We start from the raw sequence: 144,179 nt of genomic DNA, 5'->3' as shown, positions 1-144,179 counted from the left end.
TTTCAGCATAATCCTCACATAATCCCTAATTTTTTTTCCCCACCTTTTACATCTCATACTTCTTTGAAATATTTTTAAATGTTTTGATCTACTGAACACTTACTATGTAGCTTGTTTTGTACTCAAGTATTTTCTTTGATCACTTCTCTGAAACCTGACCCAACAGATGTTAATTAAGTCTGTCATCGTTCTGTTATAATAGTAATTTTGTTTCTCTGTTATGGATTGATTTTATGCATTTTCTTCCTCTTGCATCTCCTTAATTTAGGACTCACATATTAGGTGTGCCCTATATTCACTGTTTGTTACTCCTGTACAAGTATAGATAAATATATATATATATTCTTTTTTCCTATACTGTAATGTTATTTAATATTAGAGGGATTTCCTCTTGGATTTAAATCCTTGAAAAGGGACAGGCTTTCTGGAGAGCATGAACTGACTTATTTAGTGCAGTAACAGCAGTTCTCCCTAAACACAGCTGTGTTACCACAAAGGATGAAATTCCACCTTTTGCAGAGTGACAGAGGGCAAGATATTCCTCAAGACACCAAAATAAGGATACAGGCTCAGACTTGAAGCAGCAATAGGAAATTCTCAGAACAAAACTGTTTATTTACTGTTACCCAGAGCACTACATGACTAATACCTGGAAAGGAGACCTCGATGGGAACACAGACAAAAAGCAACAGAGTTCACAGAGAAAAGGATGCATTTCTCTTTTGAAGTCTTCCCTTGAGCTTGGCTCTGCCTTTTTATAAGTGTGTCAGCCTTGATCTGGAGAATGGGAGTAGGAAAAGGATTTAGTTTGTACACCAGTGACCCACCCACAATGGAGTAACCCCATGCTGAGAAGGCTCTTACATTCCTCCAAAGGAAAGAAACACTTGGGGGGGGGATTGGGAGGGGGGAAGAGAAAAAAATGTCTTCCTTCTATTTGTGGGCAACCATTTTGCCCAACCGTACAGTGCATTTCTCCTATGCTCAAAGTGGAATGTGTAGAAATACAAATGACATTCATTATCTCATAAAAGGATCATTTTCATTAGTTCATTGTTTTTTGGTGTGGAAAGCAAAGAGAAACAAGCCATGGAAAACAAAAGAAAGCTGACGTGTAGAACATTGCATGTCAGGGATAAAGACCAACTACAAGCCAGGGAGTTGTCATCACACAGGAGTTACATCAGACTATAACCATCTCCAGCATTATTCCACTAGTCCTCCCCACACACATCACTGCTACGTGGTTATCTGTCAGTCAACTCTAAAAATAACAGCCAAATACCCTTGTATTTATGACACTCCTTCCTTCCTCTGTGTGCTGTACTTTCAAGATCTGCCATGTCATATAATCCATTGGACTGTTTTTCCGCTTTGCAACGCAGAAAGAACTTCCAATGCTTTGGTCTCCTCCTGTCTTTCTGTTGATGAGGCTCCAAGGAGTCAGCCCTTTGATGAGTTAATGACAGAGTATTGCATCAGGTGAATCCCAATGAACACCACATCCACAAAAGAAGAAAGGCCCTTTGTCTCAAGTTCATTCTAAAAAAAAAAGTCAGAAAACTCTTGGCAAGAAAATATTTAAACAGTTAATGAATGTACTCAGGAATCACTCCCGCCCTCCATCCTCCAATTCTGCCAAGTCTTCATGCTCAGATTTAGGATATTCATCATTTTATATTCCCCCTACACATTGGCAGTGGAATCAGTTGGGTACTGAATATTCGAGAAAGCCAGTCATTTGGGGCAAGTCCTGCTATTACAGTTTCTCTTCTAAAACAAATAAATGTAATAATAAAAGAACTTAAATCTTTATAATGCTATTAACAGGAAAGAAAAACAATTATCTGTCATAAAAACAGTAACCAAACAACTCAGAAGTAAATACTATTAAAGAAAAAAATCACTACTTGCATACAATTTCCACTGTCTGATTACAGTAAAAGGGCTCATTTCTCTCCAACTGTTGCTCACACAGGCTGGAGAGGCTATCTTTCCTTCTCTAACCCAGCTGTTCCATACAAGCCAGAATCATCTCAGAGGAGTGAGGGAAAGTTTTGTTGTCCTCCCCCAGAGTTCTCACAGCAGACACCCTCATCTTGGGCAGATGGAAGGCAGTTCTGGGAAGCTATTTCCTCAGACATACTTCAGTTTCAACACAGAGAACCAACAAGCATTTTGGTCTTCATAAAGACTACAGGATGTGAGGGCCACATGACCCAGACATGTTGCTAGGGCATTGCTTGAGTTTGGAAGTGTCACTGACAAAGGAAAAAGGGAAACTGAAAAAGGTTGCATCTACCAAAAACTGTGCTAAGATATTTCTTTAAATCCAGGACCACAGAATAAATGGATGCTTTAAGCCACTTTGTACTTACTGGTATAGATAAGAGTTAGAAGAAAAAGCATTGACATAATAGAAATCCTTTAAGAAGCCAGCAGACACCACAAAGAAACTGAACTACAATTTTTTTCCCCCATTATGTTCCAATAGCAAGATCAAAAAAAAACGGAAGGACTTTTGTCTGGTGGAAAATAAAGCGGAATGTTTTATATTCTAATTTTAGTGCTTAACTATTAAGCCACCTATAATAGATGGCTCTTATTTCATAATAAGGACATAATAAACTGAAAATTGCCTCTCTAAGTTGCCATATCAAGAATAAAACTTGCCCAAAGCTGATGTACCACCACTGTAACCACCACACCAAAATATCTTAAAGCTGGATAAAACTACAGATCTTTGCACACTTGCTGCATATGTCCGTTAGCAGTCCTTTTTTGTAAATAAGGTCTAGATGCATTCGTCCTCTGTTCCCCTTCATTGCAAACAATCAATTTCATCTTTATCAGCTTTCCCTGTGTTCTGTGATCACATACTCCAGAGCAGTAAACACTGGTCTGGTGCCTTCTGCGTGGGTCTGAGAGCAAAGAGGTCATCAGAGAAACACATTTCTCCCCTGCCACTACCTAAATCTACTACTCATTCTATTTAGTTTAATAAGGCTGTTTATCAAGACTTATGAACATAAGCTAGCTGTAGGAATATAGGTGGCATTCAGCCTTCACTGGAGCATAGTACAGAGAGAACAACTGCTAGTGAAATATTGCTATTTCTGCATTAGAATTAACCAAATCCTTTAAACATTTTCCTATTATTGTTATTATAAAAACAAAAACAGCAGCACATTAGTAGCTGTCTCTTTTATTTCCATCTGTCATATGGACAAAATATTTAATATTGTTATGCCACATTTTTAGTTCTCAAGTTGAAAAAGAGATTATACTGCAGAGCACCAGCTCCTGCCAATTCTGGATAATATTTCACAGTGCTGAACCACAGTCTACAAAACCCTTTCTGCTCAGGTGTTTATGGTCCATAACTGGTCATGATGGAGTGGCCTTGTTCTAATTAAGATATCAGATAGGAGTTGAGGGCAGCATCTAAGCCTCACTTGGATCACTGCTTGGGGGGATTCAAATGGAAGAGCAGAGGTACAAAAGGCAGTCATGAGTATGCTTTGGTGGGCACGTTTATACAGAGTGCAGAGAGCAACCCTCAGAAGAATTAAAGCCTAGCAGGTGCAAGAATTGGTTAATAAAATCTAGAGATACAACACATGTAGTTTGGATTTATAACTATTGGTGAAAGGTGGATGGCTGGACTGGATGATCTTGTAGGTCTCTTCTAACCTCGGTCACTCTGATTCTATATATACTTTGTTTTGAAGACCTCTCCTCTTAAAGTCTCAGCATTCCTCCAGTACTTAGAACTACTGCAACACAGAAACACTGCTACTCCATTAAGATGCCCTGTAGAGACAATGGCATACTGCAGAAAAATAATTTGAAAATATGGCTTTATTTCTCCCCACAGAGGATCTGGTTTGGACTTTCTATCTCCAGATATAAAAACAGAGTATTATGCAATAGGACATGCTTTTTGAGAACTGTGTTAAAGAAATAATTATTTACTGCAAGAATATTTCAGCCTTAAAATGGAAAGCAGTTGCTATTGCATCTCAGCTCACCACTGGATGCAGTCAGCAATGGGTAAACACTTAGCTCCTATAAGTCTTTGATTACAAGCCCTTACATTCTTTTTGAGTGAGGTAGAATGCCATTGGAATGGCTTTTTTTCCCCTTTTCTTTGCAATTGCTATTTTCCAAACATAGACTTTCATTGAGCATTTGACTGTAGACATATTATTTAACCAAGTGTTTATCAAACACCTGGAAAATCACTCTACTTTAAAAAAAAAAATTATGATGGAAAAGCAATTACCCTTTAAGCCATGTTTCAAAGTCACTTCTCAAGAATCCTTTGGAAGCAAACTTCAGCCTTCTCTCCTGCCTAACACCCAGTGTCACTCAGCAAGTATGTAAACTATTGCTGATAATATTCTTTTAAAAATGGATGGTAAGGGTTTTGTTTTTTTCTTTGGATGAGCTGCAACTATTAGTAAATGAAGCTGTTAAATACACCAGAATGAGGTTAGTTACAAATATTTCATATATATATCCAAATATTCATTACTAGTGCTTAATTCTGTAGAATTATTAAAGCAAAGTATGTCTTCAGTTTTTTCTACACACCCTGAATCAACGGCTTTCTGTTGAAATAAAACCTAACCTAAAAAAGTCTATGCAAGAATAAAAAACAACCTTATGGCAAGAAGAAAAACAAGCCAACAACACATCTCTAATATCCAATAACCAGCTGAATAGATCACCAGCCTCAGTAAACAGCAGTCATTAGAAAATTAAAGGTGCGTTCGACAGTAATCAGGGATGCAAGAGTCACACAGAAAATTACACCATGGGGATGTTGTGGTAAGGTTAATTTTATTTTAACATAGAGAATCAGCATGCTAATATTCTATCACTACAGTACAAAACTCTTACAGATAATCTGAAACAGAGATAGAAGATTATACTTGACTAAAAAGACAGAAACACATTGAAATCCCATTCCAAATTTGGATCCTGACTTCCCAATTCAGGCATTCAAAAACTCTGAGATCTGACTACTTTGTGCTAAAATCATTTTGCCATCATATTATAAAGAGAAGCCACATTCATCAGAACTTGCCTGCTCACAGCAGTGCCAAACACCTATTCACTCTCTCTGCCACCGAGGCTGGGGTTAGTGAATTCTCAAGCTGTCCTCTCATTCCTTTCTCCCTGTTTTTTGTTGTGGTTTTTTTTTTTTTGGTTTTTTTTTTTTTACAACTTAATATATACTGAGAAATAAAAAGCCAAGGAACCACACTCCTGAAATACCTTTTAAAACTGTCTCACACCATGCACCAACCTACAAGATAAACTCATCTTTTCTACAAATTTATTATCTTGAAGCATCCCACACTACCCTTGGAAAGCCCAAGTAAAGACCAGCAGGTTATGACCACAAACACACACACCAAGTGGACAAACACCTTCCAAGAGCTCACGTTGCTTTTGTCTGTTCCTTTCCTATGTTCCATTTTACACCTTTGTTCTGCCCCATGACACTATGATATGTGAAGCTGCAAGCTCAAAGCATCAGGAAGCTGAGAGAACAAAGAATCACCCCACCTTCAGCCATTGTCCCATAACACTGCCTTCCACAGGGCACTTGAACACAGCAGGCAGGTCCAGACCCATTGCTATCCATGGCTAGAGAAAGCCCAGGTAGGAGGAGCAAGAGACCTTGTTAGAGATAGCTAGAAACAAAGGTTGAAGATCCTCAATACAAAGCTCAAAGGAAGGAAAGAGGTGTTCAAACCTGAACTTAAATACAGCTTTTGTCCTATGGGCAGAGTGTGTGGGGTGGTAGTCTCAGGTGGGGCCACACTACAAAATTAAGGATCATTTCAATGGCTGGAGCTCACAGAGTTTAGTAAAACCAGTATAGCTGAGAAGTTCAAAAGATTACTCTAAGTCTAGATATAATTCTCCATTTTATTATTTTCCATGGGAAAGCTATGTTCTGTAAATGCAGAGTTGAGACTTTCAAGGTCCTAAGGACAAGTTATCTCATTTCATTTGCACTGAAAGGGAACAGCTGATGATACTTGGCCTGCAGGCAGCTTCTCCAGTTACATCAAAATAATACAAGGCACTGCTGATTTTCTCTGTTTTCAAAGTGTATTCTTTTAAACTGTTGTGAAAGTCACTGAATTTAAAAGCTACAGGTACTTTATACTGAAGCAGCTAAGGGAACAGAATGTACAATGTAAACTGGAATAAATACACTTGGTATCTTACAACAGTAGAAAGGCAAATCTCAAATAGTACGTCATAGCAGATGCAAAACTCATGGCCAATTTCTGTGGTTTATCAAATCTCTTTTACAGGGATGAAAAAATAAACTCAGAGCTGTGATTTAGTCAAGGACAAATATTTCTGAGTATGTTTTACAGCTGTTTAGAATTCTAATCCCTTGTTAAATCATCAGCAAGCAACACAATTACCCTCAGGATCAGGTGGCTAAGCAAAATATAGTTGCATTTTGGCAATTAATAAATATGAAGTCATCTAACCATGTAACATTACTATTCATAATAACAGATTAAACTGTATTCAAATTACCTAATGGGATATTCTTTATGCAGACACAAGACTTGTCAAAGTTATACCTATCCTCAAAAGGACATATCAGTTCAATAAATATACACTTCATTTACCAACATTGAAAAATATAGCAGAAAAAAAATACTACTACTGGGGTTTATTACAGTGATCTCTCATTCCAGAGCTCCCACTAGTGATAATACCATGTTTTAGATTTGATTTGTGGACCAATTGAATGTGATTTCTAAGATACCATTACAGTTCTCTGGATTGAAACTACTTTACATGTTGTATTTATGATATCTATGTGCTATCAAAGTGTCTGTGTTGGATATGCAGAAGCATCTCCCATAGTCTACAAAGTGAGACGGAAGCAACACAAGATAGGTAAGTGCAGTGAAGTCCAATGAATTATTAAAATCTCACAAAAAAGGGGAAATAAATTGTGTTCATCTATAGCACAACTAAGAAACTATCATTTAAAATGAGTGTGCTCTCTGAACCAGGGTGTTTTGGTATGGAAGAAGAATATGTAAGAAGAGGTTATAATTGAGTCAAGTGCTCTTCAAAATTCATTGTTAATTTTCCTGGTGGAAAGTAACATGCAGATGCATCCACAGCTTACTTCTGTAATCTCACTTTTTTTATGAAAGACTTCAGATTAAAAAGGTCCTAATTTTCTTCAAAGTAACATGGATGGACAGAGCAGTATGATCAGAAGCTGTGGATGGGGATACAAGGAATCCTAATAAACAGCAAGTTCTCATCCCTTCTAGTGGCCACAGATGTGAAGACAGACAGAAAAACAGGTAGCAAACATTTGGTCAGGTAATCACTGTTTATTTCCCATTTACCCCTAATAAAGAAATCCAATTGTAACCATAATGGTGATGAAACACTAATAAAACAGCTTTTGCAGGTAACTTGTTTATTATATAGTAGCAAATGTTTTCTGAGGATGCTGCCTGATTGTTACAAACATGGACAATCTAAAACTATATGCTTCTCTGGGGAATCAAGAAGAGGTGTCACCTGTCCTCTGGATGCACACATTAAGAAGTGATATACCAGCTAGGAAATAAACATGGAAATGGGTGAATTCCAGCAGCCAGAGGAGAAACTGCTAGGCTGTAAGAAGAAATCAATGCTTTGCTGAGAAACAGTAACAGAGTGCAGTCTGTACAGATAATAAAATTCCTCAATGCTGGGAAGTCCATATAAAATTTTGCATTGCCTTCGATCTCTGTACCTTCAAGGTACAATTGGGCCAAAAGTTTGCCATTTAAGAGAGATTCCTTTATGCTGGGTTAAGTTTTAGTCAGTTTTGAAAGCTCGCTTGTCTGAGGAGAGATTTGGGTGTGTATTTGTACAGTGACAATAATGAAAAGATGGTAGTAAATATCCAAAAGGTTATTTACAGGAAAAACCCACCCATATGGAAGCCTTCGGTCTGCTGGGAACCACTGAGGCAATCTCCACCAAGGAGCAATCTTCAAGAGATGCTGCCTTAGTGGTGGTCAGCCCTTAAATGAGGTCTAGAGGAGGTGGAATCAAGCTCCACCCCTTCCAGGAGCACAGCTAAATTACTTTCACCTGTGCTCCCACAGCTGAACTGACACCTACCTCAGCTGATTAATCAGAGGTTCAGGCTGTGATTACCAATTTCCCATACAGTATTTCAATGTGATATTTAAAACCTGGATTGATTGAAAGAAAAAAAAAAAAAAACTACATAAGTTTCCTTCAAGAAACTGGGAGATGTTTGTGATAAAAATCACACGCACTCTAAGGAAAGGATTTGAGCTTTTCTGATGGAAGGAAGAAAGGTCTTCAGCACAAAATGTAGAGACAAGACAAACAGTACAACCATAGCATTAGGACCGTTATCACCTGATCCCTACCCATCTCATGAGGACTTTCATATTCATTGCTGTAAAGCCTGGACTTCTGTTCAGTACAGATGCGCACACACTTCCAATTGCTCTTAAATGCCCACTCTCTTGTTCTACACAGTCTATGTAGCACATTAGCAGTGAGTAATGATACTGTGTTGCATATTTCAGTAAATGGCCTGTCACCCCATCAGTGAACACTACCTCAGTAGATCATGTTCATAGCATTTTAAAACTTTTCAGTCTTCCATGTACAGTTTTGCTTGTCCCAAATCATCAGCAATATTTATTGCATAGGGTTATTCCCACAGTCCTCAATAATAATTATTTCTGAAGCTTTGAAACAAAAGCACCTGAGTAATGCTGAAAAATCATTAAACATGAGTCCATCCAAAATATTTCCTATCATTATCACTCTTCAGCCAGAGCCCACTTATTTGTTCAACCATGCCCAAGGCAGCTGACAGCCCATGTGTAGGAGGCTCGCCTGTTTCCCCCAGCCCAGGAAGCACTTTCCACCACACCCAAGGTTTCTTACAGGTCAAATCATTTTCTTTCTGCTACAGACCTTGGGCAAAACGTCAAACAAAACAGTTCTTTGCTTAGCTTGGGCTACCACCCTGCCTCTGAATCTCCTGCCTCTCTGTTCCTCTGTTCTAGGGACTATTGCAGGGCATTGCCTGAAACTTTGACAGGAAGCATCTGGACATGCTCCAGGTGGATCTTACAACTGCACAGAGATAACTGTGCAGAAGTCTCTCTAGCCTGGGCAAAGACCTTTTAATCTGAGAAAATACTCAATTTTTTGCAGAATACTCAGTTGTGTAGACTGTGCTCTCCTCATTTTCAGGATTCAGAGCTTTCTCTTGTTTTTTGAATGAAATGAGGAAGGAGAGTCTTTCCACACACGTGCACAGATACCTTGATGCCCCTCAACATCTAACAACTTCATATCTTTCATTCTTTTTTTTTGTTTGTTTTTTTCCCCTCCTTTTCTGCAGAACAGGGCATGGTCACCTGCCTGCATCAGTTACCAGTATTTTTCTTTCTCACCATTTAGTGAGTCACTACTGTTTGTAAAATGATCGCATTTTATTCTCAGCTCATAGTGAACATCAATAATTTCAACTTCAAGGCTGCTCTTAGGGAGTAATGGGTAAGAAAATAGACCAATAATATGTAAAAGATCAGGCCATGCAGCTACTGTTTTGCCCTAAAATTTAGTAAAATATCTTAAAATAATAATAGTCTAGAATTGACAGCACTGCCTTTTTTTCCTGGAAAAAATATTGTTTTAATGCTTGGTCTCACTGGAGCCCTTTGAAATTCTCTGTTATTCCAACTTCAAGTACTTGATACCAAAACTGCCCACAAAAGCAGAAAATATCAAAAATACCTATGAATTTTTCTCTCCAGCCAGCTGTATATCTCCAGCTACATACAAAACTCCAGGTAAGAAAAGCGACACACAAATACTTGGCTTCAGCTAAAGGTGACATCTCCAGAGACAGCCAGCAACTTTACTTCTCTGGGCAGGCAAAATGGATGACATAGCCAGCTCTAGCAGTGATCATAGCTCTCCTCATACATTAGCAAAGTACCAAGGCAAAAGAAGTGCTGATTCTTCACAGAGAGATGTGTTAATAAATAAGAAATTGATAGCAGGAATCTTACTTTGAATTCACTACTATTTGAAGTTACTCTTACAACAACTTCAGCATCAGACACATTGCTCTTCTTTCCTTTGTATCTGTTAAAATGAGCATGAAACCATGAAGAGATGCATTGCTGGGCATTACAAATACAGCTTTCCCTCAGAAACAAATACAGCATTATTTTAGGTACATGAAATTTTAGGCATCTTTTTGTAAGATAAAAGCTGTTTTTATCTAGGTGTACAAATCAGGACAATCAACGCCAGACTAACAAGTGACAAGTGTTTGAACTTATTTTTGTGTACTTTTTTTTTTAAGTAAATTAACAGTCTCAGTCAGGTGTTTATGAAGTGACGAGTATGCACCACACGCACACACACACAAAAAAAACCCAAACACCCAAAAAACCTTCATAGCTCTGAGCTTTGCCCTTTATTCCCAAATCTGCTTGTGACAGCTTAGCCATTCCCAGAAATTGTTTATTCCTGGTGAAAAGAGCACACCCTACCTAACGCAGCAATTCATTCAGATAAGCAGTTTTCAGCCAAGAAAAGTGAAAAGTCACTCTGGGAGAACTGCAAAGAAGCATAAAGAGGAATCTCATATGCAGTGATCTGAAATATGCATTAATTCTGAGTGGATCCTCACTCTGGCTGGAAAAACCTTGGGATTCCACTATGTTAAAAATAGTGTAACTTCTGGATGTAGACCAAACAGAATTTGGACAAATATAGAACAGATTTTTGATAAAAACATCAGCTTTGTATGCTAAATGGAAAATATGAGGCTACTAGGAAAATTATGAACAATACATTGGGAACTTTTTTAAAGCATCCACTGTTACTGAGTTTAGTTACTTCATTTAATATTCAAATAAGCCTTATCTTTCAAGTAGTTTTCTTGTGGTCATTAAGTTATTAACCTCTTTAAATGTTAGAGGAATTCAAAGGTACTGCTCTCTTATGAAGGATCTCATTTCACGTCTGTGGAATGCAGAGAATTTCTGAGAGAAGGAGAAATATTAAGCACAGATGTTCTTTCATTTATTATCCTCAAGACAATGCCTATAAAACATCAGCCAGGTTTGGAAGTCTTCTTGCTAACTGTTGGTCTACAAGAACAACCTGCACATAATTTAGTGAAGGTCGCTTATAGAACTGTCTGTAGCTGATCTATCACACACTAACATCTGCTTGAAGAACAGTTGCTATACAGTAGCAGACAAAGCTAAGAGTTAATTTATGCCTGCCTCTGGAAAACATGGTGATGCACTGAAAAAAACCTTTCTTCTCACCTTCATTCCTTCCAGAGGGCATAAGGCACTTTTATCCCAGGATGTAATGCAAAGACAGACTCCTACTGCTTGAGGTAGAAAACTAGAGGTCACACACAGTGAAGGACTTTAGGCTGTAAAGCCTTGTGTTGTCCCTAGCACCAGAACCTCACCATGGAGTGGAAGAATCTGGGACCTCAGAATCTGGGGACCAACAAGGGACAAAGGTCAGAGTGGTTTCATCTCACTATATCATTACTTGAAAGGCAGTGATCTTAAACATGACTCCTCTAGTTCCAATGATCCACAATGGATTGGAAAGGAAAAGGAAAGGTCTAGGCCTAACTACATATTGAAAGACTTGTCAACTTGTTCAAGAATTATTTGCTGTGAAGTACATGAATGATGTAGGAAAACTGACAACCTCAAACACTCCTATACAGCAACAATAATGAAAAGATGGTAGTAAATACCCAAAAGGTTACTTACAGGAAAAACTCATCCATATGGAAGCCTTTGGTCTGCTAGGAACCACTAAGGCAATTTCCACTAAGGAGCAATCTTCAAGAGATGCTGCCTTAGTGGAGATCAGCCCTTAAATGAGGTCTAGAGGAGGTGGAGTCAAGCTCCACCCCTTCCAGAAGCACAGCTAAATTACTTTCACCTGTGCTCCCACAGCTGACCCGACGCTTGCCTCAGCTGATTAATCAGAGGTTCAGGCTGTGATTACCAATTTCCCATACAGCTCCTCATATGAAAGCTCTGCTTTGTAGGCTATAAAATCATTTAGCTCCTCTGGGCCATGTATCTGAAACTATTATTATTTTGCTTAGAGGTAAATTAAACAAATACAAAACCTCAAAGCCTATATTATGAGCTCTAGGATGATTTTCAGAGGGGGAATATTCTAACCTTAAGTTCCTTTCACCTACAGAAGTAAATAAATTAATCCTCTCACTTGATGGATAAACTGACAAGGATGGTAGTATGTAAATGAAGGTCTTTTACTTCAGCTACGTGTTAGAAGACAGTGGCAGCTGTGAATTTGTTTTTTGAGGAACCTACCACTTTCAGTATATACCAGACATTTTTCTGAGGAAGCTACAATGAAGTAAAATCTCTAGCAGAGCTTTTAACTCATCTGTTGGTTTTTGTTTTGTTGTTTTTTGGTTTTTTTTGGAGGGAATTACGATCTGTGGGAGCAGGTGTCTCCACTAATGACCACCCAGCTTCATTCCAACTTGTATATCGCTTTGAACCATCTTGTGCAGTTAATGGTTATGCTGCGTTTTGGTGACACCAATGCTACAGGTTAGTTATCCCTGAGAGCATCTGTTGAAAGATACACTTTTTGAGGATCCTGATGTTTTTCGCTAATATGTTAACAGCCAAGATTCTCAATCTTGTGAAGATTAGAGAAATGGTAAAATGTTAAGAGATGCACACCTACACATCTGGAGAAATGAACACCTAACAGGTGAGTACTTGAGAAGTTCAGGTACCTCTGGAATCTAGTATTAGCTTAGTAAACTTTTCCAGAGAAATGTTGAATTGAGGTTCTTAAGCTCTTCAATGGCTCTTGTGTCTACGGTGCTTACCAGTAATGGTAACAGACAGCTGTCCTCTGTAAATTATTCTCAATAAAATAAATAAATAAAAATTGAGAAAAAAAGATTGAAAATATGTCATGCCAGTTTTCATAGAAGTTCTTTCCAAGTTTCTGAAGTGCACAGCAGTTGGCTTTTCTACTATGTCAGCAGTAGGAATGAATGTCCAAACTCCAGTCTCAAGGCTCCTCAAACTGAAGGACTTCATCCATTCACTTGGATCAGTGTTCATCTTTGGTAGATTAGCCACAAGAGGAGCTATGTAATGTGCTGTAGTGGCAAGTCAGCCAGACAGCATCTGTTCACAGCACAGCAGTGTGTAAATGAAGACGCCAGACTAATACTGGCAATAGCTACAACCAGCTTGGGAGAGGGTAAACCTGAGATGTGCTTATACAAGGAAGAATGGCCATGACGGTGTGACTGTGGCAGAGCAAATGCTTTTCCCATCATTCTTAAGATACAGGACGGTCCTGTAGCACACCCCTTGAGACACATTACATCTCCTTTTGATTTTATCAAATGCTGTTGTCGCCACCACTCTGATAGTATAGCAGTGGTTGTTAATTTATCAAAAAAATATACATGGCTGTAAGAAAGAATTCTGTATCTGAGAGGTGCATCTGCAATTTATTCCTGGGCAATCACTTGCTAGATTATATAATGAATTTAAATCTGCCAAGAATGAATACGAGTCGTGTAACAAAAGCAGAGACCTGTTTCACATACTAGATCAAAACAGGCATGAAAATGAAAAGAAACTGTTTTGAAACTGAACTTCACACATTCCAGTTGCAGAGCTTGGCAGACTGTCAAGAGACTCAGTGGAGACTCTGGTCTGGGAAAAGGGAGTACCCTGTCACAGCAAACTCCATAGCATCACAGCTAGTAGCCAATGACACAAAACCCTAATTGAAATAAAGCTTTCAGTCATGCATTAAAAATGATTGTTTCTCAGACTGCAGATTCCAAATGTCAGCAGGAATCTGATGGCTTCTTTTGCTTACCCAAGCTCAGAGAAGCTCTTCATCAACCAACATCTTTTGGGACCAGCGCTTAAACAATCAGCAAAAGATGATACACTGTGATTTATGAAGCATTATATTCCACACTGCAGATCCCCATCATGCAGGGATAGGTAAGCATTGTAGCTGTCCTCTAGACAAGGAAATCAGTGAAAAACAGGAGCTTCTGACTTGCTTTACAGCTGTGCACTGCCCCACAGCTTTCTGGGGAAGGTAATTTTTATGTGAAACAAGGTTCAGTGCAACCCCAGAGGGCATGATATTTTACCAAAAAATACAAAGGACTAATCTTTAGCTGATGCTGCATTTAGTCATCCTCCATTAGTTGAAGCTATCACATAGTATGAGTAGCTTGCTGAGTGTACCCTACTTATTTGTCAGTAACTTATCCTACCACAGATGCAAATTAAATGATGTATTGTGCAAACTGATTAAGATGCTTTAAAGAACCCTCTCCTTTACATTCCTAATACTGTTGGTTTATTATACCTGTATGTTAATGCTTACGTAACATATGTAATACATACATCGAAATTCCTTGAATCATTCAGACATCTATCAAAACTCAGATATTGATGTGTGACTCTGAACACAAGTAACTTATGCTTCAGTGCAGCCTTGTGCTCATGGATTTTATAAAAAAAGTCCTAGTTACTTATACTTTTCTATATATTTTTTGAATAAAGTACAATCTGTATATTTAATTGGCAGGATACCAGCAAGTAAAAGCAAAACAGTGCTGCTAATGGAAACAGATAACATGTAAGATTCTGTGGCTAAAGGTGTTACTTTGAATTGAGATAACTCACAATGTGTGATGTTTTGCCCAACTGTTTGCTGCATATGAGAAAAAATTCACATGTTCTCTGCATTTCAGTTTGCATCTGTGCCTATAAGAGACAACTATCTCTTTATTCTTGTACTTGCCTTTCTCATGTGCTGGTAAAGCTAAGGCTAAGCTGCTCTGTAACTACATGCCACTTCTGGAGCTTGAACCTTCAGTCATGTCTCAGCCTAATTCCCATAACAACTGAGATATGTAATTGTCTCAGAAATGATGGATCAGTTCCTCAACTGTTAAAAAATAACCTTATTTTTTTTTCTATTATGCTTGCAAAAAATCATTTCAAAACAAATTTTGCTCTATTTGAAAGTTACCAAACCAATTTCTTTTAAACTTAATTAAGGAAAATAATGATTTGCCTGTTAGTGGGGCATTTGTATTGGAAGACCCACTGGGAATGAATATCTATGTCCAGAATATAAATCCCTAAAAATTCAGGCACATAATGAGTGGATTGATAGATGATGACAGTGCCAGGGCAATAAAACCTAACACCACAATGTCACTACTTTATACCAAAAATATATAAAAATAAACAAATACTACAAGTTGGGAAATTATAGAGAAAATCTGTTAAACATTTTAAAGGGTAATAAAAATGCCTTTGGCCCATTAAATGTATACTACTGACTATATGAATCAGTGCCAGAAAGAATCTAAGATTTTATGAAGAAAAAGGAATAAAAGAAAAAGGCCAACAAGCTTGGTAATATGTGTCCTTGCTGAATAATTAAATGAATGTGCTGGGCATAACCCAGGAAAAAATACACAGGTAGTTTCATTGTACAGAATCCTATGCACACATATGCATACACATACATATTATGTATATGTTATACCCACAATCACTCTATATATAGGATATAATACACAGTACACTTGTGATAATTCAGCAGATATAATGTGACCAATTAGCATTATGCCCTTATCTATTGAACAACTCTTATTGGTTTTTTCTAAATTTTAAATATTCAAAGTACATTCTAAACTTATGTTCCTTTTCTCCCTTATTTTAACCCCCAGCACTTGAGAAACTTACTCATTGTGGGCAGATGCAAAGGAGCATCTCATAGTTGCAAAACTACTTTGGACCACTGAAAAATTGTGGGGTACATTGGATTTTGTGCTCAATTCTGCAAACAGTGGAGATCAACTGTAGAAATGAATATTTCTTATTTTATCTCAGAACTAATATATAAAATTTAAAATAATAAAATAAAAAAAATAAAAATAAAAAAACAAACCTGAATGGCTCCATCTATATTAACTTGTGTTTCTCCTTGTCGTGTACAGTGAATTTATGGTGAAATCTTAGTTTCAAAATCAACTGCTCAGATAATGCCTATTGCAAATTCTTTCTCAAAAGTAACTTCATACCTAGCCCTACCAGAAAATTCAGGAGCAATTCTGTACCTAAGCCTATGTCTGTCTCCTTGAAAAACAGACAACTTTTTTTTTTTAGTTGTATAGACAAATCACATAGAGGTAAACAGAAATAATCTACATTCACATCTTTTACAGGGGTCACAGTGATTATCTGCTTTCCATGAATACCAAGAACAGGAAACATTTTCTATTACCACCATACTATTGATTTCCTTCTTCTTTTTACTGTTCTCCTCCCTTGAGCACCATGAAAATTTTAGGCTTAAACCATTCTTTGTGACACATCTATACCATACCTTACAAAAAGAAGCCTTGAGCTGCATGAAGTCTGTGTCTCTGATACAGTAATGGCAAAGCAATCTTAGAATGAGATATGCTTTCAGTAATCTACCTGGCAGGAAAATACATGCCTCACACTTTCTGAATACGTCTGCTCTATCACCTCTTCATGTGGCCAGAAGACATAGGACATACACCAAAAGTCAAATAAATATAGGAAAATAATTAGAAGTTACTGTTTCCTTCAAGAAGTTACTATTTCCTTAAAGCTTCGCAAGCCATCTTCTCTGCTCTACATCTTCCTTGTAAAGACTATTGATCATTTAGCAAACTTGTGGCTACCCTAGTAATTGCCTGATCAACCCACCATCCCCCCACCGGAATTGCAATCCATTAGATTTAACTTCTCTGAGAATAATAAGAGTCTCTGCTGTGGTATTATTCTTAAGTCAGCTGTCTGTTTAAGGATCCGAAAGATGCTAAACATCTCCCAGAGATACCACTCTGACCTTCTCTTAGTTGGGATCCTTTTACTTTCAGCCTGTGAAATAAGAGGGTTTGGGTAGCTCTGTGTGCTCTTGATAGGGAAATCAAAAAGCAGAAGCAGATGAATATTTTTCCCTTTGCAATTTGAAACAACCCCAAAAGGCTGGGAAGTCAGTAGGCTGGGATTGCTCCAAGGAATGCATACGTGCCTCTCTTTGAACAAGAACTGTAGTTTAATCTATTGACATTGACTTCTACCATGACCTCTGCAATACGTCACAAGAAACTCTGAATGGATCTATGAAAAACATGTTTGAAAAATTCATAACTAATCAGATGACAAAAAAAGTTTGGCTTCCTATTTGGACCAGATGGAAGAGATTTTACAGCTTCATTTTCTTATTTTCAAACCCCAAACAGCTGAGGTCTAAGTGACTTTGAATCACTAAATACTGCGCAGACTTTTTACCTAATTTTATTTTCTCCTCACTGTTGAATTTCTTTACCTTTCAGCTGCTCAGCTAGTATATGGTATATTGCCTCTATGATATATGGGGCTGCAGTCAGGCTAAAACAGGTTATGTGCAAACATAGAGCAAGGAATAGAGTCTCTGCCCTTTGCTTACTCTAACAGGTTTGGCCAAGAAAAATAATATTTTGCGGAAGAGTCTGAAATATTATGAATGGCAAAAACATAAGATTTCACATCCAGTGTCTTATACCTCTATTTTCCTTCAGATATATGATCAGAAACATGTATAATTAAAAATAATACAAAGCAATTGACAGGAAAAGAATCCTATAATGAGAACTAGCAGCATAGATATCATCTTATCAGCCAAACCAAGAATAAAAATAAAGATATCAATAAAAATTTCATAGAGAATATTTGGCATCTAGAACAATTCAGAGGTGGGATGTATGAGGTAGTCCCACAGTTATTCTGGATCTGGCTTTCTGTTTTTGCTATAGCTGCTTTTGCATAGTCCATAATGTTTATTCTGTGCAGAGTATTATCAACGATATGCATGGATTAACCTACTAAGCTAATATAGTTCACACTATTACGTTGCTTCATTTGCCAAGCTAGACATTCATTAACAACTTTTATGTTTCGTCATTTATTTAACTTCCACATTTTGTAATATTTTTATTCACACCTTAAATCATAGAAAACTATTAATGAAATGGAAGGTGGTTTGATATGATATTTTCAGCAACATTTCCTGGAAAATGTATAAAATTATGTATGAAAGCTAAGCCCCGGCTTTCCATAAATAAAACCATTTCTTGCACACAAACACACAAAGTTTTGACTAAAAACATGATATCAAAGTTATCCTTTTTTGTCTTCTTGGTAGCAACACAGAACAGTCTGTCTTGGAAGAGACCTCAGGAGATTCCCAGACCAAGTACTTGCTCTCAGTCAGGTCAAGTTGCTCTGGACGCTATTTAGTTGGATCTCAAAATCTTCCAAGAATGAAGGCGGAATAACCTGCCTGAGCAAGCCAATATCCTAAATAAAGTATACATTCTTTAGATAAAATGCAATAAATCTTGTAGGCAAACACACAAGATTTATTTAAATTTAATATAAATTTAAAAGTACTCTTTTAAAGCTGTACATCTCAAACCACATTTTCTCAAAAGATAGAAAATAAAAAGACCCGAAGAACAGTCCCATCCATTCCTGTTTTTGCCTGTTTAATTTTTCATTAGTTGAGCTCCTTATAAATAAATAAATAAATAAATAAACTATTAATACAAGCCTTTACAATCCAAAACATGCATGTTCAGAAATGACAGGTATTTTGTCAGTTCCAAGATTTCTCATTCATCAGTTGGATGTGAATTTACCTGAAACCCCTGTGATTTCATACGCTGGCTCTAGACCTATCTCTTTCCACAGCATTTGTAGCAATAATGACCCACCTGGTGTCTGAATGGAGACTGCTGACCTTCCTGTGGCCAACTGCAAATGAATACAAATGCTCAGCTGAAGTTTTCAGTATTCTCATGAGCAAAACTTAGCTAGATTGTTTGGTCAGCCAGGACTGTTCTAATGTTACCAATAAGAATTTTTGCTTTAATTTCAGCTCTTTCTGATGTAGCAGCCATAGTCATGTATAGCAGTTTGACATAGCACTTCTTTTCCTGTGTGTATGTGATAGTTTTTGTCACATTTTTCACCAATTATGGTAGAAAAGGGCCTGACAAGGGTCAGGAAACTTCTGCTGGGTTGCATAGGAGTTTGAAGTTAAGGTCCTGCTAGTTGGCTATTTTTATTCTTTGGCACCATTCGGTGTCTGGAAAAATGCCCTGAAAAATTGAGTCCAGGCACACTGACTTCAGAAATTGTTATATATTAACCAGAAATTTCCTCTTTCCCCACCTACTTTTAAAATTTTTAACAGTGGAATATATTGAAACATGCAGAAAACTGTAAAACAGCCAAGTGGACTTATATAAAACTCACTGAAATGATCCACTCAGCAATGAAATAAATCAGAGGAAATATCAGCTAGGAAAGAGGATATCCAAAGAAAGTGACTGCAGACCACTAGTTAAAACTGAAGCGTGATATCCCTTTCAATTCCCATTTCTCTGTTCTTAAATAGCCAATGGCATGTTCTAAATGAAGACATTTGCTCTGTTAATTGGTTTGATTTTATAAAAATCTCCCATTAAATCCATTTTATTTCCCATTCTCCATAGCAAACAATGGCAACAACAACAAAAGCTATCCCTTCTTTTGGATCAGTGCTGGATGTCTGCAGGCAGATGCCTTCATGGGCACATTTGCCTTCGGTATGGCACGCAAATGCAGGCACTTCGTGTTGGCTGATGAGCATCTCTGGGGAGATGTGACAAGTGTTGAAACATGTGGGACAAATCCTGTTCTTCTGTTGTGTGTTTGTAGCCGTGCATCTATTGTCTGCCGGGAGGAAGTAAGCAGAGTGCCTTAAAGATGAGAGCAATGCTGGAAATGGCGATCAGAGCCTGAGTGTGCTTACATCTGTTACAGAGAGTTACAATGATATTTCTGAGAACTCCAATTACCGCTTATAACCATGTTTTCCAAGAAAACTCCCAATATAGTAGCTGTTGTGAATAAAGACCGCAGGCTATAAGCAACAACTGATCTAACCTTCCTGCCTTTTGGGGCATATTTTCTTTGGCCGGATCTGTAGACAGTTGGTGCGAGGTGCAGGGGACAGTCAGGCTGGCTCCTGTCCTGCCACAGGAGCCTGTGATGCAGCTGAGAGGATGGGACTGAAATGCTGATAAGTGTTATGGCCGTCACAGCCCTGCCCCTTCCATCTGCCCTGCTTTCACACTTTGCAACTCACATCAGCAATACAATGCACAAGATTTTGAGTTGAGTTCAGTCTCCAGTTCCTGGGCAAGCAGTAGTAGAGAGAATCTACATTCAAAATTTAAGGGAGCGGACTTGCTCCACTTTGGTTCATTTTCTTCTCAGAATGGACAAGTGGAAGCAGTATGGAGAGCTGCCACATGCATCCCAGCCAACTCTCTCATTCTAGTTTGACAATTTTAGCCTTCTGCACAAAAAAACCAATGCATTCTATCACTGTTAACCATTGTAACACGTAGCCAGTAAGCAGAAGACCATTTCAACTGCTTCTCATTAAAAACCCTCAGAATCTGAATTTTGGCTTCACTAACTTTTGACTAATTGTATCTAAGTCCTTACCTATGCTTTCATCCCTATTTTTATTTCCCCTGCAATATTAGCTTCAGACTTTACTCTTTTGTTTATTTTCTGCTTAAAGACTTTGACATTTAGAAGACATTTTATGTTTCCTATCCTGGCAATATTCAAAGAAGGACTACACAGATGGACAAATAATCATATCAAGATCTGAAGTAACACTTCCCTTCATCTCGGTCCACTTGGGTAAAATCACACCATGTGCCAGCATGAACTATTCTTGTAACAAGGGCTGTAAATCCCTGCTGAAACTTATTTGGGAAGGGTAATTTTGGCTATGCTTAAGTGCCATACATTAAATATATTACAGGTGATACCTGCTAAGAAGGGTTTTGACATTTATAAGTTACACCAACAGTGTATAGTACAGAGGCTCCAAATTCTGAGATAATGCAATTGAATATTATTTTAGATAGCAATTTTATCTTCTTTTCTTTTTTTCAAAACTCTTAAAGCATCATCCAATGCCTTTACACCCTCTGGGGCTCATATGATTTTGGGAAGCAAGAACAGCAGCAACAACTTTTTTTTAGTTTCCAGTTCTTAGAAGTAATTTAACTTCAGTTCTTCCTAAGTAATCCCTGAGCAAATGTTACCTTCCTACTGATGGGGAACCTGGGAGGCTTGGACAGCACCTGTAGCTCTGCCTGTGCACTTTCTGCACTATAGCTACAGAGCACGGTTTATTTGCAAAGTTCTATCAACTTTTCTGCCTAGTTAGAGATCTTATTCCAAAGTTGGCAACCTCTGGGATATTGCTTTTGGTAGAGCTATTTGCCACTGAATTAAATTTCTCTGTAAACCTTTTATTTCTTATTGTGCCCTGGTGCATTGGGGGCACCTAACACTCTCTTGTAAATTGCAGGAGATGTGTTTCTTGCACACGTTGTAATTCTCATGAGAGGCTTTAAAAGTTGAAATGAATTCTCCCATGCTAAGGTGGTCCAATTGCTGCATTTCCCAACAGGTCAATGGCTGGTTGTCACTACCTGGATACAGCCTACTCTGATGTTTTGTTGGAGTCAGTTCCAAGTGAGTGCTTTTGGCTTCTCCGTGTCAGTTTGGAATGGAAACCACTCCTCCCATGGACAAAGTGATGAACAAAGCCAAGGACGTGACACATGGAATCATTCTAATATGAGCACAAAAATCTGACCAAATGGAAGGTGTTGCCCCTGCTTTTTGAGTTTAATTGTACTTGAAAATATCTCCTAGAAAAATAGTAACCAGCTTCTCTTAAGACAGTTTCTCATAAGAAGACAGACATATCCTAATGCATTATCTGCATATGTAACAAGTGACAAGTAATAGATGTTTTTGTTTAACTCATCCTCATTTGGTTTCTCACAGACAATTTGAGAGACAATCATGCCATCCAGGAGATGCAGATGTGGTGTTGCCTCAGAGCATGGCTGAAGCTCACCCAAGACAATTTTCACCTCAGCAGCCCAAATGGATATCAAAGGTGCAGCCACAGTGCACCGGTTCCATCTGAGCTGCTGGGTCTGCACCAGACTCTGACCTGACCAGCTTATTTTTGCTCCACAGCATCTCTAAATATCCATTCCTCCTCTACTTCCAGCATACATCTTTCCTGCCAGCTTGTACCTGTTCATTTCTGGATCAGTTACATTAAATTTGCCCTCTCATACCTCCATGCTATGAGAGGTTACTTCTCTGGCCTTGAGGATAACTCTGTTACACACTAAACATCTGGAATGTAAGTTTGGGCCTGAGAAGCTTCAAGATAGCACAGCCTCAGTGGCTGTAGCTGCTTTTAGCCATGCAGTGATAAAAAATGGCAAATACTAAATCTGCCACTGGTTCAGAACTAAAAATAATCACTCCTGGCACTTAGGTAGATCCAGCTTCTATAAGATTCATGCTGGAACTAGATTCACATCTGTGACTGCACCGATTCGAGATCTCTTAGTCTTGCTAGCTTCCACAAATCTGAATACATGGAGTAATAATAACACTGCGAATCACTTTAACAAAAACAAAAACAAACACAAAGAAACAACAAAAAAAAACAACTTCCACATAAGCTGACAAAGGTAAAGAGCTTAGGCAGTGTGCATAGTTGAGGTCTGCAAGGAAGAGAAGAAGTATGCTGAATTTCAAAACAATAATAAAAAACTAGCAGCTATACATTAATAAAATTGCTTTACAGATATTAATTTAAAGATGTCTGTGGCACACTGCTTGCAGTCAAGTTCTAATAAAGTAGCCATCTTCAAGGAGACTTACTACATACTTAAGAAACCCATGTTTAGGTGCTTTGCTGGGTTTCAGGCTCTGAATACTGTATCTGCAGTTAGTGTTATGCTGCCTGCAGTTCCTGGCTTAGTCCAGTGGACGTTGTCTCTTGTCCAATTCACAAGTCAAAAGGCCATACAGTCTACTGTAATGGAGCACCTAAATCCAGAGTTAATGAACAAGAGTGACAGAAAGGCTGCTGGGTGGATTTTATGCTCATCATCTTTACAATTCAGAGCATGAAGTTTTCTATTCCTTGTATACATCTGCATAATATTATCCATACGACAACCATAATAACAGAAAGATAATTAAAACCGGGGTGGTTGGAACTAATACAAAATAAACAGTTTGCTTAATAACTATAGCTAATTTCCCTTATGAGAAAATTGAAGCTAATGCTTCCATCCAAGCTACGCAGGGGATGGAACAGAAGAAAGAGCAAAATATTCAGCTTACATCACCTGAAAGCAATTTCCTCTTTGATCCTATTTTGACTGAGATGCCAAAATTATTTCTTCTCCAAGATCAACAATTCCTTCTCCATCTCTATGCGCATCTCCTTCTGGCCAGTTCAGAGCCTAGTGATGTTTCATAATGATTTCTATTAAATAGAATTTCCATTTGCAAGAAAGGCTTCATAATTAGCTTCTTTCTCAGCTATATTAGTTCTGCTCCAGCTTTTTGTGTCCAGGACACGAATCTTTAACATAAAGGTGAATACTTGGATGGATCTTACCCCAAAATTTCTGGTAGAATTTAAAATTACTTAATTTCTGCTTATTGGAGGAGCTTGACATTATTTATCTCTCCCTCCTTAGAGCAAACCCTCTTCCTTGTGTGTAGTTAGCTGTAGTTTGATCTGTTCTTGCAGAGGAAAAATAAGAGGAAGCTCAGTGTATCTTTAACTATAGAGAACTCCATTTCTGTAATTGCACTCACACACACCAGCCATACTACCATCACTCCAGTCAGGGCATACCACTGACTGCGCTGTGTGGCCTTTACATTCTAATAAATCACTCCCTGGATTTATTTTTACACCCCAAACCTCTGAACAGTTTGAACTTTGAACAAGAGCAGATCATTCATATGAACACCACAGCAGCGTGTGCTTTTGCTGCGCAGATTGTATTACACTGAGAGAGCATTGGGAAGGTTGGGAAGTCACGGCCTCTGAAGCTGGAAAGCAGACAGCACCTGTTCAGCCTTCCTCACACACAGCCTTTGATCACCTGCATTCACATTCTGGTTTCCAAAGGAACCACGCTCATCCAAGGAAGCTCAGCAGGATGAGATGGGAGTGCTGCCCGAAGGCAGTTCCTCTTGGCCTGTTGTTGGTGTGACATGGATCCGAATTTCCAGTGATACACTGGGACCATGAAAAGATATTCCCCTAAGATGGCTGATCAATTACAAGCAAAATTTCTTTTCATTAATAGTTTTTGGAAGTTACTATTTGCTAATACCAATACATGTATAATAATGAAGTGAAAATAGCAGCTTACCATGGGGACTGTTGGGCTCATTTAACATGATTATATCACCAGTTTCATCTGTAAATAGTCATTTTCTCTTCACAGGCAGCTATCATTCTGGGAGTTTTTCTCATAGGCAAATAATTAAAATAGGATTAATTGAAATGTGTCACTGAGAGCCAAGTCAAAGTACAACAGAGGGTACAGAAGCCAAAAATCATCTTCTGAGTACCTGAGAGGTCTTATAGCCCCCATGCTGATAGCATGTGTTTCTTAGAAACTGCTTCCTAAAAAATGAGGGCAGCAGGTGGGGAAACAATTTCTTGTATCAATAAAATACCTATTCTTTACTGAATCATCACATTAGTAGAGGTAAAAGGAGCTGCCCCAGAAAGGAGCAACACCACTGTGTAGCCCGAGGCTGGAGAGTTTTGTTACAGTGACACAGTGAGGAGGAAAAGATGTATTAGTAGATAATATTCTGGATCACAAAGACTGACTTCAAAACCACAGTTCAGGGAAGACAATATATGGGTGCTGTCATGGTGGCTCTAAAATAGAGAACACTCTGACAGTTATGTTCTGCCTTCTCCCCTTCCCTCTGTGAGCACATACACATCTCTAGGTTAAACCATCACTTTCACCCTATACACTGAAAATGCTCCATGTATTAAAGCATGCTGCAGGTTTATCCCGTGTGCTTTCAGGGAAATGATCCCCATGAGCCAGCTGGGGCTGAACAGGACTGAGCAGAGGCTGGACCAGTTGACCTTTAAAGGTCCCTTCCAATATCAACCATTCCCCTAACGTGGTTTTAGGGAAATGAGGACAGATGGTTAAAAGGGGTAAAAGAGGTTGCAGTTCCCACCATTACTAACAGCACCTGGGAGGGAAAGCATGAGGATCTCTTCCAGACAGACAGGAACTCCAAACTCAGCAGTGCTGACATAGTAACAAAGCAGGGGATGGACTACTGGATTAGCTCTGGGATTCTTTGTGCTGTTATTCATCTCCAGCTGACATGGAGGAGGATATGGAATCTGCATATTGGAGCACTACAAGAGGAAGTACTTCATGCTTGCTTTGTGAAGACTCCACGTGGACTTTAGAAGAGGTGGCCATGCCAGAAGCTGGTAGCAACTCACAAAAGCAAAGCCATTAGGAAGACGGAAATATTTCTGCTGCCTACAGACAGCATAGGATGGAACGCTGTAATTTGAAGCAATAGGCAGCACTGATAATGTTAAATAAAGCTCATTTCAGCCCCTGGGTAGCCCAGGAACAGATGATGACAAAAAGAGAAAAGAAAAAGGATTTGTTTGTGCTCACAAGTACATCATGGAGACAAAAGAGCAATTTGACCTCAAGGAAAAAAGCTGGCAGAAGAAAAATGCGCACAATTCAATGATGAATAAAAAAGTAGGATAGAGAGTTGAGAAAAGTTCTGTCCCACCATGCTGCAACATCTGCATCCCAATTGGAACATCTCTAATATCTCTGTCTGCTTGCTTCTGATAATAGGTCATTCTTCTTCATCCATCCTTCATGTCCTCTTGCAACATTCAGTCTGATCAGGCTGACAAAAAAGTCCTGTGCCAAAATAAGTTTAACCATTTAGACTCCCTCATGTAGTGATCTGTGCACACACTGAAGAAATAAACCAGTTCATTTGCTTCTGCAGTTGATTCTTGCTGCTCTGAATTTCTGATGCAACTTGTATCCCAGGACCACAGTGCAGACCTGCTTTACGCCACTTCTGATGCTGTGAAGGGCACTGGTGGTTGGGATGGTAAAACAGAGCCAGTGCTGGGCTTGTCTGCACTGCTCTCCTCCGGTGACAATGCCAGAAGCCGGTCTACAGACAGGTAAAGTCTGTCCAAACTGTGTGCAATGTGTCACATTTAGATGGGGGATGATCACGTACCATGGAAAGATGTGAAGGACAGAATGGCAGATGCTGCTACCACCATCACCAATGCCTGTCAAAAGAAACTACTTTGCATTACCATTTACCTTCCTGGTTGAGTTTGCAAACCTGTGAGGAAGAGAGTGTCTTCCTGGAAATCAAATAATGTATTGCGTTGACTTAGGGATGACAAGGCCTGTGACTGCACTCAACAGTGACCTCAGCAGTCGCAGGATGACATGATGCAGCCCAAAAGAACAAGAGAGGAGATGTAATAGTTTCAACAGCCATCTCACTGGGTTGGTTTTATTTCATGTATACAAAAAATTATCATGTATGCAAAAGAAGGGGAAGGAGCCTGGGTGCAGATGGTAATCTACCGTACACCAGTTTTCACCTATATGCATTCTTTGTGTGCACAGAGCCATAGTCCAACCTGTAAGGAACAAACAGCAAACTCCCACTCATGCCCAAAGGCACTAAAACTCTGGAGGAACTTTGTTTTTTCTCAAGGAGAAATCATTGTTGGTCTGCGGCAAACAGAGCTGGGCCAGCACTGGCCTAAAGCCACTAATCACTCTTCTGGGGAAAAAGAGGAAAATCCCCTTCATGACATTTCAGAAACACTGCTCCCCATGACTGTAAGAGATTCCAAATGACTAAGGCCTGAATCAATGCAAAAAAAAAAACAACCTTTCAGTGTTTTTCTTAAACAAGTACAACATAATATTATACTTCTGTAAAGGAATGCATTATTTCTCAGTGTATCAGCTCATTACAATTCACCTATAAAAATTATAAAAACCATCTATCAGGCACACGATAAATATATATATATAACAACAACAACAACAACAAAATCTGTTTAAAAAGAAAAAAAACAACCAACAACAACGCATTTGTAGCTTGGGTAGTTGAAGTAGTTGCGGCTGTGGTCTTATAGCACAAACTAGCACTGCTTCCAATTCATGAGCACCAGAAACTGACAATAACTTAGTCTTCAATATGAAATAACATTCCCATACATAATATGTATTACAAATGTAAACTACATAGACAGTATGACACCATCTGTGGGATATCTCAAGTAAATAGCAACATTACCCCCTAGTCTATTCTTTTAAAGAGTGCTACAGTTACTACATCTGTCATGTTCCAAATACTGTTTCCCTGAAGTACCATAATGCTGCTTTACTAGCCATCCAACACTCTCACAAGACGTTGCAATCCTAAATGCTAATTCTCATTGAGAAGGAAAATGTACGATATCTCATTCCTCTACTAAGATCACATAACTGTCTAGAAGACAAATCTGTTTGGTATTAGGAAACCTACGCCAAAGCTTTAGAGCTTTTGTAATGGAGAAGCTTTGGGAAAGAAAATGTGGTATTGCTGATTTTTTGGGAGAGCATCACAGGCTTCATCAGGGCTGACCTCCACCAAGAATCTGCACATAACCATTTGGAAAACATGAAAGAAAAGACCATAAAAAAATAACCTCTCTCCAAATTTTGCAGAGGAAGCCTCTAGCCAACTGTAAGAGGCGTTTCAGTGAAAGCGGGAGCAAACAGTTGATTAGTTGCAGATTTGGGAAAATATATATAAGGAGGAACATGCGAGACTTAAAGACAAATTGTAGTTTTACTGTAATTTTAACAATGTTGACATACGCTGCTGTATTTCAGAGAAAGCTCAACGTATTTGTTTTCTCTGTATATCACTGGTCAGAAATTCCCAGTAATGCTCTACTGATTGTCAGCCAGTACCATATGGGGGGGGGGGGGAAGTGATACAGCAGACTGACTGCACTTCGTTTGCTTAAAGAAAATCATGGTAAATCATAGGTTGGACCATAAGTGCTGTGAATGTTAATGTACTCCATTTTATAACCTTGTCTCCACCAACAGGCACAGGATAAGGATATACAAAGACAAGCAGGATTTTGCTCTGGATAACAAAAATAAAAGTCTTGGCTTGTGAAGTATTATTTCTTCTTTGCACATGGCAGAAGTAGGGAAGTTATTGCAATATGTGTCACAATCATCTCTTTAAATAATGAAAGTGAATATAAAGTAGTTCATGCTGAAGTAATTTTCAAGAGCTCTGAATGAGAGATCTATAGAGAACTGCAGTACAGTACAACTACCAAAAACTGAGTTTATTCAAAGAGACAAATTACGAATGTATCTTTTCTTTTTATTTACTGTTAGAGTATACTGATGAGCCCGATTACTATGTAAGAACAGAAGAAAATGTATTTGTGTGGAAGTGTGTAAGGATTCAATAACATTTCATTGACTACTATAGCAAGTAGCTATAGTAGGCAGAGCAGGATCATATAAATATTTTCACTTTAACTGAAAATTTGAGATCTGAGAAATGAAATAACACTGTTTTCAGTAGTATTACTTATGGTAATGATGTTAGAATGACTTACTTCTAGATGCTGTGGTACTCATCTGTCTGTCATCCACCAAACCACAGCTTTCCTTTGAATAGCTTTGTGACATTAACGGAATCCTTGCTAAAACCATGGGCCCATGTCCCCATTTAATTCTGATCTCAATGACTGAGATATTATTTGGAAGGGAGTAAATTTTAAATAAGTGAGGCTGTATTCACCTAGTTTATCAGTGAATGTAATGCACTTATATGCTTTCCTTTTACCTTATCAATATCAGGGGAAAGAAAGACTTTATGTGGGATGTAATCGCTACTTTAATCTGTTATCTTAAGCTACTTTTCCAGTGGAAACTGGATGGGAAAACTTGATGCTTTGGAGACTATGCCAAAATTTAGTGGAAGTTTATATTTGCTAAAGGAACATTTGACATTTCACTGATGCATCAGAAAGAGAAACAAAGGACACACCTTGAAAGGATTTTCTTGTGCTGAAATATTTTAAAACAAACAATAGCACTGCTCAGTAGTAAGAAAAAGTGGGGCAACGACATGAATACTGAACAGGAGTTAACTGTGATACTGTGGAAAATATGAGCCTTACTCAGAACACAATGTGACAATCCATACTTTCAGAGTGTAATAGGAATCAAGAGAAAAAAGAGAATATATATATATACTTTTTTTTTTAAGAGTTTAAGATATTTCCAGTGCAAATACAGAAGTGTTTTATTACAACTTGCACACGTTACCATCTGAAATATTTTGGAAAAAAATCTTGTGGAAGATATTTTTTCCAAGACAGCCACATTTAAATTTAGTACATTGATTTAAAATTTCTTTAGGTATATTTTGCTTGTGCTCCATCCTATTATAATTTGCCATTCTGGCACCAGACTTTCCTGTAACCATTAAGAAAGGACACTGGTTTTCTATCCCCAAACTGCCATAGACATGCTGCATTTGGCCTTATCACTGAGTACTTTGCCCTACTTTTTCAGTCATAAGCACAAGTTTCCTATCTATGCCAACTTTTGTGGCAAAGGATGAAGAAAGAGACCTTTAGGAGCAGTAATAAGGAGCAATACAAAAGCTCATTATAAGCCTACTTCATGAAATCATGAGCTGTACCATGCAGTATGCACAAGGAAAACTGCAAACCAAGTTCAGGAATACCAAATGAGATGATAAACTCGCTGCTGTTTTTCTGTCTGGGAAAAGCAATTCTTTAATGAGAAGTTAGAAGCACAGCTAAATATTTTCTCTCATAAATTCAAGAAAAAGCCATACCACTTTGAGACTTCTGCTGGGCAGCTCCTTCTCCTCTCTTTTCCTCTTTTAAATTTTAAATACTGCATAGGAACCATTTGCTCTGTGAGGTTCCCATAGTTAGGACCAAAACCTTCTCTGAGGAATTTTGGCACCTTATTAATTAGTTGGTTATGAGAAGGAGCTGCACTCTTTCAGTGACTCCTATTTTGCCATCAGTAAAGTGTGATCGCATAATAAATTTCCATCAAGCAAACTATTTCTGGTAATTCCCCCTAATTAACACCAGACCACTAATAATAAATTAGGCCCTACGTGTTTCTGATATAACCAAGATCTTGTCTGAGAACAAGATATTAGCCAATGTCCTGAGAAAGTAAAACTCAAACCTAAATTGAGCCTTTGCTGGTAAAAGGATTTATATGCAGTTTTGTGAGAAACCCTTTGAAGATCTCATAGCGTGCATTTTGACCAGCAAACATTTTGAGTGACAGGGAGAATTGTTCTGTGCTGAGCAGTGAAACTAGATTTACTATGAAAACACACTGTTGAGTTTTAAGCCTATAAATCTTACACAGGATTACAGTGTTTTAATGAATGAATGACAGATTTCTTATTTTTGTCGGCGCATTTTAATGTTACATGACGTTGTGATTGATAGAAACCAAACCTTTGCCATTAAAATGTCAAATGCAGACCTGATGCCTTTAAAAGTTTGGCTTCTGGAGTTTAATATACTGTTTGCAAATAGACTTGCATTTGTCTCATTCATAGCCTAAACGCTGAAGGGGAGGCAAGTTTTCTGTAAAGTTGCCCCTAAATTTTATAGAGCTACATGCAGTGTTTTCCTTTGCTTGTGTAAATAAAGGTAGAAAATAACAGCACATTTGCTTAATTAAGAGAGATTCAGCTAAGGAGAGTCTTACGAGACCAGTGTTATCATGAAGTAATTGGCTATGTTATAGTTGATGGCTAAGAATCCTGGAGAGAAAGCTGCAAATACTTTGTGCCAAGGCTAAGTACAGCATCAGATAGTGCTCATCAGAGCAGATAGTACTGTCTCGAACTTATGAAAATATAACATATGAAAATATAAAACACTTTTAAACAAATATTGTGAAGTATTCTACCTGGGTGGTGGATAAGAAGTAAAGGATGCAAATAAATAGAAATCAGCCAAATCTGAGTTTTACATTGTTACATATTTTACAGTGTTCAGTATTTACTTCCAAGTTTAAAAGATGGAGACACCTTGTCTAGGCCCCTGTTTGGAGTAGGTGACCACTATCAGTCAGGTTTTGCAAATCTTGAAGGACAGAGAACTCCACAACCTCCTTGGGCAACCTGTTCCAGTGCCTAACCACCCCACAGCTCCTTGTCACTAGATATCAGTGAGAAGGACCTGGCTCCATCATCTTTACTCCCCCCATCATGTATTTATCCATGCTGGTAAGATCCCTGAGCCTTCTCCTCTCCAGGAGGAACCACCCCATCTCCCTCAGCCTCTCCCTAGAGGAGAGACGGAATCATAGAATCATTTGAGTTAGAAAAGACCTTCAAGATCATCAAGCTCAACGACCAATTAGACCTATCTAGTTCCATCATTAAGCCATGATCTAAGTCCTTCATTATTTTTGTGGCTCTTTACTGGACTTGCTCCAGCGTGTGTGTATGTCTCCCTTGTACTTGTGAACCCAGGTCTCCAAGCATCTCACCAAGGCAGAACAGAGAAGGCAGCTCACCTTCCTTGACCTACTGGCAAGGCTCTGCCCAGTGTGCCCCAGGAAGGCAGTGGTCTTTTCACAAGGACACTGCACTGGCTTCATGGTCAACTTGCTGTCCACCAGAAACCCTAGGCTCTTTTTTGTGCAAAGAGAAACTTCAATCTTACTTGAAGAATAAGCATCTCAAATGATATTTATTCAAGTGCACAGTCGTGACTTTCTTTTACTGACTGAATCAGGAAAAAAAAGCCCAGCAACTTCAAAACAGCCACAGCCAGATAACAAGTTCTGGTTTTTAAGCTTTTTGTTTGTGGCTTTTAAAAAATGTATTATTAAATTTTCAAATGTGAACAGCTAAAAAAGCGATGCTCAAATCTTTCAAGGACAAACAAGCAAACTGCCAGGAAACAACAGTAGACTGTTCACAGTAAAACAATAAAAAAAATAGTAAAAAAAGTAAATGCAAGAAATTAATCTGTGAATGGATGTATTTCCCCTTTGTACTCACTTGCGAGTAGCTCCATAAGGAGACAGGTGTGCAGCTGAACAGACACACACATAATGAGCCATTACTTAACTTTTGTTTATAAGTTTATTGCATTGTTATATTACGCATTTATTATATTTACACATAACTCTGAATTATTTAGTTACAATTTACCGAAACACTCGTCATGATTCAATTATTTAGTTATAAAGATCTTCTAACTTCAAACAGAATTAAATCCAATTCTCTTGACACAGTTTTGGAAGAAAAGGGAATTACTGGCTGAAAATGCATGCTAAAGCCTACAGTAGTTGGGTTATTAACAGGAGTTTCCTGACTTTCTAACTTTTCCTCAAAATATGAGCGCTGAAGATCTATTTTATGAAGCTGGGAATCTTAAAAACAGGCAAGCAAAATCAAATGATAATGAAACTGCTCTGATTTTTGCTATGTCAAGTCTTCAATCAGATATACGTACTCTTATGTGCACTAATATGTATGTCTCAGTGTACACACATGTGCATACCTAGGTAAGTATACATAAATACACGCACATCGACACGCCAAAAGATTCCAGAGGTAAACATGCAGGCTGACAAATAAAACAACCAGTACGAAATAGTCCTAAATAACAAAAAAGTAATAAATATTCAGTGAGATATACGCCATTATAATAAAGTGCTCTACTATGATCTCACTTATTAAAATAACGATAAACAATATGTTCCTTTTCGTCTTAGTTGATTTAGATAATTTGAGAAAGCCATTAAATATTCATTATATATCAGTGATTCTATGCTTCCTTTTTAAATTTTAAACAAATAAACATAGCAGAAACTAAAACACAAAGCATCTAAGTGAAGCAGTCCTACTGGAGCCTTTCAGGCTCTTGTCCTCAAATTCACTAACTGTGAAAGTTCAAACCCTAGAGCATATGGATTAAGAAATACAAATCCAATACAAATTATGAACCTAAAATTAAAATAATAGTAATAAAATAAAATAAAAAAGGAAAAAAATCAAATTGACTTTAAGGACACTGACAAACTTTGTGCCCATTGAAGACCTTTTATTATACTTCGAAATATCAATGTTTTAACTGCAGAAAATACCACCTTACCCTGTGCATTCCTGTCCTCTTCCCTCAAACATGTGCAATTTATCCCTATGGACACCTAGCTCTTAGGTCTCATTTCCCCACATTCCACTTATTTCAAATGTAAGCTGGCTCACATTGCTGCTCCATCATCCATTCTGCTTCCATCCTTTTGATTATCAGACACTCACAGAAGGGTACATCTATAATAGTATAAACATTTTAAACAGCTTTGTGACATTTCTTCCATACAACCAGAAGTTAAAAAAGAAACTGTAGTATTGAAGAAAATCAACCTCAGGAAATAATGTGAAACAGCCCATTGTGTGAATTCGTTTAACTGAATTAAAAAGAAATACCTTTCCATCTTTCAGTATGGCAGTTTTGGTGCATTTTCCCCCTCCTTTTTGACATTTCTTCTTACCCAACCATAGTAAATTTTCATATTTTTTTCCCCGTAACTTTATGTCTAAACCTCTTCTTTTTGTCATTTAAAAACAAAAACAAAAAAAACCAAACCAAACAAAAAAAAAAAAAACAAAACAACAGCAACAACAATCCAAATGAAAAAAGAAATCAGAAGAAAACAACAAAAAAGAAACTGCCCAGTAAATGGTCAAACGGTCATTTTGAATGTGTATTGGAAAGAGCATTGAAGCCTAACACAATTCAGCTCTAACATCCCAGTTGAATTTAATAGCACATAAATGCATTTTGCATCAGGAATCTAATCTAGCCCCAAGAGGGCCTCCTCTGTTGTGCAACTCTGCTGGAGTAAATTCATCCCGTGCAGAGGGTCATCACCCTTTCCCTATGAGCTTACTATTACTCCATACCACTTGAGCCCTAATTTGAAGACAAGTGGGACTTAGCTGGTGCACAGGTCTCGTGCTGACTCTCTTTGTGGAAGTGAAATTCATACAAAGCCACAGGATTGGCAAAATCACCTTGTTTGCAATAAATGCATAATGGCAGTATTGTCTCCTTTCCCCTGCAAGAACCGAGAAATACTGGACTGCCTAAATCAATGTTACATTATTTAACAATATATTCCTTGCATCTGTTGGAAAGGAAAGAAAAAAGCAAAACTAATAAAAATCATTAACAGCTGAGCAAGAAAATAAGTTTTCAGTACACTACCTGGCACGCCACCAATATACATATTTATGAGCTACATCATAAAGAATGTACTGAGAGAAAAACAATGTCCTCAGTTGCACTTCAAAAGTTTCCCTCATTAAACATGAAAGCATCACATTCAAGTTATAAGCACTGTTATACGTAGATTCAATGTGATTTCCTTTCCGAGGCACTGAAAACTTCCTAAAACTTCAGGTGCGAACAGAAGAATATAACTCCCACTTTGTTATACTGAAGATCAGATCTGACATTTCTGTCTTGTTAAATGAGCCTCAACTAGGACTTTCTTTTGGCTAGTGTTCTGGTAGTAATGACGTAAGGAATGCTTTCTTTCATGTGGCATCTTCTAAGCCACTTCTGTTTGCTAGCTTAGCCACCTATGCTTAATTGCTTTGTAAAAGCCTCTATACTCTGCAGGTCTAGCAGAGATTTCACTGCTAAAGGCACAGATACGTATAACTGTGCAGAAGGATTCATAAACCAGAGTATCAGATGAAATTAACAGCTGTTCAACTGCATACCATGTAAGCCTATTTTTGTTTTGAGTTCCTTTTTAATGGAGTTTAGCTTCAGTACTTCTAGATACACTTTAAGAAACATCAACACAATAAAGTGATCTGGATCACTGAAGCTGATCTCCTCTTATTTGTTGAACAGCAGCAAAACTAGCACATATGTCAAGTACAGATGTGAAGGCACTCTAGTAGTTTGGCTTGGGTGTAATTCCCAATTTCCATCTTTTTATGAAGCAAATCTCTAACTGATAAACACTCTAAAAATAGCATACAAACCCCTAAACTTTCCATATTTCTCTTCCATTTTTAACATAGCATCTATAAATAATTTTAACCAATTGTTGAACATGGACATTTTGACCTTTCCTTCTGCTCAGTACATTTGCTAAACAAGATGAGGTCCAAGAATCAGATGTTGATAGAATGAGCATGTTTCTTGCAGAGTGGCTTGTCCTTCTTGGAGAAGAAAGTCTGACCCTCCAAACTGTCATTACATACCTGAAATGGGATCAGAAAGAAAAAAACACCCAGTTCAGACGGATGACTTGCACCACACATTAGTCAGAATGCTACTCATGGCACTGTACTGTGCAAAAGTATATTCAAAGCCTAACAATTATTACCTTTTTTCACAGTGCTATTCTTTTTGATGCAAAGTTAATGGTCAATGCAAGCATTCCATTCCTCTTTCAGTCAGGAGGTTCTTAACTTGGAGCAGCATTTACAAAATGCATCCCACTAACAGGATTTGGATGTGTGCGTGTGCGTGCACATGTGTATGCCACAGAATATTAGAAGGTCATACTTTTGCTATGGTGCCTTTATGTCAAAAGCACTCTTGATACCTGAGAAATGCAACCTGTTCTTTTATGGCCTTCAACATTTGTCTTACGGAAGCAAATGTCACGGGTTAAATGCAAGGACACAGGGCTGCAACTCAGGCCATAGCATCTGGACTGGTGCCAATAGCTCACAATAGCAACATACCTTCCAAATAACTGTGAAAGTGCTTTTTGTTTGGGTTCTGAGGACTGAAAGGCATTTTAGCTCTAACTCCCATACCAGTCAGGTTAGCACAAGTACTGCCGCCATGGGTTTGTTTAAAAAGTAGAACAGCTTTACTTACCGCACAGACGAAGCAAGTGTCATGCCAGCTGAAGCCCAGTGCCTCCAGGAACCGGTCCCCAGCGTCGATCTTGAATTCACAGCCATGGCACAAAGTACCGAAGAGGGCATAGTAATCTGCATCAAACACAAATTACAAAGATCAAGTATACACAGAAAAGCAAGACTGACCCTTCGAAATCTTTGTGCTTTTCTTCCAATGGCAGTGGGCTTGCACTTGTTGTGTTTTGTAATATTAGGTACACTGAATAAAGAAGACCTAAACTGAAAGAAAGGTTTCTTTCCTTCTTTCCTTGGCAATTCAGTTCTCTTCCCCTTCTTATTCTTTCAACTGAGCAAACTGAGCACTGCTTTCACCTCCTTGGTGTATCATTTCCTTGAGAACAATAGTGTGCTCAGCAGGAGGGGGAATGCACTCCCTGCGGGGCAGCAGTGCAGACCCTGCCTGCTACTTATGTTCTCTCTGACTGTGCTTTGAAAGAGTGCCCTGGTTTCACGCTGCCTGCTTACACAACAAACCTCCTTGGTTGCGTTCTGGCACAACATTCGTCTTTGATTGTTTTACACAGAATAATACAATATTTAGTCAGCCATCCTAAACAGAATCTAGCAATTTAGATCAAGTAAGAGGTGTCTTCTAGTCATTAGATCTTATTTCATGGGTCTTTAAAACACAACCCAGAGTCTTTAGAGAGTGTATTTATTTCATTTAACAAAAAGTACCACTATGGCATCAGGATGGTTATTAGCAACTGGTGTTGTTGGAAAGTATTCATTCCATTATTTTTAAGGCAGTGGAGAGCCTGAAAAGGAGAGAGCAGGGCAAGAAATATGTATTAACTTGGGTGGGAGGCACATATAACCTTCCCCATCCCCACACTCCTTCTGAGTGTTGTCTTATCTTCCTTATCTGCGCACAGATCTACACCATGGGACATGAGACAATGTAGCCCTCCACTGCCCACCTGTGCAGACCTAAATTTCATTCCAAGTTATTTGGTCTTTCCTGTTTAAGTCTACTCTCAATGTTTTTTCCTGCACTGAACATAATAGCACAATGGCTCTAACAAGAAAAAAATTGGGATCATTAAGATGCCATGCCAAATGTATAATGTCACATAATACTACTTCGCCATAAAATTGATTATAAAGTGATGTATATATTTATATACATATATATATTTCACTAATGAACATACCCTAATGAAGTTTTTGACTGCATCTGTTATAGTAACACTCCAGCCCTGCCAGGGAAATCAGATATTGAGGCTCTTCATCAGGAAGCCTTAAAAGGAGCAGCAAGGAGGCTAGGAGATTCTGTTCCTTTGCTAGATTATTGAGAGATATATGCCACAGTGTTAACTGCTGCAGAGGCTTATCATGTGTGCCCAGCACAAGGACAGTTCTCCTTCAGTTCAGTAAAACAGTGTTTTCTATGGTGACCTCAAAGAGCAACATCACACAAGCCATCTATGCAGGACAGGGAACACAAATGCTATGGACAAGAAAAGCTACAAGCAGCAAGAAACACCTTTCCCAATCTCCTTGCTTCATCCATGCAGCTGTAATGAATTTGGAAATGTCTAAGAAGACAGACAGTGAAAATATCAAGTGGTAGAACAGCTCCATCCAAAACCTCTGAAGGGCAAGGTCTCATGACCATGCTGTCGCAGCTCTTTACGTTCAAGTTCACACAATCTTCTACTGATATTTTCCTGGTGCCAGCCATTACAACATTTTGTAACATGCACTACATTTTGTGTTGATAACCTTACTGGCTTTTCTTCTGAAGAAAGAGCCATAAGATAAGGCAGAATGAAGGACATCAGCTTTCTTTGGCTTTCACATGCTTAAACTGCGATACCACAGAAGTCATCCAACACACACTGCTCATATAATAATACAGTGCTTCCTTCATGCACCATTATCAAAACTAGGTTACTAACTGCACTGGGATATTTTAAAGTTGTAGACATCTGCAAATTTAATTTCAATTTAGCACTCAAATTTAAAAAATAAAAATAAATAACTGAACATTTTTCAGATTAAAGCTCTCTCATACTAATAACTGTGTGACAATTTCAAATATAAACTTAAAATTAGAACCCTTCATTGCATTAGGAAGAAGGAAATTTGGCAATGACATTTACTCCCTATTCTTTTAAAATTAGTTACAGACCCTTAACTCCAGATGGACTGGAAGTCTTTGAAGAATGAATACATCTCAAATTAACATCTAGTTAAGAGAGCCAGAGCCATCACAGCACATCACTGTCAACAGCATCTCACAGAACGTGTCTGCCTTAACTTGCACTAGGACCTTTTATCACAGAAATAAAATTGAAAAAAATAAAATATTCTTGACCTTTTATCCACATTTCCTGCTCAGAGTATAGAAAAGCATGTATTTTGTGCAAGGAAGCTGTAACAGTAGCACAAATCAATGCACTGCACAACACATGGGTCACTTGATGGCAGGAACAAGAATTCAGTGTTAGCAGAACAAACCCAGTCATGAGCTTTCCACCCAAAGGGGTGTAATCGATCCCTCTAGTACTATTTTTGAATCATCAAATAGCTCCAAGATCAGGGGTTTCAGACAGCTTCAGGATGAAATTTCACCATGCTGTCACACTGGAGGATGCGGCTTGTATATCCATTTCCTCTGCCGCTCCACAAATCCAATAGGAGCAACATGTTACCCTACTTGTGTAACTGAATTAGCAGTAACCTACTTTGTCCTTTCGCATCCGCCAACACCTCATCAAATCTGCTCCAACAGAAAATATGGATAAATTTTGCCTCCCTTCTTCACCCACTTAGTTCCTACTGTTCTTCATAGCACCCACTCTGAACAGCTGTGGGATCAACTCAAAAGGAAATCTCAGCTCCAAATAAATTACTAGGATTTCAAACGAAGTCTCTTCCCAGTCAAACTACTTCTACCACTTCCTAAAAATACAGAGCTCCTTGGAGTAAAGTAAAAACATGGAAAAAGTTTGTCTGATGATTACACAGATTTCAAATTAGACGTTTAAAATATATTTTTTTTCTTCTACGTGGAATTGTTTTACAAACGATATCTATTCCTCTCCTAGCACAAAATAGCACAAGGCAAGTTTTAAGAAAACTAAGAAATTGATATAAATTAAAAAATAAATAAATAAAAGTTCATGTTAATTGTATAACAATAATAAAAAGATACAATTAGCTGCAAGTGCTAACAATAAATAAATAAATAAATTGATAGATAGATAGATTTCCCTGAATTTCTTTGCCACATTTTTTCATATATTACCGCTCAACAGGCTTTCATATGTTATACCCATATCACTGTATTATTTTTCACCCAGTGTCCTTATTTATTTGTTTATTTTTATCCTAAGCTTATGTTTGACAGATGTTATTACTGAATCTACAAATGCTTCCTGGACAGACTGCTTGCTCTTGGAGGTAGCCTCCCCTCTATGAATAAGGTTATTCAAAGAAAAGCACACTGCTCTACTGATATTTGCTCATTTAGTAAATAAGCAGATCAACATAAACTATTATAAAGCCAACCAGAAAATCAACCTAACATGCTTTGCTGTACCACTGATAGCAACAGCTGAGAGCTTAACAGAGATAACAAAGAAAACCAGTGACAAGAAGCCTGTTCCTACTGAAACCAATGAATATTCTCTGCAAAAGAAACCCACTGCAAACTTCAAGTGTCTCCTACATTTATTGTTAGCGTGAACTGAAATTTCAAAGTTATAGGAATTTGCTGGGACACTTATATACCAATGTGAAGCTTGAGAAAAAAGGAATTAATATTATTGTTTTAAACCTTATTAAGCTCTGTTTCTCTGCACAGCTGCGCTAATCTCTGCTCGTGTTACTTCTTACCCGTCTCACAGTAGGGATCACCATCTTCTAAGTGGAAGACATTATTGCGGATGGGGTTATGACAGGCCACACACACGAAGCAGGAAACATGCCAAGTTTGTTTCAAAGCATTTATTACTTCCTGTGGGGATTAGAAAAAGAGTTATTAACACATTATTTTGATGTGACAACTAGATTGTGGTGACAGTACTTCCACACTTGGTTCATTTCAAGAATACTTTGCTTCCTACTGCTGCTTTGAAAATGAGTTGTGCATACAGTTTCTGCTGATGTTAAACTCTGTGTAATGATCTATTTATGGTACATTTCCTTATTTGTCAGAAACAATTCTATATAAACCTCCCAAAAATAATGAGGAGCCAGACACTATTTAACAACTCACTTGTTCTCCTTCTTCATATTACTTAAAATTTTATCCACAGTAGTCCCCTAAAGTATGAAAAGCAGTATCTTTGACATCTCCTGAAGTCTGTGAATAGTTAATCATAAATTATCATGTTGAAAATTATTTCTGCTCTGTGTTGTTTTGGAAGATGATGTAATGCCAAATATGACTTGAGAACCGTGCTGCCAAAGCCCTGCATGACCCCAGTTGCATAAGAGTACAGACCTGCCATTTTCTGCACAAAGGAGCAAGCAATGAGCTGGCGGGCTCAAATTAGAAATATTAGTGCAGAGTAGGAGAATACATCTTTCTATCAGCATTACCATAGGGAATATTTCACTATTTCAAGCCTAACCAACCAGTGTTCAGTTTGGTTAAGGAGGATTATTTATTTTCTTTTCTTTTTTTCCTCCAATTCTGCAAAGAGCTGCCAATTAAAAGCATTTTGCTCAAGAAAATCGAGTAATAGCAAACAGCTACAGAACAGATTAATGAAAACAGGAGTTTAACTTGAAAGATCAAATGGGACTACATCAACATCAGAATGTTAGAGAATGAACGGGCTCAATATTAGAATATCTATATATATACATACTCCTTATGTGATGGGAACATAAGAGGTGTGCCAGAGTACATTTGGAGGATTGCAAACTAAGAATTTCATTACTGAGATACAGTGGACACAGCAGTTAATACTCCCACTAAAGTTTGGGTTAGCCTATGATCACTTACTCCAAGGATCTTCCTCTGGCACTTGGAACACTCAGGTGCGAAGAACTTCTCATAGCAGACCTCACAATACAGAGCCCCTTTCTCTTCCACAAATCCAATGTAAGCCATGGAAGTTTTGCAGTGAGCACAATTAAACTCCTCTGGGTGCCATGACTTCCCCAAGGCCACCAAGAAAGGTCCTCTAGTTAGGAAGAAAAGATTAGTTAGCAAATGCCATTGAAGTGGTTCCTGATGAAGCTTTTAATTTACCTCTGCAACACCATGGCTCTGTTCACAATGTGGTATTGCTTCACGCCTCTTCCCTTGGATGGGATTGTAAAGAAGTGCCAAGTGTCAACTAGTGCTATTCACATGGAGCTATCTCCCAGAGACCTATGACCCCAGTAATAAATAATTATTTTCACTTCCTGGCATTTCAAAAATCCTGTTTTAGTATTGCATTGAATAAAATACTGAAGTGGCTACTAAGGAAAGGGAAAAAAAGAAAAAATTAAAATGTTCCATGTTCCCAACTGTTTCTATCTGCTGCAAAGAGATTCAGTGATACCATTAGCTCTCTTCCAGCATGTAATTGTATCAAGGCCACAGATGTACAGTTGACTCCACTGATGGCCAATTACAACATTTTCTTGTAAAACAAAAATTCCGCAGCTGTCTTTATCCAACAAGTTTGTTGCAAGATAGAACATTCAGTTGCTCTTTTTGTGTTTGCTTGTTTTCCCCAGAAGCTAATTATTATTGAACCATTTTCTCCAAGGACAGAAGCTCTTCCTCCTTCCACTCCTCCTCCCATGATTTGTCTGGCAAATGCAATATGGTTAATGCACAAAATGAAATCTGCCATTTCTATGCAAACAAACACCTTAGATTTAAAGTTGTAAATCTCTGGCATATACCACTGCATTAGCATTCAATTGAAAACATAATCAGCATGCTTAATTTCTTTAACAAACATATTTATCTTAATGAAGTACCTTTTGAGTCCCACCCATACTCAAACTTTCAGAATTTAAGTTTTAAGTGAACATCATGGCTCAAGCTCATTTCTCTCATCAAATTTCACACTTCTGTGATACCACCAATAAAAACACCATTCTTACAGGATTTTTTTCTGATCTAATATTTCACTGCAGAAGAAGTGCGAAGTATTAGCTAGTGTCACCACCCTGTTTGCTAAAGGATTTTGGAAACTGAATGAGAAACAAAGACATTTTTGAATAAGATAAACATTCTCCTATGAGCAAAGAAACAACAGAAAAAAAAAACCAAAAACCTTGGAAATTTGTTTCCAGAGTTATGCTGATTGTCAGATAAGAAAATAAATGAGAGTGATGTCCCTGAGAGGAACAGATAATTATTTTTATTTCTTTTCCATGTTTTCCCTGGAGATGTTATATATTTTCAACAGTAGGAGAAGTCAAAGACATAAAGACTGAAGCAGATTTAGGATTTGTGTGTATGCTGCAGTGAAGATGATACTGAAGCAGTTTCTTCCATTCACCTCTGATTATCATAAAGAAAGAAAGCAGTGAAACACAGCTCCTGGAGTAGCTCACAGCCCTGAAGGAGTGAGCCTGGGGATCCCAGTGGATGCCTGAGCAGTGCAAACACTGACCTAACCTGATACCCTCCCGCTGCCATACAAGCACCTTTCTACATCAGTGCCCTTTCAGTTATGTACTGATCAAACAATACAAGTCCTTGTGTACAACAAAAGCGCACTCCTGGTGCAGTGTCAGCACAAGCTAATTTAACAGATTCATTAAGACGGGACTGATACTGAAAAGGCTCTCTCTGCTACAGGCAGGATTGAGTTTCTGGCCATCTGCACTGCAATGATAGGCCTGGTTAGTTATGAAATGGAAAGAAAGCATGCTAGCAACCAAAGGGGAAGGAATTTTTATAACATCTGCAACATTTAGCTCTCCACAGTTTACAATTCTGACATATTGAGGTTAGCCATTCAAGACAGTGGGTAGGACCCCAGATGGATGGGAAAGTGTGCAAGAGTGCATCTACAGAGTTTCATTCCCAGAAGTCCCCAGGAAGCTGTGGCTCTGCCCTGCACAATGTTTCCTAGGTGTTCCATTAGCAGGCTTGCTCCCTGTGCACATGTGTCCAGAGGAGCACTTTCTAAATGTGATTTCACTTTTAATCAAGCCGTAGTTTAAACATGTCAAGCTGACATTGCAGCTTAATGATGCCAGTGACTTAAAAGCTGCCCCAAATCATGTGGGAAGAAGGAAAAAAAAAAAAAAAAAAAAAAAAAAAGAAAGAAAAAAAACCAGAAAACCTAAATGTAAAAAACTAAAACATGATATTGAGAACTTGGAGGTGTTCCTGGTCTCCGCATACTTTCATGATCAAAACAAGAATTTCCAGTTATCAAACATATTTATTTCCCTGCTTTCTATCAAAAAGGAGTTAGAATGCCTAATTTGGAGTTGGGAGGCCCACAGCCATGCGTCCTGATGGGAAGTAGCCAGGGCAGGAAATGCTAGGAAGATGGCTACAAATGACCTCATCCTTTCGTGTACATTAACAAAACAACAACAACAACCCCTTTCTGTCACCTACCTTTTAGTAAACAAGTCAAATTTTAGAGGTGGAGCTCAAAAAACATCTTACTTCCAGCCAATGATAAGGAATGGTAACATAACTACAAACAGTTGGCTATGAACCCACTTTCATTCCAAGATACTTTCAAATGCTAAGTCAACTGCTGACATTACCATCTAAGACTACATGAACCAAACCCACAGATGGAGGCAACATTATTATTATTATTATTATTATTATTATTATTATTATTATTATTATTATTATTATTATTATTATTATTATTATTATTAAAGAGATTCCGGTGTATTTACATCAGTAGTTACATACTGTTACATCCCAAAGGATCACTAGGTACATATATTTAGTAGCCATGTGTAACATCTGGGTCCCATATGTAGCAACAAAACAGGGTCAAATTGGAACAAAAAGTAAGTAATGTATGAGGAATGTAAGGATAATTTCAGTATTTTTCCATTTGTAACTATATATAACTTTATCAATATGTTCACGATGTATTAGTATGGTAATAATCTAGCTTCTCATGTGTCTTTGATTATGATAGAAATCCAGAACTGAAATTTGGTGGTAGAAAGATCAAAAAGACTTCTACATCTGGTGAATAGGCCAATTGTTTTGTAGTTAACTAATCTTTTTCTCCTCATTTGAAAATGTCACGATATATAATGTCTGTATGGGAGATGCTGAAGTGAAGCACTATTTGTACTTTTTCCCTCGTACCTCTAAGATAATTAAGATCCATGAAAAGGTGACAAAAGCAAATCATCATTCAGAGGCAGACACACTAAAAAAATGTTCTCAGACGAGATACAGGGAAAACACATTTGGATTTAAAAGGCAGAGTGAACTCTGCACTGAAGCACTCAGTGAGACTGCCTGATAACTAGAAGTCTTCATCAGAAAATGTCAGAAGTTCATCAGACTGACACAGCAAGCAGATCAAGAGAAATTTAGTTTTCCTCCAGCTTTAATATTACAGACACGGAAACAAAAGCTTACATATTGAAGCTGTGGAAAAACTTGAAATCTTCATACAAGCACTGTATCAATAATTAAAGATATATTAAAAAGTTATTAGATGCCTTTGGTTTTGGCTTAACCAGCCACGGTTATTCTATGCTTCAGTGTAAAGTAACCAACTCCACAACACATTCTGGCTTCAAAACAGATGCACAGTGCGATGTCACTTAATCCTCCTCCTACCTTTTCATAGGTAACGTGACCACTAAGGGCATGAACTGTAATTATGATAAAACTTGAAACCAAAATGCCTCTGCAATCTTTCAAATCCACCTTAGACTGTGAATGTTTGGGATAATTGGCATTGATTAAGATGAAAACTCATCCACAAATGAAACAATGCTTGCCTTTAATAATTGAGATGGTATTTAGCATATGAAGAAGAATTAAGATTTAAACACTGACAACAATTTAGAGAAAGACATGAGTATCAGTTACTATTCATAAAGAGGTGTCACTTTCAGCAGGTGACAGTGGTTTAAGTACTGTCAAGTAGGGCTCAGCCTTTCTCCATATATGGTCACTAAGGAACAAAGGTAGCTCCTAGACCAATACACACCCCTACTCACAGGGCTGAAGCTCATCACCTTTTCAATGGTGATTCAAGGAGGGAATAGCAGCCTGTGTTTTAAGTACTGAGAAGAGTACTCAGGAGAGAGTACTGTGAGAGCCTATGGAACAGAGCAAAAGCAAACCCTGCTAAACTACAGGATCTGTAAAAGGCACTGAAGTTTCTGCATGAAAGATGCAGTATATTATATAAGTACTGTGTTTGGATTAATTTCAAATGGAAATGATAATAACAAAAATGAAAGTATACATTTCCTTACCCTAACCCTTCATTACTAGATGAATTCAAAGCTCTTTATCACTCAGAGAATATAGAAGTCAGAATGCTAAAAACAGATACAGTAATTATCAGATGAATCTTTTCCAAAAAGTGCAAAGGCCTTTTTGATTCTGGTCTATCATTTTGCAGTGAAGCATAAGATCAGGATTAGAGATCACATACATTTACATTCAAAATTAATGTGTTTGGTTTTTTTTTTCTATTACTTCAAAGAGATTGAGATCATATATTTTTATTACCTCGACATATAGAATTAAAATAAGAAAATCTTCTCCAGACTCCACAGGAGAGTTACCAAATAATCCCCTACATTAACTTTATGTTAATGGAGCTAGTAGTGAACTATCAAAACAAATATCTAACGGAAGTCAACAAGTTGGACTTGATTCAGCCCTAGAAAGAAACAATTGGTCAGATGAATTTTCTGATGCAGAGTTCAAGCAAAGGTTTAAGAAATCTTAAAAAGCCATTGTAGAAAGCTTGATTTTCTATTATCCTGAGTGAAATCTATATGTCTTATTTTCTAATTAAACAAGTTTCTTTCTTTAACCATGGTGAAATATAGTGCATGCTCTCCTATGTTATTCACATTATAAAACAGAGGACACAGGTGAATAAAAAGAAATACTACAGTACATTACTTTGCTCTTGCAGTTCAATAGTACAGATAACTGAATAACCAATAAGATGATATCTTAAGAGCATACTTTTCATCTAATAAGCCCTCCAAAATCCCAGTCAGACAAAAATCAAGGAGGATTTGCACACTGACATGAAAAGTAGTAAGACAACCAAGTCTAATTTTCAGATCTCACTGACTGAACAATGCAGCCCAGAGTCATTTCTTCCTCCATATGAAATTCTGACTAAATTTAGAATATCTTGCAGATTGTGTAAAATTTATTTGTATCAATTAGCAAACTTATTTTTGTGTACTCTGTTGATTAATTCCATTGATATTATACAAGTCAAGGGCACTCACTACCCAAATGGCAGAGAGAGTGGGAAGGACCATGAAACTTAATGCAGTAGGAAATGATTACTAAACCAATCCTAGTAATTGTTAAAGCTGTATGCCTTACTTATCCCATATAGCTGGAGCCTGCTACCTTTCCTCCTCTCATTTACTAATTCTGGTTAATAAATTGGCATTTGTGATGTTAGTCTGTATTTGGTTTCCCTGTACTCTCATTTGTTTCCAGCTTGCTCATTTTCCAATTTTACTGGCATGGGTGTGCAAGTGAGAATTAGCTACCTTACTCTTCTTTTGCTTTTATTTTCACCCTACTCCCAGATTCCTAAACCTCTGTAAAATGGGTGGCAAGGATGTGACTGTTGCAAAGTTTTCAGTGTTTTCCAACATTTGAAATATTGCCCCTTCATAATTTTCTCTCATTCTCAGGTTTTCTAGATAAACCACACATGAAACGAGTGCACTGTGTTACTGAAGTGGAGCCATACAACATTTGTGACTAAGAAATCAGAATCAGTGAAAGCAAAGCAAAACTCTGATATCAGAGAGCCTGTAGGATGAGTAGATACGAACCTAATGACTTGATTGCACTGTGCACACATTGGAGTACGCTTTCCTGCTGGAATATGCTCTGCCCTCTGAACCAATGTGTCTTGCTCCGTTAGCTGAGAGGTTGCGTCAAACTTTTGACTTGGAGCAGTTGTTCCAGATGTTCCAGATTTAATACTGTTTGACGTCCATCCACTGGCAGGAGCTGTGAAAAGAGTGCCAAAAGTATTTAGAAACCGTCTTTCAGTACCAAGTAAATGATTTTGAAATAAAAGCAACAGGTAGAACTTGCCCAACATCTTTGTCCAGCTTGGTGTATGTCTGCCTACTTACAGCAATAAACTAAAGCTGGTATTTTTCCTTCCTCCTCCACCAGTAAGGAGGAAATAACACAGCACAGTTTTAGCTAACTTGTAAAAGCAGCAGACAAATTTCAACATGTGAAAGAATGTACAATCTGTGAAGGCATTATTTTGCTTTAAATACAAAAGCTGAAGCCAAGAATATCAGTGCATGAACAAAAACAAGAGAATAACACATAGCTACTCAAAACATTTAACATTAAGTTGAAAAGATCATCCATCATTACCAACAGAATAAATAAGAATATACATTCAATACAACATATATAGGAACTTAAAATACAGTACTATAGAAGGAAAACATATTTCTAAATCAAATTTAAAACCTAGGCTAGCTCACTAAACACTGCCAATCTGAAGCACTACAACAACTGTGTTCACATCACTTTAGAAAAGTCATGTCTCTGACATAAAATCCAGACCTTTCCAGAAGTGTATACATCCATAGACTTGCATTTGCATTCTGGTTTTTAAGGTCATAGACAAAAGCTTTTATGGAGTTTGAAAAAATGCATTTACAAAAATGAAATGCACAGACACCTGTTGCCAAGGGTGATGAAGAAACAAACACTTCTCTGCTTTTCTTTCTTCATAGATATGTCTACTATGGTAACATACAGCAGAAGGTTATGGGAATAGTTACTCCTGTCAAGTGGATAATTCTTTTTTTTTTCAAAGCCAAAGAACACCACCACCACCATTAGACACTAAACAATCCCATGACCTCACAAGCATGCAGTCTTGAACAAGTCACTCTGCTACTGTAGTTCATTTTAGATAAATAGCTGCCAATCTGAAAACTTAGGAAGGTATAAAAATAGAAAAGGTAGAAGAATGGCTCTGAAGATTAATCGCACTTTCCTATTTCACACATCGCCTTCTAATTTTCAGGCCCTATTTCACAAGAATACAAAAAATACTCATTAAAACAAAACCTGTTTGAAGATTGTTTTCTTCATAAATCAAATTGCAATGTAACTTCCAGTATACTGCTAACATGGATTTATCTGCCGAATCCCAAAACATTAGTTAGCTCTTGTTTACACCATGTAGTTAAAAAAAAAACAACAGCAGCAGCAGCTACCCTTCTGCTTGCTTAAAGGAAGAATAAGTATAACCACCGCAATCGCTTCCTTTTCTTTGGTCTCATTACAGCTTCTATTAATGTTGTATTCATGAATGATGTTTCTTGGAATGCTGCCCAACTTTAAAATCACTACTGATCAGGATTTATCTGTATAAACTCTCCTAAGAGTTGTTAGACAAATCACCTGTGATTCCTGAATTACTTAAAGCACTACTAGAGGAGATGACTATCCATCAGTTTGAGAGACAATGTTGGTTTACCAATGACCTTATGATAAAATAAAATTCTCTTTAGCATGAACCACGCTATAAAATACTCAACTTAGTGCTGTGTTAGGTAAGAGCTGTGGCCCAAACAATAACAAATTGGGCACAGAGGACTAGTGAAGGCAGGTGGACCCACTGTATTTTGACTGAAGTGGATGAACTCAAATTCAATGCCTAAACCAGAAAATAGACCATTAAAGTATACTAATATCTATTTCATAACATCCATTATACTGGTATCTTTGTAAAACTACTACAGTTGCTCTACAAGACTTTTTTTTTCCCACTGTGTATCATTCTCTCTTTCTCGCTGTTTGATTTACCTCAGTCTTTTATCTTCCTGATTACCATTTGAACACCAGCCTGTGGACAGATTTTATTGACCACTTGCATCTTCCCGTAGGCCAGAAGCATGCCATTAACACTCCAGCAATTCTAGCAAAGGCATATTGCTCTCACTGCAACACAAGGAACACTTTTGGATGGTAGTGGTGAGAGGGTTTTTTGTTGTTGTCTGTTTATAACACTAATAGTTGCCTGCTTATAACCTATACAAATTGTCAATATTTTTTTTTAAGCACTGTTCAACCAGCTGTTACAGAATTTCAAGTATTAGGCGTATTTTCTCTTTCAGAGTGAACACTGATATTTTCTGACTAGCCCTCCTAGTTTAAAAGCCAGTCAATTCTTCTATCAAGAAAGATATCATGGATTAAAGGGAGGAAGAGAACAGTTAGAGTTCCTGCATTCTTTTCTCTGTTTCATTCCCTATTCCCCTTGAAACCTCTCTGGCTGAATTTTGTTTAAGCTTTGTTTTACTGTGGAAGAAGCCTAACTTGCTTATTTACTTATTAACTTTTGGTTACTTTAACAGATCCTCTAGCTTTCAAACACAAAGGCACCATTGCATCATTTAAAGGAAAACATCAGCCCCTGAAAACTTCCACAGGTTTTCCCTTGCAAACAGAGCTTTTACTGTGACACACAAGTAATAGCAAGGTGGGTACAAATTCTCACACTCAGCCTAAGCCTCTCACACTCTGGCCATCAGTCTGAGCCCTCCTGCGGTTTGTGCTTTATACTTTGCTTTTTACTTTCTCCCTTTGGTGTCAAAGCTTGGTGATGGGTTGCTGCTAACTGATGCTTTCCTTTGGAAACACTGTGGACTGCAGACTTGTTGTAGGGAAAAGAGGCTGCAGAAAGGAGGCAGTTATGCTTCCAAATCCCTTTGAAAATAAATAGACGGGTTCAACAATGAAAAGATGAAAAGACCAAGCACACATGAAAAGAGAAATACATGCTGTTGGATCTATCAGCAGCTCTGTTCTCACCAAGCTGGTACCCAGGGTCTGGCTAAGTGCTTGCAGGCATGTGATTTCCAAAGATGACCTATAGGGAGGGGACAGGGAGCAACAGCAGCTGCCCCACAGCATCTCACTGCAGATTTTCTGGCCCTTCTGCATGCAGTAGGATATAGTGCAGCAACTTGCAGGGGGGCTCAAGTATTAAAGCTGTAAATAATAAAAAATAAATACGCTATAAGCAATAAATGACAATTCATAGGAATTACATATGGACTAATTCCACCCTGAGTGTCATAGAGGCTCACATTCTCTTCAAGCCATGGAAAAGATCTCTGTGGCTAAATTTTGGAGTTCTGCAGGCCTACGCATTCACTCTCTCTTTAGTTAAACCTTTCAAAGGACTGTTGATTTCACTTGTGCATTGTCATAGCTGCCTTTTCTAAAAGACAAAACACTCTGTACCTGACTATTAACGTTCTACTTTATTAGGTTTAAGTTTAGCAAACCCTCAGTGTTTGCTTTTACTGAACTCCTCGGTATGGCCAGTTTAATATTTAACAAAGTTTTAGGCAAGGTAGAGAACTGGCTTTTTCTTTCTAAAAATCCTAGTGTGACTTTGCCCTTGTTTCACTAACAATAGGCTGTTCCATTGCTGAACACATGGATAACTACAAACACAAGCGAAAGATTTTTAAGACAAAGGGAGAAAGGCGGATACACAGCGGTGCCAAAGTCACTTTGACAGAGGTTCTCCGGTGCATAGCAACAATACAACAGCCTGAACTGTTTAACGCTCACTTAAACATAACATCAAGCTTCATGTAATATCTATAAATAACAGTGCTACTTTAACTGGTGGGAGTGCCAGAACTTCATTTTAAAGTGTTCTAACTCGGTGATTTATACACTGCTATCAAACTACTGTATTATTAATGGAAAATATAAAGGTTCATATGTCCAATTTTCTGACTTCTCTTAATATATCTGTACAGCAAGAAATCTTCCAGCTCTTTCCTCCAACCCAAACAGATGGCCGGATGAAGCAACGCGTCTGAAAAGCTCGGCTGTCAGCTCGTTACATTAACCATATATAACACCCTATCCATTCCCAGGCCCGTGTGAAATTGTACAAGTTAAATGGAGAAAACTACAGGACCAGTAAGAAGGAGAAAAAAGCAAAAAAAGGGGGGTGGGGGGGACGTGGGGGGGAAAGGAATGCCATGTTCAGCAGTTCTCCCTTTGCTTGCTGCACGATCTTGGAAGCATAGACAAAGCTAAAAGCCCACCGCTGATTAAAGGCAGAACAGGAAGGATTAAACCATTATCATTTCTTTAAATGCTGGTGAAGGATGGTATGTGCTCCGTGGAAAATCACAACAGGTGCGAGTGCGGCCCAATTTCAACAACCTCTGCAACTCCAGAGGCCAGTTCCTGTGCAAGCGACCAGCCTTTCAACTGCAAAGGTTCCGACTAAATTAGCTGTAAAGGATCTTTAATTAAAATGAGTATGGTGGTTTTGGCTTGCTCAGCGTGTCTCCTTGTGATTTGTTACATCACACACCGTCACAAATTTGGCACAACTGGCAGAGCTGTTACCGAAAACGTGTCTCAAGGAAAAGAAAATGAAGCCCTCCTCACTCCCCTGTACAATAGGATTTTATTTCTCCGCAGTGAGAGCTCAGAAATCTCTTTTGTAGCTTTCTGCAGATAACATTTTGCTTCTCATTCTGAACTGCTGTTTTGACCTTGATAGCTTGACTATGCCTGAGCAGAGCAGGACTGGCCAGTCTCACTGCACACACTTTATCTGACATTTTCATAGAACTGATGTTTAAGCTTTCATAGTGATAAGACCGTATTTGGCAGAGAAATACTGACTTTTCATTTGCTGTACAAATACTAAGGATAACTTTCAGATGATCTACACTGATAGAGCAAACTCTTCTGAGTTGGCACCAGCAGTGGAGCAGGCTACAATTTAAGAAGAAGCTATCAGATGAATTGGTCTGAGACAACAGACCAGTTATTTTTAAGAAATCAAAGGCAATGAGTATCTAATCTTAAAGGCTGGTGAATGTTCTCACTCAACGGGTGTGAAATAATCAAGAGACAAATAGTCTCCCGACCTAAAGAAAAGAGCATGAATCTGTCTTGATTTGCGCCTACAGTTATTTTAAGCATACAAAAGTTTGGTGCACATGAAATTAGCAATGCTGGACCACAGGAAAAACTTCAAAGTATCAACTTGTTACAGAAAGGTGAGTTTCTGTTCAGCAGATCGAGTGTTGTGTAGTAGGACATTCTGCCTCCACTAAGCACGAAGTACACACTTCTATCATTACTAAGACCCACTCCTTAAATATCAACATTCAAGTTTTAAAAATATATTCTAGTTTTCACCATGTCTGCAGGACTTACAATTTCACATTGCCATCAAATTAAGGTTGACATGTATAAATTATTCTGGTTTCTCAATGGGTTTTGCTTGGCTAAGTCCAAGTTCACATTGCTTAGCTTGTAAGAATAAATTCCTGTACTTTGCTGTCATATGGCAATATAATTTAGATAAGATGAAAAATTAATAAGAAAAACAACCTATACACTAGAATCAGGAAGCTTTTGTGTTTTGACCTGTCAATATATCGCTTCTGTGGACAAGGCTTTAGTCTGTTAAAGCAACTGCATAGCAGAGGGGCAAACTTCAACAGTCTTTTTCAGTGAAAAATACTTGAACTGTCTATTATTTTTGGACTATTTATAGCTCACCAACAATATAAGAATTTGCCTTAACTTGAAGTATTATTCCAGTTTCTCCCCCAAATTCACACCATTGCCCTCAATGAGCATGTAGTTCCTTAAACCCCCAGTAATTAGTCCTATCTTTATTTTCCTGTTCAGCGAAGGAAACAAAGTGGGACAGGATGACAATACAGAAAGCACAGGATTTTATGAACAAGGTGACATTGCCTTTGTCATGCAAAGGTGATAGGCCACAGATTTCACTCACCCTGTCAGGGCGGCCTGTAATACATGTACACGTAGAGCTAAAGCACAGAAAAATGATGTTAAAGTGCCACAGTCTACTCCTTTATGGACCTTCAGTAAGTATTTACTGGAAGTATAAGCAGTTTGCTACAGCACAGTAAATCTCAGCACCCCCATCCCTCTTCTCTTCAGCTCAGTGCCATTTGATCCTGAAGCTGATACGATCTCAATTCTGGCACGTTTACCTTAGCAGACTTTTGCAGACTAAGTCACAAAGAAAAACACAAAGACCCAAACTGGTGGTACATGCAGGACAGAATGTCAAGTCACACCTAGGAGCAGGTTTGTATTTTATTCTGCTACATTCCAGTATTGTCAAGGGATTGGGAAGCCAGAAAAAAAAAATGCATCAAGACAGCACACTAAGGATAACTCCAGAGACGGTAAAGGCAAGTCTACCACACTCATGAAAACAACTGCAAGGAAACAGCAGAATTTTTCAAACAAAGTTGCCTGGGGAGCAGTTTTTCTATGCTTCCAAGTGTGTTCCCCCTGCTGAAGGGAGCATGTGTTTAACACATGTGCTGGCTCAGGATTAGGCAACTGACAGTTGTGGGTATTGCAGAATATGCTGACATGTCTGACCAGCCCTACTGGAAGAGGATTACGTATCCCAGAGGTATTGGGCTGAGAAACCCTGGGAATAAGGAAGTTGGTAAAAACAGCTAACTGGTCACCTAGCACTGCAAGCTTCAAATGCTTCTATCACAAACCCTTCCCACCCCATCCTCATGCTCAGGAGGAAGATCAGTACTTATGGCAAACTCTCCTCTCTAGGAGGCTTTTGCAGCTTGGTGACTTTTGTGGCCTCCAGCAACACTGACTGCAGGCTGTGGTCCTGCTGGAGCCCACCAGCAAAGCAGGGCTCTGCCCACACTGGTCAGCACCATGCCAGCAACTTGACATCTGACAACAGCATCTGGAGATGCTGGGCAGAAGGTGATCTTGCATAAGAAATGTGGTTCTATGGTCCCAACTTCTGACCAAAGATCCTGCTGCCCATTCTGAGAGACAATCTGTCTTCTGGCCAAATTCCAGTTTGTGTAACTGCATTTATTGGATCATTGTACTTTCTTAAATTGTCCCAACAGTTTCAATTTGACACGCAGCTATTCACTTCCTTTCAAGATGCCGTGGGGTGTTACAGTGTACTAACAAACAGCTGTCATGTTTCACCAAAGAAGTGCCTGCATGGTGGCCAAAAGCAGTGCCTGTGCATGCATCACATGCTTGCAAATGGTATCAAGACTCCAAATGCTTTGGGGTTCCTTGCGGGGCGTGAATGGTGGTGCATAAGTTACAAAAGTTAGCTATGAAATAGTAAAATAACTCTCTATATCAAGACTATGGGTGGGCTGTGATGGAGCTAGGCCACCAGTGAGCATTTAGTTGCTGTTGATTGAATATAATAATCTTGTCAAAAGCTTCTCTCTCTCTTGTGAGTGAACAGAACATCACAGTTTGAAAGGAACATCATAACTTGAAAAAGAAAAACTATGGGCTGTTATAAATTCTAGCCAATAAACTTGACATAGTAGCCACCACTATTTGACTTATTCCAACAAATGAGAAAATCAACAATATGGACACAAGTGGTCCATGACAAGAGTGTTCTTTTCAAACTGCTGTCCAGGTGGGTATCACCACTTCATCATGTACATGTCCCACTTGTCCTGGATGTTGAGCTCCTTATACACCCAATACAGCAAAGACCAGACTTGATTTAACAAGTCAGGCTTTTACCATGCTTATCCAGCTTCTTTGAGCATACTAGGAAAAGCAGAGCAGCTATCCACCATTTCCTTTACTAATGCACTGAAGAATTCTGCAACATTAGGATTTAATTCCAGAAAGGGACATCGTATTGCGTTACTTTCACACTGGGTAACTAACATTGTGATTTGCTGGAAGTTGAAAAACAATAATAGCGGAAAAATTACGCCTAAATGAACATCTTTTCCAGATGCGCTCCAAACAAACAAACAAACAAAAAACCACCATTAATCCATAATACCATCCCACAGGAAATTTTCTACAGGCAACAATACAGAGCTGGTTTTAACCTTAAAAAGTCGTGCCATTCATTTCTGCAAGCTGGAAACCTATCACAAGATCTAGCTTTGCTCTTACCATTCTCAGTGTTCACTACCACTCACAATGTTCCAAGTTGTTTCACAGAAAAAAAAAAAAAGAAAAAAAAAGAAAGTGAAATCTTGCTCTTTAAGGAGGTCACAGAAGATTTAAGGAGGAGATATTGAGAAGGGCACACTGATTCACAGACAACTGAAACAATTTTCATGCTACTGCCCACGAGAATAAACTGAATGCTCCTCTGGTGAGGGTAGGAGTTTGCCATCAGGGAACATATGGTAGTCCCATGTTCAGCACAAGTGTTCACAGATACCCTGCAACTTCCCTCCTACAAGGACAATTAAGCTCTGTGGATGCTCTCACTGCAAGATCATGGATCAAGATTGACTTCTGTACTGAGAAATCCTATGCCTGGGGCATCTCCTAGCCCTCTATGTGAGCCACACATGTTAGACAGCTTTTACACTTTCAAACCTCTCAGCATAATTTTAAAACAAAACAAAACAAAAAAAAAAAAACAAAGACAAAACCAAATACAGGAAGCCACACAACTTTTAGTAATATTAAGGGTATTCACTGATGGCCTATCCAAGAAAGGGAGATGCCAGCTAAAGGCTTAAGGATGCCTTCTGACCAAATGACTAATGCGTGTAGTTGGACACCTTGATAAATAAAATCACTGGTAATATTTATGCCATAAAACAGCAGACTACATCTTCTCCAGACACAAACAAAATCCTGTAACACGTCTGCTTAGCTACAGAAACAGCTTAGTGCTATGTGCAATATTCATTGGAAGAGTGAGTCCGACTAGAGCTACAGAACTGTACTCCAAAAAATTTCTATTATTAATAGCATACTGATACACATTTGCATAAGACTATGCCTTCATTCCTATTTCCCACGCTAAACTACAACTATGAAATCAATTAAACTCAAAGGGAAAGGTTTCTGTTTGTTTAAAGTGTTGTCAGTTCCACAACCTACAAGGCCAAATTTTGCTTGGCCTGTGAAGCGCTGGCAATTGTACTTGAAAAGAAACGTCAAGCTCACAGACTGCAAACAAACAGCAGAATTAGTGACTGAAATCCAAATGTGCCCTGAAACAGTTCTAGTCTTCAACATTTGACTTATTTTACCAAAACACTCAGCTACTTGAAAGGTTTTACTTGTCAGACTGCTGGTTTCGGCCTTACTAAGCAAGCTTAGACACAGTGAAACTATGGGAATTTTTGTTTTTATGAAATACATGCCTGAGAAAGACTGCAATCAGTCTCTGCTGTAACACTGCTGTAACCACGCTTAGGTCTCTTCTCCCTGCTAGTTTTGCATTACTGACCTTGTGAAAAACTGGGGCAGAATGTGACAGAAAAAGCCAAGGGTGACCTTAGGACAGGTCCATGGGCCCAGCTTGCAGTGAAACTTTTATAACCTCCAGGCAAGTTTCAGATGCCTGGGCAGCTGTCACAATTTCAGTGAACTCTTTTTCCTTTTCTTTTTTCTTTTATTTTCTTTTAACCTAAGAAGCTTGGCTAGTGAGTGGCTAGGTACATCGCTTCCTCACACATGTGCAGATGTACCTCCAGACTGATGACTGACTCTCTCTACTACACGTGCTATTTCTGAAGCAGGTGATGACTCTGATTCTTTGGCAATGAATTTGAGGCAAGCTATTCTCAGGTTTTCTAGCACAAAACATACAAGAAGACAATGCAGTTCTCATATTCTCAGCACCACCTTTTCTATCATTGCACATCAACCTGAATAGGGATGCAAAAAAATGAGCCATATTTCTCTACCTTTCTTTGTCCAAAAAGGTATTTGTTACCCAATGTCATGTGTAGTCAGCTTCTCCCCTTGTGTCTGCTGCTGTGGGGAACAGCACTGATCACAGCTGGCTCAAATCTGGGGTACAATAGACCTGGTTGCACGTCCTAATGTTGCAGGCTCATACTCATTTTGGACTTCCAGATCTTAACATAGACACCTTGCAAGATGTCTTATATAAACTGTGAACACTTAAATTAGATTCCTCATTCAGCATGTATACATGTAAACCCTGCAAATGCCTGAAAGTGATGAAAAAAAGAAGAGCAGGACACAAGTCCTAGTAACTAACTGTGGCACTGTGGACACACTTGATGTTGGACAGGGTAGTATAGAAATGACAGCATATTGCCATCTCGAGGCTCCATGGAAGTACTGCATGATGAAAATGTCTATTTGTTACCAGGCACAGCAGTAATTTCAAGCCATATGTGCCAAAGACTCCAATATAAACATACACCATTAACACCATATGTTTTATCTTTATTTTTATGCCATGGCCTCTGCAGTTCCCTTTCTGGGTTGGGTATGCTTCAAAGAAGGAAAATCCTTAAAATCCTTAAAAAAAAAAATCCTTAAAAAAAAAAAAATTAAGGGCAATTTTAGCATTACAGCTTTTTTTTTTCAGAAGGAGAATTGATAGTATTCATCTCATTATTACCAGAAAATCTGCAGTTTAAATGTAATTAGTAATACAGATTTCCTGGTTCCTTTGAAATTAATACTACAGTTTAGCTGAGCGCCAAAGACAGACTCAATTTAAGAGACAAGTTACATTAAGAGATTATCTAAAATAACTGCATGTAATATTATGAAAAAAAATAGATACAGAATTACACATATTGTATTCCTTGATACGTATATAGTAATAAGACAGGAAATTCCCTTAAAAAAAATAGCATGCTTTCCAGACATTTTAGTGCTGGTATAAACTGCATGCAAAGGCAACAGCCAAGTTAGTGATCATTATGAGAACCCAGCTGTAAATAAATCTTTATGTTATAAGTTGTATAACACTGGCAACCTCCATGTATAAAGTCTGCAAATGCCAAATACAAAGCTGCTTTCATGTTTTAGTCTTTTTTTTTTTCCCTTTTTTTTTTTTTTTTTTTTAATTCTTTTAACATCAGCTTCAAAGGAGATCACTTGGGAAACGCGTGTCTCTGTTGATACGCTCCTTGAAATCACAGAGAATATGTTCTGTTTAATTTACAGTCATAGGGAGAATACCAAGTTAAAATTGTATTTGTACATATGAGATTGTTATACATGATTTCGTCAGAAGGTCAGAGATATTGGATTTTGCTTGTTTGTGAAACCAATCACATCTATAAGGCTACTTTCACAAAGCTACTCGTTCACCAGAGCTCTTGTGCTGTTTTTCTCCTCTTTGATTAACAAACTTGCTTCTACTCAGAATACACCAGCAGTCTTTTGAAGGCTGCTGTTCTTACACCTCTGGTCAAGCACATCTCACTGAGCTCTTTGAGGGTCTTTAACCAAACAAGAAAATGCCTCACTGCAAGTTACCTGCTTGGCTTGGAGGCTGCCAGCCTGAGTACTTGGCGCCACTTGATGGTCCTGTTGGCTTGGGCACTGAAGGAGATGTGGCATTGTTGGTGGAGGTAGGTCTAGGATCTGGACATTCATGGCTGGCAGACACATTCTTCACTGAAGTGGTGGTATAAGTGGCAGGAGGGGTAGACTCCATGGAATCACTGTTCAGAAATGAGGGAGAAATAAATAAGATGTATGCCAAGTAGTGCCTTGACCAAACAACATGCAAGCACTCAGACACATTATGAGGCCAAAACATAAATTACCAATCTTGATTTTTGTCTCTAGATTTACAGGGTTAACAAGTTTCACAATTTAAAGAGTATATCTGACTGTTCAGATATACTCTGTGAGTTATAGCTGCTGCAATTAAAGTCTTTTGCTAATAGAGGTAGCTGTCACTGATGATCCAGTTGATTTGCTATATGCAGTGCTTACAAGTAGAGTGAAGCACAAAGTGCATTCTGTTGCATTCAAACGTTAAAAGATATTCAGACATCTGTACAGTGCAAATGGAAGTATTTAAAGGGTACATTAGACTTCTTAAAAGCTTAGTATACAAGTCTTTTTAACTACACATTCTGAGGCAGTAGAGATACTGAATAAAAATGCCTCTGCAGAGTGAAAGAAAAAGGATAGGAAGACATTATCTGCCATTAAGCAGCATCTCAATGTTACTGACAAGATAGTTTAGGACCAACTTCCAGAAAAAAATGTACCTTCATTGTCACAAAAGTGTTGTTCTATGTTGTTGAGTTCATTCGACACATAACTCATCAAATCAATGGACCACTTGCTGGATAAGGAGTTGGCTGGATAGTCGCACTCAGAGAATTGTGGCCAGTGGCTCAATGTGCAAGTAGACTGATGATGTCATTCCTTACGGATTGGTGTTGGGACTGGGGCTTTTTAATGTCTTTGCAGGCAACATGGACAGTGGGATCAAGTGAAGACTCAGCAAATTTGCAGATTACACCAAGCTGAGTGGTGGAGTTAACATGCTAGAGGGAAGGGATGCCATACAGAGGGACCTGGACAGGCTTGAGAGGAGTGCCCATGACAAACTCATGAAGTTCAGCATGGCCATGTGCAAGTTCCTGCATCTGGGTTGGGGCAATCTCAAGCATCAATACAGATTGAGTGGAGAATGGCTTAAAAGCAGCACTTAGGAGGGTTTGGGGGTGTCAGCAACATGCAGCCCAGAAAGCCAGCTGCATCCTGGGTTGCATCAAGAGAAAAGTGACCAACAGGGTGAGAGAGGTGATTCTGTCCCTCTGCTCTTGTGAGACTCCATCTGGAATATTGCATCCAGTTCTGGAACTCCCAAGACAAGAAGGAGATTGAGCTGTTGGAGGGAGTCCAGAGGAGGGCAACAAAGATGGTCAGAGGGCTGGAGAACCTCCCCTATGAGGACAGGCTGAGAGAGCTAGAGCTCTACAGCCCAGGGAAGAGAAGATTCCAGGGGGACCTTATTTATTTCAGCTTTCCAGTATTCTGAAGGAGTTCTACAGGAAAGCTGGGGAAGGACTTTTTACAAGGGCATGTAGCAACAGGACAAGGGGAAATGGTTTTAAACTGGAAAATGGCATCTTTAGACTAGATATTAGAAAGAAATTATTGACTGTGGGGGTGGTGAGATACTGGAACAGGTTGCCCAGTTAGGTTGTGGGTGCCCCCTCCATGGAAGCACTCATGGCCAGGCTTGACAGGACTTTGAGCAACCTGGGTCTAGTGGGAGGTGTCCCTGCCTGTAGCAGGGAGGTTGGAACTGCATGATGTTTAAGGTCCCTTCCAACTCAAACCACTCTATGATTCATGAAACCCACTTCAGGATGGAACCCCATTACAACTTCAAGATTACCTCAAAAAACTGTCGGTCTTTTTCTACTGAAGCATAAATAAGAAAACTTGCTTCTGCATCCAAAAGACTCATTACTATTGGTCAAATCACTTTTTGAGTCCAGCTTCTATTTTACTGCCTTTGTCCAAAAACATAAATATGAAAATCCTGCCGAGTACAGCTGCTTTTACACAGAAGATGTTACTTAATGAGTAAGACATGCAAAACTCTCTCATACGGTCAGTAATCTCCATCCACTGGATTTCATATCTATATAAGGCTGTTGTGGATCTGACTCAGAAACAAAGGTCAGCTTTTCAAACACAGTCACCAAAGGCTGGAACTTCATCTTTGTACAACACATTTCCTGAAGGACATCACATAGAAAACAACTGAGGGGTGCAGCTGGCAAAGTGCTGCCTTTGAGGCTTCTCACATACAATCATTTTGGAGGAAAGAAAGGGAGAGATCAAGATGGAAATTCTGCTTCATGTCTACATTTGCCAAATAGCAGTGTTACAGGTGTAGGTGAGGGAGCAGACACTGAAAGTTAGGTGAAATGCCAACTTCTACCTTCACCATCACTAGCTCCATGGTTGAATTCTCAAGGCTGTGAATGACATGGCACCTAATTAAATACTTATAGCAAGAAAAAAGTCCACACTGAAAGTTAATATATGTTATCACTGCAAATGTTATTCTAAATTTAGGGTAGAAGAACACTTGATCTCCCTAAAATACAAATGACACATGTCCTTAGAAGTAACCAGAGGAGTTATATTCATTATAAGAAAGATGGTACAAGGTACTGAGATCTAAGTAGATGCAATAGAGGGGTGGTGAGGGGGCAGCATGTGTGGAAGGAAGCAGGTCTAGCTCACACATGAAACGAGGATCAGTTTCTCAGAGATAGCTCCTGGATATCTACAGCCGAGCTTCCTTTTATAAATCAGGTGCTGAGAACACTTCAGAAGTATTCTAGGAAATTAGCACTGGAAAATCCTCCTGAACATATTCAGACATTTTGATACTCTCCCTCCTCTCCCTTGAAAAGAAAAGAAAAGAAAAGAAAAGAAAAGAAAAGAAAAGAAAAGAAAAGAAAAGAAAAGAAAAGAAAAGAAAAGAAAAGAAAAGAAAGCAGACAGATAAGAAAAAAGAAAAGAAGAAAAAGAAAGAAGAGAAGAAAAAAAGGAATAGAAAAAAAAAAGACAGATGGTATGGGATTATAGATGCCTAAATCTCCATCCATCCTTAAATGGAAACTTTTGTACAGAGCTGTGTAGCAGAAATACATGCTTTAAAGAAAATAACGATGTCTCATGCTGTTATTAGCCAAAGGAAAGACTGTGCTCCTAGCAGAAAATTACATATAGGTCATCATCATATAACTTTTAGCACTGCTGAAAGCTGGTAAAAGAGACAGATCTCAGACTTTCCTGAGCAAACTTTTTCTAATGCAAGCCCAAGATAGCAGGGTATCCATCTGTAAACATCATCAACCAAGCCCCAGCATGTATTAGCAACTCAGTCTGGTACATCAGTATTTTCCAAATAGTTCTCTGGGTTACAAATGATAATTTCACTCCCATTTGTTGCCCAGAAAGACTGTGTGAATTGGGAACAAATCCCATGGGGTCTGAAGCAGCTGGCTGACAAGAAAGGTCACATAATATCTAAGAGTCTGCAAGAGCTTTCTTCATATGGCCAGGAATTTTGTGAGGTTATTTTCCCTTATGAACACTAAATCTTTTAAGACAAAAACAAGACAAAGAAAAAAAAAGAAAAAAGATGTGAGCAAATCATTCTTGGTTTTTGGCTCAAGCAAGTGCATTGTGATAACTTTGATTCTGCTTTAAGGAGTCTATATATATAGCTGTAGCCATAGCTATAGCTATAGATATAGCTTTTTTTTTTTTTTTTTAACCAAAACTAGTAGAAGTTCCTTTGTTTTAAACATTACTGCCTGTCACTTATCTGTTTATCCCAAGCAGGCATAGAGTATACACTACAGGAACTTATTAAGTCCTAAGACGTATGCACAGTGCTTGATACAACTCTAAAGAAATGAGAAACTTTTAATATGGGATTTTTGAGGCATTTATATTGAATAAACTTTGAAAAGTAACAGTTAGGAAAGAATGAGTTCTGTACCCTAGGGCCAAGTAAACTGCTGCACAGATGACTCTCCAAAGAGTTACATACAGCAGGATATCAGCACAACTGAGATAAAACTTGATCCTAAAATCTCCCCTTCTTGCTTTTAGTTACATTAAGTTGTTCATAACTTGTGACGTATCTTATACACATTACCTGAAGATACATGCAGAATATCAGAAAAAAAGCCAGGCATGAGAACTGTAAAACCCCACAAATGAGAAAAGACAGTTGTCCTATGCTCTTGCAAAAATACAAGAAATACTAAGTGCTAAACTTGTTCCTACTGCTATTGCAAACCCACACTCTCATTCAACTTCTAAAAAGGGCATTTACATTTTGTATTAGCCTAACAGGGCTCCAGAAACTTGCAAGAAAGGGGAAAAAAAAAAAAAAAAAGGCAAAACAAAATAAAAGAGAAAGCAGAGGGAACCATGTGAGCAGAAATATTTCCACATCAAGTTACAGTAAGGACATATGTTACCCTTCCGTATGCAGTGGTCTGCAGAGAAAGAATACAAAACTTCTTTCAGAATAAATATTCTCCCAAAGGATCAGACTATCTTCTTTTCAAGTAATTGTACATGGCATTGGGTCTGGTACCTAAAGCAAAAGCCATATCTAAATCTATTCTTGCTAACATTTCTGAAAACTTCAGGGTTGACTTTTTTTGCCAAGTGGTTTAGTTTTAGGGAAAACTTTCAGTTCTTAAAGAGTCAAGATATTAAAGACATCGGTTCCTTTACAACCATCTTGACTTTTTCCCTGAAGACAATGCAAACATAAGCTACCTCAGTAAAATAGATTCATTGCCCTTTTGAGAAAAGTATTTAACATACAGCTAGAAAACGCAAAACTTGAAGTTGTTGAAGCTTATTTACCTTGTCTGTCTTGGTTGTGCCAGTTGATTTTTGAACAAGTCAGTGTATTATGCAGTGCCCTACCCTCATCTCTTTATGGACATAAGATTTTAGCTCTACTCACACACCAGCTATTGCATTGTGGCATTAAGTGAGTTGTTGTTCAAAACAACTTTTCAGCACTGTATTTGTGCAGACATTACAATATGTCATTAGACTGATGGTAATGCAAAAGCATTTTAATATCCATCCTGCACGTGGATTCATTTCTTCACAATCTGACATTTTCCTTCTTTTGATGTAATTGTTTTTACATGCTCTGTGTTGAACTTATGGGATAATACATACATACAGATGTTAAATTGTAAGCATAATTTGCTTTTTACCTCCACTTTTGCTACATGTAATTCAGTCTATACAATGAGACTGTGCTCTTTCTCTAGTTATGATGCGGCATCGCAGAGCCTCATTTCTATGGCTCCATCTAGTGGCAATCTCTTCTTCCTTAAGTGCAGCTGACAGCTCAAGATGACAAGGAAATCAGACATTGTTACCCGAGTAAGCTGTGCACAAGCTTTATATCAACACCGGTTATTTATGCACTTACATCTCCAAAAGTACATTTCCTAAATCAGGAGAGTTTCTACTTGTACTGTGAGCAAAAAGTGGATAAACAAAGCCAGGTTCACAGTCAACAACTTAAATGCTTACATTGTTCTAACAAGCTAACTTCACTTGCAGCTTATGCCACAAACACAGAACATCAGTGAGCAAAGTAAAGTCAGAGAATTAATTTTCACCACCCTTATTTGCTCTACTAAAGTAGCAGCAAATAACACAGATGAAGAATAAAGTCTTGCTGGCAGCATGTCTTGGACTTAGTCTGTGTTGCACAGACATCAGAATTGCTACAGAGAATTTTTCTTTGGGAACAGGCAAAAAAGGGAAATTTTGATACAGCTTAACATTATCTTGGTGTGTCAAATATCACCACTTTCCTCACAAAAGTCAGGGCTGAGTTAACCTTCTTCAGTGACTCAAGTCACCCTGGAAGCTATGAAAGAGGTGAATGACTAATACGTAACACATTTATTTTATATCAAGCTCTATCTTTAATTGAGCCTTATCTCCTGAAGTTACTCCTGTGAAAACACAAGTAAACACATGAAAATCCACAGATTACGTCTCCCTCAGAACAGCTTAATACGTACTGTCCTTTAAAATATCCACCAAAGATTTTCCCTTCTGAGGCTGAAGTCGATTACAAAGCATCAGCTTTTCACAGGAGCTGGTGTTAAAATAGCTGTGGTCAGGAAACAAGAACAAAATGTCCTGTGCACTGAACAGAATCAGAGTTGGAACAAAAAGCCTCGACAGCAAATAATTTTTAAAGGACTTATTTGCTGCACCACATGCCAGTTATTTGATTTCATACGTTAAAAACGAGCTTTGAAAAATAGCAGTGCTCCAGGAGCACTCTTAGCCTAACATACAGCCTGCTTGCCCAAGAAAACATTGCAAATAATTCATCCAGATAGGGCTTTCGAGCCAGTGTGCCATTTATTTTCTAGTCAGCTATTTAGTGACAGTGCCAACCACCACAACACAAACAGCACCATGCCTCTCAGAAGTGCACCAGATGCCCACCTGCACTTAGTATGGTAGATTTATACAAATAGCATTGGCAGGACCAGGGTGCAGATTAGTTCTGCAAACAGGTGAAACCAACAGGATTTGGGGCTGGGGACATTGTGCCAAAGACCACAACAGGCAGACTGCTGAAAATGTGCAGACAACAGAAACAGGCTTTGAAGGTGAAGCTGGTTCTTCACAAGTCCTCAGTGTCAACCACATGAAACACCAGGACAATACCTCTTGTTCTTTGTCAGCTCCAGAGCACTTGTTGACTTCCTGGAGGGCCTGCTGGCTTGCAGAGGAGGTTTAGTGACAGGGGTGATGAGCAGGGCATCCAAGAGCAAGCGGTAGGCACTAGGATCAGAGAGCCTAACAAGCATTTGAAAAGACCACGTATAGAAATTAGTTGACTGAACAGCAATCAGGTTGGCTAGGATTAGCTGAAAAGCCAAGTAAACTTCTTCAGGTTCTACAGCAGTATGGACAAACTGAACTGAGAAATGCTATTCAAATAGGTGGTCTCCAAAGTGGTGTGTACACACTCCAGTGTGCAAGAAAACTCACCACAGTATGGGAAATATACTTATCTTTTATTTTTTATTTTTAATAAAATATTTTAAAGGTTTATTTAATCTTTTCCCTCTTTTTCTTTTTCTTTTCTTTTTTTTTATTCTGGCTTTGTGTGTTTTCCATAACGCACACAATCCATTAGCACATGTCATGTATACAGTTTAGTAATTAAGAAAATATACATATATTAGGAATGCATGTTCAGAAATCATATATATCTATATATATGCATTACTGATTGATGTGCATGGTCAACAAAGTTTAGACCACTTAAATAAGTAATCCCTTATGAAGAGCAATGTGATAAAGATTTAGATTCAACTCTCCAGTTGTAGTCTTCAGCATCCAAAAGCTATTGACTGATGCAGATAATTCTTTGTCATCTGTACAACAGTTGTTATTTTCAGTCGGTTTACTGACTGAACCACAACACGGATGTCCATGAAGAGAAGAGAATCGAGATTCAGAGCAGTACTTTGGAGCTAAAATAAAAGGACACAGGAGCTGTGGTAATACTGACAACTTGCCTACCACAGTATTGTGAAAGAGCTTAGACATTCTTAAAGCAAACTATGAAAGGTTCCCTTTAGAGCTGATCTCTACCTGGCATGGACAGCAATGGCAGCAGAAACGGCAGCAGCAGCCATACTCTTAATTTTTGATCTCTGCTTAAAAGGAGAAAAATCAGGAACAGGAGCAGTTCCAAGCTTGGCCGGACTTCCTGAAGTACTTCCCAGAAATACTGTTCTAGCACACAAGCTTTGAACCAACAGAGAAAACAAAGAAAGCAGAAAAGATTGACAGAGAAACAGTACAATACTGTACAGCATTAACTACTGGAAAGTGATGCTACCGTAGGTTACCAGCTCTCAAAGATTTCAGGGCAACATATTAGCAACTTCAACACTAACACAGAAAACAGCAATTCTGCTTTTACCTACAAATAAGTTTCCACTCATCAAGTCAGAGATCAGCACCTACCAGCTTTCCAGCTGTCCACCCTAGGCTACACGTCACCCTCAGCTTGTTCCCAATGAACCCTCTGCCTATGACTAATTCTCTATGGTGTCAGTGGTAAAAGTCCTAAAAGTCAGTTAGTTCACTCCATATTTTTAGAATAAATAAACACTAAAAATGTTGATAGAACTGCAGCACGCTTCTCCCACCCCTTAGCATTTCCCCTATTATCTCGTTGGAAGGAACATCAGCTCTATGCTGGTGATATATAATTCAAGTTCTTTTTTGGCCACAGAATTGCTGTGTATTTTTTAAATCACTTCAAAAATTAACAGAAGACTCCAAATACCTCCATTTATACAACCACATGTTACAGTCCTTCTTGGATTTACACACAGAAATCTCTGCTTGAAAATGATGCATACCCCCAAGCAGTCTGCCATAGCTATGCCTTGAAAGATTTACCTTGTGTGACTTATGGATGACTTAGACTGACAGCTTGAGATAATACCAAAAGCATTTGTTTCGGAAGTAGGCACAGATGCATCATGCCTGCCCAAAAGCAGTAGGAGAAAAAACGAAATAATTAATCAGATACTTATTATACTTCTAGAGATGTTAGCTAAAGCTCAAGAGAAGTTCATTTAAGGATTTCTACAAGCACTCCTGAGCCAATAAAAAAACAGGTATGGTTTAATATCCTTAATTATTAAGTACTAGCGTGCTAATCTGCATGTTAGAAGGGTAGAACAAATTGTTCATTGCAATTGAATGAACCCACATACACGTATCCCCCTTCCCAGTGCTCACTCCAATAAAGTCTTATCTTCTAATTCTTCTACCCTCCCTCCTTTCAGAAGGAGTAGGGGTGAACGTGAGGGAAGCCATCTTTCACTATTGGTAACTACTGGGAATAATTAACGCTCTGCCACTTCACAAGTCAATGCCTGTACTTTGCTCCAGAACTTTCTGGTTACTGGACAAATCAGAAATGTACATTTTATAACACAGATAACAAAACTTTGAAAGGCAGGTGAATGATTTCTTCAACTTCCTAAAACAGTCACCTTCCTATCAAATCTCCGGTCTATAACTTTAACTTATCTTCCCCCATCTAAAGGTCACTCCAATTTCTGATTTACTTTTTCAGTTTTTGCTTAATAGATATTCCAGTTGCTAGTTGCTGTATTCATTTAGAGAGCAGCATGAGGGTCAGGAGATGGCTGTGAACTGCTCCAGCTTGACAGCATTAATACAAAATTAAATAATAATAATAATAAATTAAAAAATCAGGCGAAATCATACATTAAAATAGAGCTTTGACTGTGACTCTTAACAGTGGTTATCCTTGTACCTGGCAGGATGAGGAGGCACAACAGGGTTTGCTTCCACAGATGGGGCTGCAGAAGGTGACTGTACGGCTGTAGTGGTTGGCAGAGGTGGCTCTGAGGTCTGTGTAGCCACACTGCACTTTGCAGGGAGAGGAGTCTCTGTGCCAGCTGTGCTTGGCAAAAGGACTGATGCATTGGGAGAGGGCAACTCCGCAGTTATTTTCCTAGTTGATGTTAATTTGATAAAAGGAAATGGTAATGAGAATATACGTGCATAATTTCCCATCAAATTTTTGAATACTAAACAGTAACAGACAACTCCTTCTAGATGGTACTCCTGCATCCTCTGTTAAAAGAACGAGCAAGTAGCTCTAGAGGGTATCTTTTTCTTCCCCAGGAACAAAATATTAATCCTTTGGATATTAGACTATGCTGAAATGCATTCTTTGGAGCATTTTTAATAGATGAAGTTTGAGACCTTAAGACTAGTCTTGCTTAACCATGGAGAGTTGAGCAGAGAGCATGCTGATGAGGTTCTACAAGAGCAAGCAGAGTCCTACACCTGGGGAGGAATAAGCACATACATCAGTACAGGTTAGCAGTTAAGCTGCATGAAAGAAGCCCTGCAGAGGATAATGCAGTTGACCTCATGACCAACAGGTTGGCTGTGAGCCAGCACTGTGCCCTTGTGGCCAGGAAAGTCCATGCTGTCCTGGGATGCATTAAAAGATGAGTGGCCTGAAGCAGTATTAGGGAGGCGATCCTCCCCCTCTACTGTGCCCTGACGAGTTCATGTCTGGAGTACCATGTGCAGTTATGAGCTCCTCAGAAAGGGAAATTCTAGAGAGAGTCCAGCAGAGGATTGCAAAGATGGTGAGGGGCCTGCAATATTTCCCTTATGAGGAAAAACTGAGAGAACTTGGACTGTTCAGCCTGGAGGAAGAGAAGACTGAGAGGAGGTCTGATCGGTGCTTATAAATATCTAAAGGGAAGGAGTGAGGGCAGGCTCTTTTCAGTGGTGCCCAGCAACATAGGGCAATAGGCACAGACTGGAACAAAGAAGTTCCATACAAATATGAGAAAAATCTTTACTTTGAGGGTGACAAAGTGGTGGAACAACTAGCCCTGAAAGATTATGGAATCTCCTTCTCTGAAGATATTCAAAACCCACTTGGATCCTTTCCTGTGTATCCTGCACAGGGTAACCTGCTTTAGCAGGGAGATTGGACTAGTTATCTCCAGAAGATCCTTCCAACCTCCATGAGTCTGTGAAAACAAACTCTTAGGGTAGTTCTAAGTAATTACTCAAAAATATACTTGAACAAGAGCACAATCTGCATATTAGAAATTCTACCTAGTATAAGGAGGTGTCACTTTAGACACTGTGGCCACTTGGCTGCTGGTGTTTAAAACCTGATCAGTTGGAAGGGGACGAAGTTCACCCTTGAGTAAGGCCCCCAAAGGATTCTCAAACAAAAGTCTTCTGAAGTAAAAGAAAGCAAAAGGACAAGTAGTGTTCACTACAGGAAAGCAGCATTTTCCCCCATGTTTTATTTCCTCCTGCTTTTAGTTTCGCAAAACAACCATAAAAGATTTGGCAGTTTTGGTTCCGGTAGCCTGGGACATTTCCTTACCCCCAGCCTGACACTCACTTCCCAACTAAATAAGCAGCTCCCGTCTTTGCAAGGTTCATTTTTCACATGATGATTACAGATGGGGCAATTTGTTTAGGAAAATCAATGTAGAAATGTCAAACCTGATAAAAGGGTGATCTGTTGGACTTCAGGGAGGTACAGAAGCAGTTAAAACAGTTCACAACAAATACAGAGCACGCAGATTCTGGCCTTTTCAGTAATTGCCCTCAAGTACTGCTTAACTTCATAAAATATCTTCATAGAGCTCTATAAGTCATAAAAAGGAGCTTGAAATATGAAAGGAGAAGAGAAATGAATCACAATGGGTGTATGTTCCAAAAGGAGAGCAAGCAGACTCCAAATCTTATGCAGACGTGCATACTCATTGTATTTTCATTTCTCACTTACTTTGGCAGCAGTTAGAAAAGGAGTAAGGAATGACTTCTGGAGTTTTCGCAGAGAATATTCTTGGCTCTGCACTAATCAGAATCCATACAACAAAAATCTGGATTAATGCTTTCTACTTAATGCTAACTCTGACTATCAGGAATAATTTCATTAATGAAAGGATAAAGTAGGTCTGTAAGCCTATAAAAAGTATTTACATAATACAGTAATCTAAAGACTTGCTGGCACTGCTTCTGCTTTATATTAGTTTTATTTCTCAGGATGTGCCAGATTCTGTGGTTTACAGAGTCTGAAGTTGCCAGGATGACCATTTAAGGTGACTTTTTGAAACTTCCTGGAAAGGCTCCTAAATATTTCATTGCTGTTAAGCTTATAGAAGGATATTGCATATATGAAATTGAGTAATAATATGCTATAAATTATAGTAATTGGCTATATTGTCATATGTCTACTTTAAGCTTTCATTAAAGACATAAAACTACAATTAAAAAAAGCAATATGCTTTATACAATGGAGTCTGCTTTATAAGCAGCGAACCTAGCTTTAATCCAGTAATCACATCCAGACCCTTCTTACATTTCACAGCAAGATCTTTCTCCTTCTTGGTGGTTAGGCCGTGGGTGGTACAAATCGCAGAGCTTCAGCCAAGAAAAGACAGAGCCCATTAGGAAAATAAATATCTATGCTAGTAACTGACAGTAAATGCAGGGCTTTCGAGGCAAAAACAAGTCTACTGACCTTTGGATAGACTGCATCTGCATTACTAAAAATCTGATAATGGCACCTGGCAATTATTCCATATGGATTTCTGATAGTTGCTGCTTTAAAAAAATACAGGATTTCTGGAGATCAGTTTTGGGTGTATTATCTATCCTTAAGAGCACTTCAGTAGCAACACTGGCTCAGCAACAAAATATAAACACCAGATATAGTTGCTATACAAATTATCTCAACTTGAGAAAATAAACAAAACTGTATAGTTTCATCAAGTAGTTTACATTCTCCTTCCCACACTCAATTCTAATTCTTCTGTCTCCGGCACATTCCGAGCAAGAAATACTAATCTAATTTTTTTACTGCTTGCGTAAGTGCTTCAGCTCTCACCCTGAACCATATTTTCAGATTAAATACGGTTATAATAACTTTGCCTCAAATTAATATTCTAACCACTGCACCTGTTTATCAGTATATAAATTTCCCTCTTAAATGCTGCATGTGATATTTGAAATTAATTAATACTAGGAGGGAAGGAAGGGAAAAATCTATCTCAATACGCTGAAGTGTAGCTGCACACACTTTGGAGAGGAACAAGTTGCTTATTACCTAACTCATCAGTAGGCAGCTGCTAACAGGGGTCACCAAACACTGCTGTAACTAAATTAAAGAACAAACAAATAAGCAAAGTCTGAAATTTGAAATACTAGTGTCTGTAACAATTTCCATAGTGAAGAAGCACCTACGCAGCACACATTCGGAAATGTTAATTGCACTGCCTTGAACAGAAGTAATCTAAACTTCTGCTCTAAGGATAGCACTGTCTGCAAGGATCAGCACAAAATACTGCACCCCTGCAGTTGTCAGACCTCATCTCAGAACGCCTTCTAAAAAGGATTAACAGCCATTATGCATTTTGTAAAACACTGTCACCCTTGTCTCTCTCAAAAGACAGAAACGACTGTCTGAATGCGTATCCTATAATCTCCTCCACGTGGATTTTTTCTCCAAAGCACAGTAACTGAGCACAAATGTTGACAAGAATCTGTCTTTATTCATGTTCAAAGTGTTAAGGAAGGAAAAGAAAGACACTGACAATTTGCTTAGAACTGCAGTACACAATCCATCAGAAAATGCTATGGACCTCCAATAGTAGCATTAAAAAAACTCCAATCACTGTCACAAGACTTACACCCAAAGATGATCTCCAAAATATCAAGAATAGTGTCATTGAAGCTACCCAAGGCCAAGGACAGAAAAATTGCCAATTTGAGGTGTTAAGCAGTTCAGGGAACAAAAGCAGCCCCACTGACAATACATCTATATGCAATAAGCGTTGTTCCATATATTAACAAATATCCACAAAATTGTTCACGAATTTGCTTAGCATTTTTTCATTTCTCTTCTCCATTCCTCTCCTACCATTTCCAAGAACGTCGCTAATGAACAACAGATTAAAAAGACAAGTTTAAGTGAATGACAGACAGCTCTCCATCCCACAAGATAATGAAATCTGAAAGATTTACCTCCCAGGAACTGTAGCATCAATGTGTTCAGTGAGTCTGGGAGATGGGGCACTGCTGGGGGAGGACTCTGCTATCGGCAGAAAAGCTGCTGCAGACTCCGGTCTAGCACTGTTTTGACTCCATTCACAGTAACAAAACATACAAAGATTTTTAATCCATATTGAAATAGTGTGCCAGACAGGATATGCAGTGCTTAGAAACATTAGTGAATTGTAAAAAGAAAAGAAGTTTATAGTGAAATAGAAATGGGAGATAAAATGAAGCACAGTACTCCTAAGAGGTGTCACACTTTTAGTGAAGGGTGAGAAGCATCCTGCTGCTTATCAATTCAGAAAGCTAAGCAATATTTTCCATTAATAAACATGGAACGCACACATTTATTAATGGAAAAAAGTTTTTTAGGAAATACTGGAAAAGAAACAGCCAAAAGTGCTGGTGGTACTCACTCCCTGAGTTCTATTTACTATCTGATGTGACCTTCTGGGATGTTAGTTTTGTGAAGATTACAGTGTGCATTTCTTCCCCCTTCCCCCCCCCCCCTTTTTTTTTCAGACAAGAAAATAATCTGGAAAATATTGCATTAGAGGTGCATTATTGCATCTCTATTAAAAAAAAAAACAAAAACAAAAAAAACACCCACCAGAAATCTTATTTTAATATACAAAACTAAAAGTGAACAACCACTAGGTCAGAGCAGCCTAAGGTAGCCAAACAAGTAGAGTTTGTTTTATTTATTTGAATTAGCATGCAGAAATAAGAATCTTATTAAAGCAGGGACCCATACTAAGTGCTGAAAATTAAATAGGTAACGTAGAAATGACCAGGTAGCAGACCTCATAGGAATTAAAGATGTAGATGGCACAGGTGGTATCTCCAAAGCCTGGGTGGCCACAGAGTTTTTACTCAGATTAGTAGAGGTATCCTGGGCTTCTGCTCTGTTACGCAGATCTGTAGGTATTCTTTACAGGTATTTGTGACAAGGAGAAAAATAAAAGAATCACACGATTTATTTCATTACTGATAACTGAGGGACAAATATTTTCCAGCAACTATACATTAGCCAAACTATGAATCTGGATCCAGTGGCTCAAAATTATATAGTTAAAAGTGAACACCACATACTGAGAAATAGGATACAGTGGAGTTAGAACTGAGCAGTTCCTAATATGTGTAAATCAACTAGATTTTCCCTTTCTAAATTTCAAGTAACTGTCTTAAGAGCTGTGATCTACACATTTTACTGATGACTCTCTATTTCAATTTCCCGTCCCCCCAGGTAGCTGAAAGGAAAAAAAAGAAATAATATATCTGTTTATCCGCATACATATCCCTAGGAGCTGCAGTTTAGCGAGAGAGAATATTACTAACAGCTCACATGGCATTTGTCTTGGACAGCATCCACAAAGTTGTAATATTAAGCTGTGACACTTGTCAGTAGATAGTACTGATGGAAGACAATTTTCTATGCCATTGCTTGTCATACTCTCTCTTTTAGGTGATGACCTAGACTTAAGTCTACTCCTTTATTTCAATAACAACTTCAGAACATTTTTCTGATGCTTACTGGGAGTCTGACATGACCTACGGCATCTCATCCACATCCAAGTGGAAAAGCTGTCAATTATTTTGGAAACAGTAACAAAGCCCAAAATCTAACGTCAAGGAGTGTTATGTAATGGGGATACCGGGAGAAGAGATGGCAACTTCATAGTAGTAAATGAAATATGTTTTACACGTTCATATAACATTTTTGGGAACTAGTTTTTTGTTAATATGAATTCATAAAAATACAAAACTTTAGGTAGCCTTACTCAAACTATACTCATACTCAAAATTGAGTGTAACTGTCTATGTTTAATTTTAATTTAAACAAGGAGTTGTATGCTTTGGATTATCTATAGTGGCTTTTTCTCTTGTGTCTCTTCTTCAAAAGAAGGAAAGCTCATTAACTCTCATTCAGGAACATCTTCCAAACATAGAAATACTCAAAGGCCAAAACCATTCTATGCTTGTAAAGAATACTTCATAGAGAAACTAAGATATAGTCTCTCACGGTTTTCATTGTACTGATAGCTTCAGAAACTCCTGTCTTCCTTTCCATTCATAAGACATTTTTTAAACCAAGCATAACAATTTTCACACACAGTTTCACATTCCTAATTCAATACACAGAATTCTGTCAACTGATCACACTGCAGCGTATGTGCTCTTCAGTAACATTTAGTTTTAGTAATATTGTACTTGGACAACTGAGTTATGTGGTAGGAAGAAACAAGCTGATTGGCACTTCTCATCAAAACAGCCTTCAGTGAAATTACTCAAGTACTTTCCCGAATTCCCCTTAAGGAGTTAAAACAAAAGGTGGGTAATAAGTGAGATGCCTTAGTCCATCATTACTGGTGCAAATGTAATACTCTATGCTGTGCAATGTTATCCATCCATATCAGTGATTGTTAGAATTAGATAACTTGTCTGTTACCTGAGCTCTCCATTCTGTGTTATTTTTTTCCTAAAGATAAAGTGACAAATACAGTAAGATAGTGTACTGCAAATCAGTATAAACCATCTGGAAAGTAAACATAGGTGTAAAATATCTTCATTAAAGGTGTCAATCCCTTTCAATTTACCAACTTGCGCAATTAAAACAAAACAAAATAAAAACAAACAAGCAAAAAAAGTCCCCCAAAACCCCACCACCTATTTCTACATGAGTGCTTTCTGTGAACATCCATCAGTTTACAAGACCAATTTCATAAGAACAACTTCTAGAAATGCTTCAGAAACTACAACCCAATTGCAACAATTCTCATGAAACATTTATGAGCGATTGGGTTTGTATATGTGCCTCACAGTTCCCATATGAGGGTTGAAGCTCCTGTGATTCAAAAAATGTAGACAGGTGATGGTGAATTTTACTTAATTGAATTCTTACTTCTGCAGTCACACAAAAGGTCAATCATTTTATCAGTTCCTGTAAGTCTCGTGGCAATTTTGAAAACACAAAAAAAATGTAACACATTTTGAACATGATTATAAGCTTTGTTGTTTTGATAATTTCATACAGTTCAGAGAGTTTCTAACATGCAGCATGAATGTGATTGTTCCTCTTGCTACAGTCTGCGAAGGTGTAATGAATTTACAGCTCTTTGCATGAGTTGACTACTCAAGGAGTCTAAGAGACTCAAAAGAAAAGAGACATCACTACGTTAAAAGCAACTTTTATTAAAATACTCTTCAAGCTTCAGAAAGCATAAATTAATGAAAGTGTAGCTACTATAATACATTATTTTACAGGAGAACCACAGAGCCATGAAGCTTTTATAAACACTAGAAATCCTAAGAGCTTCACTCTGAAATAAATAAATAGTACCGTCTTGTCTTGCTCTTGTTAGAAGCTATGTGTTGAAGCTCTTACAGGTAAGGTACACAGCAACATTCTGCTTGTTTTCTTCTAGCTTTTCTACAATATGAACAGTTCACTATAAGCTGCAGAATCTTTATATTTAGCTTGCAGTTGGAGCAATAACTGGCAATTGTTTATTATTATTACTACTTTCATTCGATTAAAAGCAGTTTGTCTTCTTGTTCTACTTTGTAAAACATTTACAACCGCTCTAAATTAGACTTGCTGAAAATCTAGTGAAATTCAAGACAATTATCATGGTAAGTACCGCAGTCTGAAGTAAATGCATTCAGCCCTCTTCATCCTCTTCCCCTACCCCTAAATCAAAGTAATACCATTTCTTATTCCCTCATTTGCTGTTTTTTGCTTTCTAACAACCTACAGTAACTCAAACTTAGCAATGCAAATGACTCTTTTAAAGGCAAAAAGAACTGCAATAGCCATCTTCTCCCTCTCATTGGGACACCCAAGTTGTTCTGTGATAAGTACGTGGTTTCTTTTGTTAACTAGTGACTAGCACAAAAACATTTTCATCTCAGTTTTTATACATCAGTAGGAAAGTGTTAGAAAAGTATAGAAAAGGCTAGAATTTCTCTCTCAGTGAGGCTAATGAAATACATTTTCTATTTTATTTTATTTTTGCAAAGCTGATGGAAAAGAAGAAAGGAAGTGTTTGTATTTTGCTTTTGCAACTTGGGTAAAATCACTGGACATTAAGAACACGTGCTGAGACTTCGTGGTGCCAGTCACGTAATTTTGTATATTTGGGGCTAAAGACGTGGATGGGGAGCTTTTCCCTGTGGAAAGAAGTGACAGAAGAAAAATAAGAAAAAGAAAGAAAGAACGAAAGAAATTTTGTCTCAAGCCGTTGCACAAGTGGGCATGCAATCTCCATGCACTACTTATATCCACACATCTCCTTCCTGTCTTTCAAACTGTTGGCTCCAGTGTTAGATAATGTCAATAGGAAGAGTTCCAACTGCACAAATAGTAAGATTTAGTCACTACATCATCCTCATACCAAACAGCACTTATCCCAAAGCAAGGAGACAGATGACCCTCATTCAGTCTAGAACAGTAATATTTTCCAGCTACATCTTGAAATCTGATACACACTTTCAAATCAAAAATGTCTGGTTAGATTTAGAAAAAGAAAACATGTTGACAAGCTGACCTTGCACAGAAAAGCAAAACAGTCCAATTTTTTGGAAAAGCTCAAACTCCTGCACAAATATTAACGCTGGGCTGTTCAAACAGGGATTTTAAAAGGTTGACCTACACAGAAAGGTCTTGATTTTTACATGCTGAATTACATGGCAAAAGAAGCAACTTTTTAAAAACACTCAAACTTCACACATATGCAAAAGTAACACTATCAGTTATGAAGACATGCATATATTAAAGGAATAATGTAAAACATGGACTCACTTAGACTTCTTTGCACCTTCATGTTCCGGTTCTTTCACTGCATGAAAACAGAAAATTTTGACTTCATAAGGCACAAAAACAGCACTGCCAAACACTAGGATTCTTCCCTGTGCGAAAGTATTCACCCCAGCAGGAAATTACATGCAGTCGTGTTTGGATTCCTCGATTCTAAATATGCCCCATGGGAAACAAGATATGTCTATAAATTTGAAGAGCCTCTTTGCCTGCACAATCACTGTAAGGTGGTTCTGCTGGTCTCTGTCACATATCTTGGCCCTCTATCCATGAGAAAGTAGAGAGAAAGGGAGTTGAAAAGGAGTGGAATTTTAGAGGCACTTGTTTTGGACAAAATCAGAGGGTTTGAGCGGGGTGATAATTCAAGCACCTGCCTATATGGCTATGACTTATCAAGGTGCTAGAGGACCACAGGTAGAATAACAAAATCTCAGCCTGGTTTTAATTTTGGTGAATATAGTTGCAATCACACTTTTGTAGTATTTATCATAATTAGATTAGAACACAGATGTATTGTTTGATATTGAAGTCTTTTTCTCACAGGGATAGAATTCAAAGAAAGATAACAATGCGATACTAGACTAGTACAGCACAAGACTACCAAGCAAAATATTAACTGTCTGAATTCAGAATGCTGTCTCACACAAAGATGCTAATCCTCACTCAGTGAGATATTATCACTGGTAACTAGAGTAATTCTACCAGAGAACTGATAGCTGATTTAATCAAATTTGCCCCCAGGGAGGGAGTCCACTTTACTCACTGCCTTTATTTTATTATTATTAAAATATTCACTTATCGTAGCACTAGCTATAAAAAGCAGAAAAAACCGAAATTGTCTGAACATAACAGACATCAAACATTCTGATGCTATTTCTGGTAACTTCTATATAGTTTTACAGATATCAACCAATAAATCACAACCAAGAGCATAAAGTGAAATTCAAGATCTACCATAAAATTATATGACTGGAAAAGATCTTTTCTGCATTTTCAGTTTCAATCTATGGTAAATACAGACATTATATCATAAGCAGAGGATGGAAACATGCCCTGGGAATAAACTGAGGAGCTATGGAATTGTGTTTCTGATACATTAAATCATTACAGATTGTGTTCTTTCATATAATCATCAAAGATTTTCTACATGCCTGAAAAAAAGCTTTAGTTTTTCTTTCTGAAGTGCTGCAGTTGAACAGCAGCATTGCCATTCTGGTCATGCAGAAGGGGAAAGAAGTAGCAAATAGGTATTTGTCGACTATTTTAGGAGCAGAAACGATAACTTTATAATCTACCTAGAATGTACTGATTCTCAGATCAATAAGAAATAATGCCTACTAATGCACATATCTTAAGTTCGAGGAATTTGAAGAGTTCTCTAAAAATATCTTCCTTCTATAGTCTTCTGAAACTGTCTTCTGCCTCCTTGGCATATTATCCAAGAGGAGAAAAGTAATAAGTGTGACTGAATCACTTTATTATTTTCCCCTACCAGCTTTAAAAAACACCTATCTCCCCATAGCCTTTATCTTATTTCCTTACAAAGCTACTTACTATGATCAGTGCCGGTGATCTGGGCAAGGATACGAAAAGAGCGTGACTGGGTGGTTCCTGTCCGGGGATGCCAGTCTTCAGTGTCTTCAATCAGCCGCTTCTTGCTGGCATCACTGTGAGTAGGGGTGTGGTAGAACTCCGTATAGGTATCCACAATGTGCTTTCGTGGGGGGCTGTGTTGAAGCGAGAAGAGAACAGTGAGCTAAAAATTTCTTCACAGGCCATCTAGGTTAGGGTAATTACAAAGACATGGGCAAGAACTGTGGCTTTTCGCAGCATTTAAAGGCAGCTTCTAAGTCTGAATATAGCATCTGAACAGAGACTCAGTTCTCTGAAGAAAAATACAATTTGATAATAATTCTATTCCAAAATAAAATATTTTCCTTTGTTTCATTACTGGAACATTTGAAACTGTAAATGACAGTATTATCAGGATGTACATATATAAACATTTACCGTTTGGGTGGGATTTTCCTTGGAGATGACAGAATAACACAGCAAGAAAAAGTTTTCCCAGTGTAAACAGGAAGAAGAGAGAAAAGAAAACAAGAAATTAAGTAAGAAGTTTGAAACAAACAAAAAAATGCAGCTAATCATTCTACTGAATTAGTTTTGGGGGAAAGTGTATTGAAAGGGTGTTGAAATAACAGGTGAATATGCTTGTTGTAATGAAGCACAGTAGTCTATTCACTTATGATCAAGTATCCTGGACAAACTCTTCCCTTCATTCACAGGAGGCAAAAAACTAACTGTGCACAAGGCCACCCAGTACACACAGAGTTTTTGCAATTGGTATGACTGGGATCACAGCTGGATGAAAGTGTAGGTAGCCACACTTTAAAGCACGATGGGAAGCTACTGAGTCTTGATACCCTCTCCAAAAGTTGAAAAAAAGAGAAAAACAACAAAAAAATGGGGAAATGATTTTTATATGAAATGTTTCTCCTCAGTAACTAATGTGCTATTATATTACCAATCCCTGAACTGTGGACCTACAAGAACGCAGGATTCTGAAGTCTTACTTTAAGTTATTGATCTAAAGAGAATGGAATGATTCCGATTCGTTTAAGAGCAGGTAACAGAAGATTCCTATCGCATATATAATTCCTAAATTCTATATTAGTTACCTCAAAGAATTAATCTCTCAGAACCTACACCTATACATTTTTTTATTATTATTTTTTACAAAGTTTACAGGAGACAATCTGTGCCAAACTAGCACTTATGAAATTATAATTCTATTAAAAAATAATAATTATAAAATAAAAAGAACCCAACTCCTTAAAATCTACTTTTATTTTTTGCTATTTCTTACTGCATTTTTAATGTCCGAAGTATTTTTGGTAAAGATTAAAATGTGAATGTGAATGTTGTACATTATTAATTGCCATCAGGAAAGAATTAGATCCATTCAGTGGAATGCATTAACAAATACTTAAGCTTAAAAGAATGGTCAAAATTTGAATGATAGGAAACCTATCATTCAAAATTACAGCAAAAGATTGAATTTACCGACACACAGCATTAGTGAAGTAAATGTACCTTGCCAGGTTACTACAGAGGGAGTGGTATAGGAACAGGGATAGTGGCATTTACAGGATGGAGTAAAATAAATCCAAAGAAAGTGAAGTAAAGCAACAGACCAGTTAATAGTGAGAATCAAGTCTGAAAACGAAAGCAGTAATTAAAGGTATTGTGTTAAATAGAATGTCATTATTTACATGCTGTAATAGCATTACAATTATATTATCAACTGCATTCTAGCAACTATCACAGTGAATTAACCCTTTCACATTCTATGATAGTGGTATAATAAACAAAATATCCTGCTGATTTCTCTCCTTTCTTTCTTATGGTTTAATGGTAATGAGCCACTGAGACACGAGGTGGTGCCAGAGACAAAGGAATATTCAATGAGACTAACTCAGCCTTGACTCAGTCTTGAGGCAAGAGCAGAAAAGACGAGCCAATAAAATCACAATAAGTCATAATTATCATCCCATGTCACTCTTAATTTTGTGGTATGAATTCAACATCTGGCCTTTCATTCCATACTCCTCAGATCATTTTCCCTTTTACACTGTATTTCATCATTCACCGGTGGCATTACTGACACCAATTAGCTATAGGTGCATCAAGAATTTATCAGTGCACACAAACACTGCACAAATGTTTTGTGGGATAATAATCTTTTAAAAATACTACCAAGTTTAACAAAGTGAAAGGCAACATCACATCATGTCCAATGTAGACAAATCTTTTGCTACACTAAGTAGTTATAAGGAAGCTGAAGCTGTTTTGCCAAAATTTTAAATATAAAACTCTTACAGAGCTTTATATAATATTGTTTTGTATGCAAAACAATAATACATGCTGGTTATTCCAACAACAAAAAAACGGCCATAATTCAACTCCAGTGCTGTTGATACTAACTTTGTCATTGTTGTTATCTGCAAGGGAAAAAAGGTATTTGACTTGTTAATACATTCTCTACTTCATGAAATATTACAGGATCTTCAAATTTCCAAGTTCTGGTAGTCATATACAGAGCCAAAACTTAAACCGTCAAGAGAACCTATAAAGGAAAAAATTAGCCCACCTGAACTTAAATTGAGTCTATGAACATCTTACCTTATTTTAAAGCAGCAGGCACATTTTCATGTGAGAGTTGGCAAGAAAGTCACAGCAAAATTTAATTGCACACAGCCTGGTAAGGACAAACTGCTCTCCTTTTATGCCAGGAGTAAGCAATAAAAAACAAAACTTCCTGGCCCATCCTGAAGTGAAAGCAAATGGTTTATATACCAAACATTATTTGAGGGAAGTGAGGAGTAAGGAAGGAAAACAAAAAAATCTGAGTATGAGGCTATGTCTGAAGAATTCTATTTGCTCAGCAGCTCTATGTATGAGCAAGATGCAACTATGCAAGAAGTAAAACAGAATTTATTTCAGACTGATCGATAACTTAAAGCCTTCACTGTTATGTCAGAAGTGTCAGATTCCACTTTAAATGGGTTTGTGGTTTTACATAGCGAACTTAACATTTCTACAGTGATGCTTAACTAAACAAAACTAAGTCAGTGGTGTAGCTGCAGATGAACATAATCACTTTAGGGTTTCTTTGTTCACTTGTTTTCTACTTAAGGACTGTAAGGCTAGTATTTAATTCTTATTTAAATTGAGTTGCAGCCCTAAAACACTCTGGTAGGGAAGATATAATAGAGTTTAGCTGATTTTTTTGTTTGTTTGTTCCTTTTCCGCTGCAAATGTTTTCAAGATTACCCAAACTAGATAAACAAGGCTGGCAGTAAGACAGGAATTTCCCAGCCTACCAGCCATGAAACTCCTCAGTCAGTATTATTAACTCATCTCTAAGCACAAGGCAAGGAAGGTACCAATGTGCACTCAGTCACTCCATCTTGATTGTTAAGTGCTTACAACTCCAGCACTTCCTTCCAGAAAACTTAATTTTGTTGCTATTGTTCATCTTTTTCAGTACTAATTGCTACTTTTGAATGCTCCTTACACACCATTTACTAAAGCAACACTCCTGGAAAGACGGTTTGGCAATGTGTATTCAAGAAGCAAGTCTTTGGGAACTCCTGCTCTCATCCCATCACTAAGCACTACGGATTCCTTCCATCATCTGTTAAAGATTGGCCTTGAAGTCACCATGACAACAGAGTCATATAAAATCCATATGGGCAGCATTATATAAATATGCATATGGAAAATATTTGTACTTCAATTTTAGGGGAATAGGCTCCTACATTTTTCTTTCCAGGAGATGATTACTTGAAACTGTGATCTTTTATTTTAGTTGATGTGAATGTCTACTTTTATGCAGATTTCCTCATTTACTCAGGCTGAGTGGAGATCAGATGAGATGGGCACTAGGCCTTGCCCCTTTCCTTTGAGGAATGGGAAATATTAATCCTAAATTTTAGGTTTCAAGTTCTTGAGATTGAAGATAAGTCAAGAAAACTCAAAAAACAAGAAGATGGTCACCATGATCAATGCTGAAGGTCACCAATCCTTCTTGCCAGACGGCTCTGCACCTCCAAGTGCCTGCTGCTTTCAACCTCTGCATTGGGACCCAATGTAAACAGTGAGACACGGGCATCCATATGAATGCTGGGCTTGTTGCATTGTCTGAAAACACATCATGATACAACCCATTTTGGTGTGGTCCGCTGCAATTTAGGCGCTACCCTACAAACTGACATATCTTCAGTATTATTTAAAACCTCACAGACTCAGCCCTTCAAAGCACCCCTTTCTGAAGGCTAATTCTTCAGAGATTTGCTTCAGATAATTGGACAGCACACCCGAGATGTGTTTTACTTGGCACTTGAACAAGCCCAGCTTTTTTCCTGTGAGGAAGAGACCCTCACAGCAAAAAAAAATCCCACCTACCCATTTTGCTGTTTATTGTCACCCTGGTTCTCTCTGAATCCTCGTCGCAGCCCCTCCGCTAGCTCCTGGGTGCCGTCGCCGACATGGCCGCCCGGGGCGGCATTGTGCGTGCCAGGCTGCCGTGGGACATTAACGGCAGGTTTAGCAGTGCTCGGCGTGGGCAGCCGCCCATTAGCATTAGGCTTGGCATTAACATGCAGTCCTGGTGCAGCAAATGGGGCCGGGGTGGGGAGCATGGGTGCCGCCTGGGCTGGGGTGAAGGCAGAGGACGGTGATGGGATGGAGGTGACTTTTGTGGAGGCCACAACTCCAAATGGCCTCGGGGTCTTATTGTAAGCTACACTGGCCATGGCAGTGACTTTGGGTGCAGCAGCAGAGGCAACGGGCACAGGCTTAACTACTTCTTTAGGTTCTCCCTATGCAAGAGAAAAAAAAAAAAAAAAAAAAAGAAACACACAAAACCACACCAACCACATGCACATTCCTCAGCAGGTATTTTCAGTGCTGCTGAGGGAGATAACCTGCCTAGCATGAGGCAAAGAAGAGGTATGAGCATCACAGAAGCAAGTGAGAGTGCAGTCAAGGAATCTGTGGAAAAAGCCATGCATTTACGAAAGGGAATGGTCTGAGACCATGGTCAAAGACCACAATGCTAACTTTTCCTACTGCATCCAAAACAGACACTACACAAATCAAATTCAAGACAAACTTAAGCACTCCACTGCAAAACCCAATGGAAAATTCATGTGGAAAATATTAGTGTTTTTAAAAATCCACATTCCACCTCCAAACCCAGTTTGAGATACGCACATTCCTCATAAGCTAGGAGCATGTGCGTGCATACGAACACACGGTATACATTGATCTGTTGATAGGGGCCTGAAGGGAGGAACCATGGCCCTGGATTTCATTGGTCAGAGGCCAGTGCTTCAGGACCAAGTTGGCTATTCTAATTGCATTCCACTGACTACAAGGACAAAGGTTTCTCATGCCAAACTTCAGATCCACTCCTGTCCTTACTTCAGATTCTTGGACCAGGTGCCACTTGAGTGGCTGGGTCACAAATACATAATCCAAGATCAAGATAGGTTATAGCTTCCAGATGGGAAAAGTATACGACTGATACCATCTGACACACTACAGCCATGTGGGAAAAGAAAACTGTGGTTATCCCAGGGTCAGGGATGCAAGAGAGCAAGGTTGCTCTTTTTTTTTTTCTCTCTTTCTACAAAGCCATTGCCATTAGAGTAATGGCAGATTAAAACAGGAGTTTCTCTCTTCAGGATATAGACAAAAATTCAGCTTTATCTTTCAAAAAGTTCTAAAAGGTGGAAGATTACATTTATTTATTTATTTATTTCCCCTCTTCTGTGGATGCTCATTTGCCAGGTTTCTCAATTCTTTTTGGAGAAAAAAAAGATGTAGAAATCAAGCACGCTATACTACTTAACAGACGGGTAACAGTTAGTGCTACATGCTGCATTTCTTGGTTGTGATGATGAACATACCTTTGGTACATGAATAAGATCAGGTTTTGTTGCAGTAGCCACTCTGGAAGAGGAAAAAAGATACATACAATTACAAAAACAAAGGCTTCAGTGTTGAAATATTTCACTCTCCTCACTCACCACATCTGCCCACAGCTTTATAAATTGCACCATTTTATTTCTTTTAAGGAAAAGAAGAAGTATTCAAGTTGTATATATGGTAAATACAGGGCAGAAGAAAAAACAAACTGGATGAACTAATCCAGATGCAAAATTAGGAACTCCAGTGTGCATCACCAAGTACTATTTTGCCTGGAAATTCATAACATCATATCTCCAGAAAGGACACACTGGCTGAAATTTGCTTGTTCTTTTCCTTCCTTTCATTAGAAAATACGTCATGTAACTCAAACGTTCTGGTCAGAAAAATTGCATTCTCAAGTGCATAACCCTTACCTAGGCTTAAAACTGAAAGCTTCCTTTTTGAACAACAGCAATCCTTCTGAATGACTTAAAAAAAATACAGGGTGCCACCTTTGGCACAGTATTTGGTCTTCAAATGTAAGGTTAATGTCACTTGAACTCCACAGCAGATAGCAAAAAAAAAAAAAAAAAAAGCCTTCCAAACAATGAGTGCATTGAAACTACCACTGGGTGGTAGGAAGCAAAGGAAATATTGCAACGGAAAGGATGAAGATAAAGAAATGACAAGTTCTGAAATGGCAACATAGGACAGTAAAAGAATCTCATTTGATTTTTTTTATTATTATAATATATATATATATATATATATATATATATATATATATATTTGCAAGTACATGTGTGCAAAATCACACAAATACTCTACAATTTCACAAAGTCAATCAAATCAAGAAAGAGTTCAACCCACTGACATTTTGTCTGGCAACGTTACTGCTGATGTTCTTCAGCTTTTTGTTGATGTTTTGGTAGAAAAATGGCTTCCTGCCACACTTCAGAACATTTCTGGCCATATTTGGTAGCTGCTCAAAAAAGCCGGCAACTTGAATGACTGAAGAAGAGTCACTATATCCTGCCTAAAAAACACACTACTTTGACTTCCTAAGAACTTTCTAAGCAGGTGTTTGCAAAACTGAAGGTTTGTTTATTTGGAGATCAGCAGAGAATACATTATCATTAAACACCTCTATAGCATAAGGTGGATTTGAAGTAGGCATGCCCGGGCTGCTTAACTGAAGGCATCTCAACTCTAAAAAAATGCCTTTTTTTTTTCTTTTTTAATAACTGTTTAAAATGTTTACTCTTTCCCTCTAAGCCATTTAGTCCTCAGAGCTCATCCAATTTCAACAACAGCCTTCCGGCCATTCAGGTTCAGGAACTCAATTATTAAAAAAAGGAGATGCATATAAACCACATGCTACATTGGCAAACAAACTGAAAAAGCAATAAAACAATAACAAGCAGTGGGGGAAAAAAAGCACAGCTACAGAGCACAAGAAGATCATCTTCTGCACTTTGCCTTCATCATTTGTGCATCACAGCTGACACGCATCATGTCCACATCAACAATAATCCTCAGAGAGAGGGATTTCCCCACTCTGAAGAAGGGGTCTGTTCTCCAGTTTCCCACAGTGTTTCCAGCCTATGAGAATACTGACTTCCAGCCCTCCAAATCATCAGGGTGCATCATTAATCACTCCTAATTGCAGAGTTGTCAATTTGCAGCAACAAAAACAACATAAAAAAAAACAAAAACAAAAAAAAAAAAACACATTTGGAAGCCTTTTCTTTTTAAAGACTATATTTAGAAGGAAAAATGCATCTTGTTCTATGTTTTAGGTATGCATTTGTTAATAAAACTTGGAACTTTTAAAATACAGATTAAACTAATCTAACAGTTAAGAGTAGTAAAATATTCACTACTCAGATCAACTCCCATACTTCAGAGTTGAGAAGAAAAGCTTCTCCTTGCTAATGCTCAATCCTGCAGTTCTGATCTATAAGAGAAATGCATCTTTTCTTTGTGTTACAAAATAATAAATTCCAGTTTGCAGCACAAGTTTACAATGAATTCATCACAGCACTTAGCAACATTTCAATCCCTCCTCCTATTCCTCAAAATTCATTCACCAAAAAGAAAAAAAAAATGCATTAGAAATAATAAAGTCATGATAAAACTGTTCCCAATGTTCTTTTATTATCGGAGTCGGACAGCAGACAGCACAACACTACTTTATTTCCCCCAAACATACTTGAAACAAGGACATAAATCCGTGTCCCAGACATACTTCAAACAGTTTAACTTGGCCATGTCAGATTCAGACCGCAGTCAGCCTAAAATCTTTGATTTATCCAGTACTGCAAAAAGAAAATGCTCATCCAGCAAACTGAGCCACCAGGCTCTGAATGTGAAAAATGTGTTGTGGTAAGACAAGACAGCACACGAGGAAATGCAGAGTTCAAACTGAACAGCAAAACATGTCCAACACATTTAAGAAACTACCTGCTCTGGGGCTTACATCTCAAATGCTGTCCTTGGAAATAAAGACAGACATTAAGAAATCTGTAGAGTAAGATGAAATATTATCACTACGGATTCTTGATCATTTTCTTAGCTGTTAACACCTGGCTTTCCAACTAGCAATGTAAGATTTAGTGCTATTTTGATTAAACAGAGTGCATTAATACCTGATGATGACAATCTTGACTTGTTATACTCATTAGAAAAGTAGAACAGCAGGGTGTTTTCTGAATGATTTAAAGCTGTCAACTCAGCATATTAGTTTATGTAAAATTCTGGTTATGTACAAACAAAACAGACATAAAAGCTCAGTAATAAATGCTTATTATAAACAGTGCACACAAAAGACCATCACTAATGGTTGCTGGATTGAGTTCCAGGCTGCATTTTTAAGCTTCTTACAAATTATTTTGGACAATGGAAATACAGGCAACGTTCATCCATTAGTGACAGCTGGGATACTGAAAATGAAAGTGCACAACATTTTTGCATGCACTTCTCCATCAAAATTGTTTGTCCTTTCAATAAAAGGGCTATACTTAGTCTGCATAAACAGTTCATTTCAACCAGAAAAACATGTTCAAATTTACTTTCCCAACATCCCACAAGCTGTTCCTCTCTGATGAATACTTTTGTGACATTTAATGTGATTCCAACATTCCAACTTCCAGCACAGCCTTATTAGGAAAATGAACTAGTCTGCTCATCACTGTAAATAGCTTGCCCTTCAAAAAAACCATTCATTCTTTAAATTCTCCTTTTATTAATTCACTCTTTCAAGTATTTCACCCATTGAGAAGACATAATACAACCAAATCTTTTCAAAATAACTAATACCTGGAAACCTTCAAGTGAAGCCACGAGCTGTACAAGTTGGTATAACATCTCTAAAAATCAGTTATCAACATAAACACTGTAATCTCACTGATGGGTGTTCAAGAATTAAATTCAAGGCAAAACAGAATTCTTCAGAGGCCCCAGCACCCAGCCAGCAAATCTGGTAAACCAAGACACATTTCAACGTCTTCCTCCTCAATTCCATTAAGATCCATCCACTCCTTTAAAGTAAACCTCAAGGAGGTGACTGCACACAGTACCTGCATTCATACAGGCATTGCATTTTGGGCCTTTTTTTTTTTTTTAATCTCTGAAATTTAAGAGATTGCTTGTAAACTCCAGACTCAGATACAGCAATGAGAAGTTGCAAAACTTTAATTAGTAAAATAAAGTCAAGGCTGGAAGACTATCCGCAAAATTGGATTTGTTAGTCTAAACTGAAAAATTCTAATAGGAAGGAAGAAAAAAGGATAGATCTTTTTTCCCCTCTCATTTTGAAAACGAACTCCTTTTCCCTAGCTGTACAGTCAGGATATGGTTTCTGGCAGCAGATACAATATCCCTGAGAAGTCACTGCTCAGGTCCTCTTGCTGAAAACTTCAGCTTTTAATGGTTTTGCCATTGTAGTCTGCAGTTCTGTTTTGTTGATGTTTTTTGATTCATATATTTGTAGATAGCAGTTGACAGGGCAGAAAGCTAAATGCATTTGCTTTTCATAAATTAGCTGGCCTGCATGAAAACAAGAAAATGACAAGCAGAAAATACTAAGCATCATAAATAATAAGTAATGACTTTTACTAGGGGTTATCTGAACAAAAACAAATGCAAATGTAATTTAAAGCACAGAAAAAGAACCATCCAAATATATTTTTTCCCTTAGTGCAAAGCCCTTTCCCTATTGCAGGCAATTCAATGCTTACCATCTCTGCAGTGCAAGAACAGAACATTCTCAAGCTTGCTTCGTGTTGCAGTATATTCAGAATGTATCAAAAATGGTTTCCTTAAGTTAATAACTTGAGTCATCAGCCAGGAAGTAAAATAACATGCAACTACACTTCCCACAGCTTGTAGGATTGCACACACTGTGCCAGGTAACACAAGCTGGAACGCTGGCATTTCAGAGACTCTGCTGGGACAAATACTTGTAGCCCAGGAACTGCAACCCTGTGTACATCCCCATACGTGGGGAAGAAGAGGCAGCAAAATTATCATTACACAGAGCTAGATAAGAACTGGAAAGCACTGCAGTGACTGCGAAAATGAGATGATGTTTTTACTCCTCTTTAAGAAACACTGCAATGTTTTCAAACCTATACTTTGGGCATAGTGCCTGGTAACACACCAACAGGCTCCTGTGATGGCTGTCTATCATTTTCTCTCTGCCCTAAGCCATTCTTTTTTCTAGTTTAGTATGTTGGTTTTCATTTAGTTGAACATGTCAAATTACAACAAATACAGAAGGATGAAGATTGGATGCCCATCTGCTTTTTACAAAAATAGTGACAACTCAGATACCATATATAGTAAGTCTTAGTGCTAACGTCTCATTCTGACATTACAAGCTAATTCTTACATTAAAAATGCATATTTCTTCTCTTGCCCTATAAAATCATCCAGTAAATCTTGTTTTCAGAATCTTTCAAACTTAAATGTTAAAACACAAACTCCAGTGTGTTTCTTCTGAAAAGAGTTTCTGTGGAGAGAAGTTTGCATCTGAAATACCAGAAAAGGAGCTGTTCAGTCAGATGGGTGATTTTATTTTTCATAAAAACAGCTAGCATCTTTAAACCCAACTTTGAAAGAGTTGCCATTTACAGCTTAAGGCATTCACACTCCTTGCTGAGGTATATTCAACGGAATATGTTGAGAAGACTGGCATTTATGTCTTCATAGGTTAGCGTGTCAAGATAATATTTGTCATCTCTGAAACAGTACTTTCTTACACGTAGCCTAGGAACATTAGCTTATAAGTCATTCAACACATATTCCGTTTTCATTAAGTTTAAAGGGGGAGATTTAATATAATGTGCATGTCAGCATTTTGCATCTGGCATATACTATGTAATACCTTTATATCCGCACACCGTGTGCCCTCCCAGCACTTCAGATGAAGATAAAATGAAGTCAGGTAAAAGAAAGAAAAATTATGTCCTTGCTTTACTGCTAATTTGATAGTTGGCCAAGTCAAACGTAGGTCCTTGAAATTTAAATAAGGTTTGGGATTTCATTATTATGTGTTAAAATAAACAGTGTTGACATTTTAGGAGAGGAAGAAATTGCCGTTTGCTTTGGTATTCCTGCCCACAAAGGATTAGTTGTTTTCAAGACCTCCCAAAGGCAACCACTGCTCATAGTCTCATTCCTGTGGTCTGTGGCAACCCTACCGAATACATTTGTAAAGAAAATTTAAGTGCAGTCAGATAATATTTTATTTTAGTAAGACAAAGCCAAAACCAAACTAAAAGCTATGGAAGAAATGCTGTGAAATACATCTCACTTGCCTTCTGACTGACAAAGATTTACAAATACTTTTTAGAAGCAGAATTTTATAAACCTGCAGATACCATGTGAACTGAGACAGGAAGTTTCTCCAGTACTGACTACGGCCTTTGTGTTACATATGCATACAACTCAGGGTGTCCAAGTCCTGCCAGGTGGCCAGGACTTGTGTTTCAGGTGGCAAGAATCCCTCATGCCACTGCTTTGCTACTCACAAGCAATAGGAAAAATAATATCTTTTCTATAAGACGTGCTTGTGCATTCCCTTCAGCAATGGTGATTATTTCTATCCATTACTTCTTCTTGTAACTAATTTTATTATTTAGCATTTCTAAAGATGTCTGGTCAAGTAACATTATCCGCATGACAAGTAAGTGCAAATATCAAGATGGAATACAAACCCTTCATGCAACTCTACCTCGACTTCTAGTTTTCTTAAGAAGAAATTAAGATATTAATTCTAACACATCAAGCTACCTCTCAAAAATAGCCAGCTTAATGAAAAGCATAGGTCCAGACAACTCACAGATCTTGTTCTTCCTCCAAAGCCCACAAAAATAATAACAAAAAAAAAAAGCTGCTTGACTTCATGCTGACTTCAGTCTGTCATCAAATCTAGGTTATAATTTAAGATATTTGACACCACAAACTAATTTCTTCTTTTTTTCCAGCATCTTCTACGCTATGGTGACTAATGTTTGAATTACCTCCTATGTACAAAATGCAGTTTAAATAAGCTTGAAAGTATAGCATGTTGTTGTGGTTTTTTTTTAACTAGAAAACTCATGACAAACAGCTGTTCAATCCCCAGTATCACATTATTTGGGAATTTTTTTTTTCCCCCATCTTTTTTTCTTAATAAGTGCATGTTTGGTAAGGAACTTTTATTTCAAGTTTTATCTCTTAACTGAAGAATCTGGTAACATAGAGTGCCATTAAGCTATTATAACTTCTGTCCTACAGAAGTTAAATACTTCTCTAAAAAGCAGGTCACCCATTAGCTTTGCACCAAACTTGGAGTGAAATGTTATGGAAGCACAAGTTAATAGGATGAAAGCTCAGTGTCTGAGATGTCAGGCAACTGTAACAAAGAGGAGCCATGTCCTCTACCGTGTCACCAGCACAGGAAGCGGTATCACTCACACAGTCCCCAGCAACATCTCCCAGATGTCTTCAACCTACACTCCCATCTCCTGTTTCTTATTGACTCAGTGATCATACTGGAATGCTTCCTCTAGCCTGATGCTACAGCTTCTGAATTTGAGTCCGTTTAACTCTGCACTAAAATCTCTATTTTACCATCAGTGATAGTGTGGTGTTTGGAACTGCGTATCATCTCAGTCATGTGGATATACAAAGAGCCTTCTGTAACTGTATGTTTGGCAGCGTACTACTGAGCCTGGGGCTGGTCCAGAAAAGACAGATACAGCAGAAATCACCCATAAAGACACACAAGACATCCAGACTGCCCCCAAAAGGAGCACCACCCATTTTCCCTTCTCCTGTCTCTGTACCACACACCTGGGGTGAGGAGGAGGTGTCAGCAACAGAGAAAGCAGAGCTGAAGCCCTACAAACCACTCTGTAGATTTATTTCAGGAGCAGTTTAATGAGTGTGCAGTTGTCAGAAGTTGATTTCTCCACCTTGCATCTACCCTCCATCTTTGCTTTTCTTGGCTTTTATCACTTCCATGTATTGTTCATTTGTTAAATATATTTATCATCACTGGTTATGTAGGTTTAATGTGTTGAGAAAAGCTGTTTCCCATTCTGACTAACATGGCTTCAGATTACTAAAAGGTTTAATGTAAAAGAAGTCTTATAAGAAAAACTTTAAGTATCATATCTATATGTTATGGTATGGAAGGCCTCAGCCCATCGCTCTAACCACACCTATCTCCAAGGGAAAGTGAAGCCAAAGAGAATCAACCAGAGGTCTGCAGCTAGAAACTGTCTACTGTAAAAGTTAAGCAAAAACAATCAACTATTTGAGATGACTAGTGCCCTTTAACTCCTGTAGTCAACACACCAAGGAACTAATTATAATGGAAACTCTCCTGCTGTTTAAGTAAAGGTGCATAAAGCACATGGTTATAACTCTTCTGTCAATTGCAGCAACTGGGAAAGAAGAGAAAAATGAACAATTCCAGCTGACTCAGGCTCAGTAAAGAGCTCTCCCTTCTCACTGCCTAGCTTTAGAAAAATAGCTCTTACTGCTCAAAATACTTAGGGGATACCATTCAAAGCATTTATGAAACATATGAGGCAATCAACTGTTTTGTGAGCAACTAATCACTGCTGCAAAACATTGACAGCAACAAAACTTGCAGAGATTTTTTCACAGTGCTGAAATCATTAATTATGTTCTATGGCAAGACAGAAGTAAGCAACTCGTGACAGGCACAATAAATGTTCATACAAATCATGGGGTTTTGTGGTTCTCTGGTGGAGGGGAGAGCGGGGGAACCGCCTGAGGAGTTTGGCTGCACTGGAAAAAAATATTTTATTTTCTTTTCTGTTATTATTATTATTATTTTGCCCCCCCTTGCAGGTGAATAACAAACTAAAGCAAATGAACTAAAAATAGATCTGGAGAACGACACCTTCCTTGTTTCTTTATGTCCTACAGCTCTGCAACTACCTTTCCTCCCTATTAAAATCTTGTATCTTGACTGCAGCTACCACTTATCTTTCTGTTAAATGGTTCAAGTGATGCCTCTCTATTAAAACTTTCTGTGGTTGCTCAACAACGTGTACTTATCTCCATTTCAGACCCTTAGAAAAGCACATATACCTGAAAACACACCCGCTGTTCCCAGCATTACCACATTATCTTTCTTTTGCTGTCATACTTGCAAGATATTACCAGTATCTTTCAAACAAACCTTGGATAATCCTCAATTTGTTCTCATTATACGACCAGAATGAAGTAGAAAGCCCTGTTGATGAGTCAGGGCACTACAATTTTGATTCTCAACAGCTGAGAGATGATCTTGCATGGCACGGGACTAGTTTTATTTAAACAGTGTCTCATTTTTTCCTGTGGACAGATGCTTAGGAACAAGTTTATGTACCACTACCAATCAGTTCATGTATTTACCCTCCTTTTTTTCCCATAGCTTTTACACCCTACATTCAAAGAGACACAAAAGCTACTATCTTAAATTAAAAAACAAAGCATTTACTTGCTATATTGTTAGCACTCTCCCTCTCTGTCAGCCAACTTGAACTATTTTCAGCATATAAAGGGCAGAGCCCATTTTTAAACCATGAAAGCTCCTTTTAATCCATTTAGAGACAACTGTCCCTTGACAGATCATCACATAGACTCATAATTAAAGAGTGCCTGCAAATTAGCAACATAAACATTGCAGGTAGGAGAAATGTAATTTTCAGTGATGAATAAAAGCCATTGAGAAACAAAAGTGCAAACAGAAACAAGTAACATCACTTATGATACCTAAACAATGAACTAATTCTTGTTTACCAAAGAAAAAAGTGATGAGCAGATCAAGGTAGCTTAGATTTGGGCATCTTTGGGTCAGACAAGCTGCCTGTACAAAACCAGATTCTGAGCTGCAGGGCACCAATAATGGAGAGAACACAATGAGATTATTTTTCTCCTGCTCTTAATATTCAGATAACAGGAACAAGATGAAGTTGATTTTCAAAAGAAGTGAAATAAAAACCATTAAGTATATCACACAATCAAGATATTGAACGAAGTACAATACAAAACTTCACATTTTCTCAGACAAGATGACAAAGTTCCACTCCCAAATGTACTCGTATACTATTCAAACTCACAGGTGAGAAGGATCGCATTCTAAGAAATGTTTCCATTTTCCAAAATGTAAGCTTTTCCATTTCTCTAGCCTTGGCTAGGAACACAGGAAGCACCACTGTTCACGCATGGCTGCCAAATGACTGCCAAATCCCAAGGCAACTTCAGGTTCTGGGAAGGAAACCAACAGTGCTTCAAAACTTTTTGATCAGAAAACTTTTGGACTTGGGTCAAGCAGCCATTATTTAAACCTGCTGTCTTTCTGGCAGTCTCATTAAGCTGTTGAATTCAATGGGCGTTTGACTAACACCAGCACTGGAGAATCAAAAGTAGCAGCAACAAAAAAGCTTTGCCTAACATTTGCATAAAGCTGTTGCTTCCCTGACTTTCTGATGTGTTGTTATTAACACATGGAATTACTAGGGAGGGAGAGGGAGAAATATTGCTCAGTGTCCCAAAGCAGTACAGGTAGTATATTCATGTTAGTCTTGAGATGCTTGTGATCAGGTTGCTTGCAAATCAGTTACATAGGCAAAATGAGATCTGCTCTACTGTGTTCACAAAGAGCACATACAACTTCCAGAGCGAAATTTCTCAGAGGCGCAGCCTTCCCCTGTATCTCTTGGTTAAAGGCATCAATATTTTTGCTATAGTCCTTTCTGTGAATAAAAAATTTGCAGTTGAACCGAGGGCTATTAAAGCTTTCCTCCAAGAACAACTCCATTGTAAAACATAGCAAAGACAAACATGATCATGAACAATTTTTGTGAAGGCAATATTATGTGTAAGGACTGTCTACCCTCAACCCCAGATTCAGTTACTATGAAGAGATCTTTGAGTGCTTCATAGCCTCACACCATGCAAAATCCAGTCCAGTTGCTGGGTTAAGTTGCTGGTATGTACAGCTTAAAGGATTTTGCTTTTTCAGTTAATTGAATATGGTGACTCTCTCCACAGAAATCAGACTTGCCATGTTTGGCATAAAAACAGGGAGGAGCGATTTGCAAACCCAAAACAAACCCAACAATATCCATATATTTCTAATAAATACTTTGTAGAGCTCAGATTATCAGTTCCACAGAAAAGGGCACACATGGACACAGACAGCTTATCTTGACAGATCCAGGCTTCTTGTCTTTCAATATTTTCACTTACTCCCATGCAAATTGGCTCAAGGTTTGGTCTGGCACATTTTGGGCTTCTGACTAACAAGCAGCCAGGCAGAATACACAAGAAACACCGATCAAGGTGAAATAGAAGAATGTATATATCTTTAACCATATTGTGCATTTTGCATATATAGGAGGTTCTGCTGCAGCATACCGAACAACACTCACATAACCACTGGATAATTTCACTACAGTGACGCTTATTTCCAGACACCAAAGTAAAGATCTCCAGGGCAAGATACTATTTATTTGCTGTAGGAGAAGGGCTTTGGATTACTTTTTCAATCTCTGTGAGTCTGCTTATGCCTAACACTCCCTTAAAATATAACCAAGGACTGATTTCCTCAAATGAATGCATCCCAAGTAATTCTCCGCATCCTGAAGAAAAGCATACCAATACACCCATAAGTGATCTTTGGACCAGACAAATACATGTATTCTGGGGCGTGGAGGAGTTTTAACAGCTGCATTGTTCTAATGCAGCTGTTACCAATTACTGGCATACGTTGTGAGGCCAGCCTGATTACAGCTTGTTTCATCTATATATAAACGCAGTATTTTGCTCCTCAAAAGTTTGGCATTCAGATGGTAACTGCAAGGCTTCAAAACTGAAGTCTATCTGTGATGTCCCAGCTGGCTATTTTAAAGTGTGCCAACAGAATTAAAATGTCACTAAAGATCATGCCACTCTCTGAGGTATCTGCGTTATTTTAAGACTTGAAGATAAACTGTGGCCAACTTCACATTGTTTCCTTAAATTTTTCACTCAATAGCTAAGAATGAAGCTTAAAATAAATCAATGATACCATAATGTGCATGCTAACTGACAAGTCTCTGACATTCAAAAAGGTACCAGATAGGTTGCACAGGTCAAATTAGGGGTGGAAAGAAGGGTTTCATCCATAACTGTGAGCAACAAATCTCGCTGCAGACCAGTTATACAGATAATCCTACATCCTTTTTCAACAGTGCTAGCAAGAAAATCTGATGAGAATGGCGTTAAGGAAACATTTAAATTCTTTACTTGAAGTACAGGAGTTCTGGAAGCACTGGACCAGACAAAACAAAATGTTCCTTAAGGTTTCATGCTAATTTGATTCTGCAAAGTATTACATATTACATACTCTTTCTTAGAAAAAGATACTGATTTGGTGAACCACCAGCACTGCTTTTCTTGGGTCTACTCTTATGTCCAAGAGAAGACATGGTAAGTCACCCCTGTGGAGAGCTCACACAAGGGCTGGTCCTTCGGACTAAAGCCCTTCTTAAAGGTTTTCTGCAACTCTAGAACTGACCAAGTTTGAAATTTCTGTAAGCACCTGGGTTCCCTTAATCCCACAGTGAAACACTTCCACATCTACTCCTCTAGGTAAGGAAGTGAAGGAACACCACAAACTTGGGCCGTGGAGCCTTTTTCTTCTTTTTCCTTTTGCTTCCTTGTAAGATCATAAGCAAACCACAGTAACCTATAGCAGAGACTGGACCACTACTAGCATATTCTGTATCTTCTGTTCCACATTTCCACCTAATTGGGTAGCAGTCAAGTCTGATAGATCCCCTTCAAGAAGGGCAATAATTAACAAACAAAGCAAAAGCAACCACAGAAAGGCAGGCATATCGATTTAAAAAAAAAAAAAAAAAAAAAAGGAAAAATGCCCCAAAGCAACAATGATTTGGTGAGTCATGATGAAACAAGTCTTCTGTGGTATTTAAGAAAAAAACACAGAAGCTTAAAGCGGTGACTTAGTGTGTCATAGGAAGAAACAGACAAATTCTCAGCATTTTTTAAGAATAGAGTCATTTGGGTGAATTACCCCATGAGCAGGGCAGGGAAGAGTAAATATGTAATGTTTGCAATTGCTGCAGCTCACCCCCATACTTCCTTTAGGCCTCACACGCAATAAGCAGCTACTCACAGTATCTCATTCTAACAAGAAGACATTCACTAATGGTAAAGTATTATGGGGGAAGAGGAAAAAAAACACAACTAAGCCAAGAAAAATATTCATGATCAAAATTAAAGGTATAGGCTTAAAGTAAAAATCTTTGAAATTCTATCTTCAGGCAAAGCCTTACAGACAACTATGACCTTCTCCATCTCTCTTTCAAAAAGACAAGAAAAAAAAAAACAATAAACAAAATCTTCACAGTGTCCTTTACTCATATCTTGATCAAAGATGGCCTGAGTCAGACAAATGCTGGCTTATGGCAGAAACAGTTCAGGTCCAGCCCTACAAGGTATTATCTTACTCCAGGAAGTCTGCTATGTGCCTCAGGCTGCATTATCTTTAACATCAGATGAAGTCCTCTTCATTAAACAAAGAGCTTTTTTCCACCATGAGAGAAATTCAAAACTTAATAACTGTATTTTATTTCAAAGTGCTTTTGTTATTTCAAGTATGAAAATAAACATAGCTAAGATAGGAAACCATCCTGCCTACTAAGATAAATCCATCAGATTAGTACCCTCTTAGGAGTACATTAAATGTATTTCTGATTTCTCCAAGTTCTTTTTTTAAATGATCAACAACAGCACTGAGTTGATAGAATATTGGTTTTACCACTGACATTCCACCTCCTCTCACTTGTGTGGTTGCATAACAATCTATTTTTTTGTTTGTTTCTGCTCCAAAAAAGCTCCCTTCAATCTCTTCAAGAAGAGTAATTGGTATGAAAATACTACAAACATACTCTCTGGGTATAGTTACATTATGCACTTTGCTCATTTTTTAATACCAGGAGAAGGTATGATAAAAATCACACTTCTCCTGGCATTCATTTCACTGTCACCTTAATGAGGTGGTACTTTATGGATTAACAAGTCTTAATGGAAAATGAATAACTTTCTGAGCTCTTACCTTCCATTCAAAACATGGAAAGGAGATAGCTGGTAACACTTTTGGCCTTTAAGGGACTTTAAGAACAGTATCAACAACAGGCACATTTATGAATTTCAATAATTGAAAGGCTTTGAATGGAAAGTATTACGCGTACTTAGCACAGCACATGTATTTAGTGGCTCCATGTGCCACTGAAACTTAGCCTGCTCTTGTGGAATGGCTTTGTATGTAAAGGAAAAATAATCGGTTTGTAATTGAGAAGCATTAGCTATCTCTGAAGTCACTGTGTTCATTAAAACTCTCTGAACTCTATAATACATTTCAAGAATGTACTCTATGTTCTGTTTTCCACATCAAATTTTAGTAGTTATAATTGACACTATGCAGACAATAAACTAACCAGCCTGGTTTGGACTGTTTTTCCACCAAAAGTGAGCATTTGAAGTTCCCTTTGCAGAAGCTCATACAGCTTCCACAGTTCATTCCTTTCAGCTGAAATGTCCTTTATACAGCAGTGGTCATAGCTTAAGCACAAGTAACAGATGAGTCAGAAAAAGCAAGTCCCTCAAAAAAACTGCTTTTCAGGCAACCCATTTAAGCGCCAACTTAATTATCCAGAAATTAACATCAAAGATGGGCTTAGAAACTGTCACCTGCTGACAAATTCTCTCTGAAATCTGTGACCATCTCAAGGCAATGGCTTCTAAAGTCATTAGTTTTATTTTGAAGGGTTTTCTGTTCAGATATCACAACACTAGGTGCTCAAGCCTTTTTTTTTTTTTTTGCAACCCAATGGTATTTTAATAGTATGTTAGTAAAAATTAACCAAGTTAAGATATCAAAGATTGCCAAAGTAGTGGGAGAAAAATACTAAGCTGCCATTATAAGCTAAGAAGTTAGTTGCAGGACATCAAGATGAACATTTAAGATCCAAAATATGGAAGTATTAAATCTATCGTGAATTTAAATGTGACAGATTGAAATCATCTGCAAATTTAGTTTTAATGACAAAGTATACTCAGTTTACACAAGAATGCTGGTAAAAATCTCAGACGTAAACATGTGCCAATATTTTCTAAAGCACACACCAAACCACTTGTTCACATCAAGCTCAGCTGAACTTATCTGAAAAAATAAACAATAATTATTTATTCGCTTTATAAGAGAAGCAGATGTCACCAAGTCAAAATAAAAGAAAATCCAATTTCCATTCAGGTTCATGGGGGCACAACTCCACCACCACAGATACATGGTTAGCAGTGCTGTTTTCAGCATCTAAAGAAAGTGAAAATATTTGGCCCATTTTTTCAGTTGGCAAATGACTACTTTCTTCCTCATCACAAGAAGGAAGAGACACTTTTCTTTTCAAGCATTTTCCAAGCAGGGTTCTGTTCCACTTAGGATCAGAAGTTCAAAAGCAGGGGGTTGCTGCATCTACGTAAGTGATAATGTACTATGTGCTAAGTGAAAGCAAAGATACACTATGTACAAGCTAGAGGAAAAAACAATTAAAGAAGAAAAAAAAATGTGGGCACATACTTTCCATTTTCACACAGCACAAATACCTTGATGCTGTCAGCCTACCCAGGGTGAGAGTAACGCTGATGGATACAGGAACCAACATCCACAGGATCCCAATTTAATTGCTAGTTACAAGCATGAGTGATAATCAAACCCCAATCTCTTGTGCAAGCAGCTAGATTCTCACCACACAGGGGTTGCATAAAGCTGTTTTCAGCATGGCTTACTTTCACCTCCCTTTTCTGCTGAATCATCAGGTACCAAGCTAGGACGAGTCTGGCCACAGACTAACAGGTTCATGGATTTGATGTGCTCCCCTTTCAGAGGAAACTGTCTCTGCCATTACTGCATTCTATTATTGTTCAAGACCAGAACACATCCACCAAAATAAATCTACTCAACAGTGTCAGGCCAAAACACGTCCTACCGGAAAATGTGAGGTAGTGAGGGATGTAAAACCAGTGTATGTATGTCATTCAAGCAATGTACAAATTTGCTTGTAAATTACAAAGCTCAATTTTACTTCTAATACTGAAGTAACAGCAGCCTTAACAGATACAACTCACAGGACTATTTTACAGGGCAATTAATCTTTCTATGGTATTTTGCACCAGAGCTTCCAAGAGCACAGCTTTTTTCTCATCTTACTTTCTCATAGGAAACTTCTCTTTAGGAAGTGAAATATGTGCACCAAATGCTATTTATCAAAGTAGAATTATGCCATTATTGAATTGTACAAATAAATGTAATAAACAGTATTTCCTTTGGGAGTTCTTGACAACAAGAGGGAGAATAAGCACTTAAATTAGTCAAAAATGACTGGTAATGCCCATCCTTAATTGAACAGTCATCATGGTAACTTATGTAGTATCTTCCACTGAAGTCCTTGGAGCCTCAATAGTTATCAAGCAAGGTCAGATTTTACAGTGTGAACAGAAGACTATACTTTCATAAGAAGAAGAAGAAAATTCCATAGTTTTAGAAAATAAAATGCTAAACATTCTAAAAAAAAAGTCGTAAATAATTGTGAAGTTGTAATTGGGTGCTTTGCACAGCAGATAATATTACTAAAGAAACAAGAATCTTGCAGTGCTTACGCAGCATGAGTCACTACCGCTGTGCAAGCTGTAGAAGTTTATTACAAGATGTAGAAATTAATTTATTAATGCAGTTACAGTCCATAACTCATTAATAAACAAACCCCACATACATTTCACACTGAGGATTAATTCTAAGTGGGAGGAAACATACATCACCCTGAAACACAGATGTGAATCTTCTCTGCATACAAACCAAAAAGCAGGACCAAACTGGGAAGCTACATGCTGTTGCATATTTGCAGTCAAAACCAGAAGTATTCTATGACTTGATATCTGCATTTTTTTCCCAAAATGCATATATTTAATGATTGGAAAGACATGCAGTTTTCTAATTAGAAGCATCCGTGCTATCAAAGACTGCTTGAAAGGTGCAGTTGCACTGTGCTAAATTGATCTGAACATCTTCAAACTGAGGATGTTCAAACATCAATTGCAAGATCTGCTTCCACACTTCCATAGCCATGAGAAGGTTTTTCAGCACCGGGAATATAAATCAATTTAGCAGACAAGAAAACTGTCTAAAGGAATTTGCAATCTGGAAATTTTTATTAGGCAGTAGTCAGACTCCCAGTAATGATAGTTACCACTGCAAACTTCCTAGACACATTTTGAGTATTAAATTTCAGCTTGCAAACATTAGTTCTTGCTGTACACACTAAAACATTAGTTTAACCATGTGGAGTACATTAGAGAATTCCCTGCTGCCCACAGAGATAATCCCTCAATTTTGCTTCTTCACATTCTGGAAGAACGCACACACTGGCATCAAGAGATTTGCTCTAATTTTCAGGTATTTCAAACTAATTACATTGTTTTGGGTAAAATATGTTTGAATAAAATATCGCTGTTTGTTCCTATCTTCAGAGATGTAAATTAATCATCATGTTTCAGCTAAAGTACTGTTGAAAGAAACATCTAAGGTGCTCATTAAATTATGATCTACCCATAGTACCTGGCATTGTCCTCTATATACTCACTATGGAATTTATGATCTTTCTTACCAAAATATATTTGCATATTTTCATGCTTGCAGCTCTACAGTTCCCCAACAAGGCCCTGTGGCAAACAACATGTGGAAGACTGCTCCTTTGTTAGCCCTCACTCCCGCCCACCTGGCAGATGTGTAGGTATGACCCCAACAAAAATAAAATGGGTCACTGAACACTATTTTTACCCTGAAACCTTACATTTTCACCCCAGCAACTTCCTTTTGAACTTCAAGGCAAGTCTTTAGTCTGTTCAGTTTGTTTATCTGCAGCATATTTTGTGGTTCATCTAATTGCTAGTTGACATGCAGCAAAATGCTGCGCATAACAAAAGGTTTTTAATTCCAGCTGGAAGCAAGAGCTGTACCCTTTCCATTTATTTAGTTTGCAGGCAGACTTCCCAAATGCATGGCTTAGCCAGCAAAACCTGTTCAGCTGCTACATGAAGAGCAAAAACTTTCTATCCTGGCTCCAATTGAAAAGAAAAGACTGCAGGCACCAAGAACACAAGAGCACCTCTGTGTGAGAAGGAAGAACCAGAGTATCTCCACTAACTTTGAATTCTATGGACAAGCTCCTGCCCAGCACTGTTGAATTTCAGAACGAGACACAAGGGTCACTCAGTTGCTTGCACTGCAATATGCTTCTCCTTCAGGTCAAGCTACTGCCAAACCCAAAGGGCAGGATGACCAAAGCACTAGGTGATTTTCCTGCCAGGAATCACACAACCTTGGATCACCTTTTCCTCATACCAAATATCTGCGCTGATGCAGGAGGTCAGGTGAGTCCCAGCTTGGCACTGCTATTTCTCCTCAGTCCTGCTGAGGAACACAATGTCATGAAGCAAACCTGAAGGTCTAACTCTCCATTACAGCACTGTTGGCATACTTCTTCTCCCACTTCATCAAAGCATCCAGATTTACTAAAATACAGAATAAAGTAGCTCTTAGAGTATATTGGGTTGAACCGTCTGGTGACTGTTGTATTTTATTTTGCTTTCCATTACTGCTTTTCTTGTCTGATCATGCATGACACCCCTGAAAGAAGAGCTATACACGTATTAATATTATTGAAAAAAAGAACTCAAGAAAAAAAAAATATGAAGCTTAGAAAAATGTGACTCAAATTGAGATCCTTTAAACCAATTTAGTCCCTACATTCAACTAGCACAGGAAACAAAGACATCTTTTATATGCTAAAAAAGCAAATCACTGAAGAAAAAAACTAAAACAAAAATGCCTATGTAAGGGAAACAATGATGACTAGTAAACCAAAGTGGGAGAAAAATAAGACTTCCTAATGCATTCCTGCCATAGCTTTCTTAAAAGTTTATCCTTATATGGTTTATGGAAACAAAATATCCACCCCAAGCAATCCATGACTCATAAACCATGAAGTACAAGTCTTAACTATCACCCAAAGTGAAACTCGTATTATTAATAGTCTGAAATCCTTTCTTCTCTTGTAGTTTTTCTAGTGGTTCCTTTCTTTAATTATTATTTTTATTATATCACTACTTCTGTCATTTTATTTAACAGTTATACCATTTTCTCCCTTCTCTCTGGAGGTTATATGAACTTTTAACCTCTAGGAATTCCAATTTCTGTACTGATGACAAAGGATCTTGGGATCCACAATATTTCCAGTACCCGTGATATTTATTTTTTTTAATCAAAATCATTTACAGACAGTCTATACTTACAGAGCAAAGCAAGAAAAAAAGCCTCTTATAAGCTCAATTCCCAAATCCAGAACAGAAACAAGATCATACCCTTTGCCCACACAGTTTGTCAGAATACACATGCCTCACAACAAAAAGCTCTTCCTCCTGCGCCCTTGCAGATAAGAGTACTTTATACAATAAATTATAACAACATTTAGTTATTTTTAGTTATTTTCTATTAAAAATAATATTGGGAACAGTAAAAATAGTGAATAAAATGCATGCTGATCTACTCTTACTGCAGACAACCCTTTCTAAAATGGATAAGTTGAAAAACTACCTTACAAAATAGAGATCAAATGGTCCATAACATTTTTCCTTATTACCCCACCTCAAATCATGAGAATTTCAGCTGTTCTTAAGCTGGAAGTCTAGACTTCGTATTTCCTGAAGGAAAATCTGAGATGAGGAAGAATGCTGTAATAAAGATTTCATACTCAGGAAAGCAGATAAAGTAAGTGTCACTGGTGTTGATGCTTGGTTTACTAACTGCAGAACCCAGTCTTAAGACTCATCTGAATTATGCTTCCGAATTTGTCCTGCTAATATGGACATCAAAACTGCCCAGGTGGCTCTAGCCTCACCTCAGACTTCTGGGTAGCCCTGTCGTTCTAAAAGTTCAGAAAAACAAAACCAAAAATCCCATAGGCATCTCTGAAATCCATTGACTGCATTGCAGTGCCTACATTCATTTGTAAAAGTCTGTGAACTCAACTACTGCAGAAATAGAAGCAGCATTAGAGAAACCACTGTGATGACATACAACACCCAAAAGATTGCTGCTGTAAGGTGATAGAGAAGTAAATAAAATCAAACAACCTCAAGGGTGCTTCCCAAATGAGGTGTCCCCATAAACTTCTGCTCCTGTTCTCAGGAAGAGATGAAAAAAAACTTCTTCAAAAGTAGTACGGTTTTCTCACCATAAAGATCTGTTTTATGAATAAGAGGAGTAAATAAGTTCCATATTATAAAAGTCAAAAAAAAAAACCAACCAGTGCCTTCCAGGATTTTCTCTACTATTTCTTCTTAATCCTTGAGTTGCTCATTGCCACTTTTTCCAGAAGTTTCATGGGAATCGTGGTGTCATGTAACAGTAGAAATACATGATCTTTATCTTTCTCAACTCCAAAGAATAATTAAGGCATGAGTCTGGAGAAATAGTCCCCAAAAACAATATTTAAAATAAGGAGGTGGCCCTTAGCTGTTCAGTAACTTACAGATTTATTTATGGAAGCCCATGCTAAGTTACTAAAGTCGATATCCAAAAAGCAAGCATCTGGTTTCCATCTGTCCTCATGGGAACCATGAAAGGGTTTCAACAGAAAAATAAAATATTGGGGTGCAAAAGAGCAAGGTCTCTTGGAGGAAGGGATAAATATCATAACAAAATAATCCCTAACTATGAAATGCATTTAATGCTTCTTAGAAAAAGAATACAAAGGAAGCGAACATTAAAAGATAAAATTGTGTCATAAAAGGAGAAGAAAATAGAAATTGTGAAATTAAATAGCTTTCATGCTAACCAACAAAACTTGTGTCCGGAGCTAATCAGTTTTTAAGACATCACCTGAACACACTTCCCAGCACATGGAAAAGTTGGGAACGTCCTGCTGTGCACAGCTGGCAACCACAGTTTTATCTCTTTGTATTTAAGCAATCTCCAAACAAAACATACTTTTAATTATGGCAGCTATAATACCAGTTCCTTCAGTAACAGAGGAGTGAATATTTTAAAAACAGCATGTGACATAGCCTTACACATGAAGAAAGGAAGGTTTTATTCTCCTCTCTTCAAATATTACACTAACATTCATTTACAAAACAGCTGAATTTGTTTTCCAATCAAGATATGCGCACAACTGCCTCCATAAACATACTCCTTTAAGATGTAAAGTTTCAGAAGGCATTGCACTAAATATGCCTTCCAGGCTGGCTACTTCTTTCGCCTTAATTTCCTTCTCTTTTATTTTTTCTGCTTTGCACAAAAAAATAGAGTCAAATAAAAACCTGACAGAGTTGAACCAAATTAAAATATCTATAATAAGGAAGTTGATCATAAAGGCTTCTCTCTTGCCTTTGATGTGGTACTCTCACAAAGTTATATACATAGATATAAAAGCTGTAGCTATGTAAGTTTTACTTTCAAATAACAATTGCTCTGATCATTTTATTTAGTCTCTCACAAGCAATCTACATAGAATGCTCCATTGTGAGGCTGGTAGTGTGCCCAGTATTTTTTTCCCATCTTGCCACTGTATTCACATCTCACTAAAGTCTCCATGACCGTGTTTACTTCCACATATTCAAAATTACATTAAACTGTATCAAATTCTAACCAAGCAAGGGTAAAGCAGGCATCCATAGATGAAAGTACAGTAATTCCTACCACTTATCACAAACAAAAGTTATTGTTACCACAAAAAAAAAGTATCAAACAGAAGTATACTCAGGTTCCTATAACTATCTTCACCCAACATGGACACTGCAAAAGCCATTAGCTCAAGCTGTAACACTCTCTCCTTTTGCTTGGCCCTCACTGATCATCATTATCCTTTAAAATGGCAGAAAATTGAGGCATTATCTAGACGTTTATATACACTTTTAGGACTAACTTCAGCATTCCCACACTGCAGCTATCAGTGAGTGGAAGTATTAAAAAAAAAAAAAAGTGTTTTTATTTTACTTTTTTAAGAAGTTCTTAAGTTTTCCTATCCTATCTGTGGTGATGATGCATAATATAAAGACCAATGCTGTTTCACTTCGACAGCTTCTCTTTAATCTTGGAGGGGAGCAATAATGCCTCAGAATATTTATTTAGTTTTGAAAGAAGAGGTAGGAACAGAAGAATGCAATTATGGAAATCCCTCAGTATTAAAATCACTCATCTCACCACCCCTTTTATAGCCTCAAGCCATTCTTCCCATGGGCAAGCCGCATCTGCAGCTAGCATGAGTCCATCCAACTTTGCAAAGCACTTTTTTCCAGACTAAAAGGAATAAACAAACCAACAAAGCAAATCCCTCACAGGCAGGAGAGCTGGGAGTGCACTGCCTATGGCTTTGGTTTCATGAGATCCAGGCAGAATTAGAAACAGCTGAGCCCATGGGACTGTAGAGAAGCACCACTTCAAGATAGGACATCTGTCCCACTCCCACATGCTGTGGCTCTGGCTGTTTCTTTGATCTCTGATTGTCTGATCCCAACCCAGCCTTCAGCTGTCAGGTACCAGACAAACCCATGAGTCAGTTCCTGGGCAAGGTAGGAAGGGTGAGAACAGGAGAGGACTGGGTTAACTCATGATTAATTCAATTTTTAAACCACATGGCAGTCATCTCTATGCCCAACCAGACAAGTTACTGCCTGAATGGGACACACCTGCTGTTCCTTTCTGATATCTGATATTAAACCTGACAATCGATTTAAAATGACAGGCAAAAGTGGGTCAAAGCCCTACTCAAGGTTGTCTGCCAGGGTGACTCAGTGGACTCCTGGAAAGCGAGGCATTTCCAAATGACCTGCTTGCCTTTATAAAAACTCAAAAAGCCAACAACATACTAAGTACAGAGTATGATTCCACTGGTGGGTTGTTTCACCAAGAAACTTACTGCCAGCTTTACAAGTTTCACTGGAGAAAATGCCCCAGGCATGAACCACACCACAAGATAATCCTTTCTTCAGAGGCTGAGCAAATGGAATCGCTTATTAAGAACAGTTAAAGACCAAAGCACAGTAGGACAGCAGACAAAACAAGAATCAGCAAGAAGGGCTGAAACTGTACCCTCTCAGAAAAAAGAGCATTCATGAGAGAATTCAACTACGTGTCATGTAACATTGCGTACCGTCACCACCACCCAAGAGAACGAGACGTTTCTCAGGCCTTCAGCCATGTCCTTATTCATTTTTGCACTCTCCAACAGGGATGTTCCTTTCCTTATTGAAAGGAAGGATAATTGTTTAGAAAGGTAGTATTAACTGGTGAGGCAATATTGATATGGGGCTCAACCAACACTCACTGAAGAACTGCATTGCTGAAGGAGAGCACAGCGGTAAGCAGCAAGGTACAATGGCAGTTATTTTCTTTAATAAGAAAAAAAAGATAGTTCTCATTATGCATTGGCTTCAGTGATCAGTTTTTCTACAAGATACTCACATCATTAAATAAAAATAGCAGTCTTCTAATAAAGGTCAATTTTTAGCCTTGGGAGACTTTTGAGAGTCTGCCGGAATTTCTTGCTTAGTGCTGCCACTCTTCCTGCTTCAGTCCCAACAATGAGCATGTGAGCATTCTGCTCCTTTTTTCCAACCTCTTCCAGAACGTAGCCCCATGCTAAGAGCAGTATGCTGAAACTGAAGAAATTTTAGGGACAGGCAGATTGGCCCAGTCTGCAACTTCTATAGTGGTAACTGCAGTTCGCAAAGGGAAGCTGCAATTTTGTACAACAGCAGTACCACTTTGGGAACCACCTCTCTTTGGCACTGAGCTGCAGTATTTTCAGTCCTGTAACTCAAAGACTGAGTGGGAAAAAAAAATAAATAAAAAATCAACATCATTCAGCAGTGGAGAGATTTTGCTGCAGGTAATATAATGGGAAAGAAATAAAATAGCCATGTGCCAAAGTCAACTATTTACCAAATCGACAGAATTCCAGGAACAGGACAGCGTTGTATTTCACTTTAATCTGAAGTAAAGCCAAACAACCTTCCCCTCAACCGAAATCCAACACACAGTTCAGCTTTATGGAATAGCAGGTATTTTACCTTGCTCTATTTTACTGCTTCTTATACCTTAACTTTGCTCATTTTCTAACAATTTACTCACAGCATAAATTTATTAACCAAAAACAGGTTCAGATCTTCTACTAATATATGCCTCCTAAGATTACCCCAAGTAGGTTCTAAAGTTAGGTTCTAAAATACTTAAAAGAAAGAAAGAAGAACTTATTTTAAATAAGTGCTAGCAGATAGTTGCCCTTTGAAGTAATGCAATCTCGTTGTAGTTTTTTCAAGCAACTTTCATCACAATACACTTCAGCCTGGCCTCTGAAAGGCCTGTTCTGCCACATTAGCTGCTATTGACAGTGTCATTCGTCTTATTTTCTGAACTTACAGCAATGTTTAATGGAATAAGGGGAGGTTTAGAAATAAAAACAACGTAGGGCCTAACACAAAAAGTAGGGTCCTCACTCAACCAGAAGAGAGAGAAAAAAGGCTAGTCCAGTCTGTTTTTAGTTAAATACTGTTAACAAAACCAAAGTTCAAGGAGGAACTAGACTTCATACAATGCGGAAGAGGTGACAGAAGGTCAACAAAGATCTCTGCCTACTCAAGTAATTAACAACTAACATATTTTCTGAAATGCAATAAATCAAGACATTTCAGGTTACAGTAGTCTATCTTCAAATGAAGGCCACTTAACTCCAAGCACTTTGCCAAACTACTTACATGTTTTTAGTCTCCAAACAACTACTATGATAATGATTAATTCTTCTTAAAAAAAAAAAAAAAGAAAGAAAGAAAAAGCTTCCTTACCTTTGCAAAGTCATGTTCAGATTGCCTGTACACGCCTTGATCTTGTTTTGTGCTTCTAGATGAGTCATCCCGTCTGTACTTATACCATCAATGGTGAGAACCACGTCACCAATCCCCACCTGTGCTCGGGCTGCTTTTCCGCCGTCGTTAAGCTGAAATGCCACAAAAAAGAGCAACTGAGAGACTCAAATACCTTATGCTTATGTTCTCTGAACAAAGAAAATCAATAACTTGTACAATTTTTTCCTCACAGAAATGGAAAAAGTTTGAGTTTCTTTATGAGCATGTTTTTGTGGATGCTGCAGTGTATCTACTATCTTTCTGTTGAAGCATTATTTACAAATTCTTGTTTTTATTTCGTATTAATGACAGGAAAAGCACTGCATGGCATTATCTATTTTTCAAAACCAAACTCCTCATTGACTGGCTGACAGCTGTGCACATTCACCAAGAGATGCAAGCGGGGATAGGCACATAAAATTTCCTGGATGCAAGTTTCAGTCTCTTATCTCTTCACATCTTTCATGGGTGAAAGAAAGGCTAAATGTCATGTTTTTCGAATTCTAGATTTTCAATCTAATCCATCTCCTCTGTGTTTATGTATTTGTCAATAGTTGGTTATAGGTATGGAAGTCTTTATTAATAGTGAAGCTATCTTTTCCCCCAGCTGCAACCACAAGTAAGTCAAAAGTTCAACATTTCAGACAGGCCAGTTACAGAATTTTGTTTTGTCTCACTCTTGGTTTATAGCTCCAGTGACCCACACTATACTCAGAATGGAATAAGAAAGGCTTCTTGAAAAGTCTGACTCTTTGATCAAGGTCACTGCTGAAGTTCAGGTCAGCTGCCTTTGGTCCACTTTAATGAAGCACTCTAACAACAAAAACTTTTGTAAAGATCACCTTATTGACTCTGACTGAACAATAAATTAATCTTTTCATCTGATGCCACCAGCTTTATTTCCAGGGACAGACACAGACATGAACACACACAACACAAAAAGCCATCCATGGTAAGATTGACATACTGATTTATGCTCATCGTCCTCAGTCTGTTGAACACTTCATAGCTAGCTATTGAGAGCAGACCTGTATGGTGCAAATTCCCTCTGTATTCAAATATATTTCCTCTCTTACAGGAGACAAGCTTTTGCTGCTTGGCTCTGTATGTAAAACCCCACATCTATTTTGCATGCAAGCATGGTTTCTTGAAGAAATCGCTGCTTTTAGGGAGGTACTGCAAGCAACACAATTACTTTGTCTTCATTTCCAAAAGCATGGCCCAAGGAGAACTCCTTGCTGACAGTCAAGGGATAGTAGAATGAAGGCCTTCATCTGAGTTGCCTGCAGCCTCTCCTTTACTGCATCCAGCAGCTACCAGGAAGTTACTCCTTTCAACAATGACAAATCACTAGTCTACCCCTCATTTACTTTTGCAAGGCTAGCTCTGGAAAGCAGTCTATAGCAAGGGGTTACAAACACACTGAATATGAGAGATTCGCTTTTTATATTTGTAAATGAACAGTGACATAAGGAAGAGTGTCATCTCTCAGTAAACCTGTGAGAAGTATCAGATGTGGTTATGACTTTCCTGAAATCTCAGGGATGACGCACCACAACTCGGATGTTTACCTGACAGCATCTGAAGACAAACACTTTTGCATAACACTACAAGGCAAACACAAATGTAACACACCAAAACCATTTAATTCAACAACATTTACTAAGAGCAGACGCTTTTACACTTGGTTGGGTCACAGCTCACTCTTTCCCACAGCAGTCTCTATCACGCAGACAAGGGAAGAAGCAATCATCAGCAACCAAAAAGGCTAGCCAAAAACTCAAATAAAACCTGATAAATCTTCCAGTTCCGTGTTAACTGTATTTTATGAAATATGTTATCTTCGTTAAAGGTGAAGCAGGAGAAGTAGGAAGACTCTTAAGGTTCAAAAGAGTAGTTAGTCCCTCACCATGACAGGTCAACATGATTATCTTACCCAGCGACCAAACTGAAGGTTGCTAACAAGTAGAAGGCAGCAGAGCAAGATTCATGCAAGCAAGACAAGGAAAAAGCAGGAAAAAGATGATGTTCTAATTTTTGAAAGATTCTGGACTTGGTAAATTCATCAGAATTACAGTATTTCCAAAAGGCTTCAACAACAAAGTCAGAATTTCTCAAAAAAAAAAAAAAAAAAAAAAAAAAAGGTGTTCACACCCAGCTTTCAGTGAAGAAACCCAATTATGATAAACCCAATTCAGGAACCCTATTAGCATGCAGAAGGCTATGACCAGCTTAGCTATTTATAGAGAAGATCCTTAAATCTTGGCGGGGGGAAAACCACAGTAAACAGTTCTCTAAATCGCTACATTACAGCAGGCTGACATTTGTCAGCAATGTCTGTGAAAGGGAATGGAACGTCAGGGCATTAAAAGCTAAAGGTCAGAAGGATCACCATGCCTTGTAGCTGGACTGCTGAAGTTAATAAAATCCAGCTTTCTCAGAATATACGCAAATGGGCACAATCCATATATGATGTAATTGGTGATGGAAAAAAGCAACGTAAAAACACTATAGCAGCAAGACATCAAAGAGCAGGCTTCAAAATGAATATTTTCATTGGGGAGAGGTGCTTGTGATCTGGAGATGTGTAAGATAAAACAAAAAGAACACTTTTTTTGTTTGTTTGTTTAATTACAGTGCCAACACACAACAAACCAGAGTCAGAGTGACATTTGAAGAGGTTGCTCTTAAATATTTGCCTTCTGGTATCAAAACTCTGTATGCATTAATGAGAGGGAGCTGCAAAATTATTTTTCAGCAAGAGAGCTCTGGAAAAATTAATTAAGGGTATGATTGGGAAGTGCATCTTGGGAAGAAAGCAGCATGTCCTAGAAAGCAAGGTGAGCTTCTGTCTGTGTCCACAAGACCTGCTGTGCAGGCAAGGAATCTAATTTGCCTTAGAGATGAAGGGATCACAGACACAGCTGAATTAACAAATTACTGGACTGTTAATGGCTGAACTGTGCATGCAGGGGGATGCAAGTGCACTAATCTCCTTATCTAGATAGAGCGGATAAAACTTCTGAGTAGCACCTACTGATTTGGGATCAGAGATATGACTAATGAGAGGAGAAGCTGGTACTTCTAGGAAATATCAGCTCAGCACGACTCTGCCCTGGCAGGGCCTGCCAGCATCCCTGGCTCATCAAGCATCTGTTCATCTCATACTGAAGCTACAGAGTGAGCTTTGCTACAGATTCTGAAAAGAGCAATATATTCAGAGCATACAGAGCATCAAAAGATACACAAATAAACATCTACACCAAATACATCAGTAGGAATTCAAACATTGAAAGAATTATTGACTGCAGATGTATTTTTACTTCCAGGAGCCTCAGCTTTGACATCTTTTTGTTTCTCTAATAGCACATTATCATTACAAACAACAAGTTCATATACCTATCAAGCATTGTGCACATATTTCTGTATAAGTATTTGAACCAAAAATAAATCAAAGATCCCCCAACATATTCCTCACCACTAACTCCAATATTTCTGTTTTTAAGTTCAGAACTTGAAAAAATCCAACCCATACTGAAGTTCTACAAAAAAATAAAAGAAAAACATAGGTTCCAATGTGTAAGAAAACCTGGAGTGTTATTCATAAATCATATCTACTTCTATACAGCATTCATCTTCTATGAGTGGTTTGGTCTTATACTACACATTTAACTTTAGATATTTAGTTAGTAAGATGAGCCTGCATCAGTCAGAGGTGAACTACAGTGCTACATATCCTTAAAGACCAAAATATCAATAGACTGATGGGCAAAAAGCCAAAAACTAACGCAGAAATCCTAGTATGAGGAAAGGGTATCATTACAATTACTTGTTTAAATGTGCCTAAACAAATGGAAGCAATGCAACAAGGTATATGTACAGAAGAGTATAGCATTAAAATTGTAAGTCATGCTATCTGTAAGTCAAACTAATTTCTAAGCAGCACAATCATTCTTGCAATCCTTTACGGATCTGTTTTTAATCCAGCATTTACAGCGTGAGATTTTAAAACTTTTAAAATCAAGTATGAACTAGGGATAAAAAGGAACTTTAGTTTTGTTTTTGATGTTACATAGAAGACTTCTAAAACTATGAAACTGCCAATATTTGCTCCTACTGAGCTCTATCTCCATATTCTTTGGAAAGCTCATTTTGAGGTAGGCAGACAAGGAGAGACATTTCATGACCAGGCACCTGCCAAGGCCAATCATTCCCACAGCCCCTGCAGCAAACCTCCTCTCGGCCTCAAAGCAGCCCCCAGCTCTGTGGCTGAAAGCCAAAACCCAGCCTACGCCATCCACACTCAGGACACTTTCTAATAAACACTTATAAAATCATACATCTAATATTAGACTTCAGCTTTGTTTGACCTCCAAGTTCTTTTCATTGCTGTTGTTTTTAAACAGCAGAATTTCCAAGCTGCTAACATTGTTCTAAGCTACGTCCCAAGCTAAGATAAAACAAAAGTAAACTAGTTCTTGATCCGGGATGAACTTCAAAGGCAATGTAAAGTAATCCCAGCACAGTTCTACCCCTCCAATTTCTAAATGCAAACAGGCCAAATCACACTGCAATAAAAGCACTTTGTTGAGCTAAGTTTTAGCTCATCTTTTTTGTTTTTTTAATAAGCAGCTTAAAAAAAAAATAAAAAAGAAGAGGAAAAAAAATAAAAGTACCTTTTTTGCTTTCCAGAGGAATTTTAAGATATTTTTGCCACAAAAACTGTACATGCACATATACACGCACACCTATCACCAAATCAATGCCAATTTGTAGCCTAACTCATTCCTAATTAGCTTATTACCATTTCTTTTCTCTCACATGACTACAAAGAAAACTTGACAAACTGTCTTGTTTGGGCCATACTGTTACATAGCTTTTATGCAGTAGCAAGTGAAATACTTTGACTGCAGTTACCCATAAGACAAAGGACTATCTACAGAGATGGATGCTGCCTTTTGTCTTTGCTACACTGCCTGCCCTGAATCAAGGGCAGCTACCAGAAGCTTGCCTGGTGCTGCATCACAACCATTTTGCCAGAGACTATTTTGTAGTCCAATAGCAAATAATGCTTTCCCCCATGACGTAAAAACTTCCCCTCTCCTAGAACAGAAAAGCTTACTCTGAATTTAAAACTGCATGTGTTCTCCAAAATCCCTCCAGTTTGATTTTTACCCTTCCAGTACTTGTGATGCACTTTTGCCTCTAGCAATTCAAGCGAAAGAAAGGCATTAACAGATGTCAACCAGACAACGACCTTTAATCACCGCCGTTCCTACTTCCCTTTCAGTCTACACCCTTACTTACATTAGGGTATTGAAACAAAAACACACAACAAGAAACATGCACGCTTGCAGAAATAACTTTACAGGAAAACTTTGCCTGTTTGATTTGTTTGTGGCTTTGCAATCTCCTCATCAAATACCATCCTGCTTTTGCACGTAGCAGCCACAGGAGCCCTATCTCTCTGCTGTAACACACGCAAATGATACCATTTACACTGTGACCTGCTACTCTGTTGTTGATTGCTGACCTCGCTTCACCTGAGCAAAGCACAATGTTGCAGGAGAATTTAACAGCACGCTCTCACATGCACACAGAGCTCCAAGCGTGCTCCGAAGCAACCCTTTGGTGGTTTACTGCAAGCTCCGGGAATAAACCCCCGCCCCACACAAAGAGACCCAAAGACTCAGCAGCACATCACCCTGGGGTCTGATCCGCAAACCTCTGAGCACCAACAGCTCAGTGCTGTGCTCCAGCCAGCCCTACCTAGTGCAGCAGCTTGCCCAAGCTGTTTCTCCCCTAAAAATCAAAAGCAAAAACCCCACCTAAACTCAGGCCTTCTAGAAGGCCTTAGAATCTACATTACCACTTCTTCATGAAAAAAAGTTTCTGAAAGAGTTGTGGGAGCACCTGCTCTTTGTGGCAAACGAGCTTCTTCGGCTCTCACTGGAAACTGAGAGCTGGATCGTATTCCTCACAGCCTTTACTACTGCAGTATTATTCACATAGCCAACAGATTAGCCGGCCAGCCTTCGTACTCGCTTCCAAATCAAGAACGTACATGCCGGTTTTAAAGTCCAGATCAAATTTATACAGCTGAGGTATAAGAGCTCTAATACAGGGTTTGCAGTGGAAACCGCTGACACGACTGACTATAAAAGGGGTTATGAGGCAGCCCTAGAACTATGCTGAAGACTTTCCCCAAACCAACTAGAGAGCATAGGTTAAAAAGAAAAAAAAAAAGAAAGAAAAAAAACTTCAATTACCAGAGCATTTTGCTGCATCCCATTACTTGCATTACCAGAAAGCCCTGACCTCACTTTTCCCTCTGCTCCCATTTGTGTTCTTCTCCCTGCAGCCCCAAGAGTGCTCCCAGACTAATGCTGCAGTCCGGGGTGAACACATCATGCCAGCCATCACTGAAGACAATACATAAGCATAAAGCAAAGCATCAGCTGTTTCTCAGCCTCATTTTGCACCCCTCTGTCAGCTACCACCCCAGCAAGAGGACTACTCTGCATTCTAGCCTGTTCTCATAGGGTACCCTGTTCTTCTTCAGCCCTTTTCCTTGGCTGCAGCACAGCAGCAGTTTGGCTGAAGTTTACCCAAGACAGCCCTTCAACTCATTGCATCCCACAAAGAGAGGATGGAGGGAGCCCACAGGCATCCAAGCATTTTGCTTGGGAGCAACCCACAAAACCACTCCTCACATTTCATTCTCAGTTCTCCCATTTATCTTCAGAAGAATACAAGGAGATGGCTGCTGAAAAAAAAAAGAAGAGGCACCGCACAGCATAAATTACTCTTACACACAATTGGGTTGATGCCAAATAGGATAAAAATATATATATTAGTTTAATTAGGAGTTTAGGGAATAGAATAACTGCACAGTGTATACGCCTTTTGGATAGGTTGTCTTCTGCTTTTTATCATCTGATACTAAACAGATCCACTTGAATGCTGGGGGATGAAACAGAAGAACAAGCCCAGAGCTTCCTTTGCTTGCTCCAGAACAGGTTGCTAATAAGCAGGCATGGTTTCCACGTGCTGCTGCCAGAAGGGTTATTAGCTGGTGCCATTCCTCACTTGTCACGGCTTGGCTGATGGTGGTTTCCTCACAGTCCTGCTCTTCCACAAGTAGGTTCTATCCATGCCACCTCTCTCTCTTACAACAGTCCAACTGCTGCAGCATGGCAGCTTCCAAGACAGTGCTTTCAGCTTTAACTTCTCCAGGAAAAGGGAAGTAATTAACCAAACAAACAGCAATAAATTCCAACATAAATAACGTGTTTATTCATGTAGCCTAAAGATATGTTTCAGTACCTGAATAACAAGCTAAAGTCTAGAAATATCCACTGGAATTCAAAGAATTACCAACATGAGTCAAAACTTCCATGCACTTCACAAAAGGAATACTGAAACTTCTATGGATGTTTATCTCTATTGGCAAGACTAAACATCTGCTGTTGCTTTTCTGAGCCACCAAGAGCACTGAAGAAAGCAAATATGTCATCACTGAAATGGGACAGGCAATATACCTGCAGGCTTCCTGAATAACAGGATCCAAATAATGTTCTGATCTGGGGAAGAAAAAAAGGTTTCAGTGTCAAAAATCAAGTTGTCAAAAGGGTAAAGGCAAAATAATTCAGATACTGCAGCTACAGCTGGATTTGAAAGAAGGTGGGCAATTCCTCCAAATACTTCAGTGACAGAAAATGATTTACAGCTAAGTGCTAGAATGTCTGCAGATATTTTGGAGTATAAATTAGGAGATTTTGCAAAGCTGTCTCAAAAGGCTCTGTTCCCATAATGTCAGTGTGCCTGAGAGCCCTTTTTATTTTAACTGGCTGGCTACTCCCTGAAGATTATTCTTCTGCTTATAGAGTTTACAGAACTAATCCAGGCTTCTCCCTAGGAGAATATATGCCAGTGGGTAAAATTACTGCCTACTTAATTTCTCAGAGAGACAGAAAGAGGAAACAGAATGAAAACATAGTTAGCAATTCTATGTAAACTTTATATGACTGCTCTAGCTCTTGCAAGCTTTATGTCAACGGAGACTCTCTTCCAGAGAGTTTTGTATGTCCAACACTAATTAATTTCACAACTGAAGCACACAATTGCTTGGGACTGCTGAAGAGACATCACCCTACGAGCCACATGGTTTGCATCAAAACAGAAGTTCCCAGTACCTGACACTTTTTACAGCAGTGAGAAGTGCTGATGATTCCGACATTCTCCCAGAAGCAGCAACAGCAGCCAGGGCCTTGCCCATTAAGGAGAGCAGATAGTATCCATTTCCACAGTACAAAGGCCATATACATGAAGATCCCTGCACTGTGTACAGCGATGTAACTCATCCTTTCCCAAACAGAATTATTATTAGTCATTTATAGATGAAATTAATTCAACTGATTGAACATCATCTTGATTCTATATGGTTTTCAGGCCTATTATTAAGTCCTAAACAATGAGACATGCCTTTCATACATCAAATGCAACATCGCTGTCCTGCATTTTCCAGGATGTCCTCTTCTACCGGAAACCAAACAGATTAACATTTTATTCTGTGAGTCCTTCCTGTGGGAAGCTGACCTGAGCAATGCAGAGGAGTCTTGCATGTTGCAGCAGTGTGAAGGAAATGCTATTCATGAAACAACCCCACATGTGAAAGCAAAAGCAAACAGAGAAAGTAAGTGGGGAAGCACGAACTGAAACCTGACCTGAAAGAAACTAATAGCCCTTCACCAGCGGCAAGGAAAACACTACTACTAACTAAATGTCTCATGATAGACCATCTGTTGCTTCACTTTCACAGACATGCACAAACACATAAGAAACTCTTGCTTCAAAGACTATATAATTTTGATAATCATAAGCTGTACCACATAAGAAGAAAATGGAGGCAAGTTCAAGCATTGTCAGTCTATTTTATGGGTAAAATCTGCACAGGGAGCACAGCTCACCTGAACATCATCCCAAACCAAAATGCGGCTGGAGTTTCTACAGAAGTCCACATTGAAAAGTAAACCTGTATACAGTATTGCGAGTCATCACATCAGCCTCACAAAATGAGACATTTAGGAGTCACATATGTGGAAAAAATACTGATTTATTCACAGTTAGTGACATAAGTCCTGACCAGGAGTGGCACAGTAGATGTGAGGGATATAGATGGGACTGGAAGATCAATACAATTTTATTAAAAGATGGAAAGATCACTTTAGAATCTGAAGAGAAAGGGTGAATCAATTCAACAGACAATGAAGGAAGTCTTGTGGCAACCATATGAGATAGGACTTGGGGAACAGCCAGGATCAAAAAGGAGGAAGTTGTGTTAGCGAGAAAAAACAAGGAAGGGACTGGCTGGCAGCTTTTGCATCAGGTCAGAGATCCAAGTCCAGTTCTGCAAACATCGCGAATGAAAAGGCAGCAACTTCCCAACACAGTTTGAAAGAAGAGAAGATACACTGCATCACCACCACACAGCTGATTTTTTATTTTATTTTTAATATTGCCTACCCCAGATCAACAAAAAAGATTCCTATGTATATGTGCTCTCACTTAAAGCAATGGACAGAGAATTCCAGGATTTGTCAAACAAAACTTCTAGGACAAAGAAATAAAAGAGAAACAGGAGACATCAGGAAATCCTAGTGGATATCTAGCTTTTTAATATGTCAGGGGAATATCAGGGCAGACATTTACTTTAAGGCAGAGACTTACTGACTGAAAGCCCAAAGTATAAAATATTGCAGAAAGAAGTCCAATAAAATCCTAGGAAAACAAGAACCACATTTTAAAAGAGTTGTATATTGTTTAATATATTCATACCAGCTGTTTACAGCTAAGACACAAAAGTCCTTATCACAAGCTAAAACAATCATGAGGACATATAACAATTTCATATTTAATTTTGTATTTGTGTGTATTGGTGTGCAATCTGCAAACAACCTGGGCTCAGTTCACTTGATTTTAAACATGACTTTCACATGACTTCAGTTTACACAGATCCAGGTGCACAGCATTGTTTCTAAAGCACTGGATATATTACTATATAAAGTATTACACACACACACCTTTTGTTTGTTTGTTTCATTGTATTTTTTGTTGCTGTTATTTTGTTTTTATAACCATAGCCACGCATGCAAATTTAAGGGCATTCTTCCTCTCCACTGGGGACCTGTGTGAAATGGCCACATGAAGATGATCAGCTTTTCTTTTTAGGCACTGCTTGACAAAAAGCACTTCTCCAAAGAAATTGGAAGCTATTCAAGACAAATACTCTGACAGCAAAATGAAAGCTCTCATTCTGGGTATAGTTTCCTTATATTTTCCTTTACGTGCCACGATCTCTGGACTCTATCCCACAATTCAAGACACTTGAAATTCAGTTCTGGAAAAAAATATTCCCCCCTAAATTTTCACTGTAAAGTTCACATTGTGATAACATCTCTGGAGGATAACTATTTAAATATTTCCACTCTTGAATTTTTGGACAAAAGACCACTTTAACATTCTGAATAAATAAATAGATATATCACTACAGGTTATAGACAAAGATAGGCAACAACTCCAGAAACAACACATCGAAACCAATATTGACTCATCTCTCCAACCTGATCCTAGAAACATGATACGGAATCTTTGCAGGTTTTAGCATTTTTCCCCCCTCCTGCTTTTTCTATTAAACACAAGTAACTAAAAAAATTGTAATGATTTGCATAGGAGTCATTGAGCTGCATATGAGCAAGACTGCTCACATGAAAGCAGAAAGGAGAATTTATTCACTGCACTCTCAGACAAGTGAAAAATAGATGTTTTCAAATGAATCTGGTATTTAGAATAAATGTTAAAAAAAAAAATCTAGGTAACAGCCTCTCAAAAGAGAAATCCAAGAAACACCCTGGAAAGCAGAGGGGGAATGATGCCCTAGCAGAGCTTTGCCAGCTTCACGCTCATTGCCATCTAGAGGCTTACCCAAGCTGGACCTGCTACCCAGTTCAGCAGGAGATGCAGATGCCCACTGCCTGAAGTTGGGAAAGATGGCCACTCCCATATACTGTGGTGAGATGGGAAATAGAGTTTCCAAAATTGCTGAGGTTCCACCATCAGTTTAAGAATGAAGCAAAATACAAAGTAGAAATATTTCAGTCCTTCCTTTTCTCCCCCTGCCAAACTGCTACTAGCCAGGATATGATGCACTGCTCAAAGGCTACCAAGAAATGGTCACCAAAAGAACATGATAGATCTGATGGCTCCCCACTTAAGACCATCATTAAACAGCAATGGCATGCCTGCTCTTGTGGGCGGAAGGCAAGAATAAGCACACGTACGGAGGCAGAAAGTGAGACAGAACACGCAGCCAATGACCTTTGGCAAGCTATGTCTAACTGCCACGTGAGCTGGTGATATCAAGGATCACACCATTCCGATCCTAAATTGCATTGTTTGCATATTTGCAAATCAGTTTAACAAACCAATTTTAGGAGCAGGCTTTTTTTCTCATCTATATGACGTTCTTATGCAGTCACTTTCTAAATGGGTTCAGCAGGGCAATTAAAGAAAAAAAAAAAATGATACAGCATGTTGTGATCTCTTCACACAGCCATTCATCATGTCTTCCTCAAAATTAACAGCTTCATACATTCCTCTCCGGCCACCTATTAGAAGGCATCAGATAACTTCTAATTACGCAAGCCACCTGCCTGGCCACCGCAGAGGCTGAGCAGTCTGGAAGTGTTTAATACCTCTCCCAGTGTTCAGTTACAACCTGCACATCAAGCCCACGGGCAGGATGGCTTTCCCAGGCAGCTCAGAAATGGCTTCTCTGTCTCCTGAGCTGCTAGATTTAAATGGCAACATAGCACAGTTACAGCATACCTAAACATAGTTTCGATGCTGACAACATAAGATTTTCCATGCATTAAGAAGAACATGTTGTGATAAGATTTTTGAAGAAATAGAATCATATGGTACATAATTATGTAAATACATAAATACTGAAATAGCTACCAAAATATTAATTCCTTACTGGAATTGTTTCTAATATGTATAAGTTTCATCTCAACAACAAAATAATTCAAGCTAACCTGGAACAACTACGTGTAAGCTAAGCTCCTACAAATATCAGCATAAGACTTGCAACTGGTTACAACTAGTTGTGAATCCTGAACAAGAACAGCAGTAATACCGACAGAAATACTTTTTTGCCATCGTCCAGCTTTAGGGGCAATAACACTACCCCTAAATCTCAGTGGGCAGTAACTGGAGAAGAATGCAATACTCCTTTATGCTTATGTTCTCATCTCTGGGAACAGTGCTACAAATCACCAATGCACAGCCACATGGCCACAAGAAATGAAGGAGGGAACGAACATCTCAACTAGAAACAAAGAACATGCTACTAAAGTAACTATTTAGTTCAACACAGTTGAGATGTCACAGTAGATAAAACACAAATCATGTCTCAGAAGAAGCTCACTATCCCATCTTCCTTGCAGACTACTCTGCCTTCTGAGTGCAGAGATGAACAGAAGCAAACTGCACAGAGAACAAGCAAAACTGATGTGAGATGAAGGCAGAAAACAAAGCTGGAGACCTTGCAAATAAAATATCTCTGAAGCATCCCTTCATTCCCACTCATAGACAAGGTGAGATAATTATAGGCTTGTGTGGCTTCAGAGAATTTTCTTTTTTTTTTTTTTCCCCTTCAGATAAAAGTATCTTGTGACTCAGCAGAGTAATTTAGTTGAATTAATACACTGATCATCCATCTTGCAACACGCAGATTACTTGGAGTGTGAAGTGAAATAAAATCTATGACTTTAACCTGGAGTCCAATCCCTTACTACAAGAAAACTGATGTAACTGGAGGTCTCTGTTACAAGGCCTGGACAGAAAGCTTGGTCAGTGAAGTGACAAAAATCCTCATAGATCTGGTACGGACTGATTAACTTCACACTTATCCACCCAGTCCAAGAACCCCGAGACCCCTCCCCACGTAATCCACAGTCTTGAAACTATGCACAAAAATAAGTGAAAGCCTTCCTACAGGACTGGCCCCTGTTCATCCTGGGCAGCAAAGAGCTGAATTGCTCCTGTTGGTTTCAGGCACTTTACTGCCCTTGAGAACACAGAGAGCTTCAGCCTCCCATTTATAGAAACTCCTTACTACCATGAAGTTTATTAAGTGTTTAATTACCCCCTGAAGGACCTCTCTTGTTAACTAAACATGCCAAGGAAAAGAACAGTACTGGCAGCATAGTATTCTGTTGCTGAGTCTCACGCTGATGAGCATGATATCCCTATGCTAACATAGCAGAGGCACTTACATCACAAGCTCTTCAGATGCATAAGCAAACCAAGTACTCCTCTTTAACCTGCAGTACTTAATTGCAGCAAGGAAACCCAAGCTTTGAGAACTGAGAGCAGATAAAGTGCAAGTATAATGACAGGAGCACAAGAGGTGTACCACAGGAGCATGTTTCCTCTACATTCCAATTAAATTGAGAGGAAGGAGAATATCTCCTCTGAATAAACAAAGCTTAAAGCAGAACATAATCTTTCCTTTTTTCCTCCAGAGTAGACAAAGCTACTAATGCAAACAAAATAAAATAAGTAGCAAGCAGACACATGAAAATTCTGGTGCAACTGAAAGCTTGAATACATGCATCAGAAGGCACAGTGGTTAACCTGTCCAAGGCTTCACCAGAATTCCCTGAAGCTTTGTTACTGTCACCAGCACTTACTAAACATGGGGTACAACACTCACTGAACATAAAATGTCTGTCACTCCTCTCACTGTAGCAAAAAAGCCAGGTAGGCTGGTGTTCATCTGCCTGAAGTCAGGACTGACACAGTACCTCAGCAGCCTGAGTTGCAGTTGGGGCAGCACTGACAAGTACAATCTGTTGGAAAGCAAAGCAGCTCAACACATCCATTGGAGCCTGGGAGAAGAAAGGGACGTGTGGGCAACCCAGACCACTGCATGCATAGAGCTGTACAGGAAGATTAAGAACACTTTTAAAGGAAACAATATTTGTAAATGAAGCATCACAAAGCTGCACTGCAGAGCACCTCCCTTCAAATCTCTGAAGCTACTCCACATCAGGAAGAAGTTGATTTCCCAGCACAGGTGCAGAAATTCACATCCTTGGGATTGGACTAGGCAAACATCATCAAAACAAAACAATGTGCTAACTTCCAGTTTATAAAATTAACATTGAGATTTTAATAGCAAAAAGCCCTGCAGTTACACATAATTCACCCAGAAACCTAATTCTGTGGGTACTAAAGCTGTCAGTCTCACACAGCTGTAGCAAAGTATGGCTTTCTGCACTTTTAGCACAGCATGCGAACAGATGAGCAGGGGCATATGGGCTGGGAAGAACACAGGGTCAGGGCATGGCAGGGCTGTGGCAGTACAGACAGACTGCAGACCGCCCTCCTACACAGGGTTATTATTAGAGATGTGTTGTAGAGCTATCTAAACCATACAGGCCCACTAACGATACTTGCAACCACAGAGGAAGCTCCCCACCCCCTAAACTGGAAGAAAGTTTGGGGTAACACTGAGAAAGATGCAAACTCCAATCCTTAGAAAAGCAATCCTAGGCAAGCTCTGAGTTTCTGAGAGACAGAGTTAGAAGAAACTAGTATTGGCCTTACAGCCAAACAGATCTGTTCCCTGAAGGAAAATACTACTAGGTATTTTTCCACTCATTTGAACTCCTTTTTGGTTGGTGGAATGAAAACTTTACTAGCACAAGCATCCTCTGATTTAAACTCTGCACCATTATATACTTTTAAGTACTGTTTTCTAATTTGAGGACTTTTTAGCACAGACACCTAAAAATCTGACTCCAGTCAAATGCTGTTTTACTTACATGGAACATCTGCAAATAAAAATAAACTGTCTCTATTCTAATGTAGAGATACCCTGGGGGGAAAGCAACAAGAATATCACTTATCTGCAGGCACATACAGCATAGAAAATGTGTTCTTGTCTAGAGGTGTCACTCTGCTTCAGTTCTAAAAACCGACAAAAGGTCTAACCCAAAAAAAACATGAGAAAGCAGTAGCAAACCAGACCTAGCAACAGCAGGGAGCCCCCGGGACAGACACACGTGCCCCTGGAGCTACGTGTTGGACAGTGAGCTCCAACTTTGGTATGGGCTGCTCAGCAAGGGGCTAAACTTTCCTCGCATACTCTGGGGAGATGAATGCAAGTTATTTAAAACCCCAGCACATCGAGCTGGCACGTCATTTCAATACACTGCCTGGGGATTACGTTACAGTTCTGCTTCACATTGAACCTTTAGGTCTGTTTCCAGCCCTCTGGTGAAACAGAGCAGGCTGCCAGGCACCATTTCTGAGAATGACAGCTTTTAGTTTACTCTTCTGCCAAATATGAATGCTCAGATCCAGATGCATCCCAAGGAAGTGGAAAATTCGAGAGGTGTTTGTTAAGAGTCTTGGGTTCAACACAACGTTTACAATGGAGAAATGAAATTCAGTTGCAAACTCACTATATTTACAGTGCTCCACATTGTTTCACATTCTAGGCCTGTCTATAAACATCTTGTAAAACGTGCCCCTTCCTCTCCTAGTTTACACACAATCCTCAGACTCATTGCTTGGGCCTTCACATCTTTCCAGCACTTAGCAAAACCTTGTTTTAAGCAGAACTAAGGAAAGTGTCGATTGCTTCAGCAGTACAGGAAAGTGTGGGTGGGAGGCAGGGAGTGCCAACATGGATGCCAGAAGCACACATATCACATGCTGTGCATAAGGCTTGGTCAGGCAGGACAGCAGGACACATTCAAGGTAACAGCCTGCCCCATAACAGTGGAATTACCAGTGACACTAAAGGCAGATGTGGAAAAAGCAAAATATTGAAGCATTTCAAATCACTGTTGCTTCACATGTTAAGAAAATACTGTAATTTCACTTAAAAAAAATAATAAAAAAGCCATAAGCAAAAATAACTCATATGAAAAAAACCAATATCCTGCACAAGATAGCTAGTTGATAGTTCCTCTTAAAGACTACTCAGATATTGCAAAGATCTTGGCAGCAGGAGGTGAAAGAAAAAGATCATATATACCAAAAATACTGTTATATTTTAAAAGAATATAGGAATTAAAAAAGAGAGAGAAAAGAGACCTTTGTCATTCATTTTTCAGCAGCATTTAGTTTGGCTCATCACTGTTCCTTTGAGTGCATAGTGAGGAAAAAATAAAAACAAGGAAGAGTATTGAAAACAAACAAACAAAAACAGTTTGACAACTGTTAAATAAGCCAGTTTTCACAGGAAATTTGAGCATAATTATACTACCATTTTTGGCCATGCTGTCATGTGGAAGGTTGAGGCCATAGTAAACTAGTTCAGCATGAATGAAGTTGCCCTGTGGGATGCAGGCCGAGCCACATTCTCCCACTTCCCATGGGACTGCCAAAGAATATATTTCTTTTTCTCATGAGCAAGTTTTTGGTCTTGGACCAAGGGTTGCAGTGGGTGCCTTCCAAGATAGAATCTGCCTTGCGATAACTTAAAAATTGATTAAGAACTTCCAGATATTCTTACAAAAGAAAATAATGGCCTAAACAAAATCTCAAAATCCATTCACAGCTCAGAACTTTTAAGGAGAAGAAAAGTAAATCGTTCAGTAAACTGTCTCTCAGAAGACATAACATCTCATCCTCCCTCAAGGGTGTGGTCATCACTGTTATTTTTAGCCTGACTCAACTAACGTAAGATTTTCTTTTTTCCGTGTGAAATATTTGAGGTCTGAGGATAGGTCCAAGCCTTAGAAGAATTGGAGAGTAGACAAGACAACACAGATCCAGCAGTGTTTAAGGCCAGCAGTGAAATGGAAGGGCAAGGCACACTTGCAAGGCTTGCATCTTCCTATTTCAGCTTGCGGCAAAGCAAAGCAAAAGCACAACAAAGGGAAAAGGAGACTTCAGAAAGAAAGCACATCTTTAGTAGATAAACATTTACTGACTAAAAAAGCCAAAGAAATTGGAGTTCTGAGCTTAGCATAACTTGTTTTTAATAAATAAACCACTTAAGTGGTTTAGCCAAGGAAAGCTGTTAGACAGGACCCTCTAACTGCTCTCAGGAAAGTTGTGCATGGTTTTCCTCCAGGCATTATCATCACTACAGAATTTCTATGCCAAAGGTGGAACCTTTGAGTTGCCTTTTATTACTTCTCACTGTTCCAGCCCAAAAAAGCCCTCTGTCCTATAGCAAGGCTGTGTGCCTAGAATTTGTGTCTGCAGAGTTAGTATTTAAGAGCACAAGCAGAGAAGAAAAGAAGGTAAAACCATTTTGGTGATTACTTACAGGAAAATATCCCTCCAGACCATACATATGGATCCCAATACTCGGGTGTCCAACGGCTCAAAGTTCACCATCTGCTTGGGTGTTAAAGCACTACAGCAGAGCTGGCTAGAATCAGGTATTTGCCCACAAACAAGATTCTTCACGTAGTCCATAGAAACGTAAAATATTCAACTGCCAAATTAGTTCTATGCCATGATCTTCATTACTCTGCTGGTTTCTGAAGCCAAAATACTTAAACAGTAAGTGAGTATAATTTTGCTGAAAACAAAAGTCCTATTCATCTCAAAAAATATTCACTGACTAGCATCAAAATACATTTTAACATGGAAAACCTGGAGCTGTCTCAACTCTTCTTTTTTGGGAAAGTAGCCAGTGAAATCACAAGAGCGACAACTTTTCTAATAAAGTCTTTCTATGCTTACTGCAGTTCGACCAAAAAATTCCTGAAACTTTTAGCAGATTTGTTTGCAAATACATGTGGGAAACATCATCAACAGCACTGCAACAAATACAGAAAGTGAAGCAATGTTCCCGGTTTCAAGTATTTATTTTATTTATTTTGGATGATGGATAACATCCATTGCAGAAGTCTTCTAGAGCACTGTCCCACTCAGACATATGGTGCAAATGTGAGACTGCCCTACCCCAACACTAGGGTAGAAGCCTGGGGATGCTACAGCACCTCGGTGCAGCTCTGCATTGCAACATGGACAGAAAGCTCTGGACCAACAGACAACATGCAGGAAATGCTATAGCAAATTACTGTCTGGGTGAGCCAAAGGAGGAAAGTTCAGTCGATAATATCATTTTTCCATCTGATAAAAAACAGACTACAAAAGGTATGAGAAACAGATTTGTCACTTTATAACTTTCCACATCCATCCAGCTGCCAGAAATGTTAAACTGCATGATTCAAAAGGGGGGCATAATGCCAACTGTCATATTCCTCTATATAGAATAGTGCACCAAATGAAGAAAGGAAAAGATATTAACGGTAGAGTTGTTCTTTAAGGGAAGGTATTAATCCAGTTTTTCCTACAATCAGTTCGTTTTAAAAATATTCAAGAGAATTTAAACTGCAGAATATAAACCCCACTCTGACACTGAAATTCAGCTTTCAAAATGAATACATAGCATATAACAGTCAAAATTATGTCTGAGTGATAACCGTGGTGTGCTGGGCTCACCTACTTGTTACACTCTACTATTAGTCACCTCATTTTAAACAAAAGCATATGGAGACATAAGGTACATACCATAAATATTTCTCTTTCTTCTCTGAAGGCACTAAAATTGCTAATTTTCTTGCATTGCAGTCATGTATAGCTTATAGTGACTGGACCCAAACACTGAAACTGAATTCAGGTATTAACTTTTGAAGCATTACAAATTTGATTGAGTAATGTATTTCCCAGATAACTCAAACAAGAGTAACCTAAACCTCTCTTTGTGTATCTACTTCTCCCAGTGTTTGTTCAGCATCTGGCCTGCAACACTCCTTATTCCAAGGATTTCCCACTCATGGACACATGCTTGTGAAAAAACAGCAGACAAGCAAGTAAATTTTCCAGGATCAATACGTATTTTCTCTGGCTAAAAACTTGTCCTTACCAGATCAGAAAAACAAGTGAAGGTGGCCCTGCAAGTCTCAGGGCTTATTCTACCTGCACACACAGCACTTTGGTTTCATCCTGAGTTTTTCCACACACTACCCCACTCATGATGAGCAAATTAGAGAAGTAAGCATATGCTCACTTTTATTTGCTTTATATATGCTGCTGCCACAGGCAAGAGTCATCATACTGAGCAGACACTGCCCTATTTATTTTCCTAACAGGTTCAAATTCTACTGCACATGCCGTAGTCTGTTTATTTCTGAATATCTCCACCAAGCCAGCTGCTGTGCAGTTCACTTCAATGTACACTGAACCACATCCCGATAAAGCAATTTTCAGTCAACCAGCAACATTTCATTCACTATGTAATTGATTTAAATAGCTAGATTCGATGCACCTTTCTCAGAAATAAATATTACGTTCTGCTTGTTTAATTACACACAATCAGGTTATGAACGAGCTGCTGTAATTTGTTTTGGGAATTAGGTGGAAAATAAAATGAACACTAGAAAAATATTTGGCAAAGATCTGTGCCCAAAAGTCCTGAAACATTTATAAAACTACACAACCATAGGAGCTATTGCCACCCTCATGCATTCAGAAACCATGAGTCAGGCCCTAGAAATAAGAAGTGTTTTCTAATCTCACGATTTTCATGCCAAGATACACTCTGAGGTTTCCTTGGGTTTTTAAGCTTAATTTTCTTGAATTCTCCATGTAACACTAAGGGATTATTTAGACGATGTAAATTGCATCCAGAGTTTGATACAAGCATGGCAACACAAAGCACTTTGGGCTTAGCAGCCTCCTCTGCTCACCTCCCAGAATTTCACTGTGAAATCAAAGGAGGGCACCAGTAAGAGCAACTCTGGGTTTCTCTAATGTCTGGACCTAGAGCAGTATTCCCCCCTTGCAAGCGCTGCTGTTAGAGCATCATTCAAGTATACAGGAAGACAGCAAGAGAGCTCAAAAACGGCTGGGGTGGTGAACAATGTCTACCTGCGGTTATTGCTGAGGAGCTCCCCACCCTTCCTCCTCCTCACTGCCCTGTTCACAGCCACAGCACTACCAATTGGTGAAACAAACTTGGCTCTGTTAGACTGCCATATATAAAGGGATGGCCATAAAGACATCTTTTGGGAGATTTCAACCAACGCTTCACTTCTGGACTGCAGAAATAGGTTCCTGAAAGAGCAGTTTGTTTCTCTTTGCTGAAGCATTTAACACAACTATACTAGCAACAACCTGGCACAGTAAAGCCAGGATGGGACACAACACAGGGCAGCCTGACAAGGGAAGGAAAAACTGGAAGGAAAAGGGTGGATACAGTCTCAGAATGCAGAATTTATAAAACTCAAAACAGAGGCAAGAACTTCTAAAAGAGCCATCCCTGTAAATACTTATGGCATCTAGTACACAGGGCCGAAAGCTTTTCCCATTTGTTATTCAGAACTTTCTGACAAATATCCTCTGTATATTTTAACAGGGTTTTAGTTTGTTTTGGTTTTGTTTGATTGTTTTAAATACCTAGCTCTTATTAATCCCTTAATTCCAATCCCATCATATGCTTTTCTGAACCCTAAATCCTGCTAAGCACCACAATTAATATCAGCTTCTGAACGGAAATTCTCTTAAAAGACAAACTAAGGGTAAAAACATCTGACAGACTTATTTCAAGAGTAAGACAAGCATGCGCAGGCTAAGAAAGACAAAGGTGAAAACAAAACAAAAAACCACCACAAAATAAACTGAAGGTTATATAGATTGTACTCTTAAAAAACTACCTCCCACTTCACACTTACAATCAAAAAAAGCCAGTGACAAATGGAAGAATCTAATCTGTTTGGCAGAACACCAAAAAATAAGCCACTAGAAATAGGTTTGAAAGAGTTTGAGCAGTTCGTGATTTTAAATGCCATGTGAAGTATTTCCTAGCCTGTAGTACCCATTGTTGTGCATTGCATTTCCCAGAACTGTTGCTAATATTACATAACAGTCATTGCACTTTTATCTGAATTATTTGCATGCCACCCTTCTCAAGCCTATGCTGTCCCTGAAACGCAGAAGTTACTAATAGCACAAAGCTTGTCTTTATCCCCTTATTCCAGGAATTTTTCTCCATGAAAGATCACCTCTTTTAAGTCTTAGTTCGCCCTTCTCAGCCCCTCAGATTATCCAGGAGTTTCTTCCAAGGGAACAGATCTGTGCTGTAGGATAAAGGGGGGCTTGTATTGGGTAGTCAGCAGGTCAAAATTCCAAAACCTCATTTGACAGGCTGGGGATAGCAGTGTGCCAGCACAGACCAGTTTGCCTAAAATCCTTGCTTTAACTGTTGTAATCAGAGCTTCCTGTGAGCAATTTCCAGTTATTTATTCCCACGCCATCCAGGGCAGAGCCATAAGCTGATCTGGGCTGTCTACTGCAACAGCAGTAGTTTTCATCAGGTCACATATCCAAACAAATTAATACCATATAAATTTCCAATAATCATCAGTTCCCGCTTTTTAAAGTTCAAATATAGATGTGCCAATGGAAAAAATACCCTCAACAGAGAAGTTACTTGGCCAACCAGAGAGTATGAAATGCTCTCTAACATAAGAGGGTCAGTGATGCTTGTCTCTGCAATAATACAGTAAGAACTCCAGTCTGGAGGATTTAGGCACACATCCCAAGGGAAATATCACTAGTTTTTCATGTTGAAAGTAGACTGTATTTCTAGACACACAAGAAAAGTATTCTTTCAACCAAAAAATGCTATTCATCTATACATTATTTGTAAGCTCGGTTGTTGTAGCGAATAGTTCAGAAAAAGCAGCTTTACAAAATTACCCAAAAAGGACCAGCTCTAAGGTTATAATTTCTCACTTGGCAAGGTGCTAAAGCATCTGTACAGGGTTTCCAGCATGTAAGATACCACCACCACGTCTGGTTTGTGAGAGCTTCTCCCCAAATGCTCTAGCACCCCTTCATTTAGCATTATAGTTTCAGTGATGGAGACTGACAGGCTCAAAGGTGTGTTAGTAATTAGTTCTCCGGACATCATACCAGTCTCTCTGCTAGCCAGTTCTCTTGTGGCTAGCACACATCAACTAGTATAGATTTGAAAGAAAGCAGAAAGTTGACTGGGAAGAGTTAATTTTCTCCTTCAAGCTAGACAGTGACTCCTTCTGGTAATGGCAAACCAAAGAACCAGTACAGCAGGGTGCTGAGCCGCCCCTAACACCAGGATCAACTGAGTTTTATATTTTAAAAAAGTCACATCATGAAAACAACCTGCATGTCTAAAATCATATTGGTGCTCAGATGTATTTGGGGCACCAAGGCCTAGGCTCTTGGCATTTACGGGTTTATGCTCAAAAGCAAAAGAACTTGTATAAACTGAATATATTCTCAAAAGGGATTCACAAAGGCCTCTGCAACAATGAGTTTTGCTTATACCCAGTTGCCAAAGTATGACAGCTGGAAAGTAGAGAGAGTAGACTGCATCTGTAACAGACAAAAGCTGTAATCTAATAAGCACTTGGGGGCAGTTTTCACAGCTTAGTACACCAACAGACGTGTCCTAGCAAGCCTGGCCTCGGAACTTTCAGACTGCTCTGTCCCAAGACACCTGCCCTGGTTGGGATAATAATATCCCAGTGCCACCTATTACACCTGCTTAAGGCGCTGATAGAAATGCAGGCACAGGTCCTCTTCTATCAGCTCTTTCCAGCTAACTACCTCTGGCACAGAGGTGGGGGGCAGTTCACATGTAGGAGATGTGTTTGGTATTACATGAGCTCTTAAGCAAGCTGCTGATGTCCAGGAGCTGGATTCAATCATCCTTATGAGTCCCTTCTAACTCAAGATATTCATTGATTCTCTTTGTTTTGTTACCCACCCCTCTCCTTTTCCTCCTATCTGTGCAAAGACAACTTATTCAACTTTTGACATATTAAAGGTCTCATTTGTAGGTTCAGCCACGCTGTCTGGCAAAGAGATTGCTCACACAGAAACGCTGTTTCTTCTTTCTAAAGTTTCTAAATGTAAACGTTTTACAGCTGGAGTTTCCAGCAAAGTACAGCCATTTTTTTAAATAACAAAAATACATTTGTAATTATGTCTGCAGCCTTCACATTAAGCATTATGTCTTTATTCTACTACACTCTTTTTAAAAATCCCAAATGCTATTGCTATCAGTACAACACCACACTTAACAGAGGCACTTGGATCATTTCCTGCTCAGATTCAATAAATGTTAGGGATACATGCAGGTGATTCCATTAGTTAAACACAGAAACTTGGCAGGGAATTTTACTCTCCTGAAACTGATACAGCCAACACTAACCCAGGCTTTGCACCTCAATCACTATTCAAGAGCCGTCAAAATAACCATGAAATAACACAAAACAAATTTCTGTTGTCTTCCCATTCTAAGTACTTGACATTGTTCAACTACTTGCTAAAGAATTGTATGTCACATTAGGTCATTCCTTAATATAGACCAGGATAAGCCAAACTTCTTTCATGTCCAGTTAACAGACAAATCATTTGACCTTTCCAACAGGACTACTGAAGACCTGGCAAGATGTGCTTTTTAGTCTGTGGTACTTCACACAAGATACTGCATTTCATTTCATTTCAGAGCTTTGTTACAGGCAGAGCTGACAGCAGTCCCTACAGCTCCCACTTTTTAATACTTTCAGCTATGAGATATTGTTTAGTCTTGCTTTTACTTCTGCTAAAGTGTTTGAGTAGAACTTTCTAAGGTACAAGTTTAATTCTGAATGAGATGGAAAATGTAATAATAATAATAATATTCTACTGTGAAAAAATACGGATTATTCTACTTGGAAATTTCTGGCTTACTTTAAAGGAAAAACAAAAACCACTCTCTGAAAGGAATGCACAGTACCTGCCTATTTTGAGTGGGAACACAGTGCTTGTTGAATTACAAAGTTCGACAGGGAAGAAAGGTAGGCAGAACAGTCATCCGAGCGTCATAGATAATCATCAGCTTCACTCCAACTTTTCTGGATTATAAAACTCCGAAGGCTATTGTTTTCATTATTTAGTAAAAATAGGGCACTAACAGCAAAAATTTCTGCACTCGCTGTCTGCTGGCCTTACTTTACACCAAAACTACTGAGTGTATTGCCTTGGTGTAGCACTTTTCTCATCTGCTTTGAAGATAACTGAAAAGATGTGTCAAGATATGGTCTTCAGTTTATAACATGCTATTTTTCCCCTCACACTACCTCCATTACCATGCATAAGAGACTATGTGGTGGGACTACACTGGTGTCTCTGAGTGTCAGATGACAAAAAGCTACTCTGTGAGGGATCTCATCCCACTTATCTGACAGCACTGAAAGGTGAGTGACTGATGAAGCAGAAACATGGAAAAACAGAGTGAGAACATCCCTGGTGTAGAGTTCAGCAAATCATTTAAATTAGATTTGTGACATTAAGAGTGGTCATTGCTACTCAGTTAGAAACCATAAGGTCCGTGCAGCATTCAGCTGGCTGGTGCCTACCCTCTCCCCCTCATACCTGGACCAAACCTAAAGGCATCAGTGTTTGTGCCTCTTTATCTGAGCTTCATTCCCACACGTATCTAGTTTTTAAGTACATTGCTGGAAAGGCCAGTGTCTGTGTTTGTACTGAACAATCACACTCCAACTGAAGAAGAGAGGACAATTTCCAAAGCATGGCATTACCAGCATGACCACACTGCTAAAGGAAATAGCTTCAGCAAGGGCACCTTGAAATGAATGCAATTGCAAATCTGATTTATTAGGTTATTTTAACCAAGAAGACCATTGTAACCCTAATCTAGATCAGTATAGCTTACAGTCATCTACTTACGTATCCATTGTCATAGCTTCTCAGCTTTTAAACCAGACTAGCAGAGTTTGTGACACCAAATCTTCTACCTAGCAGCTCCACCTTCAGTATCACACAAGGGAACACCTGGATTATTAAGTCTCCTCTACACAAACAAGGCTTTAAGGCCAGGTGGTAGCAGATGCTACTGACACAGAGTCCTTTGCTGAGCTGCAGATGTTCATAGCCTTTATCTTTTACCCATGCCAACCTGTGTAAGAACACACAATAACTCACCCCACAAATTCAGCTTGTGGATCCCTTACAGTAAGGCATCCTAAGCAAATATTTTAGTGACATTTTCTCTACTTTTACTTCCCTGGAGCCTTATGTCATTCAGAGACTTGGGCAACGCCAGCCCCAGGAGTTGTTTCCCTTTCCAATGCCTCTATTCTTGGAATAGTCACCTATACTTCCATTTCTCATATTAATTCAGATAATTTTCAAACCCATTTCCAACCCTTTCTTGCCCACTGCCAGGAAGAATATTAACCTACTTATATTTTGCACTGTTTCAGGCACAGAATAGACAGTTTTCTCTCACACTTTCCCTTAGATTGATAACATATGAAGTCTATTCTTAAAATGTCAAAACAAATGCAAAAAAAAACAACAATGTTATCTGCTGGCTCCATACCAAAACCAAACAAACAAATCTTTCACCACCATGTCTCTTCTCACAATGCCTTCTGATAGCTATCGGCCAATGAATAATGAGAAAAACAGTCACACTAAAAATAGCAGCTCAAAATGGTGGGGAAGTTGACAGAAGTTGTCAAGCCTCCCGGGTCAGATACTCACAAAGAAAACACTTTTTTTTTTCCTTTTTAATTTATTTTTCCCTCCAGTTTCTATTTAACAAGTGACCTTACTCTTTAGCCTCCAGACAGCCTGCCAATTTTGTATCTACTTTGGGCATCTACTTAAGAGTTTATTTTTTCCACTACATCTGTCTTTCAGAAGTGGACGCTGTAAACAAACTTCAGTTTTTCCATCATAAAACATTTCACTTGTAATCCTTATACTGTAACTACAACAATCACAAAAAAGTTACCAGCATCCTTAAATGAAAATAATAACACACTGACCCATGAAGTCAGATACTCATTAGGGTAGGTAGGTTCCTTTTCTTCCCTGATATGACAGTTATGTTCACTTTGGGGGAAATGATATCAGTACAGGAACTATTTAGATCAAGTTTGCTTCCTACTAGATCTGAGGAGGTTGCCAACTAAGACCAAGGATAGATGAGATGCAGACAGGTTCCTCCTGTTTCTTACCATACAGCCTCACTTCTGCCTTCCCTTCTCCTTTCAGGGATGCTCTTGCTTTAAAACTGCACAGCAAGAGAAGGAGAACAAATGGTTTGAAAGAAGACAAAGAGACTTGAAACAAGATTTTAACAGAGATTCTTTTTTTTTTTTTTTTTCCCCCAAATCTCATTTTGGAAATAACATGCTCAGCATCAAAAATACTCTGGAACCTATCATACTTCAGTATTTTCTTTTTAGTAATTTCCCCAATAAAATTAGAGATTAAAAAGAAAAAAAAGAAAGCTGACGGAAGTCCCATTTCATTACCAGATGTTGACACTACCCATTACCTCCTACTCATGTACTTCTCTTACAGTTCCCAAAAAGTATCTTCAATGATCAGATATCCTCCAGGAATTTTAAGATACAGACTGACTACTAGTTCCTATGCCTCTTAACCTACTTCGCTTGAGATGCTTTCCAGAGATGCGCAACACTTTTTCTACAGCTCACAGTTTCACAGAACACATTTAATAAATTTGACATTTTAAAATGACACCTTGTATAAAGTCTACCAGAAAACCAGAGCAATGCAAGATACAGTAATGGAAAACATCTGAAGCCATGTTTTGTGGAAACCATCACCACTCAGGAGCAACTCCCAGCAGCACAGCAATGCCAGCAGCTGCCAGTTAGGGCTTAGTTAGTAGCTTGCAGGAGCTTCCAGGATAGAGCATAAAGTTACCGACACAATTATCACTGGCCAGGCTGGCAGTTGTTCTAGTGATTCTCTCCTATTTCACATGCCTGCTTGAAAGACCATTTCCCTAGTTCCCCACTGTAATAGTTTATTTTATAGCAACAAAAAGAAACAACTTTATTTTACTGGGAAAAACACATAAGGTTTAAAAAATAATAATAAAAAAAAAAATCGCGCAAACCAAGGGGCTCAGACAAATTCTAAACTTGCATACCTGGCGTCCATTCTAGGCACCGTTTTATTTAATTATAGTTAAAATTATTTTTCACAGATGTTAATAATAATCAAATAGTTTGCTTCCTAACATTAGGAAGACCAAAGGCCAAGCTTCTGTATAAACAAATATTATTTAAACACCATACACATGCTCCATCCCTGTGGATAACTTGCTAGATAGCCATATGGATACCTGGGTAGGAAGGATGGAAAAAAACAGAATGCAGAGGAGGTAGTTCCTCTGATGATGATCACCTGACACCAGCATGAAGAATTTCAGCATGCTCCCACGGGACATAGATTGAGCAGCTGATGTGCTGCATGGGTGTTCATTAGCCATTTCATCCCAAGGTGGGCTGCTTCTCTACTCATTCCCTGGGCGTGCTGCATGCTGACAAATTCATTATCGTGAGCCTTTCACCAGCTATGAGCTTGCCACAGAAACACAAGGAAAAATGCACTTGAAGCGTGATTAAATGCAAAAATACAGGGCTGAGGGGATTTCTGATAGGGGGAGAGGGGGAGGAGAATGTCAGTGGGTTCTATTTTTTTTCCTACAAGTAGCAATTCAGTTACACACCTTTGCATCAAGTGTACTTCCACGTCAGAGGTCATTTTTTAAGACTGCCCCTCAGCTGCCATCTTTCACACAGCAACAAAATATAAGAGTGTATATTTCAGTGTTTTGGTGGAAAGGTTCAGCCTCTACTGCCATACCACCAACATCCACCTCGGACATAATGGGTCAGAATAATAAAGTAGGAGGCATTGCTTTCTGTGCAGCTTTCATAGACGATCACAGTTCCACTTGTATTTCCTTGTTTCTGGCAGCAATTACTGTCATAAAACTGAGATAAGAATTGTTTACAGACTTTGCTACAAGACTTGTGTCCCTATTTTGGTATGTTACAAATGCTTCAAGAATGCATTTCTAACAAATACCTAAACCTGTCAGGTCATTACAAAATTAACGAATAATCCTTCAGTACCAAGGGCTATTCATTTCATTCTGCAGAAGGCAGCAGTTTTGACAATTATAATCCTACAGTATGTTTATGAAGTTTATTCTAGTTATGTTTACTGAGCACTGAGTGCTAACTAAATCACTCTCAAAGTAATACAGATATAATATTAATGAAAAGTCTAAAGAAATTAGTATGTCCAACTGGACGTATCAGAAGCATCACTGGGATTTATCCAGGATCTCAGACACATAGATATAAGCCATGGCAATTCATTCAGTATTGGCAAACTAAAAATGAAATAACACCATTTCAAATATTTTGACCAACTTTTTTGGCCCAGCCGGTGTTTAGCAGAGTGGAAATAAATTTTACATGGAAACAGTTAAGAGATAATTAAGGTCTTAGAGATGCAATTCTTACAATGTAGGTCAATACCAAAGAATGTCTTAGACGCAATTCTTACAATGTAGGTCAGTACCAAAGAATGAAGACACTTCCTCACGTCCCAAGTGCCTACTAGCAACTGGTAACTGAAGCTTGAGATGGAGGTGCCAAATAAGCAGCTGCTTGTTTAAACAGCCTGCACTGATTCAGATGTGATCAATTTATTTACAAGAAGACAAGTTGCATGATGGCAAATGTCATTTCACTTGACTGCAAGTATTAGAATGATGGACAGGTATTAAGCTTTTACTTCCATTCGGAAAGTCAGATATTTCCTACAATAGCTAAAAATAAAATTTGCATCCCAAACTAATTAGTTATTCCTTGCTGAGGGGTTTCCATTTTTTGATTTTGCATTAGAGCATTGGTCTTCAACAAATGTTTTCCTTGCTCCTTCAATTAATATAAAACACCAAAAGGAACAAGTGAGGACAGCATCTCAGTAATATTAGTTTGCACATGTCAGCTCCTGCAATTTCTACTTTCTTCAGCATGAGTTAACTGGCCACAGCTTGCAATCTCTCATTATACAAGTGCCACTTCAGAATTAAATACCTGGAAGCACCACAGTACAGCAGCATGTGGTGGCTTGAGCCACTTGAATGGTTTATTGTTAGTAGAAGATGGAGGTCTACAACCTCAGCCCGCCCTTCACTCCTGCTCCAAGGGCAAAGATCACATTTATTTTTATTTTTTTAAACTCACAGAGCAATTTCCTCTCCAGTGAAGACTCTCATGTGAGAGCAACACCTCTGTTATCACATTGCTAGAACAAACCTACTCAAACCTATTCCAGCCACTCCCAATACACCACCTCCTGCTACAGGTCTATTTCTGACCCATGTAATGGTACTGGATAGAGCTTCTTTCGAAGGAACCACCTAGTGAAGTCCAGTCATATACAGCTCCAAGCACTGCACATATTGATTTATGCTATTACCCACATGGATACGCCCAACACAGTGTTCACACTACTTAACATGAGAGATGTATACGTAACAATTTTAAAGTACCAAAATAGCTACAGTTGGTTACAATGCAGCAACAAGTCTACAGCTTGTATGGGAGGGCAAGAAATATAAAAAAAGAGCACAACAAAGATAGGCTTTACCAGCTAAAGGCAACTGCTACTCCCACTGAAATGGCATACCACTGCTAGCCAAATGACTTACTGAAAACTCTCTCCAGGAAGCCTATAATACGTTGATTTGTTCATATTATCAGTAATAAGACATTAGCTTTTTGGATAAACAGCATTCAAAACCAAAGTATTTTCCATGCTTCATAAACTGTACTTTATTTGAACTTAACTTCAAGTAGCCAAAACTAAACTAAAGCAGGAAATTAGCCCTCAGTGAAACAGTCGGATTCTTCCTCAGCCTCAAGAGGACAAATATACGGGGAAAAAAATAAAAATAAAAAGGTCCTCCTTGCCAAAAACCATAATTCTGCTGCCTTACTACTGTTTTGCTAAAATAATTTAATTAGCAGTCTTCAGATGCAGGAAGGCATTTATACTTTGTCAGGAAAAGAAGGGGCGGGGGTGAATGGTACAAGCTGTTCCAGCATACCAGGAACACAGCACCTAATTCTTCCAGCTATCAGACCAAAGTTGGGCTGGCATACCAGGACTAAGTACTTTTTTGACTGAGAAGTGTTGTTGTTATTGCACAAGGGCAGTGTAAAATCTGGATGGTCTTAATTCCAAATAAAAAGAAATGAGTCAGAGAGCAGAGCTGAGATCCAACATGTGAATGGGGTATTGCACTTCTCCTCTCCGTGCACATTTAGAACCTTAAAACCACCTCATAACCCATCTTTTACTATGGTCTGCTGACATGGGCACTGACACTTGTCATTAGGGAATCCCATAACTCAGGCTTTTAAACACAGCTGTTTATGCTGATTCCTTCCTGCTACTCCATACAAAAAGCACACTCAATTCATGTGATAAAATACTCATCTAGATTAATTTCAGTGCATGTTTCCTCTATAGACATTTTCAGATGGGAGACACGCTTACTAGCCAGGTCACACTCTGGCTTTCCAGGAAGGCAGAGCCTCTTACAAAAAAAACAAGTGCTACTGTCTCTACAATTGGCTGTTCATTGTTTCTTCCTGCCTACAGCCCCGGGCTGCTCATCAGTACTGCCTGCAAATAACCCCACATGCTGGCAACAGTGGTACTTCTGGTACTTCTATACTCTCCTTGCCACAGTAGTCCTTTAGCCATCACGCTGGAAGAATATTCCCAGTTCAAATATCTTATTGCTGCAGGAGCAATCTGGTTGCTGAACAACAGACTGTGTTACAGCTTAGCTTGAAAATTCCCAGAATTTGGGAATAAACTGTAGTTCAGCCCCTTTTGGCTCAGATATAATCTGTATGCAGGTATTTTCACAGCTCTCCATTTTACCCCAGCCATAAAAATAATAATAATTTATCCTTCATAATCCACAGGTGACTAAGATTAGCCAAGTCTAAATGAACTGGCAGGCTGTGAATCTCTAGTTGAGATTAGCTAAAAATATTGCCATGATGCATAAACCCAAATAGAAACCTGCTCCCTCTCCCAGGAATTCTGCAGTCCCAACAGGTGTAAAAAATAATTCATCTTTGTCACTAAACTGCATAAATACACAGGAGGGGGAGGCAGGCTGCTGGCAGAGAAGGTGTCATTTATACATGAATGCTTCCATGGTGCAAAGCACAGTTTAAAGGTGCTGGAGTCCAGAGCCACAACTGTTCACTCAGAGACTTCCAGTACTCACATAAATTCAATAGTACAAATTTAGTCCCAATGTGATGTAAATGAAGTGCTTTAGGTGTCTGAGGAAGGCTTTGAAACTCAGCCCACACAGAAAGAAAATTCATCACTAAAATAAATAAATAAAAGCAATTTCAAAAGCAGGGAACTGCTAGATAGCGCCTGGGTACAAAGATCACATTTGTTTTGACTTAGTTCCTCAAATCCTTTCAGTATCAGTTAAGAGCACACACTGTATAAAACACTCCAGTGAACATCAGCTAAGAGCACTTGCTGAAAACAAAACAAAACCAACTGAGAAAGCAGCATTTTCACCGAGGGACATATCCACAAATTGCTGTTTATAACTCCCAGTTCTTAAGCGCAGCTTATTGCAAATAGTGGGATTTGAAAGAACAGGCACCAAAAGATCCTCCAACTGTTAAGAGCTGCTGAATAAACAATGGGAACATGAGTGATTCTCCCCTGCCGCCTGCCATGTGAACTGCATAGGCAGAAAATTGCCCATTTCCTGCCAGCCTCCTTCCTCATGTCACAACTTTCTGAGGGTGAGCAGGGAGGGGAATTCAAGGGTGCTTTCTTCCTGTTTTGCTGCATAGATAAAGCAACGATTTTAGATGAAGATGTACGTTTTCTTGGCGCCTTCAGACAACAAAGATGTATTTTCCTAGCCACCAAGCCACGGGGGCAAGTTGAGCCCAGTACCTCAAGGCTTTTTAGTCTGATGAAGGCAGCAGGCTGACTGCAGCACAATGGATACCCAGATGCAAGCAGAGGGGAGAACACACTCACCCGAGAGATGGACAGGGGCATGTTGAAATCCTTGCCACCTTGAAGCCTGAAACCCCAAGGAGCCGGGCCGACTAAAGATACACTGTAGTTGCTCATGGTGTTCAGTATTCAAGGATCCAAGCCAAGGACTTGATGCCTGCAGAAGAAGAGGATTACACCTTTAAATTAAAGAAGTTTAAAAAAACAAACAAACAAAAAAAAAAAACAAAAAAAAAAACACAGCCCATCACTTCCCCGTAGTATAAGGATAGTATAAGGACAGCCAAAAAATCTACATGATGTCTGCCATTACTTATACTTTCATTCCCCATGCTTTGCTGTGCTCGATTGATTAGAAAGAAACATAGGGAGCTGGCAACATGCTCTTATTACTTTCAAGATTTCTGGTGTTGAGACATTTGCATCTCAAGAGAAGCAGACAGTAAGAAGTACTTGTCAAACTTCTGACAGGATACTGTGGGGGAAAAAGGAAAACACCAAACAAACCTCAGTGCTGAGACAAGCATGAATTGATAGCATCCCTTAAATCCATGTATGGAAGAAGTTAGCACCACTGGCACATTCGTCTCTGATAAAATGAGTATCACATGCTGCCATGTCATCAGCTCAGAACTTGTTTCTCAACACATTATGGTTTGACAGTTTCAGAACAACGTCAAAATGTCACAACTTTGAAGTTAACCAGAAGAAAATAAAAACCCTATGGCTTTTAGTTTTACAGCTTAACATCACATTGACAGAACAATGCTACAGACAAGACGGATCTTAACACCAAGTCTCAAATGAAAGCTGCAAATTAAATTAAAATACTGACAGCCACATCGTAACAGTGAGGTGAAAGAAGAAGGAAAAAAAAAAAAAAGCAAAGTAAAACTCCAGCATCTCCCTCCCTTCCACGCCAATGCAAGCAACAAATTACCTTTAAAAGGCAACCTCCGCACTTAATTGCTGCCCAAAGCCACAGATAAGGGCTTCAGTTTCACCTCAGATAAGTAACATTACAATGACATCTTAGGTAGTGGATCCCGACTATTTTGGTATGGTTGAAGTAAGGCAAAGAAGACAGCAGAGCAGGGTGTAAGCCTACACCGCGGCACGGCCGGATTCCAGCTCCTGTGCTGACATTTAAGGTGGCACCACTGGCACACTGCAGAGAGTGGGCTGCACGCCACCGTGCACTGCAAGGGGATTTTAGGTTTCGAGGCAGAAAGGTTTGCAAAGGCACCCATTCCAGTGGGCCACCCGAGGTGTGGAAACCAGAGCGACCTCGGCAGCTCCCAGGGCAGCTCTACCCCCAACACTGGCTCAAAGGGCCCCAAAATCTTCAGCATGGTAAATGCCACCGCCCTCTCTCCTCCCCACCCCCATCCTTCCTGCTGCTGGAGAGGTTGAGAAGAAGAAAAATCACCAAGCGAGTTTGAGCTCTCAGGGGGCTTGCTCACCACTGAAGCGAGAAGTACAACCTTCGCTAATTCCTTCTGAAAGGGGATTTTAATTAGTCACAGATTTCCTCCCTTATGAAAGGGAGAATTCTTCTCATTCCCACTAAATGAAAGACACCACAGCAACAGGTCACCGTACCCTGGGGACGTCAGGAAAGCACACCGTGTACAGCGAGCAACACACGTGCGGTTCACGGGCACCGGCAGGCGGCTTTACCTCTGAGAAGAGCTCAAGGGTCTCATAACCAAGTTTAGAGGGGGGGAAAAAAAAAAAAAAGTAACAACTAGTTGCAACAACAGCTTCAGGAAAAGATGAAATTACGTTCAAACAAGGATGGTTTCCCCCGCCCCGTTCGAAACAGCTACAAACTGGGGAGAAAGACTGCCTGGTGAAATGCCTCGCGTGGCTCCCAGCACCTCTCCTCTCTCCTTTCTAACCCCCGCAACCCTGCACCTCCAGCCTCCCGGACGGAGCAGGAAGGAGGCGATCACTCGGAAATTCACTGCACTTCTCAAAGTGCGAGTGCAGCACCTAAACCTCACAAGCCCACTTGGTGTAGGGGGAATTGAGCAACCACGGATGAACTGCGCAACTTCCATCGGCTTTCACCAAACATTCGCTGGGTCGCCTTCTGGAAGGGGGAATTTCAAAACCCTGGCAGAAACGCCCGTCAACACGCGTGGGGACGCGGAACAACGGGGACCCGCGGAGGAGGCAGCCCTTGGGGCAGTGACAGCACCGAGCCGCCAGCCCCGCCGCACCGCCCTGGAGGGGCACGGATCGAAGCTCCAGCCCCAAGGCAGCGACCTGAGTCCGGCACCCTGCGGGGAGCTCCCCAGGCAGCCCAGCAGCACCCAGACACGGAGTTAAATTACAACAAAATCAACTTACAGGTTACGAGAAGCAGCACGAAGTTCGAGCCCCACCCCAACTTTCTGGCTTCCCCGCTCCCTCCCCGCCTAACCCCGCTCACTCACTCACCCAGCCCGGCGCTGCGGGGCGCGGAGCGACAAAGACACCCGCGGCGCGTCTGCCAGGCAGCAGCTCCGTCCCTCGCTCTTGTTTTCACTTCCGTCTCCCGCCGCTCCTCCCCCGGCACGGCCCGGCCCGGCACCGCGCGGTGGGGACGGGGCAAGGGCGGAGCGCGATGCCCGCTGTCCGGCTGCTGGAAACGCTCTAACGCACCGCTCTGGGGAGGACCTGAATTAGTCCCGATTCACTATTTTTTTTTAACAGGGAAATGCATTTCTTTTTCTTTTTTCTTTTTACTTTACCCTGCTAAAGGTGCACCTGTGAAACGCAGGGTGACGAGGGAGAGGAAGCTGAGTGTCCACACGTCACCCCTCTATCCTCAGCCTGAAGAAAGGAGCTGCTATTCAAACTGGTGCAAAGGGGCAGCCATAGCTTACAGCGCAGCTCATGTAGGCTGCCATAGCTATTCTACAGGGAACTCCTACAAAAAGAGTAGAACTTTGCTTTATTTACCATGGAGTACCAGGTGGAGTGATGAGGATATGATTGCCTCCCCAAACGCATCAAAGCAGTGAACAGCAGTAAGGCAGAAGAGATGTTT

The 144,179-nt window shown here is 38.8% G+C and overlaps 1 protein-coding gene and 1 long non-coding RNA gene across 17 annotated transcripts; both read right to left on the bottom strand.

Moving 5' to 3' along the window:
• Positions 1-1,028: 1,028 nt before the first annotated feature.
• Positions 1,029-11,936, bottom strand: LOC107313613. Its single transcript, XR_001555087.1, has 2 exons — positions 11,865-11,936; positions 1,029-1,542 (listed from the first exon to the last, which is right to left on the bottom strand). It is a non-coding gene; the product is annotated as an uncharacterized LOC107313613 (long non-coding RNA).
• A 20,408-nt stretch (positions 11,937-32,344) lies between these two features.
• Positions 32,345-143,700, bottom strand: LOC107313615 (PDZ and LIM domain protein 5). Of its 16 annotated transcripts, none has more exons than XM_015862004.1 (22): positions 143,588-143,700; positions 141,164-141,299; positions 116,674-116,715; positions 109,073-109,224; positions 84,604-84,646; positions 83,096-83,211; positions 79,136-79,153; positions 78,680-78,852; positions 77,111-77,147; positions 74,759-74,788; positions 73,113-73,238; positions 72,280-72,396; positions 69,754-69,777; positions 68,021-68,221; positions 67,132-67,218; positions 66,313-66,468; positions 65,377-65,508; positions 58,624-58,811; positions 47,136-47,316; positions 41,140-41,320; positions 40,023-40,143; positions 32,345-36,251 (listed from the first exon to the last, which is right to left on the bottom strand). In XM_015862004.1, exons 2-22 carry the CDS (start codon positions 141,257-141,259, stop codon positions 35,980-35,982), a joined length of 2,493 nt encoding a protein of 830 aa, XP_015717490.1. In that variant the 5' UTR covers positions 141,260-141,299; positions 143,588-143,700; the 3' UTR covers positions 32,345-35,979. The 16 variants fall into 16 exon arrangements, with proteins under 16 accessions (XP_015717490.1, XP_015717491.1, XP_015717493.1 ...); XM_015862005.1 differs by having other exon boundaries at positions 72,280-72,387; XM_015862007.1 differs by lacking the exon at positions 83,096-83,211 and adding an exon at positions 81,113-81,129.
• Positions 143,701-144,179: the final 479 nt, after the last annotated feature.

This window comes from Coturnix japonica, chromosome 4 (assembly GCF_001577835.2).
Source record: "Coturnix japonica isolate 7356 chromosome 4, Coturnix japonica 2.1, whole genome shotgun sequence".
Classification (NCBI taxonomy): Eukaryota; Metazoa; Chordata; class Aves; order Galliformes; family Phasianidae; genus Coturnix; species Coturnix japonica.
Note: the sequence above shows the minus strand (reverse complement) of the source record. Positions and strands in the feature narration are given on the sequence as shown.

Excerpts from the sequence above, each read along its gene's own strand:
- LOC107313615 (XM_032444027.1), bottom strand. The coding sequence starts at position 141,259 with ATGAGCAACTACAGTGTATCTTTAGTCGGCCCGGCTCCTTGGGGTTTC. Across the intron at positions 109,225-141,163 it reads TGCCCCTGTCCATCTCTCGG|CTTAACGACGGCGGAAAAGC; the intron begins GTGAGTGTGTTC and ends GTGGCATTTCAG. Across the intron at positions 36,252-40,022 it reads TGATCCCTACTGTGAGACGG|ATTACTATGCCCTCTTCGGT; the intron begins GTAAGAAGTAAC and ends TGTTTGATGCAG.